The sequence below is a fragment of the Xenopus laevis genome, chromosome 2S, assembly GCF_017654675.1.
Source record: "Xenopus laevis strain J_2021 chromosome 2S, Xenopus_laevis_v10.1, whole genome shotgun sequence".
Lineage (NCBI taxonomy): Eukaryota > Metazoa > Chordata > Amphibia > Anura > Pipidae > Xenopus > Xenopus laevis.
The window spans coordinates 31,973,029-32,117,207 of record NC_054374.1 but is presented as its reverse complement, the minus strand read 5'-3'; the positions used below and the strand labels follow the sequence as shown (position 1 = coordinate 32,117,207).

The following is a 144,179-nucleotide window of genomic DNA, read 5'->3' as shown; positions in this document are numbered from 1 at the left end:
TCTGGAGAATGTCATGGCCATTCAACATGGCAGCTCCAACCTGCCTTTTCTAGCCTGTCTGTGTACATAATTAACTTAAAGCTCTGGGTCACTGGACTACAACTCCCAACATGTATTATCCCTTGATCTTGATCACTTCTGGGAGCTGTAGTCTTGCAGCATCTGGGGATCCATGGTTAGAAAGTCATGGTTCAATTCTGTAAGTTGCACACTTCATTTAACACATACACATATATATTTACACATATACTCTGAATATACATATTCTAAATGAAATGAATCTTGCTTGATTCATGATGGGCACATCTATGCGGTAGCTCAGCTGTCTGACCTAAGGCCTAATGCCTAACAGGGAGATGAATAGCCGCCTAGAAATAGGTTTCATTGTTTCCTGTTAGGCAAGTAACCTATTACACCCCCTGAGGAGCAATGAATTTGGCAAGTTACAAGTAGTTGCTTCTACACTCCCTGTATGACATAATCCTAAAGAAGTCAAAGAAATCTACTTTGAGGTTAAAGGAAAACTATACCCCCCAAACAATGTAGGTCTCTATTAAAAGATACTGAGTAAAACAGCTCATGTGTAAAACCCTGCTTCATGTAAATGAACCATTATCATAATAATATACTTTTTTAGTAGTATGCGCCATTGGGTAATCATAAATAGAAAATTGCCATTTTAAAAAATAAGGGCCGCCCCCTGAGATCGTAAGATTCACTGTGTACACATTCAAACCACATGTAAGGTCACATGAGCCAATTAACAGACAGAGTTCTGCCTTTTGCTTCCTCACTTCTTCCTGTTACAGTTAGTATTGTAGTATTTCTGGTCAGGTGATCTCTGAGGCAGCACAGATAGAGTCACGAAATGGTGGTTCAAGGCAAGAGATGTAAAAGGGCAATATTTATGTAAATATATATTCCAGTTTGGTAAGATTCTTTAATATGTCATTCAATTTGATATAAACTATCTGTTGCTTAAGTATTCATTTTGGGGGTATAGTTTTCCTTTAACAAAAAATGTGACAGTTCTCTTAAAGGGGAACAATATCCTTTTTTTCAACATGAGCAAAATAAATACATTTAAATACATAGTTTAGATAGAGATACTGAGCTCTGTATAAACCATCCCTCCCTTCACCCTTTGTTTGTGGTTTTGGCTCACAGATAAGAAGTCCATTATGAAGGGGGTTTATCTGTGTCTGGTAATCTAATTATCTCTCCTATAGATAACCAGTAAGGGCAGAGACACACGCTCAGATTCGGGGAGATTTAATCGCCCGGCGATAAATCGCCTCTTCTTCAGGTTGACTAATCTCTCCGAACTGCCTCCCGCCGGCTAGAATCGAAATCGCCAGTAGGATGGTATTGGGAGCGCTTTGTTTTTCAAAGTTTCCTCGTGAGGCAACTTCAGGCGACTTCGGAAAATGAATCGCACCGATTGCTATCCCGCCGGCAATTTACATTCTAGCTAAATCTCCTCGAATCTGAGCGCGTGACTCTGCCCCAAAATGGTGCATATTCTCTTGCTATTTGAAGCTTATCTTTTTTTTTTTTTATTTTATTTTATTTTGAAAATATTTTATTTGATTTTCATGATACATTTGAAGCTTATCTTGAATACTCATAATGCCATAATGAGTAAAGGTGGCCATAGACATTACGATTTATTTCTCCCAAATGAACAAATAATTCAAATTATCTTGAGGTTAGTGGGACGGAACAATCTTGCATCTAACAATTTTTCCTCCGTCATCGGTCAGAATGTCGATTGGTCAGGTTAGAAGGTTTTTATTGTTCACAGTAAAATCTATCCATTATCCAATTGTTTGCAGGGCCAAGCAGGCAGCTACTCACACTTTTCCTTGCTTCAACTAGATGATGTCACTTGAAATGGTCTTTTTAGCTGATTGTTTTGATAATCAAAAGATCTATTAAAAATGTTAACTTCTATGGCCCCCTTAAGACCACCCTGCCTTTTTGCTGCTCAAGGTGAAAGACCCCCATGAGAAGTATTCTACCACCTCCGGCACCCAGACTGGGGCTGTATTGTTAGCGGAGAGTTTACAGTTGTGCTAAAGGAGTAAAATTTACTGTAAAAAGTTTACATTTTGCTGTAAACATTTCTCTCTCCAGAGTGCTAAACGCCTTCAAATTAACTTTAATTATCACGTAGAAAGTGATATTCAGAGACAATTTGCAATTGGTTTTCATTTTTTATTATTAATGGCTGTTTAGCTTTTTATTAAGCAGCTCTCCTTGCACCGAATTACCCTAGCAACCATGCATTGCTTTGAATAAGAGACTGGAATATGAATAGGACAGACCTGGACAAAAAGTAATAAAAAAGCCTCTGTAAGGCTAAACAAAAACTGTTTAGCCTTACAGAGAATCTGTTTTTAGATGAGGCCAGTGTCCCCCCCATTTGAAAGCTAGAAAGTGTAAAACAACTATAAAAAAAATGAAGGTCAATTAAAAAGTCCTTACATTAGCTATTCTATAACATACTAAAAGTTAACTTAAAGGTGAACCAACTCTATAAGCAGCTTCCAGCTTGGTGCCCTTCGTACTGCTGTCCTGCTGGTTCTGTGCCACTCATTGTGCCACTTATTGTACAAGTCATTGTACCTCAGTGAGTTAATATTCCCTGCCAAGGCCTGTGCCAGAGGTGGGTGTTTCCCTGCAGACCTGCTTTGTACCTTGAAGCTTTGGCATCTCTCCTCCTCCCTTCCCCTGGCTGCCTCCTCCTCATCCTCCTCCTTACCGTTCCATTAGCTTATTTGCCTTGGCATGTGATGTCACTGATCTCAGCACTTTAGCAAACACTCGCTTTCTCCCCTAATTAAACAAAGCCATCTTTCAAAGCGCCGTCATATTTGCTCTTACATTAAACTCTAACCACAGTTCGTGTGTCTCACATTACAACTCCATTTTATTTACTCCCCAGGTTATCCATTTAGATTGCACTTATACAGAACTGGGTTAAGGACAGCAGAGAAAGGTTTCCTCTTAACTTTGATAACTGGGTACATAATGGACCCTGTGCAGGGGCAAACCTAGTCCCTTTGCCATCTGATGCTTCTTGCTATTGCCACCCCCTCTGCGCTCACCTTTTTATTTGATACTCACTGCGCTAAAAGAAACGAATTTCAGGTTTGAAAACAAGAAATTCAGCTCTTAAAGTTACCAGGAGCGCATTTTGCCGTTCCCTGGTAACCAATGGGGAGCAGCGCCAATGAGAACCCCGTACTGTAAAACTAAGGGATGTTAGAAATCAGTAATGGTAGCGATGAGCGAATCTGTCCCGTTTCGCTTCACCCTAAAATCCACGAAACTCGTGAAACAACGAAGAATTCATGAAACATATTAAAGTCAATTTGCGTCAAAATAATTTGAATAATCTTGACAATTTTGACACAAGCGACAATTTTATACAAGTGACTCTTTTGTCCAAAAAGTCAATAGGCATCAAAATAATTTTGACATATGACTATTTCCATTGTTGCTGCAAATTTTCCACTGTGAATTTTCGCAACAGCGGTTTCGCGAATCCATGCCTGGCAAATAAATTTGCCCATCACTAGTGATTAGCTGCACTGTGCTGCTACACAACTTTCTTTATTATTATTGTCAAGTAAACAAAGCAGACACGCCTAGCTTCCAGTATTGTATATTTATTGGCCTCTGTATTTTACAAGATTAAGGGTCACATTTACAAAAGAGTAAATTGTCACCACGTCTAACTTTACCAAAGTTCTTCTCAATTCCTAAGGTGGCCATACATGTAGAGATCTGCTCATTGGCGATGCCGGCAAACGAGGGGATCTTTCCCCGATATAATGGATGTTTGCCAGCCTGAACCTGGAGACATTGTCTTGTGCTTTCAGTAAACTGGAGAATATTCACTGGATAAATTTCACCTGGAGAAGAGATGTGACGTTATGCCAGTGCCAAGAGAATGTGAATTTAATTCTCCAAAACTTATTGTACTCTCCTTTCAGTGAATTGGCAATTTTGTTGGGAATTTTCATTGATCCAAATTTTTGCTTTCACCCTAAAGTAAATATGTCCCTTTTTTTCTTCTTGGCACTTCAGTTTCTTCCCACACTCCAGAAACATACATGTAATTTAAGTGGCTCCTGATAAAACTGACCCTAGTGTGTGTATTAGTGATGGGCAAATTTGGGGCGTTTCACCGAAAAATTTGCGAATTTCCAGTGAAAAAAAAACCGCGAAAAATTAGCAAAACGGTGCCGGCGTCTCGTTTTTGACGCCGGAGCCCGTTTTTTTGGATGCCAGCGTCCCTTTTTTTTACGCTGGCGAATTTTCGTGGTGTTTTCACTAATTTATGTGCCGACAGCGAATCGCGGTAATTCACCGTGAATTCGCACCTGATGCATAAATTCACCCATCACTAGTGTGTATGGGTGAATATAACAGGAACCTTGTCCTTAACAGGATTGTCAGCCCCACTGGGTCAGGAACTCATGTGAATTATGCATCATTTCTGGAAATCACCGCTGAAATGTGTCCGTTCCATAGAAATAAGCGATACTTATAGCAGTAGACAGCTGGAGAATATGCAAAAGAGTCTGAAATTGTTTATAAAATACCTGGAATAAAAAGTCACAGTTTTCCACCTAGAAAGCGACATCTTTACAGCATCACCATGTTTGATTGATCATGTGTTGTCCCATCTCTGGACAAGAAATCATAAAACTTTAGCTTATTCATCAGAGTTCCCTTATTCCATCAATTTATGTGGGACATTATAATTAGCATTTGGATCTGGACCAATTCTCTGCCCCATGCCACCTGAGGGGACATTCTGATGCTGCCCCCCCTCTCTGATATTATATCTGCCATCACCAGAGTGGATGGGGACAGGTGCAGGCAGTTGAAAAGACGTGGGTTAGGGCAGATGCACTAATATAAGATAAAGAGGGGGACTCCGTAGAGTAAATTATTTACTCACCACATTTCGAAAGTGGCCCAGGTGCCCTCAGCATGGGGAACGGACAACCATAAAAGAATCTGGAGCAGGCACTCAAATAAAGGCAAATAGTAGAAAAGATTTATTGTGTCCTCCGCCTTACGCTTTTGTTTGTAACACGAAACGCGTAAGGTGGAGGACACAATAAATCCTTTCTACTTTTCTACTATTTGATGGAAGATTGCCTTTATTTGAGTGCCTGCTCCAGATTCTTTTACAGATGCACTGATAATCTTATTACTTATGACTCTAGTAACTTTGTGACCTACTATCCCTTGGCAAAGAAAACATTTGGCCTTGGCAAATGCAGCAATTTACACAGATAAGACTGTAGGATAGTCTGTTAAATGTGAGCTCCCCTGCCAGAGCTGGACTGGGAGTAAAAAGCAGCCTGGGCAAAAATCAAAGTAGCTCACATGTAAAAACACAATAGTCTTGTACTTAGCCAGACTTATACAGTATATTGGGTTTAAACTTGTGTATTAGTGTCCACCTAGTGGGTTTGTTCACCCTCCATGCATGCAGACGAAAATAATTGTCAAAATACTTAATATAATAAAAATAGCAATTCTGATATACGGATATATAGCATAGGTGTTATAATTCATCAGTGCAGGTGCCTATACCTATATAAATCAATCAACAACTTGAAAATGAAAGTAAAGATCCAAATGGCTGTTATGGGGAACCACTCTGGTACAATTTAGCATCTGTTAGTAAATCAGCCCCAGTGTATTTACTAAAGGCAAGGTGCTAGAGGTCATTTCTATAATAATAAGGTCTGCCAATAAATCCATGCATCATACAGATAAATTCATTAACAAAAATTGCTGCCGGGGGGAATGTGACCCCCACTTTAAAGATAAAAGAGGCAGAAGAATTTGAGATATTGGTCACCTGTCTACTTTTTTTTTTGGTTTGCTGTTTTAAATATAAATAACATTCTGTGGCCAGAGTATTTTATTTACTGAGTTAGCAGGCAGTAAGATTAAAGGTACAGTAAGTGGTGCCACCAGCCCCATCTGGTTGGAGTTTAACTGCACAAAGTGGCCCATTTCACCTGTAAATACAGTGGCCCACCGGGCATTTGCCCGAACTCACAGATTGCCAGTCCAGGCCTGCCCCATGTTCTAATCTTAAATACATGCCCAGACAGTCAGGCAGAATGGCCAAAAACAACCATACCGGGCATGCCTATTTATATCTACTTTCTGGCGCATTTATTGCTTTCTTTTTCCTGTTTAGTTACATAGTAAATTTCAAAGAGCTCCTGGCACCCATTTCATGTTATTTCTTACACATCAGGGTAAAACTCTGTTCCCGCCAAATCTAAATTACTTTGATTGAGTAGTTGGAATTATTACCTTGATTTCCAGGATTTAGAGGAGACTGGAAGACAAATATAATCTGAAAGAGGAGGAAAAACATATTTCAGTGTTTTTTTTTCCCAAAGAAGACATGGTTCTGAATTGCATAAAGCTGCAGCAAAGAAACCACTATAGGAAGCCCCTGTACATTCCCATGACTGCCAATGTCCTAACTTTTCAATACCTACATGAATGGGAGCTCAGCTAGTTATCTTGAACAGGTAATAATCTCAGATTTGGGGACGAGTATTTCCCATTATCCATGGCAGCTAACGGGCTTTTGGATAGCAGTGAATCTGTTGCACTGTGTCCCATAACTTTTAAATTCTAGTTTGCAATGATTTTGCTGGATATCAAAAGCTAATGGTTTGTGTTGAACGTACAGCTTTTTGCATGTTTAACTTGTGTGAATAGTCTGTTTTATAGAAATGATTGGAACTTGAAGGGAAACTCAGACAATGTAACTCAACTGGGAATGAAAACAAATTCACTTGCGTTACAGTATTGGCATAGCTCTGAAAATTTGCATTTTTTAATGAAAGAAGAAGAGAATTCCTGACATGAGCAAGTAGATTCTGCTTTATCGTATGTTTTTCTTGGCAGGGATATGTCATGCACTATGAATTAGTTATACCTAAGGGCAGATGTTTTAAAGTAACATGCCTCATGGCTGCTGAATAATTCATCATTGTGAGCCAATCTGTAATGATTGTTGTGTATCAGTCTGTTCATTATTCACCTTCAAATGGACAATAACGTCTTTCTGACTTCAGAGCTTGTGTCTAGTGGGGTCTCTCCGATTGTGACAGGCAGTCACTTAATAATAAACTAGACAAAGCCCCATGTGCCGTTAGCTCAATAAAGGCTTAATATGGCCACACACAATAAGGGCGCTGAGCACTGACATGCATACACACATACAGAGGAACCGGGACTCCGGAGCAGCAGGGGGGGCCCGGGGGCCAGTAGCCCCGGTGGGCCCCAAGCCCCCCAGTCCGACCCTGGGTGAGGGGGAGCCAGTGCGGAAATGAAATTGCAATGAGTGAGGCTGCAAGAAGTTAATGGGCGCTCTCAACGGACAATTGGCCCTTGTGAGCTAACTGCCATCCACTTCTGCCTGCTGCCTATAGGGACACCGCATAGCTCGGGGACTCTGACAGGTTAGTGGCTCCTTATTCTTACATTACTCGGGTGCAGCTGCGGGGGGCATACCCTGCCCTGAGACCTGGGCTTCTCATGTCCTGGGCCTGCTTGGCATGTTGGGATGGGACAGTAGCACCTTAACTTAGTGTTGCTGTTATCTCTGGCACTGTTTTTGAATACCAAAAGCAAGGTGATTTAGTCACTGGTTAAAATAAAAACGTCCAACCTAGTTATTTGTTGCGTCATCTGCACAGTTGCCGTAGGCGCTGATCTGCATATACATTTTTGGATACTTTTTTTGTGCAGCTGAGAGACTGTGGGAAGATCGGCAAGAGAAAGTGATTTTTAAGGACTTTTTTCATTTTTCTTAATTATTCTCTGTTAACAGTTTTATATAGCAAGTATATAGTATAGGTATGCAATGGAACAGGTTGATCTGTCATTTTTCACCCTAGGCTTATACTCGAGTCAATACTTTTTCACAGTTTTCGTAGATAAAATTAGGTACCACGGCTTATACTCTGGTCAGCTTATACTCGAGTAAGATCAGTGAAAGGTATTCATGGGCAATAAATTAGGAAGTTACAGATATTAAGTACAAATTTGTACAAATTTGTACAAATAGTACAAATTTGAGGAATTCAATTTCATGCTGTTATTCAATCAAATTTTTTATATTTGGATTTTTTAATGAATAAGCAAACATTTGAAATTTTAAAAAATTATAGTTAAGTAGAAGAAAAAACCTCTAACATTACACAAATTTCAAATTCTGATAAATAGGCCTTCCCGATGAGCAAATTTGAATGTTCAGATATGTCGGCCACTCAGGAGAGGGCTACATCAACACACCAATACGGTCTCCCTCCTGATAGGATATTAAAACCAGCCTTATAGATATCTGGACAATTTTTTGCCAGATATCTATCAAATATGCCAAAGTTGGTTTGAAGGGTCCGAATTGGCATCTTAAATCCACCCATGTATGGCAAGCTTTAGACTGACAGGGAGGTAAGGAATATCATGGGGACAAGACAATACTTTTTAAAAGTAATGGAGTGATTAGGAGGCAAATATTGGCTGAAAAGGGTAGATTCATTTGTTGCATTTTGGCCCAGTGTGTTAGGGCTAGTAAAACATTCAGCTAGCAAATAGGCAAAATCTCTCAGGGTTCTTGTTTGTAATTAAATGGGACCTTGATACCATGTTTAGAATCTACTAGATGGGAAAAGCATACATGCAGAGTCAGACACAGAGTCACTAAAATAGGAACTGGTGCTTTAACTCTCAACAGCTAATGGAATAGATAGTTATTACAGTAAATTAATCTGCTGTACCTTTACTGAAGTGTATATAGATTCAAAAACAGCAAAGGCAAAGTATATGCTTTCCCATTCCCCTGGGGGTACCAATTGTTGTCTCTCAGTTACAGTATTTCCAGAAGACCTCCAACATGCTTCCCCAATGTTCTTCTAGTATCTTGCAGACCATACAGTATGTGCCAAAATAATTCTTGGCAACACTTCTTAAAACTCCAAACCCTTAACAACTTAACAAGCATCCTGGATAAAAGATAACATCTGGTGATGGGCACATAAATTCAGCTGGCGCGGAGAACTGCAAAGAAAATTCGCCAGCAAAAAATCTGTTGCGTCAAAAAAATGTGGGCGCGCAACAGAATAGTCATGCACACAAAAATTGTCGCTCGGCAAAATTATTCAGACACCCGTTGACTTTAATCCATTTGGACAAAATAGTCGCGCTTATAAAAATTGTTTCAGGTGCCAAAATTGATTATAATTATAATATAATAATTTTGACGCCCGTTGACTTAGATGTGTTTAGCTAATTTTTCGGGACAGATTCGCCATCACTAATCACATCATTATGTCATTGCCATTACAAAAAAATAAAATAAAATAACTGAAGACTAGTTTAAAAATATGTGCATTACCTTTAATTAAACTGAAACTAGCATTGAATTTATATTTCATAATTTTATGGTGTATTAATCCAATAATCTCCTTACCTTGTCCTGTTTAATGGCATGAGACACCCCGTACCTGCTTCCAGTTTCCAATCTTTTATAACCATATGGCTCAAACCCCAACTTTTTGCAATAGTTTGATGCCGCCTGTAGTCAGATAACCGCAGATAGATATTTATATATTTGTGCTACTAGAGCAGTGCAGCACTGTATGGGCATGTCCACATTGCTGGAGGTAAAATTGGAAATCAGCATGTAACATCTTTTCATTTCTTATTCATTAATTCCATTACTATTGCTTGGGATTAGTCTAATGCCTTCATTTCTCCTGCTATTTTCTATAATTAAGAACGCAGTCAGTTTCTATGAAGTTTACTGAGTCATCTCATAATGATGCAACTGACTCTGGCAGCGAAAGGGCTTTTTCCCCTTAGAAGATGTTTAACCTTCCCCAATGACAGAATAATTATGGTTTTCAGACATTCTTTAACACAGTTACAGTTCCCATAACCCGGCCCTATAATAACATTAATTATCCTTTCCCAAAAAAAAGTGTTTATTCTTATTAGTGTTAAAATAATAAACTCCATTTTGGAAAGGGTTTTTATGAAATAAAGTACCAAATTCTAAAAGTGACACCTTTTTCTACTGGAAAAATACACTTTTTTTCTGTTTATTGGATGAAATGAAACTATTTGCAGCAAAACCATCCTGTTTTAAAGAAAAGTCTGCCCAAGCAACTAAAACATAAATATATCCAAAAACGCATGTACAGTATGTAGCTTACCAAGTTTGACATTCGTTTTGGACTCACATGCCCCAAAAGCTTAAGAGAAACACCTGCTTATTTTAAGTGAGAGAACACAAAAATCTGTATAATAAAAGTCCTTTTTAAATGAAACATGAAATCCAATTTTTATATTTTTGTTAAAGCGTTCATAGCTGTTGTAAACTAATTTAAAAATCTCAGCTGTCAATCAAATATTGTCTGAGTTGTCAAGAATTATTTGTGGAATTGCTGGGTCACAGTAATATGAATAACTGATAAAGAGAAGCAGGAGCTCCCTGAAACACTGTACATGTCGCACTCTGTTTGCACCCCTGGGGGCAAATTCACTAACCTCCGAAAATTCACCAGCGACGGCTTCGCTCACAGCGAAACACTTTGCCAGGCGTAGATTCGACCGGACAGCGCTAATTCACTAAAATCCGTAGTTGCGTCCAGGGCGCCGAACTCGGGTGAAGTTGCGCTAGCGTTACTGCGACAAGCGAAGCGAAGTTGCACTAGCGTTGCCTAAATGCATACGGCGGGAAGTTAAAGTTCAATGGACGTATATGTTGCAGCAAATACATTACATTACACAAGCCTGGGAAACCTTAATAAAATAAAATAGAGTTGTTATATTGCCCTAAACATGAGCCCACTGTATAGTTTATGTGCCATATGTTAGGAAATGTAGGGGGGGAAGCTGGTTACCCCCAAAAAAAATTACGCTATTTTTCAGCCTATCACCCTGAAAAAGGAAAAGACGCTAGCGTTTTTTGGGACTCTATTGCACTTCGCCTGGTCTGAGGTGGCAAAGGCAAGTCTGGCGCAAGAGGTAACGTTGAGTAAAATCTGCATCTTAGTGAATTTGCGTAGTTACGTCCATTCGCAATAGCGCAAATTCGCCAGACGTTAGGGAGCAAAGTAGCGCTAGAGTCTATCTCCTTCGCTAGCGAAGTTACGCCAGCGACCGTTAGTAAATTGGCAAAGTTCTGAAATGACGTCACGCTGTCGAATTTTCACCCGTGTTAGTCACTTCGCCCTTTAGTAAATTTGCCCCTAGCCTCCTGGTTCTGATGCCTATGCTGAATACTACACAATGGAGTTGCAATGAGATTATGAAGGGCACAATGTGCAAAGGGTTTACATCTCCTCCCTGTGATTGGGTGGGTCTCCTCCAGGTACCCCGGTTTCCTCCCGCATTTCAAACTCATACAGGCAGGTTTTTTGGCTACTAATAAAAGTGACCCTTGTATGTGGATATGAAAGGGAACATTATAAGCTCTAGTTGGAAAGCTACCTGTGTCCCTGACATATTTAGGTGTAACAAGGTGCATAAATGTGAAATATATAGTGAATATAGTGCCCCTATTGTAAAATATAAGGATATTATAAGTCACCAAGGATTTCCATGACCATATAAAAGCACAGGGCTCGAAGGCAGAGTCCTTTTATACAGGTCATGGAGCGACGAGGTTACTCCATATTTTCCAACAAGGGGTACTTTATTTATTATAATACATACGTAATTGTGAGTCATGTGACAAAAATGACATCACTACTCACTGTTTATAACTGATGACATCACTAAGAGCCATTTATAAGGATATCATTTACAGGATATTCATGGCTTTTGTGTATTATACTATATATACAGTATATACAGTATAGTATATATATATATATATATATATATATATATATATATAACAAACAAGGGAAAGTTGTGCTCACCACTAGTTTTTAAAATCATTAGGCGGGGGTGCAATGAGGGTGTGACCACAAAGGGTAAGGCATTTTTCAGTAGCAGTATGCACAAAATGTCGCTGTCTTAAATATATTGATAATGGGTTGAGTGCAGAGGAATCTTGTATTTGTCTATATGTATTTTGTGGTCACAGCCTCATTGCACCCCCGCCTAATGATTTTAAAAACTAGTGGTGAGCACAACTTTCCCTTGTTTGTTATAGTTATACAAGAGCAGTGACCAGCTCCATGTTGTAGCTCCCACCCTTCCCAGCTATAGTCAGGTGATCCCACTGGTGTCTAATAAAAGGGCAGCCAAGTTTGGGAGTTTTACTTTGAAAGCAGCTAGTAAGTTGCAGGTAAAACGTATTCGTCCCTTTTATAAAATGTATAATTAAACCATAGAATTCTTAATGAATCAGATGAAAATTGAGCATAGGACTGGCCAGATATGGGATGACTTTGACGTAGTTGGCCAGCTTAAATATATTGCAATATATGGACAAACAATCCCTGTTTTGTTTAAAGGGTAAGGCATTTTTCAGTAGCAGTATGCACAAAATGTCGCTGTCTTAAATATATTGATAATGGGTTGAGTGCAGAGGAATCTTGTATTTGTCTATATATATATATATATATATATATATATATATATATATATATATATATATATATATATACTTGCAATACAGATTTTATTTAATCCTAATTTAATCCTGACAAAATCAAGTCCCCACCAGATACTATATATAGGATCCCCATTTACCACATGTTCAAAGCCTTCTAGAATTGTACGTCATGTACAGTAGATTATACTCCACAGTCAGGATTATGTCAGCATTTAGGCATTTGTATATAAAGGGATCCTTGGATCAACAAAATTCCACTTTTTAAAGGACTGTGGGTAGTAAATATGTTCTTGTTTACCCTTTCCAGCTGTTTTAGTAGCTCCTTTTTTTACAGTTTAATTTGAAAAAACACTAGTTTCTGGCCTCTGCCAGCTTCTAATAGTGTTTATACTTGTATTTGGCATAGATAAAACTGATGCCAGCTGCCCTACCTAATTTAATTCAGCTCGGTGACAGCAAAAATGGAATAAAACTCGATGTATCCCCCACCACATATGGATTACCTAGGGAGTGATCCCCAAACAGTAGCTTGTGAGTAACATGTTCCTCTCCAACCCCTTGGATGTTGCTCCCAGTGGCCTCAAAGCAGGAGCTTATTTTTGAATTCCAAGTTTTGGTTGTATAAAAACCAGGTGCACTGCCAAACAGAGTCTCAATGTAGGTTGACAATCCACATAGGGGCTACCAAATGACCAATCACAGCACTTATTTGGCACCCAGGAACATTTTTTATGCTCATGTTGCTCCCAAACTCCTTTACTTCTGAATGTTGCTCACGGGTTGAAATGGTTGGGGATCCCTGGGCACTGCCAGAGATGGCTACTTGCCTCCTTGGTACCAGATCATCTAGGATAGATTGGCTATACTTTAAAATGACAACACAATATCGTTACAGCAGCATATTGAGAGAAAATGCATAAAATCTGTAATGATTAGTAAAGATAGGTACAGTAAGCTGCCTCATTTAAATCACAAATCAGGACACTAGGCTACAGATTGAAGAGTTTGGTCTTACAAATGACATTGGAAATACTTGACAAATCAGCCAGCATTAGACTGGGGCACAAGCTGATCTAATTAACATCAGTACAAATATGTGATATATAAAAATGTCTAGTAACCCCCTCCTCCCCACTGACCAGCCCCTCCCCCATGCGTGTGCACCATCATTATTCTTACATTTGCCACAATCAGGAGAGAGAGGGCAGCTGGGTAGCAACAGGGGATGGCAGGCGGGGATTGGGTCTGGGTCAGCGGGGTCTACGAGGGCCAGGGCTACCAGGTTTTTTCCTGGTGTCCCGCCAATCCAGTCTGACCCTGGTGTGGTCATATGGCTGAGAGTAATTTTTTGTTTCATTGGGTGCCTATTCTACTTGTTGGCAGGGACTTCTGCCCAGGGGCTGAGGTTTAGAGTCCTGAGTGAGTCCAGTTGGGCAGAGCCATGCTCAACCCAGACATGCCAGATGAGAGCTGAATCCGGACCCGATGGCCCTCTATCAATTCCCCTCTTCCCGCTGCCGGAACCTGTGGGCCGAAGTGACGTCACTCCGAAGAGCATATTATTAGCGATGGGTGAATCTGTCCCGTTTCAGTTCGCCAAGAAATTCAAAAACTTACGAATTGACGAAAAATTCACAAAACGTATTGGTCAATGGGCGTCAAAATTATTTTGACGCTTGTCAATTTTGACATGGGTGGCAATTTTTATGCACGTGACAGTTTTTACACTTGCCACTCTTTTGTCCAAATGCAGTTTTTTTGTTGCAGCGAATTTTCCCACAGTTAATTTCCGCTGCAGTTTCGTGACAACATTCGCCGTCATTGGAATCCGGAAATTTGTCGCAAATCCATGCCTGGTGAATAAATTTGCCCGTCACTACATATTAAACAGGTCAGAGGGGAAATACTTAAAGGGATACTGTCATGGGAAAAAAAATAAATTCAAAATGAATCAGTTAATAGTGCTGCTCCAGCAGAATTCTGCACTGAAATCCATTTCTCAAAAGAGCAAACAGATTTTTTTTATATTCAATTTTGAAATCTGACATGGGGCTAGACATATTGTCAATTTCCCAGCTGCCCCAAGTCATGTGACTTGTGCTCTGATAAACTTCAATCACTCTTTACTGCTGTACTGCAAGTTGGAGTGATATCACCCCCCTCCCACCCCCCCCCCAGCAGCCAAACAAAAGAACAATGGGAAGGTAACCAGATAACAGCTCCCTAACACAAGATAACAGCTGCCTGGTAGATCTAAGAACAACACTTAATAGTAACCCATGTCTCACTGAGACACATTCAGTTACATTGGAAAGGAAAAAAAGCAGCCTGCCAGAAAGCATTTCTCTCCTAAAGTGCAGGCACAAGTCACATGACCAGGGCAGCTGGGAAATTGACAAAATGTCTAGCCCCATGTCAGAAAAAAACACGTTTTCCGATCTCTTTAACAACAGGAGGGGGAATGTAGCCTGGGTACCCATGGACAGACCACATTCATGTCAGGGGATAATGGTCTTTCTGTCCAAAACCTGACAACCTTGTGGGTATTCCGTAGGTTCCTGACCAGAGGTGACCAATTTCTTAGTAAAAGAGATTGCCAAACAATACTAAAATATGTTTGAAATGAAGGCTATTCAGGATGCATACAGTATTACATCAATATCTCAGCAGTACCGCCACCACCATAGTGATATCCAGAGAGGACATACACATTAACAAAAGCAATTATTCTATTAACCCAAATGATCCCAATAACAGCAGCTCCAGAGTTAAAAGTCCCAGTGCTTCCAGGTTGTGAATGGGTTAATATTTCAGGAAAAAACTGTCTAAGCTGCAGGGCTCCAGCTGGTTATTTATAGCAGTATTTACAATCCAAATACACTGGGACATTTATCAATGTGATAACTGGAAAAGACAAATTCCAAAGGTATTTGCTAATAATTTGTCACCCATAACCGCTCATTTCTATTTCAAAGATTTCGTAACAAAAAAATGCATTTTTTTTATGATTTATGTCTTGATTCACAATCACATGGCAAAGTAAACAGTTGAGATAGTCACAATCATGTTTATTAAAGGGCATGTAAAGTCTAAAATAGAATAAGGCTAGAAATGCTGTATTTTGTATACTAAATATAACATGAACTTACTGCACCACAAGCCTAATCAAACAAATAATTTATGCTTTCAAAGTTGGCCACAGGGAGTCACCATCTTGTAACTTTGTTAAACATCTTTGCAAGACTAAGACTGTGCACATGCTCAGTGTGGTCTGGGCTGCTTAGGGATCGTCATAAACAAAGCTTCTTGAGTTCTGCATGGCTGGGAAGTAAGGCGGGGGCTCCCCCTGCTGTTCATAAGTATGATTGTTTCCCTGCTCAGCAGTTAGGGACCATCTGACAATTCCTATCCAGAGCAGTAAATGAAGGGAGAATTTCACTGCATACAGTCAGGTTTCTTATAAAAACTGTACACATTTTTTAATTAAAAATATTGGAGATAGGTTTCTTTTTCATTAAAGGGATCCTGTCATCTGAAAACATGTTTTTTTCAAAACACATCAGTTAATAGTGCTACTCCAGCAGACTTCTGCACTGAAATCCATTTCTCAAAAGAGCAAACAGATTTTTTTATATTCAATTTTGAAATCTGACATGGGGCTAGACTTTTTGTCAATTTCCCAGCTGCCCCTGGTCATGTGACTTGTGCATGCACTTTAGGAGAGAAATGCTTTCTGGCAGGCTGCTGTTTTTCCTTCTCAATGTAACTGATGGAGTCTCAGTGGGACATGGGTTTTTACTATTGAGTGTTGTTCTTAGATCTACCAGGCAGCTGTTATCTTGTGTTAGGGAGCTGTTATCTGGTTACCTTCCCATTGTTCTTTTGTTTGGCTTCTGTGGAGGAAAGGGAGGGGGGGTGATATCACTCCAAATTGCAGTACAGCAGTAAAGAGTGATAGAAGTTTATCAGAGCACAAGTCACATGACTTGGGGCAACTGGGAAATTGACAATATGTCTAGCCCCATGTCAGATTTCAAAATTGAATATAAAAAATTCTGTTTGCTCTTTTGAGAAATGGATTTCAATGCAAAATTCAGCTGGAGCAGCACTATTAACTGATTCATTTTGAAAAAAAAATTTTCCCCATGACAGTATGCCTTTAAAGAAAGTAAATATGGGATTTTTTTTTTGCCTTTACATGCCCTTTAAGGTTTTTTTTCCTGATCAGGCCTAGAGTTTGCAAAAATAAAAAAGGGCTTATTTTTCATGGAGCGGAGGGTAAGCACAAAAAACAAACATAAAAAGTCCAATGCATCTGCCACCTCCACCCAGTGAGTTGTGGCTACTGGTAACAGGAACAACTACTTGGGCACCCAAAATGCAGTGGAAAGAGTTGAGGTCTGCTCTGTGTTCCATGCAACTAATCATTCAGATTCAATTAAGCAGTAAAAAGAACAAATTAGATGTTCTGGCCATTAATTCAAAGACAGCAATTGTATGAAAGTTATATCCGGCAAATAGCAATGACAGTCACCCACTGATATCGTCAGAGGCAATACATGCAGGGATATTAATGCATACCTCCCAACTTTCCCGTTTTTCACTGGACAGTCCAGATTTTGACAGCTCAACCTGCAGTTCCCGATTGTTACTGAAATGTTCAAAACTTATACTGAAATTTTTGCTGTTTTTCATTTTGCCATTTGCTTAATTACAAACCAGATATCCATAAAGCCCAAAATTATGGTAATTTTCACATAGGGGCAAATTCACTAAGATGCGAAGTTGCGCCAGGCGCAACTTCGCCGCACTTCGCCAGGCGTAGTTTCGCCAGCGCTCCGCAAATTCACTAAAATCCGAAGTTGCGCTCAGGGGTAGCGTAAGGTTGCGAAGTTGCGCTAGCGTTGATTCGCTAGCGAAGGCTAATTTGCATACGGCGCCAAATTCAAATTTCAATGGAGGAATACGTATCTGCACTACAAATGCCAAGAAAACCTTCAAATCATCAAATAAAATTTTTATTTTGCCCTACACATGTGCCCACTGTCTAGGTAAGTTGCCATGAGTCAGGAAATGTAGGGGGGAAGGAGGGGAGCCCCAAAAATTTTTTCGATCTTTTTCAGCCTATCACCCATAATGTAGAAAACACACCAGCGTTTTTTGGGACTTAGAAAAAATTTTGACTTTTTTTGAAACAATCGCTAACTACTCTATTGCGCTTCGCCAGGTCTGAGGTGGCGAAGGAAGTCTAGCGTAAAAGGTAGTGTTCAGTACACTGCGCAAGTTAGTGAATTTGCGTAGTTAAGTCGCTAGCGAAAATTCGCCTGGCGTAAGGGTGCGAAGTAACACTAGCGAAACTACGCCAACGTTCGTTAGTGAATTTGCGCAGTAACGAAAATGCCAAACGCTAGCGAATTAACGCTAGCGAATTAACGCTAGCATTCGGCGCTTAGTGAATTTGCCCCAGAGCCTCTTGCGAACATAAGTTGTGGCGTAATTCAAACGCAGATGTGTGCAGAAATATTAGCAATTTGCAATTTTTGACATATTTAAAAAGCTCTTATAGACTTTCGCAGTGTGAAAAAAATTCACTGTTTGCACCACACTTATTTTGCTTTATAAATGTGTAGGAACCCTGAGATTTGGGTTAAATTACTCAGGCAGTTCCCCTTTAGTATTTGGACATCTATGTGGTCCTTTAGTATGCCCAAGCAGCTATGTCTCCCTTCCTGGGACTACTGGGATTATTCTATACAGAGTTTGTCAACTAGGTGGCACTGTTTGATAATATAAAGGGGTTTATACACAGAAAAAGTACATTCAAGGTTGTGCTACAAATGTAACCATGCGCAGGGCAAATATATTCACTGTGTGAACCAATCTACACTGCACAAAGTTTATAAATGAGCCCCAGTGTCGGACAGGGACACCAGGGGCCCACCCAAAAACCTTAGACCAGGGGCCCACTCCTTATTCTTCCTCTCCTCGCTCAACCGCTATTCTCCAAGTCTCTTTTCTTAACAAATAATCGTCTGTTTGAAGTGCCTGTATAAATTTCTCTGATGCCTTGTCCCCTTTCTTTATAATAATGTCAGAAATCGACCTCGATCCCGTGAGACTTTCGTATTTTCAGTGACCATTTCTTTCTCGCCATCTGTAATTATTTCATTGTCATAAAGACCGTCCAGCAGTCCAGTAATCACAGCCACATTCACACCTTCCACAAACAGTTTCCTTACACCTTTTAGGCGATCTGCTAAATGCAACAGATTATGATTATTATTATGATTTTATATGTCATCCTCATCACCATCATCCCCACCATACTCAAAATAGTCTCTTAAGGGTCAGGGCACACGTTCAGATTCAGGGAGATTAGTCGCCTAGCGACATATCTCCCGCCGGCTAGAATGTAAATCACCAGCGGGATGGCACTCGGATCTCTTCATTTTCCGAAGTTGCCCGAAGTTTCCTCGTGAGGAAGTTCGGGGAGATTAGTCGCCCTGAAGAAGAGAAGATTTGTCGCCGGGCGACTAATCTCCCCAAATCTGAGAATGTGTCTCTGCCCTTAACAGCATTTTCCCCTTCTTCACTTTCTTCTTCCTAAAAGCCCTCGGGGAAATACATGCAAATGTTGCCAGGGTGAACCAGAACCACCAAGAGTGACACTCTATTGTGGGGACGTTAAAACCTAGAAAATGTAGCGGTAGGATTTAGCCACAAGGTGTCAGTAAAATGTTCAATAACAAACTTCAGCCTGGGCAGTGAAGCAGGGCCTCATATGCACCATGTACACAGTCAGCCCATACCTCCCAACTGTCCCGTTTTCAAAAGGACAGCCCCTCTTTTGACAGCTCAACCCGCAGTCCCTCTTTTGTACTGGAAAGTCCCGATTTTCTCTGCACTGAACAGCCAGAAAAAGAGGTATGCAGGCAGTATTATTTATGTATCATCATTGTCATTTATTCATCAAACATTGAGGAAGTCAGTCAGCACTTTACATTCATTTATAACAAACAAGGGCTTAGAAAAGTTGGTGTAAAGGACAAAAAGATTTATCCATGTACCGCTTTTTCACCTAAAAAGAAGCATATTTTCAATATATTTCAATTAGCAAATCAGTACCATTTTCACCTTTCTCTCTTCTACCTCTGGAATCTGCGCGCTGAGAACCTTTGTTGCAGCAATGCTGGGGCTGTTTCTCATCAAGATTAGCTTGTCATTAATGAAGAAATAAATAACAGATCCTGTGACCAACAGGAACGGTGAATGAGCTGCAGAAGATCAATTATTTTACAGAAAGGGCACTGATTTGCTATTTGAACTATTTCTGCCTTTACATCCAATTTAGCTAACAATTGTTACAGAATAAAAATAGGATCAGATGGCCCTGGTCAAAAGAGCTTACAATCTAAAGGGTTCCATGCTAGTTTGAATGCTGAATTGAAGGCAGTTATACATGCTCTTTTTTAGCTTAACACAAGTGCCAGTGCAGCACATACTGATGCGAGGGAAGCCTGGGATTTGTGGCAGACTGAACCTACTGGTAGTAACAGGGTTTCCAGTGAGTTGTGTCTATAGCGCAGCATCACAAGGGTAAAATGTGCAAGTGTTGGTAGATACACCTTACCTTGTGCTCACAATTGCACTGAGATTCATTCTTCTGGGATACCACCGTACCCTTAGGTACAACCCTGTGTACTAAGACAGAGAAGAGAATTCCTTCTGGATTTAGCTGCCCGAAAGGATTAAATATATTTACTTAAACAATGGAGTTTCAGTGATGCCAGAATATATAGTGAATAAAGTACCCCCTCTTGTAAAATATAAGGATATTATTAGTTACCGAGGAGTTTCATGACCATATAAAAACACGAGGCCGAAGGCCGAGTGTTTTTATACATGTCATGGAACTCCGAGGTAACTTCTAATATCCTCATATTTTACAACTGGGGGTACTTTATTTATTATAATACACAAATTTTAGTAAGTCATGTGACAGAAATGACATCACTACTCACCGTTTATAACTGATGACATCACTACTCACCGTTTATAAGGATATAATTTACAGGATATTCATGGCTTTTGTGTATTATAAGTATATATAGAACATTGGTTAATGCTCCAATCGTAGCGGAACCGGCGTAAAGCTTCTTGATGGCACAGTGTTTGTATTTTCTGTTTTTTCTGGTTATGTCCCAAACCTGGCGGGAACAGAAGTGGTACCTTCTTACAAAGAAATTGGTTACGTGCTTTCTTATTCATGGCTGTGTCTATATATATATATATATATATATATATATATATATATATATATATATATATATATATATATATATATATATATATATATATATATATATATATATATATATATATATATATATATATATATATATATCTGGTTAGCAGCACTATTAACACATCAGTTAATAGTGCTGCCCCAGAGACTTTGGCACTGAAATCCTTTCTCAAAAGAGCAAACATATTTATTTATATTTAATTTTGAAATCTGACATCGTCAGTTTCCCAGCTGCCCCCAGTCATGTGACTTGTGCTCTGATAAACTTCAGTGACTCTTTACTGTTGTACTGCAAGTTGGAGTGATATTACCCCCTCCCTTCCCCCTGCCAGCAGCATAACAACAGAACAATGGGAAGGTAACCAGATAACAGCTGCCTGGTAGATCTAAGAACAACACTCAATAGTAAAATCCAGGTCCCACTGAGACACATTCAGTTACATTGAGTAGGAGAAACAACAGCCTGCCAGAAAGCAGTTCCATCTTAAAGTGCAGGCTCTTTCTGAAAAGCACATGACCAGGCAAAATGACCTGAGATGGCGCCTACACACCAATATTACAACTAAAAAAAATACACTTGCTGGTTGTCAAGACCGCCGGGAGCGCGAGGAGTCGCGTCCGCTCCCGGCGGCGAAGAATTCAAGATGGCGGCGCCCAGTCAACCCACGTGGGTTCCGACGCCGGCGCCGTGGCGTCAGCGCGGCGTGACGGTCGCAGGCGCGCTGACGCTGGCGCAAGGGCGCCAAATTCAAACATAAAAGGACGCCTGAGACGCCAAGATGGCGCCCGAAAATAGGATTCTGTTCCCTGAGAGTTTCCTGGGTTCCCTTGCTGTTTTCCCTACTTATATCTGCCTGATTCCTTGTTGTGACCCCTTGCCTGGACCTGGACTTCGCTGATACTCTGCCTGCTATTGACCCCCTGCCTGGACTTTGGACTTTGATTATATTCTGCCTGCCTTGTGACCTGTAGCCTGAACCCGATTACCCTTTCTGCTTAATCCCTGGATACCACGATCCTGATCCCTCCTGAGGGGCTTCCTCCTAGATCCGGACTACTCCCCAGAGGGGGCTCCCGGCTCCCTGACATTATTTTCGGGCCATGGATCCTTCTGAGGAAGCCACACCTCATGTCGGACGAGCGCTCCGCGGACTGGCATCCCGCATGGAGGACTACGAAAACCAGCAGGTTCGCATTGGGCAAGCACTCGATGTCCTGCTAGCTCAAGGGCCTTCTGAGCCTTCCAATGCTCCACCTACTGGAGATCCCCCCATGGCGGCAGCCCCTACGAACGCAAGCTACCCGACAGGTGAGCCTCGCATTCCACCTCCCCCTCGCTTCAGTGGGGACCCACAAGCCTGCAGGGGGTTTGCCACTCAATGCCAAATTCAATTTGAGTTCCAACCCACACAGTTTCCAAGTGAGCGTTCCAAGGTGGGGTATGTGATGTCTCGATTGGAAGGCAAGCCACTGGAGTGGGCAACGTCTCTTTGGAGAAGAATTCCCCGCTGACTTTTGATGTTAAAGACTTTCTCCAAGCTTTTCGTTTAATCTTTGATGCTCCAGGTCGGGTTACGAACGCCCCTGCCCGTCTCTTGCAGCTCCGGCAGGGAAGCCGCAGTGTCAATGACTATGCGGCGGAGACTGCCTGGTGTGATGACGCTTACAAGGCTGTATACTACCAAGGCCTATCCATCCGCATCAAAGATGATCTCGTCTCCAGAGAGACTCCTGACACCCTGGAAGGGCTGATCGCTCTATCCATTAAAGTGGACACTCGTCTCAGAGAGCACCAGGTGGAGAGAGAGCGCAGCAGACGATTTTCTCCCTTGTTGGCCCCTCGCTTTCAAAGGCCGATTCTGCAAACACCCGCTGTTCCTGTGACTCATGTGTCGACGTCCCCCTTGGAGGAACCTATGCAAGTAGGAAAGACTCGCCTCTCCGAGCAGGAAAGACTCCGAAGACGTATGGCAGGTCTCTGTTTATACTGTGGTGGGCATTCCCATTTTGCCAACGCCTGTCCTGCCAAAGCCAAGAGTTTTGTACCCCGAGGTATGTCTCAGGTTTCTCATGTAGGGGGCATCACTCGAGGTCCTCAGGAGAAGTATCAAGAAAGTTCACGCAGACTTCTTCTTCCTTTGCAGATTCACCTGGCAAGTAAGTCTATCTTCGAAAGGGCCTTCCTCGACTCCGGAGCGGATGGCAATTTCATGGATGCCTTTTTTGCCGAACGCATGAAGATTCCCCTGCTTCCCTTATCTTCACCCCTGCGAATTACCGCCATAGATGACAAACCCCTGGAGTTTGAATTCGTCACAAAGTTCACGGCGGAACTATCTGTACAAGTTGGGGCGCTGCATCAAGAAAAACTTTCATTCTTCATCATCCCCTGTCCTTCTACTCCAGTAATATTGGGTCTTCCGTGGTTACGTCTGCATAACCCCACCATAGACTGGTCCACTGGGCAGATCTCTCGTTGGAGTTTATTTTGCCTGCAACATTGCCTTCCATCAAAACCCCTCGAGAAGGTGAATGTCTCCTCTGCGGAATTAAAGACTTTGCCCTCCACTTACAAGGGATTTTCCGATGTGTTTTGTAAAAAGTCGGCAGAGTTCCTTCCCCCACATCGCTCCTACGATTGTCCGGTTGAACTCCTGCCAGGAGCTATGCCCCCCAGAGGGCGCACCTACCCTCTCTCTCCTGCAGAGACTACCGCTATGAAGGAGTACATCCAAGAAAATCTCCAGCGGGGGTTTATCCGCCCTTCTACCTCTCCTGCAGGGGCTGGGTTCTTCTTTGTGGAGAAGAAGGACGGAGGCCTTCGGCCTTGTATAGACTATCGGGGTCTGAATAAGATCACCGTGAAGAACAGGTACCCCCTGCCCCTGATTGCCGAGCTCTTTGACCAGCTGAAAGGGGCAAAGATTTTCTCCAAGTTGGATCTCCGGGGGGCCTACAACCTCATTCGCATCCGGGAGGGTGACGAATGGAAGACGGCATTCAACACTCGGGATGGGCACTATGAATATCTCGTTATGCCCTTCGGCCTATGCAATGCCCCTGCCGTCTTCCAGGAGTTTGTTAATGATGTGTTCCGAGATCTCCTAGGAAGGTTCGTAGTCGTATACTTGGACGACATCCTGATCTTTTCCAAGGACCTTGAAAGTCATCGCTCCCAGGTGAAGGAGGTACTCTCTCGTCTGAGGAAGAACTCTCTCTTCGCCAAGTTGGAGAAGTGTGTCTTCGAGGTATCCAAGATCCCCTTCCTAGGATACATTATCTCTCCAGAGGGATTTGAGATGGACCCCGTGAAGGTGTCGGCCATCCAGGAGTGGCCTCTCCCACTGAGTACCAAGGCAATCCAGAGGTTCATCGGATTTGCTAATTATTATCGACAGTTCATCCGGGGGTTCTCTTCCCGCATTGCACCTATCCTGGCCCTCATCCGGAAAGGGGGTAAACCCAGCCTGTGGCCTCAATCCGCCATAGAAGCCTTTCAGTCCTTGAAAGAGGCCTTCACGTCTGCTCCTGTTCTCCGACATCCCAATCCTGCACTACCCTTCTGCATCGAAGTCGATGCTTCTGAAGTCGGAGCCGGAGCTATCCTGTCTCAGAGACACTCCACTGATGGAAAATTGCACCCCTGTGCGTTTTTCTCCAAGAAGTTCTCATCCGCAGAGCAGAACTATGATGTCGGAAATCGAGAACTCTTAGCAGTCAAGCTTGCCCTTGAAGAATGGCGTCACCTCCTGGAGGGCTCTGAAATTCCTGTCCAGATTTTCACAGATCACAAGAATCTGGAGTTTATACAGTCCCTCAAGAGGCTAAATCCCAGACAAGCCAGGTGGGCCCTTTTCTTTTCCCGTTTTAACTTTGTTTTGACTTATCGCCCAGGTTCCAAGAATCTGAAAGCCGATGCCTTGTCTCGTAGCTTCACTCCGGTGGATCGTGACCCTGAGAGGCAGGAGCCAATCATTCCACCAGTCAAGATCATTGCCTCTCTGTATCCCCAATTTGCCGACCAGATTCTGGCTGGGCAGTCCTCGGCTCCTCAAGATACTCCGATTGGCATGGCCTTCGTCCCTCCAGAACTTCGCCTGGCCATCCTGCAACAAACCCACTGCTCCAGACAAGCTGGACATCCTGGTCCGGCCAAGACCCTTGAACTCTTGAGGCGCCTAGTCTGGTGGCCTGATATCCGCAAGGATGTAAAGGACTTTGTGGCTGCTTGTAATGTCTGTGCCACTTCTAAGCCTAGCCATTCCCGCCCCAGCGGGTTGTTACAGCCTTTGCCGGTTCCCTCTCGTCCGTGGACGCACCTCTCTATGGACTTTATTGTCGAACTTCCTCCCTCCGGTGGGAATACTGTGATCTGGGTTGTCATTGACCGCTTCAGCAAAATGGCCCATTTCATCCCTTTGAAGAAGTTACCCTCTGCGGTGGAATTATCCCAACTCTTTATTAAGTACATCTTCCGCCTGCATGGTTTCCCGGTGGAGATCGTCTCCGACAGAGGCACCCAGTTTACCGCCAAGTTCTGGCGTTCTCTATGTAAAGACTTGGGAATAACACTTAAATTTTCATCTGCCTACCACCCGCAGACGAATGGGGCAGCTGAACGTGTGAACCAAGCCTTAGAACAGTTCCTGAGGAACCACGTGTCTCTTTGCCAGGACGATTGGTCTGACCTCCTCCCGTGGGCAGAGTTTGCTCATAATAATGCATGTCATTCCTCCACAGGAAGGTCTCCATTTATGGTGGTGTATGGACAGCACCCTCAAGCCTTTCCTCAGGACTTCGTGTTGTCGGACGTCCCGGCTGCAGATGATCTGACAGCCCATATGCTTGCTATTTGGGCTGCAACCAAGTCTAATCTGGAGAAGTGTACTCTAGTCCACAAGACTTTCGCGGATCGCCGTAGAAGGCCCTCTCCTCCCTACAAGGTGGGTGATAATGTCTGGCTCTCTTCCAGGAATATTCGCTTGAAGGTGCCATCTCCCAAGTTGGGTCCGAAGTTCCTGGGTCCGTTCCCCATCTTGGAGATAATTAACCCTGTAGCCATCAGACTTCAACTCCCACCAGAGATGAGAATCCCCAACGTGTTCCACGGTGAAGCCCACCGTCTCCAACCGTTTCTCTGGTGTCCAATCTCCTCCTCCTGCTGTCTCTGTGGAGGGTCAACAAGAATTTGAGGTGGAGAGAATCCTTGATTCCAGAATCTCCAGAGGGTCCCTTCAGTACCTCATCCATTGGAAGGGCTTTGGCCCCGAAGAATGCTCTTGGGAGGGACATCGTGATGTGCATGCTCCTCGTTTGGTAAGAGACTTCCACTCCAAGTTTCCCCAGAAACCAAGTCCCGGTGGTCCTGAGGCCCCCCGTGAGGGGGGGGTACTGTCAAGACCGCCGGGAGCGCGAGGAGTCGCGTCCGCTCCCGGCGGCGAAGAATTCAAGATGGCGGCGCCCAGTCAACCCACGTGGGTTCCGACGCCGGCGCCGTGGCGTCAGCGCGGCGCGACGGTCGCAGGCGCGCTGACGCTGGCGCAAGGGCGCCAAATTCAAACATAAAAGGACGCCTGAGACGCCAAGATGGCGCCCGAAAATAGGATTCTGTTCCCTGAGAGTTTCCTGGGTTCCCTTGCTGTTTTCCCTACTTATATCTGCCTGATTCCTTGTTGTGACCCCTTGCCTGGACCTGGACTTCGCTGATACTCTGCCTGCTATTGACCCCCTGCCTGGACTTTGGACTTTGATTATATTCTGCCTGCCTTGTGACCTGTAGCCTGAACCCGATTACCCTTTCTGCTTAATCCCTGGATACCACGATCCTGATCCCTCCTGAGGGGCTTCCTCCTAGATCCGGACTACTCCCCAGAGGGGGCTCCCGGCTCCCTGACACTGGTTCAGGAATTAAATTTTATATTGAAGAGTGAATTATTTGCAGTGTAAACAGTGTCATTTAGAAATATAAACGACATCATAAAAATCATTACAGAATCCCTTTAAGAGACTTTCCGAATAAAACCCAGCAATGGAGTTGGGTTGGAGAAGGAGGGTACAGGGCTCACTGCGCTGAAAACCGCTGTGAAAATGACCACATAATGGAAGTGATGTCATGCAAGACTAGGGTGGCACTGGACCTAAAGACAGAGTTGTTCTTATCCTTTATGTATTGTGTTCATATCACTTTGTATCCAGAGGGCATAGTTGTGGGCATAGGGGTCAGTGGGAAGCAGATCTGGATTAAAGGGACTAATGGGCCTGAATACAAATTTATACCTGCTTCTTCTCCATACGTGCAGGGCCGGATTTACATAGCAGGAGCCCCAAGGCCCGCAGTTCATCGCCCCCTCCCCTTCCTTTGAGCACATGCACACATTTTCAGCATCGGGTCCAGAGTCCTGGGGATTGGATTTTAAAAACTATTGTATCTCCTGTGAATCCCCTGTGCTTCCAAACCAATATGGGTGTAGTTGGGCGGCATGCCTGCCCCCTAATATTCTGCTTCCATAGACCTGGACCTTTGTGCCCTTTCTACAAATAGGGTTGCCACCTTTAGTGAAAAAAATAACCGGTCGGTGGGGGGCGGGTACAAAAAGGAGGTGGTCCATGACGCAAAAAGAGGCGGAGCAACATCGCGGTGATGTGAAGAACACTACAAAAAATGTAAGTTCTGCGCAAATGGGGGCAGGCCGAGGGCTTTTTTTAAAGGCCCTGGCCTTGGCAGGTGTTTTACCGGCTAGGCCGGTAAAATACCGGCCGGGTGGCAACCCTATCTACAAATCCAGGCCTGCAATTTTGGTGCACATCACTAGTGTAACTACCTATACAGCAGACCCCACAGTTGCAAGGGGACCCAGGCAATAGAGGGGCCTAGACTGCAGGGCCTGCTGTATCCAAGTTCCCCTCCCCAACTTTTACTTTTAAAATAGCTTCAAGGTCCTGGTCGTTAAGGTGCGGTGCAACAGGTCAGGACTCAGGAGGGGAGCCAGGGGAGGAGGACTGTTGATGCCGGGCTGACTCTGTGGCAGGGCCGCGCCGATCAGACGCCCAAGGCAAGCCGGCGTAGCCCGAGTGTGCATGGGCAAGGCGGCGCTCGTGTGCACATGCGCAAGAAAGATGTGTTTTTTTCTTCTTGTGCTCCTGATCATGCGTGAATTGCCGCGAACGTGCGCATGCGCGAATTGGTGCGAGCGTGCATTTGCGTGCATGCGCAGGAGCGAAAGAAGATGGAAAAAACACAGAGAGTCAGGCACCGGTCTGGGGGTAGGCGACAGAGGAGGTACGTGCCTGGCGCCCCCCCTAGGCACCCTAGGCACGTGCCTACTCTGCCTACCCCTAGTTCCGGCCCTGCTCCGTAGATTATTTGGTGAAGGAGCCCGACTCTACCAAGTTACACCACTGGTGCACATGCATTCAAGTATTCAAACACCATAGCTGCATACACTGTATGTGCAATGGAACACATTGTAACCAGGCATTAACGTCAATAAAAAACTATTACGTCAATATTTTCTAATGTAATTGCAGCCCGACAAAAAGTTATTTTAGGAGAAAAAGTAGTGAAAGTGATACAGTAAAAAAAAACTTTAATTGTTAACCCCAGTTAATAAAGATTATAGTCTTGCAACGTATTCCCGTATATGATATGCTCATGCAAAGACTCGTTCAAAAGTGATTAGAAATGTAAATATATATTTAATAGGATATGAAAATCAAGGAATTTGCTTTTCTGTTAAATCAGTATTTGTATGAGGCTTTCAATAAAAAAAACAACCTTCAAGATAAAACAACTCTATGACTCTATGACTCTATGACATTTCTATTCTATGTGTACTGTATATTGTGAGTGAGTCCCTAAGCTCAGTAAGTGACAGCAGCACAGAGCATGTGCAGTTAATTAACAGAAAAGAAGATGGGGAGCTACTGGGGCATCTTTGAAAACACAGATCATTGCTGCTAAAGGGCTGTGGTTGCCTGGGGCTGGTGCAGAAGCTCAAAACATAATGTACAACATTTCTAGCTACTTCTTTAGTTTAACTTTCCCTGTCCTTTAATCCGCCCCGGTGCCCTGACCACCACCTTAGAACCGCACAATGACTCCTAACAACATAAATTATTACTACTAGTAATAAAACAGCAACCCCCAATATACAGTGAATTAGCCCTGGGAGTCGCAGCATACTCCGTTATTAAATGTGATTGCAGGCAATGCCAAGCACACAGTATACAATATACGCACTGTGACTTAGCTAGGCAAAATATGCCACTCTGTCTCCCAGCATTCTCTTTCTTCTCTGTGCATTTCTATCACCCCCTTCCCCACATTTACCTTCAACCTCTTCTCCATTTTCCTTTTTCCAAGCATTTTCCTAGTTCTGTAAAGTTTTCAATAGAAAACCCTAAGGGGCAAATTCACTAACCTCCGAAAATTTGCCAGCGACGGCTTCACTCACATCGCAACACTTCGCCAGGAGTAGATTCGCCAGGACAACGCTAATTCACTAAAATGAGACGTTGCGTCCAGGGCGCCGAACAATGGCAAAGTTTCGCTAGCGTTAATTCGGCAAGCAAAGCGAAGTTGCGCTAGCATTGGCTAATTTGCATACGGCGGGAAGTTAAAACTGAATGGACGTATATGTTGCAGCAAATACATTACATTACACAAGCCTGGAGAACCTTAATAAAGTTTATGTGTCATATGGAAAACTGAAAAGTCGCCAGCGTTTTTTGGAACTTAGAAAAATTTTCAACTATTTTTTGAGAACTCCTATCTACTCTATTGCACTTCGCCTGGTCTGAGGTGGCGAAGGCAAGTCTGGCGCAAGAGATAATGTTCAGTAAAATCCGCATCTTAGTGAATTTGCGTAGTTACGTCCATTGGCCAGAGAGAAAATTAGCCTGGCGTTAGAGTGTGAAGAAGCGCTAGAGTCTAACTCAGTTGCTAGCGAATTTATGTCAGAGCCCATTAAAAAGTCCTTAAATGGTGAATTTTTACCTGCGTTAGTCACTTCGCCCTTTAGTAAATTTGCCCCATTGAATGTCCTCCCCAAACAAAAAGTTCACCCTCTGCCTATGCACATCCCCCTTCCTCTATGCCTTTCTCAATTACTTGTCCTTACACCGCCTCTCAGCAGACCAACCCAACCAGTACATTGGAATGTGCTCTGATTCACCTCTATGGAGCGCAGCCTCTCAACCTCTGCTGCTCGCCAGCTACATGTAACTGAAGGCTTTCCCATGTAGAATTTGCAGAACCCTGCCCAAAAGAGCTTGCAATTCAGGGGCGTAACTAGAGAGGAAGCAGACCCTGTTGTCACGTGGGGGGGCCCAGGAGAGTAGGAGGCCCTAAATAACAAGCAATTTTAATATATTTCGGTAGCACAAACCATGAATGTTTTGGGGCTTTGTTGTGGGTCCCAGTAACATCTAATGATGCCACTGTTACAATAGAAGAGATGAATGCAGGGAACAGGGGGGCAGGTTTAGGTAAGTGTTTAATTATTACTTAAGTAATCATGAAAGGGAAGAATATTTTTTTAATTGGTCACCATGTTGCTTGAAACTATATTTACTTTTCAGAATAAATGTATTGCTTTGGATAGAGATCCCCTTTAACAGTTTTAAATAAATTAGTAGGTATGCACGGAATCCAGGATTCGGCCTTTTTAAGCAGGATTCGGATTCAGCCGAATCTGTCTGCCCGGCCGAACCAAATCCGAATCCTAATTTGCATATGTAAATTAGGGTCAGAGAGAAATCACGTGTTTTTTTTTCACAAAACAAGGAAGTAAAAAATGTTTTCCCCTTCCCATCCCTAATTTGCATTCGGATTCGGTTCGGTATTCGGCCGAATCTTTCACAAAGGATTCAGGGGTTCGGCCGAATCCAAAAAAGTGGATTCGGTGCATCCCTATAAATTAGCAAATATTACTTCTTGCGACCTGGGGAAACTTCCCCAGTTTGTGTGAGTTGCAGTTGCACCACACAGTACAAGAGGCACCTATAAGTGAGACGTCTCTCTCCCTGTCCCTCTCTTGTTCTATCAAGTTCCAGCTTCACGTTCAAACTATAAAACAAGTGAGAATGCAGCAAACACCCCACCTTCATCTTCAACCATTTGGCCGGTGCAAATAGAGTGGCTCCTTACCGGTACGATCAGCAGGCCTGGATTTGTAGAAAGGCCAACAAGGCCCGGAACTAGGGCGGCAGTATTTTGGGGGTGGCATGGCGCCCAACCACACCCACATTGGTTCACAAACACTGGGGATGTGTAGGAGATACAATAGGTCACTATCTTCTTTCACTTCGTATTGTTTTTGAGTCTCAACTAGTGATGGGCAAATTTCTCCAATTTCGCTTTGCCGAAAAATTTGCAAATTTCCAGTGAAATTCGCGAAACTGCAAAAAATTTGCAAAAGGTGAATTTTGGCACTGGTGTCAAAATATTTTTGACGCCAGCGACAATTCCCAAACCCATTAAAGTCACTGGGCGCCGAGAATTTTTGCAGCAATTTTGCGAATTTATTCGACGTCGGCGAAACATGGAAATTCACAGCGAATTTGCGTCTGGCGAATAAATTCGTCCACCACTAGTCTCAACGCTGGTTTGCACATGAGCAGTTGAAGCTGATTCCTGACTTGACCCAACTGCGCAATCACTGGGAGGCTTCATTGTCAGCAAAGAGATCTGAAGACAATATGAAGTGATGGAAGATGGTGACCAGGAGCTCTGCTGGGCTTTTCTGCATTTAATAATAAGTAAACTTTTTTTCACTATCTCTCATATTGCTCTAAATAGTCCCCTAGAATAAGCTTAGTCCCAGCATTCAGCCTGCTGAGGTTTCTGCATAATCAGTTCTAACTCAGCCCCTTCCCTTCTGAGACCTCTCCATGGGGCAAATTCACTAAAGGGTGAATTTTTGCCAGCAAAAACTCCCCCACACTTCACACCACTTCTTTGCCACTACGCTAATTCGCTAAAATGCAAAGTTTTGTCTCTGTTGCCGAACACCACTTATTATTACAAAAGTCCAAGGAAGTAAAATAAAGACCCTCTAATGCCCTAGACATGAGCCCACCCTAAAACAAATGTGGCACGCCCCTCAAATGGTTGTAAAAAAATTATAACACAAATCTTTAAGCTACAACTTTTGAAGGCAAACCTGCTTTAAAATATGAAAAAACGCCGGCGTTTTTTTAGAACTTTTATCAACAGGATATGATGTCACTGCCTTAAGGAGGATGTAGCCAGGTATAAGGTGATGAAGGAAACTCTGGCGAAATTCGCACTAAAGTAAATTTTGCTGAGTAACGATTGTTCACCTGAGCGGAAAATTGACTGGCGATAGGGTTGTGAAACTTCATTAGCGATGGTCTCTTTCGTTAGCGAATTGTCCTCTATGCCTGTTAGTAAATTTCCGATGTCCCTGCGGATGCAAATTTTTCACGTGCGACGGCCACTTCCCCTTTAGTAAATCCTTTATCTCTTTTCATGTTTGTTGATTAGTGATACAATTTGCAGTATTTATTGACCAAGTGCTTGCACTTGCATCTTAATTGATTCAACTGTGGTGTTAGACTATAACTCTCTGAACAAAATGTTATGGTATATGCAATAATAGAAATATCAAATTATTCTTTAGAATTGGACAAAAAAAGTTTTAAAGGGGTTGTACACCTTTTTCAATTCAGTTTTTTCAGATTGTTCCCCAGAAATAAAAACTTTTTTCAATTACTTTCCATTATTTATTTATTTTTTTACTGTTTTTCCAAAATGTAATTTTAAAGTCCTTGTCTCTGGTGTTTGAGTCTGGCAGCTCAGTAATTCAGGTGCAGTCTAAACTGTTACAATTTTGCAACATTAAGTTGATCCATTTCTCAGCAGCATCTCTGGAGTATTAGCAACTATTGTATCAATTCTAACAGCTGCCTGTAATGAAACCCAGAGATTCTGCTCAGCAGAGACAAAGATAAGAAATGTATCAACTAAATGTATCCATTTAGAACAGTTTGCAGGGTCGGCGACCCCCCCTCCTAGAGCTGCTCTAGAAGGTGAAAAATAACACTTAACACTTCAATATTAGAAAAACGGTCACACATAGAAAATAGAAAGTAATTGGAAAAAGTTATTTCTGGTGATCTATCTGAAAACAACTAGTTGTTTGAAGGTGAACAACCCCTTTAAATTAAAGTTCAGAGAGTTATAGTTCAACACCACAGTTAGATCAATTAAGATGCAAATGCAAGCAATTGGTCAATAAATACAGCAAATTTTGTTCCTAAACTGGCAAACAATGGCAGAAAGTTTGGGGGGGAGGGCTACACAATTAAATGAATACATCCAAAATGCTTCTTTCTTTAATAGTTCATTTTCCATATCCCCACCTTTGTGTCCAGGCCTGACATGATCAATCAGCCTACATCTGAATGCCAACGCACGATATCTGGCCTCGGCCCAGTGTTTGGCAACTGGTTGCTGTGCAATGTCCTATTTCTTTTTATTCTCTCCAATTTTAGAAGCCTGACGGGATCTAAGGCTGCCCGAATTAAAATGATTTTAAATTTGAAAATGAGTATTATATCCAGCGTAAAGGGACAGCTATGGATAGTGATAATTTTACTTCGGGCAGCCTTAGATATGGAAAATGAACTATTAAAGAAAGAGGAGTTTTGGATTCATGAATTAAATTGTGTAGCGCCCAAGGAACTAAATGGAAAAATCTCATTCAGATGCTTCTTAACCTAATGGGTTATGGAAGTTGATCCGGGGTAAATCGTCTCAGATATACTAAGGTAGAAAGTTACATATTTTGCAGAAAGAGGAAGCGAGTTTCCAGATTAAATTGTAATATTGTATTTTTATATATTGTATTTTACAGAGTGTAATGAAACATGTAATGATTCTTTTAAAGAATAATATGGGGTTGGGGACATCTACTGGTGACACAATATATTGCACCTTATATGCACTTGTGGACTTTTAAAGGGCATGTAAAGTCTAAAATAGAATAAGGCTAGAAATGCTGTATTTTGTATACTAAATATAAACATGAACTTACTGCACCACAAACTGAATCAAACAAATAATTTATCCTTTCAAAGTTGGCTACAGGGGGTCACCATCTTGTAAGTTTGTTAAACATCTTTGCAAGACTAAGACTGTGCACATGCTCAGTGTGGTCTGGGCTGCTTAGGGATCGTCATAAACAAAGCTGCTTGAGTTCTGCATGGCTGAGAAGTAAGGCGGGGCTCCACCTGCTGTTCATAAGTATGATTGTTTCCCTGCTTAGCAGTTAGGGACCGTCTGACAATTCCTATCCACAGCAGTAAATGAAGGGAGAATTTCACTGCATACAGTCAGGTTTCTTATAAAAATGGGAATTTCCAAACACACCCGCACACCCTGGACCTTCAATAGTGATTTCCTGGTGCACAGCAAAGGAAGGAAACGGCCACCTCCCAAGTCACAGTAACACAAAAATTTCACCGGCACACAGGATAATGCAAGCAGGATTAACCTTGCTATGTGATTTATTGCAGCATGCAACGTTTCGGGGTTACCCCCTTTGTCAAGCATTCAAACACTAATTGCACCAAAACATTTATAGGTGAAAACAGTCACGTGATAAAAAAGTGGGTGTATCTAATTACAAAGTGAATTCATTCTTATAAAAATGGTACATATTTTTTAATTCAAGTATATTGGTGAAATGTTTCTTTTTTATTAAAGAAAGTAAATATGGGATTTTATTTTTTTGCCTTTACATGCCCTTTAATGAGTGTGCACCATTTGAATTGAGATGTATTGGATTCCAGTGAGATGTGATTTGATTGGATGAATTGCACTAGCACTATGACATCATTTTGGTGCCTTTTGTAAATTTATATCTATTTAAAGCTTGTTTGCACACCAATCAGCTATCATTAAAAAAGGTCCTAATGAGGACCGAAACGTCAGATTTCTGTTTTATATGTGTAGAAATAAAAAACACCACATCACAGAGGGAGTGCTAGTCTGGGAAACGTTTATTCCAATATAGAACTGTTTGCTGAATATTTGACCTTACTCCCCAAAACGGATTGATTAGGAGCGCAGGCATTTAAGATATATGTTTTATATATGTATTAAACTTATTAAATCAATCTACATTTTTAGCATCTGTATAGTAGTAATAATCTAGGCCTTCAAATTGTTACAGGAGTTTCCGATCTTGGATTTTGTTAGGAGTGTCTGTGACATGCACATGCTCAGTTTGCTTTGAGCATTGGGGTCGTTACAAATCATCAAAAAAATGAGGGTGGCCTGTCATATAAGCTGATGCTACAAGGCTGATTATTAAAGGGGAACTCTGGCTTCTAAACAAACTTTTTATAAAGAAGCCCACATAACACAGAAACCCCTAATATACCCATCACAGTTACCTCATACTTCAAAAAGTATGAATAAATGGCATTTTCTATGCTGAAATCCAGCTGTTTAACAGTTCTTCTCTTTCTGCATCATTTGAAAACCTGGCAGGGAAGGAGGGACTAAACACTGATGTTACAAATTGTAACAACTTCTCCACAGTTTACAGACAGCATGCAGGAACTACATAACCCACAATGCATTGCACTGTGATGTTCGTTTCTTATTGAAATCACATGTGCAGGGAATTGTGGGGTTTGGAGGATGCAGGCTGAGGACAGATGGCTGTTGATACAAAGTAACAGTAGTCAGCCAGCTCAGCAAAGTAGTCAGACAGATCAGCAGGAGCCTAGGCTTAGGGAACTATCAGAAAGCATAAAATCATGAAAAGTCTGCATATTTTTTAATTGATGTATATTGCAAAGTTGCTTACATTTATGTTTACTTTTAAAAAAGCTTAAGTTACATTGCTAATTGAGCTGGTTTCTGAGCTGACATGTACCAGTCATTTTTCACCAATCAGCCTCAGCGTTATATTGTTACACATATTTTATATATATATATATATATATATATATATAAATTTAGCATCTTGTGAGTCGTTCCCTAAGCTCAGTAAGTGACAGCAGCACAGAGCATGTGCAGTGAATCAGCAAAAAAGAAGATGGGGAGCTACTGGGGCATCTTATCCTACTGGATAGCAGTTATTACTGTAAAAAGGACTGTGCAAAAGCCAAGGGCAGCATGAATGGAGGCACTCCTAGCAATGGATTATCTTGGGGGGACACAGTAAAGGAAAATGGCAGTCAAAGTATTCTCCTGAATATTGGTTAATGGTAAATATTGGTTAATGGTAAATATTGGTTAATGGCCAAACTGGTTTTTAAAGAAAACCCAGTTTGTAATGCTCTGTAGCAGAACCTAAACGGAAAAGAAAGCAAAAGTTGCCATATAGGGTTTTTATTTATGACCCCTTCCAATGACCCAGTAAGGTAAATACCCTGGTCTACTTACATACAAAGCATGGTGGGGTCAACTAGAAGTGCTGAGGAAGGTAACCCAGTACAGCCAAGTGTCAGGCAACACAACAGTGAGGTACCCGTTGGCCTGATTATGGGCCTTGTAGGCCACGGGCACTTGGAGCAGATTGTCCATTTTCCTCCTCCTGCATTTTGTACAAAGGTGGAGAAAAGCAGATCCACTTTCATATGCTCCTTTCTCCAGCTGCAAGGTCATTTCTCCTTATTTTCTTCCAATGGCATCCATCCGTCTTCCTATCTTTAGCCAATGTTTATCCTACACCATCTAAGTATGGATTTACTACTTAAAGAAAGGTTACCGTATTTTTTTTTTTAAATGAATATTACCCCCCGTAAAACAATAGTAGAGCCAAGCCATATTCCCAAGATGTGTGTCTTAGTAACCATATTGGCTAAGGACCAGAGGGGTCTGGAATACATCAGGCAGTAATGTACGTGATTTTCTGTGTGTATTTTAAGAGCAATAAATGGACTTTTAATGATATCGTTTTGGAGGTGCGGCTTACTCCTCAGTTAATTGGATGGATTCATTTTGTCAAGCGCTGCCATTCCTGTACAAATCAGACCACAAGTGAGGTGGAGAGTATGTACTGATGGCACGGATACAACTTGGTAACCATAAACATGTCTGCTCTTTGTGACTGATTTACAGAGCAAATATAGTTGGATCCTTTGTGCTTATGATTAAGGGCAGCTATGCCTGAAACGCGTTTCGTAAATAGCACTGTACCTTTTAACCTGAAGGAGACATTCAGTACAGCATGATGAGAGGCAACTCCCAGCAGAGCAGGCAGTACTTGTCACTCTCAAACTCAGATGGATAATTGCTAGAACGGTGGAGAAAGAGTGCTGCCGTTGAACTATAACTCCCAGGTAGAAGTAACAGAATTGGGGCATGAATAGATTATTCAGCGAGCACCCAATATAGTTATACCATGTTAATCTTTATGCAGCTGATCATGCTATACTGGATTTTGAATGCAAAAGTGCAAATGAGAACACATCAAGGTGAAATCCCACCCACGGGCTGAACATTTTTAGATGGTGCAGTACTGGTCATTACTAAACCTCATTCAATGGGTCTTGGGGGTACTCCAGGTTAATCTAGAAGTAAGGTCCACCTTCGGAATTTGGACCCTCGGCACTCCTACTTGCTACTCAGGCGAAGATCCACTATTTGGGATTTGGCCAAAACCCCGGTGAAAGCTTTGACCCACTACGGAAATTAATTTGCATATGCAAATTAGGAGCAGGAAAGGAAAAAAATATTCTTTTGTAACGATTTCCATACTGGCCCCTAATTTACATATGCAAATTAGGATTCGGTTCAGCCAGGAACTAGGATTCGGCCGAATCCTGCTGAAAAAGTCTGAAATCCCAGATTATCAAAAGAGCAAACAGATTTTTTTATATTCAATTTTGAAATGTGACATGGGGTTAGACATTTTGTCAATTTCCCAGCTGCCCCTGGTCATGTGACTTGTGCCTGCACTGTAGGATAGAAATGCTTTCTGGCAGGCTGCTATTTTTCCTTCTCAATGTAACTGAATGTGTCTCAGTGAGACATGGGTTTTTACTATTGAGTGCTGTTCTTAGATCTATCAGGGAGCTGTTATCTTGTGTTAGAGAGCTGTTATCTGGTTACCTTCCCATTGTTCTTTTGTTTGGCTGCTGGGGGGGGGAAAGGGAGGGGGTGAGATAACTCCAACTTGCAGTACAGCAGTAAAGAGTGATTGAAGTTTATCAGAGCACAAGTCACATGACTTGGGGCAGCTGGGAAATTGACAATATGTCTAGCCCCATGTCAGATTTCAAAATTGAATATAAAAAAAAATCTGTTTGCTCTTTTGAGATATGGATTTCAGTGCAGAATTCTGCTGGAGCAGCACTATTAACTGATTCCTTTTGACATTTTTTTCCCATGACAGTATCCCTTTAAACCATTGGGAAAATACATCCCTCCTACAGGACACGGGTCCCCCATCACTTCCTGCCAGAGGGGACAAATGTTAATTATTTTGCTACACAATCAAAGGCACAATGCAGGAACAGACCTTGGTAATGTTCATTTGATTGTGAATAAATACACTTCTAGGGAAGTGAAACTGGTGCTGTTCAATTCTGGAGTTTCCATTGATGACAACTGGAAACTGACCAGTGAGGGATTTGCACTTATAAAATCCTGAAGGGTGCCTCTCTCTTTTATTTAGCAGAGCCTGCACTCTGAATAGGGGAAACAATAGTATTTTTTGAAGAGAATCATCAATGGACATTCTACACCAGACGCATCAGTGATTCAGGGCACACACTCCTTATACTAAGGGCTTTTCTGTAAAAAACAAAACAAAAAACTATTTGAGAGTGGGCTCTTTTAGCCTACACCTGCAGTGGCAATTTTTACTCTATAGGTCCCCTTTAATGGTGCCTGTCCTAGAGCTCAGTCTAATGCACACCTCTTAAAGTACCCTCCTTACTTCTGAAGACTCCTCTGTTAGGTATGTTGCCATGGCTGCTGCCTTGTTCTATATTTCTATGTTCAATCCCCATTAAAAAACCATTGGCATCATTTTTACAGGACAGAAGGATAATGGGCATGGAGCAACCCTACATGATAAGCCAGATCTGTATTAAATGAACAGGGTTGTGTAATAAGCCTCGTTGCAAGCAAGAAAAGATCACACCTGGCACACCAAAGATGAAAGCAGACCTTGCCAATATTAACTTCATTTGCTGCAAAATTTAGTCCAGATATAGGATGTTGGAAAATTATTTGACATCATTTATTGATTTATCTTGCAGTTTTTTTCCATTGTGCCATTGAAGCAGGGCGAGTCGCAGTGATGCACAGGTTTGTATGGAACCCACATGGGCAGGTTCAGGCCAACATTATCAGTAGGAGCCGCGAGGGTTTGGCCCAAACAACTCTCCCCACTGCTGGTTATGTGGTTACTGTTATGTAACTTGTATACACTATGCTCTGCTCCCTCCAGTAATGCAATGCAGTTTTATCACCACCATAGACGTTACAATTACGATCTTTCCTGGAAAAGATCTCTCCAAGAAAGATTGTTTGTTTGAATACACACACATAGAACTGAATAGTCATACAGCTAGAAACAACAGAATTGTACCGGACAGTTCAGCACTAACAATGGCCGATGTTCTGGTGCCTTGAGAGGCGCCAGATCAAAATTATCCGCCCGGGCGATCGACGAGCCGACATATCTCCACATCTTCTGCCAATATTGGTCGGCTTGTCTCCCACCATACATGCACTGAATATCGCACGAAAAGTTGTTTAGTCTGATAATATTTCTGTGCATGTATGGCCACTTCCAATAATCACTGATAACATAACGAATATGAGTAATTAAAAAAAAACAAAAAACAACTGGACTTGCTGGGTAATTATTGAAGATGTTTCATCACTCCACACCACCACCGAGCAGCTTCTTCAGTTCAACTGAGCTGGTGTGGGAAATTCTCGGCATATAAACTCTTCCACTAATCCAATCACAATGGCACATTGTAACTCTTCAGAGAGGTGACATCTGAAATTCACAGAGGTGTTAATTCTGTGTAGTTACTGTGATAGGATTATCCAATGTGTCATGCAACTCCTAGAAAGAGGTGTTAAGGTGGCTATACACGGGCTGATAAAAGCTGCCGACAGACCGTGTCGACAGTTTATTGGCCCGTGTATGGGGCCCCCCGACGGGCTTCACCGATCGAGATCTGGCCGAAAGTCGGCCAGATCTCGATCGGATGGGACAGAAAATCCCGTCGGATCGTGGCCGCATCTATTCGTTGATGCGGTCCCGCGATCCGACCGCCCGTTAAGGCAGCGTTAGGATCCGATCGTTGGGCCCTAGGGCCCACGATCGGATCAGCCTGATATTGCCCACCTCAAGGTGGGCATATCGGAGGGAGATCCGCTCGTTTGGCGACATTGCCAAACGAGCGAATCTCTCAGTGTATGGGCACCTTTACTTGTGAGAGTTGCATGAATGGACATGTGAAGTGTTCTGAAACCGCCGGGGTACAGATGTTAGAACAGCATTGTATGTAGCAGACAGGTGGCCCCCGCCTCTGTTCAGGGATGGTTTCTCCACCTTGACATGAATCGCCTCTTTTACGCCTCGTTCAAACCAGCAAACTTCATTATGGAAGATTTGGACATTGCCATCTTCAAAGGAGCGTCCCTTGCCTTTTAGGTGTAGAAAGACAGCCGAGTCTTGCCCTTTAGAGTTCCCCTCCTATGCTGAGCCACTCGCTGAGTTGTTTTGTCTCCCCAATATATAGATCTGTGCACTCCTCGCTACACTGGACTTCACATGCCACATTGCTTTGTTTTTTCTTTAGGGGTTGGATCCTTTGGGTGTACCAGTTTTTGTCTCAGTGTGTTGCTAGGTTTGAAAAACACAGGGACATGGTGTTTGTTGACAATCCTCCTGAATTTCTCCGACACTCCAGCTACATATGGGATGACTATGAATGAAAATCTTCATAGTCATATCACTGATAACCTTTCTTAGTTCAATGTTATGAAGCAGAAGTTACCTGTGGACCCAGGACAGCGATCTCATTGGTGGGCTCCCACAGTCATGAAAGTTGTGCTAAAACTACTCTAAACCAGACATTATGCAGTAGGTGGGCCCTGGGCAAATGTCCCTGTTACCTATTTGTTTAAACATCATGAAAATCTTCCTAGTCATAATGTTATCTGTCATCCACTATTTAACCTGTGCCATATAGCCTTTTTTCATTTCCTCCATTGCTACACAGCAGCTTGTTTCTATGAACTATAGTAGTGTTTCTGAAGCAAACACATCAGTTTTACCAGTGCAGGGCAACACTGCATTATATTTTCATTACATTAACCCACTTTTGGTGTTACTTTTCCTTTAATGGTGGGACTTTTCTGGCTGTTTCTCCACCCACTCAGTTGGAGATACTGAAGGGGTAAAATTCTAACACCAGCCTGTGTGCCATTGCCCAACTGACAGGGTTTCTGTTTTTTTGGGTCACACTCCCGTATCAACTCACCATTTGGCCAGTCTCTGCCGAGAGTTTGTAGTATGGAAAGAACTAGAAGTTTATACCGGATTGCTGAAGTAAATAAACATTGGGAATTAGAATTGAGACACTATTACAACAACTGGAATGCTGTCCATACATCTGCTTGTTTGGCCAGAATGCTGATCTTTTCCCAGTCTGGCTGCCCATACGGACTGAGATCATTGCACTGCAAGTTACAGTCTCATTCTTCCTGAAGAATAAATACAGGGAGTGGCATTAGAAAATACACAGGGAAGCTGATACGTCTGTACAAACCAAACTCTACAAGCAGCAAAGAAGTGAAGTGACTTGAGAGGACATCTGAATGTGTATTTATTTGAAGTGTTTCACCTTGACAGCACTTATGTTGTACACAATATTTTACAGAAATGTTTTCTCATTTGCCATTGCTATTCTCCAGTTCATTAAACTGTAGCAACCCAAATTAAATCATTCCCTTCCCATATCCTTTGCTGTGGGTTATGAGATGATATACACATAATGTATTAGGCCACAGAAACAGTTATGGAATGTTTCCATAACACCAAAAAAATAGTCTACCTGGGAAGGGAACCTGTCACGTGCTATTGAGGCATTTACACCCAATCATAAGCTTTATTTCCAACACCATATTTACTGCGCTCCAACGATGGAGGTGCCTTCTGTTTAGAGTACAGCACTCCCAGATATATGTGGTTTAACACTAGTAGACAGTGGTTAAGATGAGAGCACAGCCCAATGCAGAACACAGAAAAATAAAGATTTTTCTCCAAATGCCCAAAACGCTGCAAAAATCTCTAGTTTTTTTTCAGCAATATGCCCAGTGAAGGCAGGTAGTGTGGAATCGCTCATGTGTGGTGTATATGCAGGAGCTTTGCAAGTGGGAATGACCGTGAGAATGTTTAGGCACCTTTCCACTATAAAAGAGAGTGTAAATGGCAGATGATGTTGAGTGTTAAGTAGGGATGCACCCCCGAATCCTTTGTGAAAGATTCGGCAGAATTCGGATTCGGCCGAATCCTGCTGAAAAAGGCCGAATCCTGGATTCGGTGCATCCCTAGTGTTAAGGTACACCAACCCTTTCAGTATTATCCAACTGCTTCCCTTTGACATTTCCAAATGACCTCTCCTTTTGCAGCACTTGATAAGTAAGAAGTGTCACTGCTCACATTAGAGCTCTACCATCCAGTTAATGCCAATGTCCCCTTTTGAAGCCGCCACACAATTCATATTAGGAGATACGGCCTATGAACTACTGTATATATTACTATAATCACAACTGTAAAGCAGATCACTTGGGGTTTGGTTCTGCATAAAAAGTGTGTGTGTGTCTCTGCGTGTGTGTGTGTGTGTGTGTGTGTCTCTGTGTGTGTGTGTCTCTGTGTGTGTGTGTGTGTCTCTGTGTGTGTGTGTGTCTCTGCGTGTGTGTGTGTCTCTGCGTGTGTGTGTGTGTCTCTGCGTGTGTGTGTGTGTGTGTCTCTGCGTGTGTGTCTCTGCGTGTGTGTGTGTCTCTGCGTGTGTGTGTCTCTGCGTGTGTGTCTGCGTGTGCGTGCGTGTCTCTGCGTGTGCGTGCGTCTCTGCGTGTGTGTGCGTCTCGGCGTGTGCGTCTCGGCGTGTGCGTCTCGGCGTGTGCGTCTCGGCGTGTGCGTCTCGGCGTGTGTGTGTGTCTCTGCGTGTGTGTGTGTCTCTGTGTGTGTTAAGACCAGCAATATACAGCAGAGTGTATTCCAACTAATAACATAATTTTGTCAGGCCGCATGAGCAAATTCGGGGAGATTAGTCGCCCCAGCGATAAATCGTCTCTTCATTAGGGCGACAATCTCATCGAACTGCTTTCCCCCTGCCCTGCACCGGCTAAAATGAAAATCGCCTGCGGCAATTCACACGCAGCACTTCGTTTTCCTCGTGAGGCAACTTCGGAAAACGAAGCGCCACGTGTGAAGAGATTGCTGCCCCAAAGAAGAGACGATATGTCGTTGGGGTGATTAATCTCCCCGAATCTGCTCGTGTGGACTGACCCTAATAGTGGCAAATAGCAGTGTTCATCCAGAACAAAATAAGCCACTGAACTGTGACAAGGACTGAAACAAATACAGAGCAAAAAAGTGCATTGACATGTGAACAAAAGGAAGATGACCGGAGCATAACTGTACATGGGACAAAGCGAATCTAGTTTACCTGGCAGACTAAACCTTTTGGTATCAATGTTCTGTCCCTTTTTCTGGGTTACATTAAGTGCACAACATTAGAAATAGCAGCATTTAATACAAAGCTCCTCAGAAAAAAAATTAAAAAAAAAAAAAAATCACAAAGCAGACTTTGTGTTTACTTTTTCTCTCTTGCTTGGGAATCCGTATCTAACTATGAGATTTTGATACAGTTAATGGCAGAAGGAACCGACGTAAACATGAATATTTACAAGCTTCTGGGGCATGGGCTGTTTATGCCCATTAAAACAAATATACAGTAATACTCGCAAATGCAGTAACCTCCATACTAAACCCTATTACTGCAGACAGGCCCATTAATTAGACCTTCGGCAAATAACTCTTAGTCTTCACAGTTTCAAAATCTGCACTTTCATTTACACGTAAACCCTTCGCTTCATGTTCCAATAAACGGACCAGCGTTTCATTTTGCCACAGCTTTGCTACATTCCCCCTATTCTTTTTCAAGAATTGAACAATATCAGTCAGATAAAGGAAAGTGATATCTCACTAGGACTTCCAGCCCACATTGGTAGTGCCAGCATGCTACTGAAAAACATGGAGACCCCTCTGGACGTCACTACTCTTCTCTTGTCACTCTGGAAAACATTTTCGTTTCTCGACACTAAGCTCTCACTATAACCGATGTATGAACATTGGCGGAATTATTATGGGATATGGGTTGCAACTGCATTTCCCGGGGGGGGGGGGGGTATGGCGGAAGAGAACCTGCCTCAGTGTAGCAATATAATGCTAGAGTAGGCCAGCCTGCTGCTCGTCACTGAAGATATTCACAGGCATGCGGCCGAGTACCGACACACGTCTTCCTCTTAAATCATCATCTTCGTGGCAGAAAACAAAAAGAGGAGCAAAAACAAAACGGATTGTAAGTTAGCGTTCAGCTTGAGGCTGCAGTGAGGGGTTTCTTCAGCTGCTGAGACATAAGTTCCCTTGCACGGGACACTTGGATGTGATCATAGCACGTGTTGCACACAAGCACAGGGTCATACAGCTGCTGGTCAGGTATGGGGAGCTTCAAATGGCAACAGGCTGCACAGAACACATTACCACAATTTCTGAGGAGGAAAAAGATGGCGGGATTAGTACATATTGTACACTGGTACACACTTGTGATATGCGTTACAAGTAGGGATGCACCGAATCCACTATTTTGGATTCGGCCCGAACCCTTGACGAAAGAATACCGAACCGAATCCTAATTTGCATATGTTTTGAGACAAAAAGTCACACAATTTCCCTCCCCGCCCTTAATTTGCATATGCAAATTAGGATTCGGATTCAGTTCGGCAGGGCAGAAGGATCCGGCCGAATCCTGCTGAAAAAGGATGCATCCTGGCCAAATCCTGAACCGAATCCTGGATTCGATGCATCCATATTTACAAGCACCATCTTAAAGGGATACTGTCATGAGAAAAAAATGTTTTTTTTTTTTCAAAACACATCAGTTAAAAGTGCTGCTCCAGTAGAATTCTGCACTGAAATCCATTTCTCAAAAAATCTAACATGGGGTTAGACATATTGTCAGTTTCCCAGCTGCCCCAAGTCATGTGACTTATGCTCTGATAAACTTCAGTCACTCTTTACTGCTCTACTGCAAGTTGGAGTAATATCACCCCCTCCCTTTCTCCCACCCCCCAGCAGCAGAACAATGGGAAGGTAACCAGACAGCATCTCCCTAATACAAGATAACAACTGCCTGGTAGATCTAAGAGCAGCACTTAATAGTAAAATCCAGGTCCCACTGCGCCACATTCAGTTACATTGAGTAGGAGAAACTGCCAGAAAGCACTTCCATCCTAAAGTTCTTGCTCTTTCTGAAAGCACATGACCAGGCAAAATTACCTGAGATGGCGCCTACACATTAGGGATGCACCAAATCCAGGATTCGGTTCGGGATTCAGCCTTTTTCAGCAGGATTCGGCCGAATCCTTCTGTCCGGCTGAAACGAATCTGAATACTAATTTGCATATGCAAATTAGGGGTGGGGAGGGAAATTTTGTGACTTTTTGTCACAAAACAAGGAAGTAAAAAATGTTTTCCACTTCCCACCCCTAATTAGGATTCGTATTCGGCCGAATCCTTCATGAAGGATTCGGCCGAATCCAAAATAGTGGATTCGGTGCATCCCTACTACACACCAATATTACAACTAAAAAAATACACTTGCTGGTTCAGGAATGAAATTTTATATGGTAGAGTGAATTATTTGCTGTGTAAACAGTGTCATTTAGAAATAAAAACGACATCATAAAAATCATGACAGAATCCCTTTAAGGTTTTAACCCAACAATCATTCATGTGTATTTTTACCATTTATTACAATACATAAGGGTTTTTTTGTATGCATAAAAACACAGCATATTGTGTTAAATCCCACTGTTTAGCAACAATGGTCATTTTTTTTTTCCAAACGAGTGAGAATATTTTTTACATACAGATGCACAAATGTTCTTTACCTGCAGTGATGCCTACGTTTTGCCAGCCAGAATTCACAGTCACAGTTAAAGCAATGTGAAGCCATGTGATCAGGAACCCATCTTGTTACCTAAATATAAAAGAAGGTATAAGTTGGTGACAACCAATGAAGCGCCAGTATAGAATAAAGCAAAAAATGGAAAGGTTCCTAAGTGGTTGGGCACTGGAAATAAAAGTGGTGCCAATCACCATGTGAATTCTATACCCTTTTTTGTGTACTTTCCCCACAGACTGAGAGTTGCTCTTTGGTTTCAATTGTTGTAATTGTCATACATACCTCAGTTTCCTTTTTATCCACTGGCTCCCAACTTGCTTCAGAGAGTCGGTCTTCACTCTTATCTGAATAGAGGTCATCCATATCGCTACCATCAGACTCTTTTACACAAGTCTAACATAGGAAATAACAAAGAGCACAGTGTCATTTTAAGCTTTAAAGGATTGTCTTTTAGTAACCATATATATGAAGCAGGTCATAATAGGTTGATAAAAGCTTTAAGCCAAGTCGGAAGCTTATTGGCCAGGGTAAAGGCCCAATAAACTGCCTGTACCCTGAAAAATCAACCAGATACCTATTGGGCAGTTTAAACTCCCGCCAGGCACAAATCTCCCAACATATCTCCTTAGGCCTCCACTATGATCTGATCATTGATCCAGGAACAGAACAATAGGATCATCCCGATTTGGGCCAGAATGTTGGTAGTTGAATGAGGTTAAGGGGGTTATTTATCATAAGTCTGAATTTATCTCATTCGTTTCTGAAATATACTCCAACCAAATCTGCACAGGTTATTTCCCCTTATTTATCAATACATTTTCCCCAAAATTTCAAGTTCGGAAAAAAACACAAAAACAGATTTTTCTGAATTTTTGCCCGAAAAACACAAAATCTTTGGATTTTTGCACGAAACCCAGCGCAGATCAGTAAATCTTCAGGACTTCTCCCACTGACTTGTATATAACCTCGGCATGTCCGCGAGATGCCAGATGTTCAGCAGACTTTTTCCATCCTCAGGGTATAATAAATCCAGAAAAATTTGAGTTTTTTTTTTTTAACTAAAAATTTTGATTTTATGGTCAAAAAAAAAAAAAAAAAAAAAAAAGCTTGAACTTTTTGGGTTTTTGGCATTCGGACTTTGATAAATAACCCCTTAAGTGTATGACTACAGACAGGGACCAAAAACACATACTACAAACAGTAATAAAAACTGGCTGCACAGAACAGTAGCTCAATGTAACATGTAGGCCTTAAAAAAAAAAAAAGCTGTATAATAATCCTTTTAAGATGAAACATGAATCCTAAACTCTTTTTTTTTTTTACAAACCAATAACTGTTCTAAACTAGTTTAAAAGTCTGAGCTGTCAATCATATATTGCAAGTCCCTCCTCTATGCCTTAGGCGAGGGGCAGGCAGTTTCTTTCACTTTCCATTCTGCACTTCCTAAATTTCACTGCTCTCTGCACATTCCCCCGTTCTCTCCACCATTTAATTCTAGATTTCATTCATTGCACTCCCCACATTCTCCACCATTCCCAATCATCTATTAGCGGTATTAGGCCCCCATTCACGCACAGAAACAAGATTTTGGCATGATGCAAAGCTTGCCTTAATAACAGTGTCTACAAAATGACACCTGCCTGCTTGCTATAATTGTGAATTCCAAGACTAAAAAAAACAAGATTTAATTTTTTTTTTTAGTGTAAGTGAAGTTTATTTTGCTTGTCTATCATCATAAAATAGGATTTGAAGAGGCTTGACAAAGGGCCCGAGTGGTCCGAAACGTTGCCCTTGTCTGTATGTATTTGGGTGAATAAATATAACACTTTTTTCAGCATTCAGTGTGCTACTGGAATTTCTTCTACATAAAATAGGATTTGGGATTTTTTCTTAAGGTGACAGGTCCCCTTTAAGAATAAAGAGGTGAAGAATTAAGAGTATAAAGAATAAGAATAAAAAGTAAAGAAGGAAAAAGAGTGTCTTTGAACCAGCCACCCCTCTCTGACCTGCAAAAGAAAAAAAAAATGGTTAAAACTAAGAGACTCACAAAATCATCTTCATAGTCTGCTTCTGGTTCAGAAGGTGGAGCACAATACTGACGGATCTCCAACTGGAGCTGCAATTCCCACACCTGCCGTCGAAGCAGATCTACTTCTTGTTTGTAACTTGCTTCCATTTGCCGGAGTCTCTGCTGTACCACATCACTGGGAATTGGCAAACCATCATCATCCTGGTAAATGAGTGGAGCTGGGGATGGACATGCCAAAGGCAAGAATCTGCCGCTCTGTACCTGCTTTGCATGACAAGTCATCACACACCTGGAGCTTCTATTAAAGGGCCCAGGGCAGTGAAAAGAGGCAGGCAAGTTTGCGGTTAGTTTGGTAGTATGTCTTCCGTTCCTGTTGTGCTGACTCCTTGTAGAACAGTCATAGGAGAGAGGGCGTCGCAGAGCAACCTCACAGAGAGGAACAGATCTCATCAGACCCGGTAAACTGTCCCAGTTGGATGCAAATAAAGAGAATTCGTCTGGCTGTGCTTGAAACACAGGCTTTTTGTCAGTCCTAGACAATTCAGTAGAGAGTTTCATAGCTTTGCTAACATTTACACAGGACTTGTTTTGAACAGATCCATTTTTAACCAAGGCTGGAACTGGGAGGTGCTCTGAGGTGCCATTACTGTGGCTATTGTCAGCGATTGTCCCTTCATTGCTTGGCACTGCTATAACAGAACTGTTTTCCTGAACAGATTTAAAATTATCGCATTTGCAATCTACAGAATCTGCTTTGGCGATTGATAAAATATTGTTAAGAGCATTTTGTTGATTTTTTGGAATTCGAGCAACTCCTGTCTCCTCATTTTCACAGTCGGCGCTTTTACCCTCATTTCCATCTTCTTTCTTGGGCTCGGTCGATAAAACCTGCTGCTGCATATCACAAATTTCAGTCTCATTACCCTCCTTGTTGGAACTGCATGGCTCTAGGCTGCCCTGATGGTTATTAAGGTTGGGGTCACTAGATGTGCGTGTCAGTAGTCCCCCGCTGTCACACGCAGTCAGAAGATTGTCCATTGATCGGGTTTTTGGTAACCTAAGGAAGACAATTAGCTTTGATATAAGGGACATATGTTCAGTTATGGTTAAGTGCCTCTAAGGCACGAAACACGTAAGGCTCTCTGCTGTGATTTTTTTTGCCTAAATAAACACTTTTATTTTCTATTTAACATATGTTCAGTTAGCAGCTTACAGTCCTAAAGGGATTCTGGTTTCCAGATGACACAGAGAGCTCAGGAGGTGGACCCCTGACCTGGATGAATGAGAATTTTCACAAACAGACCTGTGTCCTTTCTCAAATTACTTTGTAAGCTAGCTCTACTGCGATCACCAAAATGTTAAACTGTAAGACAGTCTGCACCTGGCCAAAACTAGATTTTATGTATCCCCTAACTTTAATGCTATCAATACCTGTCGAGGGATCTGGCATTAAACTCTGGTCCCTGGGAAGCAGGGGTAAGATACATTTCCATCCTATCATCCATAGGAGTACAAGGTGATGTTGTTGGCAGATACACAGCTGTCCAAAGATGAAGAGCTCGAACATGACAAACTGGGTGCAGAACCTAATTAAGGGAAAGACAATTAATCTTTGCTGCTGGAGCAAGGTAAGAACAATATATGACACACTTCTAATAACAGTAAGGCAAATATATAGGCATATTGGAATGTTCTGGGCCTCAATTGTCCTAAAATCAGTTCAGCACCCTGAGAAACAAAGCAGGAAAGGCAATTACTTTTAGCTTCCATTCTGCTGTTCCTAGATGTCACTGCACTCCTCACGTTCCCCCTCCTCCTGTAACTGTGCAGCCATTGCATGGACATGGGAATCAGGCCCCCATTCTAGCACATAAACAAGATTTTGAAGCAAAACTATACCCCAAAAATGAACACTTAAGCAACAGATAGTTTACATCGTATTAAGTGGCATATTAAAGAATCTTACCAAACTGGTCTATATATTTAAGTAAATATTGCCCTTTTACATCTCTTGCCTTGAGCCACCATTTCGAGATGGTCTGTGTGTTGCCTCAGAGATCACCTGACCAGAAATACTACAACCCTAACTGTAAGAGGAAGAAGTGAGGAAGCAAAAGACAGAACTCTGCCTGTTAATTGTCTCATGTGACCTAAACAAGTATGTTTTGTAGGTATGTGTGTGTACAGTGAATCGTACGATCTCAGGGTGCGGCCCTTCTTTTTTAAAATGGCAATTTTCTATTTATCATTACCCAATGGCACATACTACTAGAAAAGTATATTATTATGAAAATGGTTTATTTACATGAAGCAGGGTTTTACTTATGAGTGGTTTTATGCAATATCTTTTTATAGAGACCTACATTGTTTGGGGGTATAGTTCCTTTAATAACAGTGTTCACAAAATGGCACCTCCCGGTTTGCTGTGATTGTGAAATCCCAGACTGAATGTGAAAGTAATGTTTTTTGCTTGACAATACAAAATCATTTTTAATTATTTCTTATGGTGACCGGTTCCTTTTAAAGAAATCCTTTTATTTTTGTAGGCTTTCCTGACTTAGCTTAAAAAATAGTATCCTACACTCACCAGATCACTTCCAGGCATGTACAATAAGTTGTGAAAATTTTTGTTGCCGGTCCTAAGCAGGGACCAAACTGAGCAAGTTCTCTTGTAAATGTTGCGCATCTCTCGCTCACACAAGTTGTTGGCAAGGAAGGTTCCATACAGGCATGAATATGTGTGTTGCACTAGTTTCACCTGTATAACAGAAATAAGGCATAGTTATTGCAGGCTAGTTCTAAAAGGTCAAAGGAATACGGTTTCCTGACTTAAATTTGTAAAGTGAATAAATACTTAATGGCAAAATTTATCGCATGGTGGCACATAACCACATATCTATGTGGGTGCTACTATTCGTGAGCTTATTGCATCAAGGTGCCATAGAAATTGAAACATTACTGCATTACAACGCAAGCAGGATGATTGCATTATACCTTTTGGCCACCCCCAATTTAAAAGGGGAACAATCGCGAAAATGAAAATTGAATGTAAGTTTCAGCACACTGAAATAAGAAACGTTCTAAATATAAACAATTAAAAATTCTGTATGGTTTCTGAAATAGTCCAAGTTTATCTTCACTATTCCTCTCCGTTTCTCTTCATTCTGTCTTCATGCAGCAGTTGGGTGTCAGATATTCATTGACAGTTAGATCCAATATATCTTATAGGGCGTCGCCTTTTGCCTAGAGGATGTATTAGAGCTCACTATTAAAATCACCAGACATCATGTCTCTCTACATGCAGGATTTGTGCAAAAGGCAGTTATTTTGTTAGATTTTGTTAGTACTGGAATCAATTATTTGAGTGAGCTCTAATTTATCTGCTAGGAAAGGGACCCCGCCCCCTTATAAAATATATTTGATCAAACTGTCAATGAATATCTGACACCCAACTCCTGCATGAAGACAGAATGAAGAGAAACAGATGCAGAGAGGAAAAGATAAACTTGGATTATGTCAGAAACCATACAGAATTGATTGTATTTAGAAAGTTTCTTATTTCAGTATGAAGAAGCATATATTAAATTTTCATTTTCACAATAGTTCCTCTAACTTATTTTTTGCCAAAATGAAAAGGCACACTACTGCAAAACTATACAGATACATATAAGAAGAGATATCTAACTAAGGTAGAATAAGTCATACTGCCTAGCCCTATAACAATTGTGTAACTTTACCAGAAAAGCATGGTTAAACTCAAAGTGACATGGGAACTGGAGTAGCAGCTGATGGATACAATCTAGCCACTGCAGGAAGACTGGACATTGTTCATTTTGATCTTCTGTATTTTCCTGATGGCCACATCGGTCGGCAAACTTATGACCGTAATCTAACCAATCCGTTTCAACCAATACCTGGAATCCCTAAAGGTCAAAAGAGAGGAATGCATTTTACAATAAACTGTAAGAAGAGCAGGCGATTAAAAAGGGTGTAGCGTAATACTTACTTCTAAAGTTCGATAATATGGATCCAGCAGAAGTTTTGCCAGAGATACGATCTGCGGTGTTCTGTCCCATCCATCTGAGCAATGAACCAGCACGGGCCGCCCTTCCCTGTCCACTGCATTAGCCACAACTGTTGCTGCTTTCAACATGGCAGACAGGTGCTGTAGCCACTTTGTGCTTTCCAGTGCTGAGAGCCAGCTACAAAACATATAAAGTTTCACCACCTGTCAGGTAAGTGGCATCTTGAGGGAGAAAGATTATGACGATGGGATTAGTTGATGGAAGTTAAAAAAATATATATAAATATATGCTCAGGCCAAGGAAACTAACATTCATCTGTTCAAGGGAAAGCAATGTAATTATGGATGTCATTTGGGGCAGCATACTCCACTTCCTTGGCTCTCGGCATCACTTGTATTGCCACTTTGCTTCTGTAAAATATCTAAAATTTGCAGTGGTAACAGAATCCATGAAAACTATGAAAATGGGAAGCATTCAATGGAGTGATTGTTTGTTTGAGTGAGTGAATTTTTGATGAAAGTTGTTTATATAGCACTTCTTGTATTTGTACCGCTGTACATTTCAACTGTAGCTATAACCAAAAATGAGTGTGCTCTAGTCCATAAAGAACGTAGAAGATACCACCTAACTAAAGTGGAGTGTTAAAGGTAGTTTATTCATGATTATGATAATTATGATTTATGGCATCTGTTCACTTTGTTCAGACTTACTTTCCTGGGTCTGGAACCTGGTTACACACAGCTCTAAGGTATTGAAAGCTGTTCCGAATTGAGTGGATATTAGCCATTCCCATGAATGCCACTTCACAGTTTGGATAATATTCTATAAAAGATAAATAAAAAAAAACTGTTAGAATATGTTTCGTGGTAGGTAAGAAATGGTATCAACAATAAAATCTATACTATACAATCAATTACATTTTTGATGATTTGATTTTTTGATTAGCGGGTCATTGACAAAAAAACCCCAAAAAACAGATATTTAAAGGGAAACTATAGCAAAAATGAAAATTTAATATTCGCTTCAGCATACTGAAATACTCTAACTACAATCAATTAAAAATTCTGAATTAATCAAGTTTATCTTCACTATCCCTCTCTCAGCATCTGTTTCTCTTCATTCAGGAGTTGGGTGTCAGATGAATGATCAAATATATGTTATAGGGGGGCTCCTTTTGCCTAGAAGATGTATTAGAGCTCACTCTATTAAAATCACCAGAAATCCTGTCTCTCTACAAGAAAAATTGTGCAGATTTTTTGTTAGATTTTGTTTGTACTGGAATCAGTTATTTGAGTGAGCTCTAATACATCTGCTAGGAAAGGGAGCCCCCCCTATAAGATAGATTGGATCATTCATCTGACACCCAACTGCCACATGAAGACAGAATGAAGAGAAACAGATGCTGAGAGAGGAATGGTGAATATAAACTTGATTATTTCAGAAACAATGCAGAATTTTTAATTGATTGTATTTAGAAAGTTTCTTTCTTCAGTATGAGGAAGCTTAGATTACATTTTTATTTTCGTGATAGTTCCCCTTTAAATCTCAAGTTAAAGGAATACTATACCCCCCAAAATGAATACTTGAGCAACAGATATTTTATATCAAATTAAGTGGCATATTAAAGGACCTTATCAAACTGGTCTATATATTTAGGTAAATATTGCCCTTTTGCATCTCTTGCCTTGAACCACTATTTCGTGATGGTCTCTGTGCTGCCTTAGGAGATCACCTGACCAGAAATACTGCAGCTCTAACTGTAACAGGAGCAAGTGTGGAAGCACAAGACAGCACTTTATCTGTTAATTGGCTCATGTGACCTAACAAGTATAGTTTGTTAGTGTGCACCGTGAATCATACGATCCCAGGGAATTGCCCTTAATTTTTAAAATGCCAATTATCTATTTATGATTACCCAATGTCACATACTACTAAAAAAGTATATTAATATGAAAATGGTTTATTTACATGAAGCAGGGTTTTATGCAATATCTTTTTATAGAGACCTACATTGTTTGAGGGGTATAGTTTTCCTTTAACATTCTGTACTATTCCAGTGTATGACAAGTTAATATGGAGCTGACCTTTTCCTTTAAGCTACTAGTAATTTCCGTAGCAGTAGAAGTATTAAAGGTAATAAAACATGTTACAAAAGAATTATCCTTTTACCTTCACATTCACATCCGCCTCCTTTTGCTCGGTTGGCCACAGCAGCTGTGTAAGACCTGGCATCTACTATGAGTAGTTTCTGAGGTACACCTCCACCATCAACAGGGCAGGCTGTCAAGGAAGAATCTAGAGAGGAAGGGCGAAGTGCAACAGTTTTACCTACCAGACAATTAAGCCCAAGTTGTGCACAAACAGTAATGGAAAGACTCACAAAAAATATATACAGAACTCACAGGCAAGAGTTCTGTTTTTGCATAGTTTAGGTACACCCTGATACCATGTTCAGTTAACTACTGGTAGCGTGATATTTCTAAAAGGTACAGTTATTACATACAGTCAAATTATATCTGATATTTAATCTTAAAATATACCCTAGGGGGTTGCTAGCACATTATATTGTATATAGGGTCATTCTGTGCGCGCTATAACAGAGGAACATATGATTTCAAGGGAGACATTTCCCACCCATCTCTTTCCCAAGCTGTGCAGGAGAGCAGGACATCACCAGATCCTGGGTTTCCTCCTTTTTAATGCTCTACCAGGCCTTTACTGCAGCGGCTTTCAGTTGCGGTTTGTTTGAGGTCCTTTTTGTCCGAAGTTTAGTGTTCATCAAGTGAAATGCAACTCAATTGGGTTCAGATCAGGTGACTGACTTGGCCATTTAAGAATGTTCCACTTATTTGCTTTAATAAACTCCTGGGTTGCTTTGGCTGTGTGTTTTGGGTCATTTTGAAACTGTCTCCCAAACAATTTGACTGCATTTAGCTGGATCTGAGCAGAACATATCACTCTGAACACCTCAGCATTCATGTTTCAGATATAATTTAATTATATGTAATAACTGTACTCATATGAGTTGTTTCATTTAAAATTCATTGTGGTAATGTACACAACCAAAATTAGAAAAAAGTTGTCTCTGTCCAAATATTTATGGGCCTGACTGCATCCCAGTTTAGTGTGGGGGGAGCCCCCAGCCTCCGTAGAGCAGGAAGGCTACAAAGCATCTTCAGATCAGAAGTCCTTGGCTGGAGGGGTTCTGGAAAAGAAACACTGACCCCCAGTAGTGGCATGATACTGAAATCTGTACCACTGCTCTCAGCCATGAAGTGTCTGCCCTCCTTCTGAGGACACTAAAAGAAACTAAAAGAAAAGTGGCAGGTCTTGAGATGGGAAAGTCCGATCGAACCATGATTCGTACGATCGGATCTTTGCGTCTATTGCCAGCTTTAGGGAAATAAATCACGCTAACCAAAAGGGAGAAGAAGGCAGGCTGTAAATCATTCTTAAAGCAGAGCAAGTAACGTCCGGTTTTAAAAAGAAGCAGGCTAGCCAGACATCAGCACACTCATGTAAGTACAAGATTTTATTGCATTACATATGTATTAAATATTAAAGAAAGTTAACTTTGTCCAGAATGGCAGTATTATTGGAAGGGGAGGAATTAATTTTTTACTAATACATTTTAAGTGTTAATTTTCCTTTAATTGGCTTCTAATACAACTGACCCTATTGTGTGCGAGAATGTGAGAAGGACCTTAGCCTGTATGTACCACTGGGGTAGAGACTGATGTGAATGATGTATAAATTCTGTAAAGTGCTGCAGAATATGCTGCTGCTATATAAATAATGTATAAGAATAATAATTACCAAAGTCGGTGTCTGAATTGTCACTTCCATCACTGATGCCTTTGTTAGAGGGGTTTCCATTAGGCGTACGTACTGCTGGATTCAGAGCACAGGCTTTCGCAATAGAAGTTACAAGATATTCGTCATCTGCATTACGCCAGCCCCACCAGCTAATCTCAGGCTGGCTGCACCGTGCAATCACTGCTCCTGTGCGTGTATGCCTAAAGTGGGAATAAACAGGGGAGATCATATGTTGAAGGCTAAATCTGATTTTTTTTTTACTGCTTCTAATATAAAGCCTGGCAATAATTTAGGTATTATGGTAGGGGGTGCCAAAATGGGTCCCTGTGATATTTAATAAAAAGTATCATGAAAGCAGTAAAAGGTGGGTACTTAGATTTAATTTTCACTGATCTTTTAGGTACATGTAACACAGCCATACAGAGTCAGCACCACCAAAAAGTATATGCACTTTAAAATAAGTTAAGTCCCATTTAACCAATTCTATTTTTTGACTTAAGTGATACAAAAGTAAGGGCAATTGAAATTAAGAGACCTGTTTCCTAAGCCCATTACTGGGTTGCACAGCTGACTTCCAGGCTTCATCTTTTTCCCAACAGAAACACAGCTATAATGGTCTGCCATGTAGATGCAATAAAGAAAAAAACTGCAGGGTTCTCTTCTCTGAATTATATAGTACTAAGCTTAAGCCTCGGAGGGATGTTACAAACATTCCTAGAACATACAAAGATACTCATATTGATGTTCGAGGTCTTCAGTTGGTTTGATATAGAACACAGCGTTAATGGAATGGATGAGCTGCCAATCAAACGTTACAAGGAATAAATGAAACGGATTACCTCCCTCTGTAAAATGGGGATCTCTGTCAAATAACTGCTGCTTAAAGGTACAGTAACACCAAAAAAGTTTAAACAACAAGTAATGAAAATATAATGTACTTGTGCGCTACACTGGTACAACTGGTGTGTTTGCTTTAGAAAGACTACTACAGTTTATATAAATAAGCTTCTGTGCAGCCATTTAAAGCTTAAAAAAGAAGAAAAGGCACAGAATAAATAGATAGATAAGCTCTGTGGTATACAATGGGTTTCTACAGTTGTCTGTTATCTACTGTGTATCCTGTGTATGAATGGCTGCCCCATGTCTACACAACAGCTTGTTTATATAAACTATTCTAGCCTTCCTGAAGCAAACATCAGTTGTACCAGTGCAAGGCAACAGTACATTATATGTCATTCCTTTAAAACACTTTCATTTTTAGATGCTACTGTTGCTTTAAAAATATTTGTTGTACATATATTATATCGGCTAAAAAGCATTACGCGTTTTGTTTTTCTATGGATGGATGATGCATTTCTCCTCTAGCTGAAGCTCTGGGGCATGTGCTCCTGGACCCAACGTTTCAAGTGGTGAGTTTACTATACACGTTTAGAAACCAGTTCATACAGATTTTCTTCTAAACTCATAAGTAGTAGAGGGTACAGCTCACAAACGTGCGTGAAAGAATAAGTGAAAGAAGATTATTGCAATTGTTAAGTAGCCCTCATTACACATGTAAATATCTAATCCACTGACATAAGAGGAAAGGAGGCCTAAAGAAGCTTACAAATATCTAAGAGCAATAAAAGGCTGGACTCAGAAGCTACTAAGCACTACCTATTTGCAAAGAGAAAGTGTGCTCCAAAATTCAACCTTAAATGTGCCACTGAAGGCCAAAACAAGTGATTATTTCTGAAGGTGTATGTGCCGCATCATGACAGCGTAAATAGAAAGCAGCAAATTCCATACGAATCAAGGCTACATCCAAATGTGGCCCCAGAAATCACCTTTCTCACCTGTACACAACAACAGGGATGCGTTTCCATGATCTGAAGGAAGCAACATTCTCTAATTCCTTATCCGTGATCCAAACTGGCACAAGAAGCTTCTGAGGATAGCTTGGGCAGAGTCTGAAAAGGAAAAGAGTTAAATAAATGGACAAGGACCTTTAAGGGTTACAGATATATACTGAAGCAAAGTTGCTGCTCTTCCTCAAGATGAAGCAGACTCAAAGATTAACCTGCATTTCCAATCCCATGCTGTCCTGCCTGCAGTCTGCATAATAAGCAGCAATCAGTGTATTGAGTCTTGAAACCGGGGCAGCAAGTATTATTGTGTTCTAATAAATCAACCAAAATTAAAGGTGCCATAATCAGCATTGTGCTAGTTGCAGCTTCTGCTATAAGAATGAACAGCAGGGCTCAAGTAACAATGAAAACATATCTAGTTACCCCAGACATATGCCATGCAATCTTCCTGTGCTGCAATTAGAAAGAGAGCAAGGGCATTCTTGTCTCTGACAGGCAGGGGACAACTAAATACAGCAAACTCTCCACCTGTCAGAGCAGAGACTCGCCAAAGGCCCTTTAAGGGGATTGGACTATTCAGAACTGTTAAGAGGAAGGTTGTAGGGAAGCTTCATGGGGGAATCCATCAATTCTTCATAAACAATCCAAGGTCCTAATAAGCAGTGTTTTCATTGAGTCAGTGTTTCATAAGAGATGAACTAAATATTCAGTAACTACATGGACACTCTAAAATAATATGCTGTTATTGAGACATACATCTGCTGTTATTGAGACATATATAATTTGTCTTTTGCTCTGATAAGAAATACACTTCACCAGAAAGTTATGGTATACACAGTCTGAAAAAGTGTTCAACTGGAGTGGAGCACACAATACACATCATATAATACATTGTCCAATGAGCATTAATGGGCCCATTCAGACAAGGTGCAGAGTTTATCTAAGCTATGTAAGACAAAATCTCACACACTGCCTGTGTCTAAACGTCATGACAAATCTTACAGTACAGTGCCATGAATGTAACAAAATACAGTAGCTTTATTTGAGTCAATTGCATTACTTGTAGTTGTTGTTGATCTCAGACACTCTCCAAGCATTTTGCAAGTCAAACCCCATGCGTACAAGTTCTATCTGAAATCGGGACTTCACATGGTCTCCTAAAACAGAGCACAGACCAAAAAATGCAATTAGCAAGTACTCATTGACAAACATAGTGTTCATAAATAAGGGCAAAAGAAGATCTGGGTCTCTGAATATATATACTGATAACTCCAAAAAGCTTAAGGGTAGTGGCAGATGGAGAGATTAGTCGCCCAGACACAAATCTTCTCTACTGCGGGTGATTAATCTCCCCGAAATGCCTTTCCAGAGGCAAGAATATGAATTGCCGGTGGGATGGCATACGAATCGATTGGGATTTCCGAAGTCGCCTCACGAGGAAACTTCGGAAATCCGAAGCAATTTGTATGCCATCCTGCCCGGAGATTCGTATTCTTGCCAGTGGGAAGGCATTTGGGGAGATTAGACGCCTGCAGTAGAGAAGATTTGTCGCTGGGCAACTAATATACCCGTCTGCCACCACACTAAATCATGGGTGGTGACATAACTGGACATGCACAGGTATGTATACAGCACAGAACTCACAGGTCTTCAAAAAGGCAACAATATTTATTGAAAAGATCAACATTTCAGTCCGATTCACAGACTTATGATGATAAAGGTCAAGATGATATATACTGTTGGGAAAATAAAGGTGGCCATACACGGGCAGATTAAAGCTGCTGATATCAGTCCTTTAGACCGATTCGGCAGCTTATCTGCTCATGTGTGGGGGCTTCCTACGGGTCTCCCCGATCGATATCAGGCCAAAAATTGTCCAGATATCGATCGGGCAGGTTTGATTTTTCCTTTGAACGAGGACCACATCGGCTAGTAGATGCGGTCCTACGACCTGTCGGCAATAATTCTCTTAGTTGTAATCCAAACATTTGAATTAACCAGATATCGCCCTGCTGTTGGTGGGCATATCGGTGGAAAGATCCGCTCATTTGGCAACCTTGCCAAACAAGCTGATCTAATAGAGTATGGCCATGTTAAATATTGAACATGTCAATGTTTTTCTCAGTAGATATATTTCTGAAACAATAAGGCTGCATAGGTATTGAGAGAGTTCTTTGCTTTTACCCATCATGAGATGCTTCTTGTGTGATACCTTAGTAACAAGAAATCTTTTTCTAGGTCATCAATTAGGACTAAACCAGCTGATACTAATTTGTACAGGATTGCTTTCAGACAGATTTCGGCAGGTTTCTTGGCTTTCCATGCCTGTTTGCACCTCCTTTTCTTCAGATGTTCAGTACTTATTCCTGTGTCCTTCCACTTTATTACACAAATTAATTTATGGATTTATTTGTTTTGAGTTCTTTGCATGTGTGGATTACTTGGGTTGTTATCGACATCTGGTGTAAATTTCATGCCAATAGCCCCATTAGAAATATATTTACGGAGAAAAAGGTTGACGTGTTCAATGCTTATTTTCCCCGCTGTATACACTTTCGGCTTGCAAAACGATAGCTGTAACCTGGCTGTACATATAAAATGCCAGAAATGTTTACCCATATCCACAGCATGAAGCCTATTCCTGATTTATAGTTTCCGGTGTGAATAAAGGTCCCCATATAAAGGCCAATATAAACTGCTAACAGATTAAATGGTCAGTTTATTGGGTAGTGTATTGGGCCCTCTGAAGGGATTTCCCGATCAATATCTGCCTGAAAGTCCAGGTTTCAAAATCCAATTGGATTGAGGTCCATGTTGGTTTGTTGATGTGGTCCTCGATCCGTCCACCCGTATTCTCCTCGTTGTGATCAGATCTCTGGGCCCTAGGGCCACAATCAGTTCAGTCCGATATCGCCCACCTTATAGTGGGTATATTGGGAAGATATTTGCTTGTTTGGCAGCCTCACCAAATGAGTGGATCTCTGTATAAATGGCCAGCTTAAGCCACTGTGATTATTGCCTAACAACTGTAACTTTTAGCAAACTGAAAATCCTAAGTAAAGCAGTGCAAATAATGACTTTGGCATGGAGCCTTCTTTAGACACAAGGGAGAAAGCAAGTTTAGTAACCTTTTACAGAAAGCACAGCTCTCTCCTTTCTGCTATCATACAAAGTGCTCTCCTTTAATTACAGGGTTGTGGTATCTTTGGGTAATAAGTTTGTTCTGAATTCAGGGCACAATATACTTTGTTTAATGGCTAACAAAAAGCTATTAAAAAAATGACAGTAAAGGCATTGGCACACAGGGCTACTTTGGGAACTTTAAACCCCACATTTTAACTAGCTTGAAAATGCGAAGCCAAATTGCCTGAAGCAGTCCCTCTTATATGTCAATTGTCTCTTGGCAGCACTTAGACACAAGTAGGTGCTTTTTTTTTACCAGAGCAGGGCCAAAGTACATTATATTTTATTTACTTGGAAACTTTTAAGCTTGACCTTTAACAACAGACAAAGTGTATGGGGGCTGTTTGAGGATAATAAAAAAGGTCTCTTAAAAAACACCTTTAATAGCCCCATATGCTATTGCCCTCAGAAAGTTACATGAAAACCAGGAAGAAGTCTACAATATTAAATGTAAAGTAAAGTAAATGTCATATTAAACATTTGCATTAGTAAAAATACATCAGATGAGTTGGTACATTCTTTGCTACACACTAATGGATGTGTATGTTTGCCACTAATTTTAGATGTTCCTATTAAATGGTTACCCAAGGTTCAAAACCATGTCTTCTTATTCAGCTTTACGAGTACACAAAAATAATCTCCTGTACAGCACCAACTTATGTTTTAGTATTTCTAGAAATATAATTATAAATATTACCAGGACGACAAAGGTGTATCAGAGGCTCCTCCTCATCTATGCATACCCCCTGGCACCAGGCATGATAAGCAAATGCAAAAAGATCTTCTTGTTTTGCTGGACGAAATGTCGCTCTGCCTAGTCGCTTCAGCCATTCCTGGCATTGCTTAAATGTGGAAAAGTGGCACCTAAGAAGATAATGCGCACACCAGAAATGATGAGTTTTATTGTTTGAATTATATGAGCTAAAAATCCTGCTACATAACGTGCAAATAAAACATATTGTAGCAAATTAGGATGTTTTCACTTGACCAAGACAAGCGTCCAGCTCACATTGACATCACAGCGTGGACAAAACTGTAGCTGCTGCTCTGTGAAATGAAGAACATTATTTTTCACTGCAAATGCATCATGTCGTACTAGTACCTGACTACTTTAGAATCCTTGCATATTATCTGCAGCTGGAACATATCCCGACTCTCCACTGTCTCAATCATCCTTAAAGGCACCTGCAAAGACATTAATTTGAATTCAGCTAGACAGAATAACAGATGAAAACATAATAGTTGTAGGTTAAACCCACTACTGCCCGTATGACTTTACAAATCCTTCATGATATGGAGATTAATACAATGATTACAAAGTGATAAGATAATCTTGTGTGCCAGTCATTTTCACAATCTCTATCCACCCTGGGAAAAAAAAGTTTTAAAATACTTGTAATTGTTTGCCCCACTCATTACTTTGAAAATCGGCAGTGCTAATGCAGGCAGTTTGCACAGAAACGGTGGGGATAATTCTACAGGTTTTGTAGAACTCTCAAAGCTATGCATTACCTCTTAATACAATTCTCACAATGCATACATAACATAACATAGTTCAGAGCAAATCGAATATTTATTCTGACATTATACAGGGCCTTCAGAACTGGAAATGCAATAATCTGTGTCTCATTGAATTTATTAGCAGTGTCAAGATGACAGCCAGCAGTGTCCAGTATAAAGCTCCCCATAGACGCGACAATTCTTCTTGCCGAACGACTGATTTTAGGGACGTCGGACCAATCCTTCGAAATTATTGTGCGGTTAGTGGGATTCGAACGAGCGTACATCTTACGATTTTTCGTCCAACATCTGTCAGCAAATTGATCGGCCAGGTCAAAAAATGTTTGTTAGTCCCAGTGCAATCTATCTTTTTGCAGGGCCAAGCAGGCAGCTCCACTTTGTTTTCCTGGCAAATTGGTATTTTTAGTTGATGGTCAAATCGTGGTCTCACGATGAGGATCTGATCTTTTAAAAATCTCAACATCTATGGCCAGCTTAAGATGAACATTTATGCATTTTGCTTTTCGTGACTTACATTGATAACAGAATCTTTAAACTTGATGTGCAAACGATAATTAGAGATAGCTATGACAGCATCATTTGCGCTTCCTAAATACTCCACTCCTTCCCCCGGCAGCACTGGGAATGGTACCTGCAGAAAAAAACATTTCTTGTTAAATATGAGGTGAATAATCACCATCAGGTACTTAAAGGAGAAGGAAAGGTTAAAACTAAGTAAGCCTTATCAGAAAGGTCCATCTAAATATACCAGTAAACCCCCAAAGTAATGTTGCTCTGAGTCCCCTGTCAAAAGAAATACTGCATTTCTTTCCTTCTATTGTGTACACATGGGCTTGTGTATCAGACTTCCTGCCTTCAGCTTAAACCTCATTGCCCTGGGCAAGAGCATGCTCAGTTTGCTCCTCTCCCCCCACCCCTCCCTTCTCTACTGTAATCTGAGCCCAGAGCAGGGAGAGACTCAGGCAGGAAGTGATGTCACACCACATTAATACTGCAGCTCCTATTCTAAACAAACAGAGAGTTTCTAGAGCTTTTTACTCAGGAATGGTAAAACATTCTACAGAATAAATATAGCATTCTAGCTTGCACTATTGCAGCTAATCTATTGGCAATAAAATGCCTCCGTAGCTTTCCTTCTCCTTTAAAGTTACATAATTCTTATTTTATAAAGCAGTAATGTGCTGCATTCTTTATTGAGAATGTTCATTATTTGAGGCTTACAATCTAAGTTCCCTATCATATTCTGGTAGCCCGTAATATCAGGAGCGGTTTGCAACCGTAAATCAGTCCCTCGGCTTTGTGAAACTGTAAACGTAAAGTTCAAAATATTTTATATGTATGCTGGCAACAAGCAGATAATCTTCAGTAAATCCAAGTTAATCATTGTGGCTATGCAATGGCCAGGATTAAGAAATAAGTGGATCTTAAAGGAAAACTATACCCCCCAAACCATGTAGGTCTCTATAAAAAGATATTGCATAAAACAGCTCATATGTAAAACCCTGCTTCATGTAAATAAACAATTTTCATAATAATATACTTGTCTAGTAGTATGTGCCATTGGGTAATCCTAAATAGAAAACGGCCACTTTAAAAAATAATGGCCACCCCCCGGGATCATACGATTCACTGTGCACACAAACATACCAAACAAACTATACTTGCTAGGTCACATGAGCCAATTAACAGTTCTGTCTTTTGCTTCCTCACTTCTTCCTGTTACAGTTAGAGCTGCAGTATTTCTGGTCAGGTGATCTCTGAGGCAGCTCACAGACCATCATGAAATGGTGGCTCAAGGCAAGAGATGTAAAAGGGCAAGATTTACTGTTGCTTAAGTATTCATTTTGGGGGTATAGTTTTCCTTTAAGTAAATTTATACAATAGGACAAAATTTATAAGATAAGATCAGGTAGGAGTCTGATCCAGTTTTGTTTATAAAGCTGTGAGCAAATACAACGAAGAACAAGAATTCTTATTCAAATTAATACATAACCTGAATAAAAACACCTGGTTTGCAAATTCTAAGAGTTCTACTGTAATGGTGTTACTACAGGTACTTAGGCGGAGGGCACGCGGTGTTGAGGTCAGCCTAACAATATCTGCTTTCATGTTTTCGGGCCTATCTCCACTGAGTGTGCATGTTGCATAAAAATGGAGCTGGAGAAGGAAGCCCACCCGCTTCTCTCATCCTCCAAATGAAATGCAGGCGGAGAGCAGCCAAGCCATTGCTTTGTATGACCTGGTCCTTAAAACTAAAATATAGGGTCATTTAAAATAAGTGATGGTTTTACATTTTTGGTTTTACCCAACAAAAGCGGTACATTGCCGATATTAAGAAAACAGGGAACCCTAGGTGGATAAAAAAAGAAAGAAAAAAAAATGAGATTTCGTACTTGGAAAATCTTTTTCTCATAGGCATGTACTGTCAGTACAGGACGACTGGGGTTAAGTTGATCCTCTCTGGAGGCAGGACAAACTGTAATAACTTTTCTCCAATCTCCTTCTTACTGCTGGCACCACCTCTTCCTCCAGTTTTGTACCAGAGCCTGCTGGTGGAGACAGATCCTAACTGCCAAGCAGCAAAAAACCAGCACCCCAAAAAAGGGAGGGATGCTGCACTGACAGTACGGGCCTATGAGGTGGAGGGAGGTTACAGACATGTATATTTACCAAGCCGACTGACAGGAACACCATACTGCATCACAGTAGTCACCACTCCAGACACCTAGTGAACTCACTGCCCAAGTCGCAAATGTTACGAATGAGAAACTAGGAATATTTTTCAAAAAGCACTTTATACCTATATGATATCATATTACCTCTAGTAACTGTATTACTTTATAGTCTCTTGAGGAATTCTACAATAATTCAGAATGGGATTGGTTTAAAGTTAAATATACTAAACAATTACAGATACCAAATATACTCGAGTATAAGTCGGGTAGTCTTTACAGGAACAGTGTTTTTAAGTAATGAATAAATAATGTAGTGGTGCTCTGCACTGGCAAAACTGGGGTGTTTGTCTCAGAAAGACTACTATAGTGCTGCTGTGTAGCCATGGGGGCAGCCATTCAAGCAGAAGACTTAGTAGATAAGCTATATAGAATAGCATTGTATACAACAGGGCTTATCTGTTTTCAGCCGTGTAACCTGTGCCTTTTCTCCTTTTTCAGCTTTGAATGGCTGCCACCACAGCTGCCCGGCAGCTTGTTTATATAAACTATAGTAGAGATGCTGAAGCAATCAAACCAGTTTTACCAGTGCAGGCAAATACTGCATTATATTTCAATTAATTTAATCCACTTTCATTTGTTGGTGTTACTGTTCCTTTAAAACGGACCACTTTGGTGACCCCCTTATTACACAACTTTGAAGGCATGAACCACTACTGTTATAGGGATGCTGAACCTTTACGCTAGTTCAGTATATAAGATACGACAAATCTAGCAACATTTGTTTTTAGAGCTGAATCCCTTATCAGCTGACATGAATAAGAGGTTACTGGCTACAGTACTTACGTTGATCTCTCAGAACTATCAAAAAGAAGCCCATAAAATTCATGTTGATGCTTTTTTTAAATGTTTATTTACAAAATGGTAACATTTTAGAGCCCTGCTTAATCACAGCACTGATTCAGGAGGGTTATATTGGAATAATGGCATTGAGGAAGCATGATACCTGGCCCACCTCATAGTGAAGGTGACATTGGTTTCAATCCATCTCATAATCTGCTCTCTGAATTTAGTTCCTTGATCAGCATGGTCGGATAATGAACCAACAACTAACACTGAGAATATTTTACTTCTGGGTGAAAGGTGAATGCTGAGTCATAAATGTATTGGAGAGGACCAGCCCTCCACTCTTACTAATCAATGTGATTTATCAAATAGCAAGCTTTATCCAATACAGGATGTAGCACTTATATAATAAATCACAATATGGGAGAGAGAACCCCTCTAAATGAAACCCAGTGCACACTCACTATATCTATATATCTATATAATACACAAAAGCCATGAATATCTTGTAAATTATATCCTTATAAACGGTGAGTAGTGATGTCATCAGTTATAAACGGTGAGTAGTGATGTAATTTCTGTCACATGACTCACTAAAATTTGTGTATTATAATAAATAAAGTACCCCCAGTTGTAAAATATGAGGATATTATAAGTTACCTCGGAGTTCCATGACCTGTATAAAAACACTCGGCCTTCGGCCTCGTGTTTTTATAGGGTCATGAAACTCCTCGGTAACTTATAATATCCTTATATTTTACAAGAGGGGGTACTTTATTCACTATATAATTTAATATGCAAATTATATCAGTGTGGTTCATGTACACCTATTGAAATACTGTTAACAGTAATATTGCAAGAGGAGGTTTGATTCGGGAACACACTGTAATGGATTCTAACTCACCTTCCAAAGATGGCGTCCAAGATGGCGACCCCCTGCCTCACCGCATGGTTCCTGATGGGCGCAGCTCCATGGTGTCATCGTCTTCCTGCTCCCGGATTGGCCGCCGGCAACGGAATGGACGCCGGCGTCAGAATGGGCGCCGGCGTCAGGACGTCAGCGTGGGGACGCTGGCGTCTGCGTCTGACGCAAGCGCGTCAGCGTCTGACGCCAGTGCGTCAACTTTGGCGCCAAACTCAGAGACTACTTAAACCTCTCTCCCCTTCCAGTCCTTGCCCAACTATAGGTTCCTGTTCGTCTGTTCCTGGGTGTGATATATTGCTTTTGATTCTTGTGTACCGACTCTTGCCTGTTATTACGATTCCTGTTGTCTGCTGCCTGGTCTGATCTATTTGCCTGTACCTTGACGATTCTTTTGATAAACCCGTTTGTACCTCGAACTTGGTTTGGTCTCCTCTTTGGTCTACACTATTACTGCGCCTTCGGGCCCGTTACAGTATAGTTGGGCCATGGACCCTTTGGAGGAGACTCATGCTTCGCCTGATGTTGGTGAAACCATTCGAGCTTTGGCCTCCCGAATTGACTCTTATGAAGTACTCCAGTCTCACTTTGGTCAGGCCATTGGCGCAGTCCTGGAGAAAGTGTCTACCTTGACTCCCGTGGCACCAGTCGCTGTACCTGCAACCCCGCTCCAAGTCTCCGAGCCTCGCATCCCCGCACCTCCTCTCTACAGTGGTGATCCTGACGCTTGCAGAGGGTTCATTATCCAATGTGAGATCCAGTTTGCCCTGCTGCCAGGTCAGTTTGTCTCGGAGCGAGCCAAAGTGGGTTATGTTATCTCTCGTCTGCAGGGAAAGGCCCTAGAATGGGCATCACCCTTTTGGGAAAAGAAGGATCCTCTGATCGATAATGCCTGTACCTTTCTCCATGAGTTCCGGACGGTGTTTGATGCTCCTGGACGAGCCATAGCTTCTTCGGCTCGGTTGTTCCAGCTCCAGCAAGGCTCCCGCTCGGTTTCGGAGTATGCCATTGAGTTTCGCACCCTGGTAGCGGAGACGTCGTGGAACAATGATGGTTACCATGCTGCCTTCTACAACGGCCTGGCTATAAGAATAAAGAACGACCTCGTATCCCGGGAAATTCCTCCCCGTTGGGAAGAGTTGGTCGCCTTGGCCGTGAAGGTCGATACTCACCAGAGGGAGTTCCAGGTCGAGCTAGACCGTGTGCATTCTAAGAGGAACCCTCGTTTCCAGCCTATCCTGGCCCCCCGCTTCCAGAGACCCCTGCTCAACAATCCTGCTTACTTCTCGCCCTCTCCACCTCCTGCGGCTTCTGCTTCTTCCTCTCCTACATCTGCTGAGGAATCGATGCAGATTGGACGGGCCCGTCTTTCCGAACAGGAGAAGTACCGGAGAAAGGCGGCGGGATTATGTCTCTACTGCGGGGGCAAAGCTCACTCCATCCTCGAGTGTCCTGTGAAGCCTGAAAAACGCCAATACCTCGGTAAGTTTGGAGAGACTTACCTGGGTGGAGTTTGTCCTTCTCCCCGACCGTCTGGTCATCGTTTCCTACTCCCGGCACAGATCCAGTTTGGCTCCCGGAGGATCCCGGTTCAAGCCTTCGTAGATTCTGGTGCTGCCGGGAATTTCATGGACAAGACTTTTGCCAGCCGACATGCTGTTCCTCTTCTTCCTCTGGCTATTCCTCTGCGAGCTCTGGCAATTGATGATCGTCCGCTGTCTTCTGCCATCATTTCACAGACCACCTCGGAACTTTCACTCAAAGTGGGCACCCTGCATTTGGAGAGACTGTCCTTTCTTCTTATTGATTGCCCTTCTACTCCTATTGTTCTGGGTCTTCCATGGTTATGCACCCATAACCCAGTCATTGATTGGTCTTCTTCACAAGTTGCCCGTTGGAGTCCACATTGCCAACAGAACTGTTTACCTGCTGTGCCCATTGTCAAAGTTTCCTCTGTGTCTTCTAAGCCCTCTCTTCCAGTTGTATATCAATCCTTTTCGGATGTCTTCAATAAGGGCTCCGCTGAGACTCTTCCTCCCCATCGACCCTACGACTGCCCAGTTGAACTCCTGCCTGGTTCCATGCCTCCTCGTGGCCGCACCTATCCTCTGTCTCCTTCTGAAACAGCAGCCATGAAAACCTACATTCAGGAGAATCTTCAGAGAGGGTTCATTCGTCCCTCATCGTCTCCTGCTGGAGCAGGTTTTTTCTTTGTCGAAAAGAAGGATGGCAGTCTGCGGCCCTGCATCGACTATAGAGGGCTGAATAAAATCACTATCAAAAACCGTTACCCTCTCCCCTTAATCTCTGAACTTTTCGATCAGTTGAGAGGCGCTAATCTCTTCACCAAACTTGATCTTCGGGGCGCCTACAACCTCATTCGGATCCGAGAGGGCGATGAATGGAAGACCGCTTTCAATACTCGTGACGGGCATTATGAGTACCTTGTAATGCCATTTGGTCTATGTAATGCCCCTGCGGTTTTCCAGGAGTTTGTAAATGACGTTTTCAGAGATTTGTTGGGGCAATGTGTAGTCGTTTACCTGGATGATATCCTCATTTTCTCCAAAGATCTTCAGGAACACCGTTGTCAGGTGAAGGAAGTTCTTCTTCGTCTTAGAAAGAATAATCTCTTCGCCAAGTTGGAGAAGTGTTCTTTCGAGGTGCCCTCCATCCCTTTCCTTGGGTATATAATCTCACAACAGGGGTTCAAGATGGATCCAGCCAAGGTTACTGCAATTCTTGATTGGCCTCTACCCACCAGCGTCAAGGCTATTCAAAGGTTTATTGGCTTTGCCAATTATTATAGGCAGTTCATTAAAGGCTTTTCCTCCAAGATTTCTTCTATTCTTGCTCTCATCCGCAAAGGGGGCAAACCTCAGCACTGGCCCCCTCTAGCTGTGGAAGCCTTTGAAACATTGAAAGAGGCCTTTTCCTCTGCACCAATTCTGAGACACCCCGAACCTCTTCTGCCCTTTTTCCTTGAAGTGGACGCCTCTGATGTGGGAGCTGGAGCCGTTTTATCTCAAAGGTCTTCTTCGGATGGGAAGTTACATCCGTGTGCATTCTTCTCCAAAAAATTCTCTTCTCCCGAGCAGAATTATGACGTTGGGAATCGTGAACTGCTCGCGGTCAAATTGGCCCTGGAGGAGTGGAGGCATCTACTTGAGGGATCTTCTATTCCTGTGACCATCTTTACAGACCACAAGAACCTTGAATTTATCCAGTCCCTGAAACGTTTAAATCCTCGTCAAGCCAGATGGTCTTTATTTTTCTCCCGTTTTAATTTTATCATCACCTTTCGTCCTGGCTCAAGAAATAGAAAGGCTGATGCGCTGTCCAGAAGTTTTGTTCCCGAGATTTCTTATTCTGAAGATCCCGAACCTATAGTGCCTCCTTCCAAGATTGTTGCTGCCTTGTTTCCCTCCTTGGCTTCTGAACTTCTTTCTGCCCAGGCCTCTGCTCCTGATAACATTCCCTTGGGGGTTGCTTTTGTTCCACCTGAGTGTCGCCAGGCCATCCTATCTCAAACTCACAATTCCAAACAAGCTGGTCACCCGGGGATTGAGAAGACCACTGAACTCCTGTCACGCTTGGTGTGGTGGCCATCGATGAGAAAGGACGTGAAAGATTTTATTTCTTCCTGTGCTACCTGTGCTGTCTCTAAAGCTAGTCATTCTTCTCCCAAGGGTCTTCTCCTGCCGTTGCCCATCCCTTCTCGCCCTTGGACTCATGTGGCAATGGATTTCATTGTCGATCTGCCCTTATCCTCCGGCCACACTGTGATCTGGGTGGTGATCGACAGATTTAGTAAGATGGCCCATTTTACTCCACTTCGGAAATTGCCTTCTGCCTCTGAACTTTCTGAACTTTTTATTAAACACATTTTTCGCCTCCATGGTTTTCCTGCTGAGATTGTTTCTGATCGGGGTTCTCAATTTATATCCAAGTTCTGGAGGTCGCTATGCAAGGCCCTTAATATTTCTCTCCAATTTTCCTCTGCTTACCACCCACAATCCAATGGTGCTGCTGAGCGGGTCAACCAGGCTTTGGAGCAGTTTCTGCGCTGTCATGTGTCTCTGTGCCAGGACGACTGGTCGGATCTTCTTCCTTGGGCTGAGTTCGCTCACAATAATGCGCTGCATTCCTCTTCCCTAAAGTCTCCCTTCTTCTGTGTTTATGGTCGGAATCCGTTGGCCTTTCCTCAAGATCTTCTTCTTACCAACGTTCCTGCGGCCAACGACCAAGCTGCTCACATGTTGGCTATCTGGGAGGCCACTGCCACTAATTTGGAGAAGAGTTCCCTGGCTCAGAAGAGGTTTGCCGATAAGAGAAGAGTTCCTGCCCCTCCATATTCTCCTGGTGACAAAGTTTTTCTTTCTACTCGTAATATTCGTCTGAAAATTCCCACTCCCAAACTTGGTCCTAAATTCATCGGCCCTTATCCTGTCGTCGAAGTCATCAACCCTGTGGCGGTCCGCCTTCAACTTCCTCCGGAGATGCGGATTCCAAATGTCTTTCATGTCTCCTTACTTAAGCCTGCTGTGTCTTGTCCTTCTTCTTCTTCCCCAGCTCCTGTCCTGGTTGATGGTCACCAGGAATTCGAAGTCAAGAGGATTTTGGACTCCCGTTTTTCCAGGGGTACTCTTCAGTATCTCATTGAGTGGAAAGGGTTCGGTCCGGAGGAGTGCTCCTGGGTGAGGAACTCGGACGTCCATGCGCCTGCCTTGGTCCGTAAGTTCCATAGACTTTTCCCTTCTTCTCCTAGTCTCGGTGGTCCTGAGGCCCCCCCTAAGGAGGGGGGTACTGTAATGGATTCTAACTCACCTTCCAAAGATGGCGTCCAAGATGGCGACCCCCTGCCTCACCGCATGGTTCCTGATGGGCGCAGCTCCATGGTGTCATCGTCTTCCTGCTCCCGGATTGGCCGCCGGCAACGGAATGGACGCCGGCGTCAGAACGTCAGCGTGGGGACGCTGGCGTCTGCGTCTGACGCAAGCGCGTCAGCGTCTGACGCCAGTGCGTCAACTTTGGCGCCAAACTCAGAGACTACTTAAACCTCTCTCCCCTTCCAGTCCTTGCCCAACTATAGGTTCCTGTTCGTCTGTTCCTGGGTGTGATATATTGCTTTTGATTCTTGTGTACCGACTCTTGCCTGTTATTACGATTCCTGTTGTCTGCTGCCTGGTCTGATCTATTTGCCTGTACCTTGACGATTCTTTTGATAAACCCGCTTGTACCTCGAACTTGGTTTGGTCTCCTCTTTGGTCTACACTATTACTGCGCCTTCGGGCCCGTTACACACACGACAGGAGTCTAAAACAGAAAGGTTACTCCGTAGAAACTAGGGATGCACCAAACCCAGGATTCCTTCTGCATGGCCGAACCGAATCCTAATTTGAATACGCGAATTAGGGCAGGAGGAAAGTCATGTGACTTTTTGTCACAAGCAAAGGAAGTAAAAAAAAGTTTTCCCCTTTCCACCCCTAATTTGCATATGCAAATTAGGTTTTGGATTCGGTTCGGTATTCGGCCGAATCTTTCGCAAAGGATTCGGGGGTTTGGCCGAATCCAAAATAGTGGATTCGGTGCATCCCTAGTAGAAACCCTCTGTAAACCCCATAAATTGAATGATAAGTGAGAAGTAAACCTTGCTCAGGTGTCTCTCTCAGTACTTTTGCAATTTACATGAATTATTTATTTTCAGTTTCAGGGCTATTTATGTTTTTATCAACAGGGTCGGACTGGGGGGCCCGGGGCCCACCGGGACTAATGTCCAGGGCACCCTCCGACCCCCCTGCCTCCCTAGTATGACTCGCTGAGCACGCTTGCGCGAAGGCGCTGCTCGGGGCGCCTGCGTGTAGGCGCTGCTCCTCACTGAAATGTGCCGCGCCCATGCGCAAATGGCGCTGCGCGGCACATAGAAAAACCTTTTTTTCTTTCAAGTATGATCGGGACAGGGGATTTTTCCCGGTATCCCGCCGGGCCAGTCCGACACTGTTTATCAACCAATAAAATAAATGTTGTTATGTCAACGCTACCTGCTGGTCAGTTCCTGTAACGGTACAGTTAAAGCATCAAAAAGATATACCTACAGAAGGAAAACTGGAGTGTTCTGATGTTTTCTGCTCAAGAAGAAGATGGAAATGAAATCTGAGGCTTCTGAACAACAGAGCAACATCAGAACACTTCTCCGTTTCCCTTGTGACACTATCCTGTAAGTAGGTATTGAATGAATAGATCAATCATTTCAGAGGAATACCTGGCCACTCTACAAGAACAGGCCAGAAGCAGAACAGTTGTACAACGTATGACCTGGCCATGCACTATGCAAATCAGAATGCTCAGTCCCAAATGTAACGACTGCTACTAACCTACTTAAGTAGTCAAAAGTTCTATATGTGACATTTATCAAAACAGTAGTAAGAGGAATGCTCTTTGGAATGTATTAGCAAAGAGTACAGAATAGACAGTGCAGGGGAATGAACTTACATTAGTAAACAACTGTGTCTGAGTAGACATTTCCACTAAGGTTATTAAAAGTTAATGATTTGAAATGTAAAGGACCAATAACAGCAAAAAGTGAAAATATTTTAAAATAATATTATATCCTGTTGAGCTGCACTGGTGAAACGGGTGTGTTTGCTTTAGAAGTTCTACAATAGTTTATATACAAAAGCTGCTGTGTAGCCATAGGGGCAGCTGAAAAATTAGAAAAGACACAGGATAAACATCTGATAAACAAGCTGCGTAGGATACAATGGGATTCTTCAGAACTTAAGCTGGCCATAGACGCAAAGATCCAATCATACGAATCGAGTATTCGTACGATTTTCGGACCGTGTGTGGAGAGTTCCGACAATTTTCGTCTTTTGTTGGACATAACTTTCATGCAATTGATGTCAGGGGCAGAACATTGTCTGATCTGTTCTTTTATTACTTTATTTGATCTGAATGGTTAGTGGCAGGTTGGGAAGTGGGGAAGTTCGATCGTTCGAGGATTTCAACAATCGGATCTTTGCATCTATGGCCAGCTTTATCTGTTATCTACTGTGTATCCTGTGCTTGAATGGCTGCCCCCATGGCTACACAGCAGCTTGTTTATATAAACTATAGTAGTACTTATCTGTTATCTACTGTGTATCCTGTGCTTGAATGGCTGCCCCCATGGCTACACAGCAGCTTGTTTAGATCAACTATAGCCGAGTTTCTGAAGCAAACACACCCGTTTTAGCATGGCAGGACACAAGTACATTATATTGCCATTCCATTAAAACACAATTTTTTTTTTGTTACGGCTCCTTTAAAGGGGCTGTTCACCTTCCAAACAATTTTTTCAATTAAGTTGTTTTCAGATTCAGATCGAGAAATAAAGACTTTTTTCAATTACTTTCCATTATTTCTAAAATCTAAGTTTAAAGTTAAATGTTCGTGTCTCTGGTGTTTGAGTCTGGCAGCTCAGTAATTCAGGCGCAGACTCTAAACTGTTACAATTTTGCAACATTTAGTTGATACATTTCTCAGCAGCATCTCTGGAGTATTAGCAACTATTGTATTAATTATATATATATATAAATTAATAAACAGGTGCCTGTAATAAAACCCAGAGATTCTGCTCAGCAGGGACAAAGATAAGAAATGTATTAATTTAGAACAATTTACAGGGTCAGCGACCCCCCTCCATCTGGCCCCTCTCATTTGGACAAAAAAAAAATTATTTGAATCTTGTTTCCTTCAGTCTGGGAATTCATAATTCTAGCAAGCAGGCAGGGGCCATTTGTGAACACTGTTATTAAGGCAAGACTTGTTATCATCTCAGAATCTTGTTTGTCAGATCAGAATGGGGGACCTGATGTCCATTCCCTTTCCCTAGCTACACAATTAAATGGTGAAGAGAATGGGAGAATTTTGGCAGAGCAATGACATCTAGGAAGTGCTGAATGGAAAGTGGCATAGAGGAGAGGCAGACAATATTTGATTGACAGCTGAGATTTTTAAATGCGCTTACAACAGCTATGAATGCTTTAATAAAAAATAGCAATTGGATTTCATGTTTTATTTAAAAGGTACTTTTATTATACAAATGTTTGTGTCTGGGTGACGGTCCACTTTAATAGGAGAGGTTCCCCATTTATGTGAGAACAACAGGTTTATAGCAGTGGATTTTTGAAATCAGACTGAAGAGGAGAACAAGACTCCAGAAGCCTACTCTTATTTTAAACCAGAAAAAATTCTACATAATAAAGGCAAGAATTCTGGAGATTCACCATAAACTGCATGGAGACCTATATTGGGGTGCAAACCCACAGGTTTAGAAGACACGTTCCAGACCTATGTTTCTCAAGCTGCTATGCTCACTAGGGGCAATTGCATAAAAGGAGATTTGTTGCCCATGCACAAGAAATCTACAGAGAATACCTTTCCCATAACTCATGTAAAACCCTTTCCATGCCACAATAATGCATAATCAAGCGATTATCTGCAGCCTGTCATATGGTGCGTCTTCTGGATATTTTGTAAAACTAATGCTGAATTGAAGGAACAGAATGAGTTCAATGAATATGGCCTGTGCTTAACACACTTTGACTATTGTTTTAATTAGGAAAAGTTTTTGTATGTAAGGTACTATACAACCCCCTCACTTTATAATCTGTTGTGACTGTTTGCTTAGCTGGAGTCCATTATGAAGAGATGCCTCTTTTACACTTGCAATCTAATTTTCTACCTTGCAAAGGCCAAACATGGAGTATTTTCATGTTCAAAATTCAGTAGAAGGCCCCTTTAAAGTGATGTCCCATTGCCATGGACTTGCTGCTTTAGAAAACCAAAGATCTATAGATTGTTCCTAATAGCAGACATTCTTCACCTAGTGATATATTAAGCGCTATTAATGCACACTTTGGTGAATTTCAAAATAAAATGCTATACTGTATGACTATGGTATCATATCAGATTACAATTGGTCTATCCAGTAGAAAACCCATGTCCCCCATGCTGACATTAGAGCACGTTGAAGGTCTTAAGTCAATGTATGAAGAATAGCCATATCCTTCTTCTCAAGGGAACCATTCAGTTGGCTTGCTGGGTAGTGCAATCTGGCCTATTTGTCCCAACTTTTGTTACAGGGCAAAACAAGACAGTAAAGGGGCAAAAGGTGGTATTAAAACCTATTTAGAGGTTTCCTTTTTTTGTACCGTGAAACCTGGTGAAAAATGTCACCCCATTACTAGCAGTAACATACTATAACACGGTTAGGCACAAACAGGCCTTGCTAAAAAATGTAAATGGTTTTTAGTTATTGCATCGGTGAAAATCATGATTTCATATATCCATGCAGAATAATATTTAAAAAAAATATATATAAAATTAGTTTTTTAGCAATTGCCTCTCGTATAAAAACCATGTTACAAGATCTTTAAGATTGCCTATGACTAAGCGCTGGGTAAGCATGAAACGCGTTAGGAAGGGAAATGCCATGTATTTATATAATAAATACAATATAATAAATTACTTTATCTGCATGAATATGCAGATAAAGTAAAAATATTTTGCAACAAGATGAAATACATCCAATTTTTTTTAAAGGTGTCAGAAGCTAAAGCTTTGCGTTTCCCCGGCATATCAGAAAATTCTACATGCTTTCAGAAACCCAGTAATCAATCAGAGGACGCTGGGAGAGAACCAAGGAACACCGTGTACAATTACATTGCTAACCAAAGCACAGTCCCTTCATCTTTCATCCGCAGAGATCAGCTTTGAGCAGAGATCAAATAAATCACAGAAACATACCTCGATTTCTTAAAGGAAGACATTGTAACTCTACCTTCCACATGTGTATTAAAAGACACAGTTTTGTTTTTTAACATTAAAAAAAGACCAAAGCAGAGAAATAGAGTGCAAAAGTGTGGGTATTTTGTGGCTGACTCTTCATAAGCTGCTCAGATGTTTAACCAGCAGCAAAGGGCCCTTACACTCAATCAAACCTGCATTGTAATCAAGATGCTGCCTAGAGACGAAGGAATACAGTATAGAATATAGCAAATTGGAGACAACTAACAAAGGGATACAATAAGTCAAATAAAAAAAATAGATGAATGTGCTTCCGATTGCATCAAATGACTGACATAAAAATCGACATACATGGGCCAATTGCACAAAGGACCATGCATAAATATGGACACTTCTATATTGTATATGTAGGACCACCCAAACTATGGAACAGTTGCTGCTCCACTTCCTTTTGGTTAACCAGTGGAAATCTTTATTTCAGGCCAGATAATGTTTGATGCACAAGAATCAAAGTATTATCTGTCTAAACTCCCCCCCCCCCCCGACTTGCCATAAGTGCATAAATGTTCAGGCAGCATGGTCAAAATTGGTGCATGTATGACCTGCTTTAGAGAACCTGTTAGCCAAGATCCACAAGTTTATACATGGACCTATCCTGAACTAATAACAATCCCAGATTCTAAGTTTAAAGCTGTGTTTTCAGGATAACAGTTAGGGTTGCCACCTTTTAAAATAAACTTTACCGGCAGGTGGAGGGGCGGTCTTAAAGGGGCGGGGGCATGACAATAAAGGGGGCGGGGCAAGCCATTGTCTGACCGGATCGGGACGTCAAAGGGGGCGGAGCCAAACATGCGAATTTGGCAAGAAGCCCAGGGAAAAAAAGGTAAGTTTGGAGCAGGCTGGGGGCAGGCCACGTTTTTTTTTTAAGTGTATTACAAATTTACCGGCAGCTACATTGCCGGTAAATTTGTAATACCGGCCAAGGCCTTGGCTGGTGTTTTACTGGTTAGGCCGGTAAAATACCGGCCGGGTGGTAACACTAATAACAGTTCATGAACCCCGTTGCCAGGCAAAGTTTTGCCAGATGTCCCTTAGGTCACAAAAAGAAACGACTTACTAATATTATCTCAAATAGGTAACTCAAGTCAAGAAACGTCTCCATTATTTAGATGACCATCCAAAACAATATAACAAGATAGGTACAGGTATCCAGAAAGCTGTTTTTTTCCCAGATAACATCTTTCCATTACTTGGATCGTCATACCTTAAGTCTCCTAGAAAATCATGTAAACATTAAACAAACCCAATTGGTTGGTTCTGCTTCCAATAAGGATTAATTATATCTTAGTTTCAATCAGGTACAATGTACAGTTTTATTATTGCTGAGAAAAAGGAAATCATTTTTAAAAATTAGGATTATTTGATAATGATAGAGTCTATGGGAGATAGCCTTTCTATCATTTGGAGCTTTATGGATAACAGGTTTCCAGACAACTGATCCCATACCTGTACAAGGAATAAAGTCATCCAATTCTAGAGGGGATATACAACCAATATATAATTAGAGTCCACCAGACACATGAAAAAAAACAAAAAAAAAAATAGTTTGCTTGAAAACTAATGGCTCCTTTTAAATATATGGCCAATAGTTATATTTTACAGATGCAATCCTTACCTGCAGTTTGTCCTCCTCCTTTACAAGTTCCCTTGGTGGAAAGAGATCCTTGGCCTGAATATATTCTAGACTGGGGGGCTCATCACCCTGAAGGAAAACAAAGCAGACACCAATTAAATCGAAAGGCTCCATATACAATTACATTTCAAAACATCTAAATCAGTATGTGACATTTAAGAGCTTATGGAACGTCAGCAAACATTCTACAAACAAGCTATCATAACCAGCATTTATCCTTACACGAGTATACCCCCTTTTAAAGAAATAGGGCTAGTGCTTAATAGACAAAATAAACTTTTCTTAAAAAAAAAAAAAAAAAGCGGTTGTAAACTCATTCAGAAATCTCAGCTGTCAATCAAATATTGCTTGTCCCTCCTCTATGCAGAGCTAGATATCTTGGTAATGCTTCTATTAAAAGAAACAGCTCAAAGGCGTTGTTCACCTTCAAACAACTAGTTGTTTTCCGAAAGATCACCAGAAATAACGACTTTTTCCAATTTCTATTTTCTGTGTCACTATTTTCTGTATTTTTTCACCTTCTAAAGCAGCTCTGGGAGGGGTCACCGACCTCCTAAACTGTTCTAAATTGAACATTTAGTTGATACATTTCTTATCTTTGTCCCTGCTCAACAGAATCTCTGGGTTTCATTACAGGCAGCTGTTAGAATTGATACAATAGTTGCTAATACTCCAAAGATGCTGCTGAGAAATGTATCAACTAAATGTTGCAAAATTGGAATCTGGAATCTACACCTGAATTACTGAGCTGACAGACTCAAACACCACAGACTAGAGTCCTGCAGCAGGTCGAGTACACGCAAAAACCTGCGGTACCCTGCGGGTTGAAGTTCCGGATGCGGGCATAGATGCGGGTCAGCGGTTCTGGCAGCAGGTCTTCACAATAGCCATTTTTTCGCCTTTTTTCTGATCAAGTCTACTTCCGTTGATGTCACTTCCAGTTTACGACAGCACTTCCTGTTTTACACTTTTTTCTGATCACGCCTACTTCCGATGAGGTCACGTCTGCTGTACGACAGCACTTCCTGATTCTTGATGGTCAGCGGGTTGCGGATCCGGGTTGTGGATAAGATACTTGTGGGTCGGGTAGCGGGTAAGAATGTGGGTTGCGGATTGCAGGTACGGGTCGGGTAGGGGTTCCAAAAAAATAGGCCCACGCAGGACTATACCACAGACAGGAACATTTAACTTTAAACTTAGATTTTGGAAAAACAGTCAAAAATAAATAATGGAAAGTAATTGAAGAAAGTCTTTATTTCTGGGTAACAATCTGGAAACAACTGAACTGAAAAAAAAAAATGTGTTTGGAAGGTGAACAACCCCTTTAATTAAGGAAATGTTTTAATGGCATGGGCCGTTCATTTTCAGGGCTTTGTCCAAGCATGAACTTTTCCTTTAACAGATTCCTCAGCAGAGTGCAGTATTGTTTGCTTAATGACTGATGTCAAAAATATAAATCCATTAGCTCAGGGCTTTCCAATCGGAGTTCCATTGGCTGTTTGCATACTTTCAATGTCATTCTTTGGTCCATATGCTGTAAAATGTTCTTGTAGACTTTGGTGTAGGACTTCTTTTTAATATAATCTAACACTCACACAAACAATTTATAACATAAACACTGCATTAGGGGGGAAATTACTAAAAAGGGTTGCAGCAAGTGACCTAGGTTTGAGAGATGGAGGTGTGTGTGTGTGTGAGATTTGTTAACTCCCTCCAGGCAGAATGCTCAGTGCATGCCACTTATTCATTTGCGCTAGAGCAATATCTGGGAGCATGAACGAGTCTAAGGGTTGATTGAGTTGTTCAGTAGCAGATCAATAATTATGGCTCAGTGCAACTATCTTGCCAATTTTGACTACCATAGTATTATATTACCAACAATGAATAGCGTTAATTGAACATTCCCTTGTTAACATGTTTGCATGAAAACAAACATTGCCTTGTGATGCTTGTCAAGCTTCAGTTTGGCTTAGCCAAAGAGTTCCTTACGGAGCAGCTGCAGCTTCTTTTTTGCTAAATGAAAACACCTTGAGAAAGTCCCGCCTGGTCCTAGCCTCTATGCCATCAACCAATGCTCTTTTTTTGGTGAAAAACCACCATCCCCATCCCACCTATCAATAAAGGTTAAGTAAACCTTTGAAATAAGTGAATGTAAAACTGATGAGAGTGCTATTCTAAGTACTTTTGCAATTTACATTCATTATTTATTTTCTTTATATTCCAAGACATTCAGGGAAACATGTGCTGTTAATATGAATTTTATTACAACAGCACCACCTGCTGGTCAGTTTCCGACCATTCTAACCACCAAGTAGTCAAGGAAGTTGTCAGGAGAAAGAAAGCGGGTGCTTAGGAAAGATTTAAGAAATGTTTTCTAATTTTTTTTACTAAGCAGCCACTTTATTTCTCCTGCCACCTTCCTTGACTACTTGGTGATCAGAATGGATGGAAACTGACCAGCAGGTGGAGCTGATGGAACAAAAATGTATTCATATTAACGGGAACCTGTATCTCTTCGTATTTTGGAATAAAAACAAAATAAATAATGAATGTATATTGCAAAATTTATCAGAATAGCACAATCATTAATTTTACATTCACTTATTTAAAGGTTTACTATCCTTTAACATTACAAAAAAAAAAAAAAAAAAACAGAAATGGCAGGCAAATCCATGAATAATGAGTGAATACCTAGATGTTCACTTGGTTTTCAATGTATACCAAATATAGTCAGGTAATCCCACAAGTGGCTAATAAAAGGGCAACCAATTTTGGGAGTTTTACTTTGAAAGCAGCGAGTAAATTGCAGGTAAAACTTAGTCCATTTGTAAAATGTATAATGAAGCAATAGAATTCTTAATGAATCAGATAAAAGTTGAGTGTAGGACTGGCCAGATATGGGATGACTTTGACATAGTTGGCCATCTTAAATGTATTGCAATATATGGACAAACAATCCCTGTTTTAGTTAAAGGGGAAGGCATTTTTAGTAGCTTAAGGCACAAAATGTTTCAATGTCCTTAATATATTGATAATGGGTTGAGTGCAAAGGACCTCTTGTATTTGTCCATCAAAACCCAAGTGGTTTTTAACTTTAAAAGGGGGTTAAATGAACAATATTGTGCAAAAGGCCTTGACATATAAACATAATTGTGTCTTAAAGGGGTGGTTCACCTTCAAACAACTAGTTGGTTTCAGATATATCACCAGAAATAACGTCTTTTTCCAGCGACTTATTATTTTCTATGTGTGACCGTTTTTTCTAATATTGAAGTGTAAAGTGTCATTTTTCACCTTCTGAAGCAGCCCTGGGAGGGGGGTCACCGACCCTGTTAACTTCTAAATGGATACATTTAGTTGATACATTTCTTATCTGTGTCCCTGCTGAGCAGAATCTCAGAGTTTCATTACAGGAATTCAGTTCAGAATCTGCACCTGAATTACTGAGCTGCCAGACAAACACCAGAAACATTCAACTTTAAGGGCTATTCCACACGGGGAGATAGCGACGCGTTTGCGGCGACAAAGCGCCGCGACAGTCGCCGCGACCGGCGCAGGCGACAGTTTTGTATGGGCGCCTATGTAAAAACGCCTGTGCTAACCACACGAGGCGATGCGCTTTTCAACAGTCGCCTGAAAATGCCTCGCCAGGCTTTTTCAGGCGACTGTTGAAAAGCGCATCGCCTCGTGTGGTTAGCACAGGCGTTTTTACATAGGCGCCCATACAAAACTGTCGCCTGCGCCGGTCGCGGCGCTTTGTCGCCGCGACCGCAAACGCGTCGCTATCTCCCCGTGTGGACTAGCCCTAAACTTAAATTTTGGAAAAACAGTAAAAAAAATACATAATGGGAAGTAATTGAAAAAAGTCTTTCTGGGGAACAATCTAAAAACAACTGAATTGAAAAAATGGTTTGGAAGGTGAACAACCCCTTTAAGTGAGAGGCAGCAGTGCATTTAATCTGGGGAGAGCACATAGGCCGAGAGTGATTAAAGTACTTACATCAGTCACTGCCGCCAGCTCTGGGTTGTAACCAGTGCAACACAAACTCATACCTTATATATATATAAAAAAAGTCAATAGTCCCTGAGAATGTATATTAGAATAACATTCTGTACAACAGAATGATTAACCCTTGCAGGCATCACAGTATAGCCTTGGAACAGAGCTTCTCGTGCAGTTGTTCCAAAATGCTGATTCAACATCTGAATTGAAGTAATGCATGAATGAAATGAGAGCACACAATGTAATTCCATGTTATGAGCCAAAAGGAGAGGCTACCAATTGTCCGGTAATGCAGAAAGGGAGCATACACGAGAGGGCAGGGGTGTAGCAGAGACTCGTAACATAAAAGAATGGGGAAATAGCAGAGCAGCGGGATAAACCATTGCATTGAGAGGAAAAATGAAGTGCAAGGATTGTTTTATTCTAATTCTATGCCACTAAAGCCGAGATGTGTCCCCTTGCTGTGCTTGGTTTGGGCCCAGCAGGTATCCCTGAAATAGACAAGTAAGGCTCTGCAGAGAACACAAGCAGACACAATATCATCTCCAAGCAGGGTTTCAAACCCAGCAAGGGAGAGGTTTACAGGGAATTACGGTTGCACAATGCCCTGCCATTCTTGAAGAATAAACAAATGGTCAGTATAGTGCACAGATATCCATCCACCCCCTGCTGAACTTTTCCTGCCAGCAGCATTCTCCCATGATCAGTAACATCGATTTTTTTAAATTTGTTAGTATAGAACGGAAGAGAAACCACAAAGATTTAAACTTTTAAATCGCTACGTCTTTATTAAGAAATAACTTACCGAAACTTCACTTGCTCTTCTCTCCAGAAAAGGTGACGATCCATCATGCGGCTCTCGATTTCTCCTCCCTGGCTATCTCCTATAAGAAAAGCAGGGAGGAGAAAGAGCGTCGCACGATGGATTGCCTTTTCTGAAAAGGAGCGCAAGCGGAGTTTCAGTAAGTTTATTTCTTAATAAAGACTTAACGATTTAAAAGTTTAATTTGTGGGGTTTTTTTTCGTTCTACTAATGATTTTTTTTTTTTTTTTTTAAATGATGTTACTGGTCCTTTAAGCTTTGGTTCCTTGTGGATACTGGTAGGTGTACTTCATGTCCAAAACCCAGGCAGTAATCTAGCAGTACGTCTTGAGCTGGTAATTAGTGATGGGCGAATCAGACCGGTTTCATTTTGCTGAAAATTCTAGAAATGCATTAAAGTCTATAGGCGACAATTTTTTTTCACCAATTGGAGCATATGGGCATCTTTTTTTTTGCAGTGAAAAGTGTTGTTCACCGCTTCTAAGAATAAGTACATCACCGGAGCTGAGAATTGCCAAAAAATTGGGTCTGGTTCAATTAAAAACAACACTTTTATTTCTTTCCTTGTGATCCTAGGAACTTGCACCTTAGTTGTCTGACCCTTGTGGAATAATGGCAACATGACCCCCCCACACAAGGGAAAGACTGAGCCCCCATTGTAGTTCCCAACAAAATGCTAGGGGACCTGTGGACCCCACTATAAGAAGAGCACAGAGGCATCGCCCTCACAAATGACACACACAGGCCTTTAGGACTAACAGCATGTGGGCACTGAAATAGTTAACAGCAAAAAGGGCAACAGAAAACAAAAGTCATGTCTAGTAATCCAATGAGCAGCGACTTCCGAGCAGTAACATCCACTGCACATCATTCCCTTGGTAGGTTTTGGCTATAGAGGCGACAATGAGGGACTCCCTATGCCCTGAGCTCTATCTACACAGCAACTCCCAGCCAGAGCCGGTCTGTAACTAATGACAAAGGAAGTCGAGAGTTGTAGTCGTCCAAGAGCTGGGGGCAAAATGACCGGCTAGTAGTGTCATTGGTCCCCTCCCCCGCCCTTTGGCTGTTCCAAGCCCACCCATGAATGTACTCACGAAGCAGCTGAGCACCGAGCAGTGAAGGCGCGGCGGGGTCTCACTCATGCTGACAGGCGCGGCAGCTCGCACTCAAGGGCCGGGCCCGTGTCACCATCGCGTCGCCTTCTTCGTCTTGTGCAGCCCGAGCCAGCTCACTGCTGCCGCTCCAGCGCCCAGGCACAAGGGAGGAGGCGGAGGGAGGGGCAGCTGGGCCAGCTGTCCAAGTCAGATCCCACCTCCGCTGGAACACGCCCCACCCAAGATCTCTCCTCTCCTGGAACACGCCCCCTCATATCTATAATCCCTCCTCTCCTGGAACACGCCCCCTCCCATCTAAGATCCCTCCTCCCCTGGAACACGCTCCTCCGAAGATCCCTCCTCTCCTGGAACACGCCCCCTCATATTTTAAGAATCCTCCTCCCCTGGAACACGCCCCTCCCAAGATCCCTCCTCTCCTGGAACACGCCCCCTCATATCTTAAGAATCCTCCTCACCTGGAACACGCCCCTCCCAAGATCCCTCCCCTCCTAGAACACGCCCCCTCATATCTTAAGAATCCTCCTCCCCTGGAACACGCCCCTCCCAAGATCCCTCCTCTCCTGGAACACGCCCCTCCCAAGATCCCTCCTCTCCTGGAACACGCCCCCTCATATCTATGATCCCTCCTCTCCTGGAGCACATCTTCCATCTAAAATCCCCTCTTCTCCTGGAACACGCCCCTCCCATCTAAGAATCCTCCTCCCCTGGAACACGTCCCCTCCCGTCCAAGATCCCTCCTCTCCTGGAACACGCCCCCTCCCTAAGATCCCTCCTCCCCAGGAGCACACCTTCCATCTAAAATCCCCTCCTCTCCTGGAACACGCCCCTCCCATCTAAGAATCCTCTTCCCTGGAACACGCCCCCTCCCGTCTAAGATCCCTCCTCTCCTGGAACACCCCTCCTCCCTTGGAACACGCCCTCTCCCATCTGTCGGCTAAATAACCAAACACCGTGCTGCACACACACAGCGCTCACATGGGAAACCTCTGCACGGGCGGACACGACTCAGAACAGCAAGGTCACCTGGCCTAGTCTACCGCCAAACACAGCGCACCGTCGGCATTTACTGGAAGCCAAATCACGAAGAAGATTGTCCTGAAATGGACACCGTATCTCCTTTGTCTACACACACTGTAGAAATAGATGTTTATAGCAATGGCAATACATCACCTGTCTGTACTGAGCTTATTCTATGTAGCAGAGCCTGCCTGTAGCACATACACAAGTCCCATTGGGAAGTTTAATAGCCAACATGCACTCATTTACTGCTCTCCATTACACACTAGAACATTCTAACAGACAAGAGCCATGAATATCTTGCACATTACATGGGGAATAATGTACCATCTATTGTAAACTATAAAGATATTGCTTAGCAACAAGTTCCATGAGCAGCATATTATAAAAGCAGGACCATTAGAGCAATGGCATGTGCCTGTCACTGCACACATGGGCCAGACTCAACACAAACGATTTGGTTTGCATCAAAAAAGCAAGGGAATAAAAGGAAAACTATATATATTTTTTTTCAAGACAACATAGCATTTCTAAATTCAGGGGCAGATTTATCAAGGGTCAAAGTGAAAATTCGAATTAAAAAAATTCCAAGCTATTTTTTTGTGTACTTCGACTAGGGAATAGTCCAAATTCAATTTGAAAAAAATTAGAATATTGAAATTTATCATGTACGGTCTCTTTAAAAATTCGACTTCGACATACCCGTCGAATTGCTGTTTTAGCCAATGAGGGACCTCCTAGTACTTATTTGGAGTCAATTGGTGGACTTTGAGAAATCAAAGATTTTTTTAAAAAAAATTTGAATCGATATTCGATTAAATACGATGTTCTTTCCGTATGATTCGAACGAAAACGCCTATTCACCAGAAAAAAAACCCCCAATACATTTCGGTTTGTCTTTTTTTATTCAAATTTAAAGTTTTTTTATTCGAAATTCGACCCTTGAATAAATCTGCCCCTAACTGTTCAAAAGAAAAAAAAAAAATCAACTCTTTTTCATAACAGCAAAATATATTGTTAATTTACTTTCGGAACCAAAATCCAACTGTTTTGGAAAGCCCCGTGTCTCTCAAAGGTGCCAATACCAAATATGTATAGTTTTAGGGAGATTCCTGCCTTGTATAGGTCAAAATATCATTTTCACCACTCCAGAAGGAGGCATATTATGGACATCAAGGCCAAAAATGCCAACAGTAAGCAGCTGACCGAATATTTTTTTGCAAAATAGTCTGATAAATCCAAAATGTTCCGTTCTACTCCAAATTAACCCCTGAATTTACAGATGGGCCAAAACCAGGTAAAAAGGTGGGATGAAGAAGTATATGCCCCTTCTGCCTACCCCTATTTCCAGCCCTGCAAAGATTGCATCGTAAAGGATTATCTTAAAAACAAAGAAAATATTCTAAATCTGAACAACAAGTCCTCCCCAACGTGCCTAGGATTAACAAAGTACATGGAGAGACCCCAAAATTAAAATACAGCATACACATAGGGATGCACCGAATCCACTATTTCGGATTCAGCCGAACCATAAATCCTTCGCGAAAGATTCGGCCGAATACCGAACCGAATCCTAATTTGCAAATGCAGATTAGGGGTGAGAAGGGGAAACATTTTTTACTTCCATGTTTTGTAACAAAAAGTCACGTGATTGCCCTCCCTGCCCCCTAATTTGCATATTAGGATTCAGTTCGGACGGTCTGAAGGATTTGGTGCATCCCTAATACACATTTATAAATGACAATTTCTGCAGCAGAAAATCCATTCAAAGCAATAGAAAGAAGTTTCACAAACCGAAGGATATTCAAAGTGATAATTCTACTAGACTCTGCAATTTTACAGAAACTAAAAAAAAAAACCCAACGCAGAAATAAAATAAAGTAATGCAGTGAGATAAGAACACAAGCTAGGTACTAGCAATAAAAATTGGGCCCCTGGAATGAATACTCACAAGCCCAGGGTGTCGCTTTTCAATATGTGGCAGGCAAACAGTTAAAGAATGCAGCTGAAATTTTCCCTTCCTGATATGTATAAAGATGTGGTTGGCTAATGTATCATAACTCACAATGTAAAAAACACTGGACACTGGGATCAATACAGTTATTAGCGAGCCCTTTGCATTTCTTCATGCCAGAACCAGTTTGACTTTGTGCCAATGAAATAAAGCACCAACAGTAGTGCATGCTCAGTGACCATGCAGCTTTGCACTTCCAATGGAAGGACAAAAACAGTGATAATGTTAAATCATTGTAAAGAAAAGCAAAGTCATAAATGACAGTGATGTATACATCTGCTATCCAAATAAATGACAGGCCATTTTCATCGGAAAATATTTCATCAGTCTGTGTCAAGCCTGTGAACAAAACAGGACTACTACACCCCAGCAACTGATTGGCTGTTGATTGTAGGAGCTGCAGAAGCCCCGCAAGCCTGACATTCCTTAATTTACAATGTAATAACAATGAAACTTATTCCTTCCTCTGAAAGGCCCGACACATGGGTCAGAAATAGTTTTTTCTGTTATGGGCAGATTTATCATCAAGGGTCAAATTAAATTCTAATTTGAGTTTTTTTTATGGCCAAAATGGTCAAATTCGACTAGCAAATTGTTCAAATTCGATTTGTTCGTTTAAAAATTCGAATTTGATATTTATCATACACTGGCCCTTTAAGAACTCAAACCTAAAACAGGCCGAATCTCTGTTTTAATGGGAGACGTCCTGGTATCAAATCAGTTTTTTTTTTTTCAGAGAAAACACTCGAGTTTTTAAAACTTGAATCAAATTCGATTCAAATTCAATTCAAGTTTTCGGGTCAATGCTATTCACCCGCGTTTAGGAATTTCGATTTTTTTTAATACATTTCAATTGGTCAAATTTTGAGTTTATGGGAGTTTTTAAAAACTCATAATGAATTCCAAATTCGACCTTTGATAAATGTACCTCTGAGTGTTGCACCTTTTTATTATTTATTTGCCAAATGGCTTTGACTGTGAGGCTGCAAATAATGTGCTCGCATTGTGCTTTCTATACAATGATCACTTACAGGGACAGCATGTAGAGTTATTTGGAGTGATGCCAAAGTTACAGACTTAAAGAATTAAAACTCAAATCAAGTTTGGATAATTCATAATTCGAATTTGAGAGTTTTGACCATAAAACAATTCAAAAATTAAAATTTTCAATTTGACCCTTAATAAACCTGCCCCATAGTGTTCTCCTGGCAAGTGCCAATCCCAGATTTTCCTCTGCGCATTATCATTCCAGAGAATGGTTTCCCCACTGATCCAGAGACCAATGGCAGCAACCTTACACTTCTGCAGCCAACAACTGCTAGTCTTCATAATGAATGATGCTCGGCACGTGTACAGCGTTCATTAATGAAAACTGAAGTCCAATCCAACAGTTCTTGTTTGGGCTTTGGGTGATTTTTCCCAAAGACAGTTTGGGAAAAGCAGGATTGTTTAGACTGAATTAGGATACATTGGCTAATGTTGAATATTTTTGCCTAAAAATACTTTGTTATATAATTTTATCTTAGGGACACTTATCAAAATGTGATACGAGAGTTTACCATAGAATCACTCTCTTTTAGGGATAATTCTGGGGCAACGATTGATGTATGACGTATAATCCATAAGTGGATATTGCTTGACATGTTCAGTGAACTTGGAAAGCTTGGAAACTAGTTAAGTGCAGGTCAACAAAAACTGGACCCGCACCTGACCAGGGCTGTATTTAGATCCGATGCTGCCCTAGGCACGGGACCTAAAATGCCCCCTACACGCGTCATGCGTGACGTCACATGCATGGACATTGCAGAAGGGACATCACGCGACGTGCGCTCGTGACTTCACTTTCGCCAACCAGCCCAACCCCTCACCCCCCAGCTCTTTCACTGGATTTTTTAACCCCCCCCCCCCCCCAAAACCTGCCACCCTCGGTACAGGCCCTCGGATGCCTTAATATAAATGCGCCCAAGCAGCTGACCTCTCCCAAGACCTGCCCATTACTCATGACAAGAAAGGGGGTGGGGCAGGCATGTGCCTAAAAATAGAGGCTGCCGAAAATGGCTGTGTAAGGTCGAGGCCTGGCAATCTTCTGCAGAAGTCAGCCCAAAACTGGCTGATTTCGGACCAGCCCCACACATCACTACAGAAACACCCTGTATACACTAGGGGGTTTATATATTAAAGATCGAGTGTATTTTCGAGGGTAGTTGCACTAATAAAACTAAAATTTTTCGGCGGAACTAATTTTTTGAGATGTATTATGCCCCGAAGCTGCTAAAAGCCCGAATCCAAATATACCCCAGTTAAAACCTGTCAATTCATGTAAAAGTCAATGGAATAGGTACCTTTAACCATTTGAAGATGGTTTTTGCCTTCATGATTTTCAGGTGTTTTACACAAATTCGATCAAGTCTTTTTACATTCGGATTTTTTCATAAATAAGCCAGTTTGTTTGTTTATTTGAGATAGAAAAAAACCTCACAAGCTCGAACTTTGATAAATAACCTCCTAGGTTGTGGGAGTGAATCCGCATCCATCCGCTCCATGTGTTTAGTGCACTGATGGGAACGCATCAGCCTGGGTGCACACATGAAGGGGATATTGACGCAAAAATGCAAAGGTTTCCCTTTTTTATGCTGAAATACAGGGCAACTTCGCCTGGTGTAAGGGTATAAAGTAGCGCTAGAGTATGTCTACTTCACTAGTAAATATACGCCAGCCCCATTAGTAAATCGGCAAAATGGCGTCACGCTGACGAATTTTCGCTAGCGTTAGCCACTTAGCCCTTTAGTAAATTTGCCCCTTAGTGTTCAGTTTGGCTGAAGCATTTACTAAAGCTTGGGTATTCAGATTATTGGACCGATGCATTCCAACATAGTAATGGATAAAACCACATAACCCCACAATAACAAAACAATGCCAGGATTTCCCCTGTATAAAAATCTTTAGGCATAAGGCAGATATGCTTTGTAGCCAGCTGGAAAGCACCTGTATTTGTCCCCAGTCACCTCCCATGTGTGATTCGAATACTGTCACACCTCATTTGATTTTCTATCAAATAATTATTTTAGTACTGTATTTACTGTAAATTAATAAAATACATGAATGTATTCAGTCTGCCATACTGGACTTTACCCAGATTTTGCTATTTCGAAATCTAGGAGATTGGATTATTGATTAAACTAGTAAGTGCATTTGAATTTGTTAATACTGCCTGAATAAACACAGCAATATAAATAAATGACTGCAATGTTTTTCACTTCACGTGAGATAGGCTGAGAGATGAAAGGGGAACAGTGGCTGCAGGTCAATGATTGGCAAACCAAGGCTGTAGAAAAGAATTAATGTTTTACTGTATCTGTATGCTTTGGATGCTGGCCTTGTAGAATGAAAAGGCTCTGACTGGTTTCTATATTATGGTTACAAAGCCTTGAAAAGCTCCTATGATGATGATCCACATGTCTAGCTACAGGATATAGTTTCTTTCTAAAAAATATGCAACTGAAAATAGCTAGTGATGAAAAATGGGTAGTTGACCTTTACATAAAAAAAATAAATAATAAAAAAAGTAGTTAACTGCAGGTCACGTTATTCTTTTTTTTTTTTTAAATCAGAAGGTATGTTCACTTGTAATTCAGCCCCCAGCCCTGTGAACCTTTGCTGACCCGACCCTCTGACACGGCTAAATGATCTAAAAATAGAGTATGAGGGCGCACACCCTAAAAATATGTATGTAAAAAGTATGAGGTTGTAATCCATAGGTGACTGCTCATGAGGGTCCCCAAACATATATACAAAAGAAAAAGAACGGAGTGCACACGCAATTTTCAAAGTTCAAAAAAAGTAAACAATATTTATTAGAGAAAAAAAAAAAAAAGAGGGGTACCAGAAATTACTAAAATAATAAGTAAGCCCAACGCGTTTCAATAAAATAACGACAACATCGTTATTGTATTGAATTGAAGTGAAGTACAGTAAATTAACGTAATTTTCTATTTAATTTATTATACAGATGACTATAGGGGTATGCTGGTGGAACGCATATGCACTTCAAAACTCGCTACCTTTATTATTCAAGATACAGAAGCAGGACGTGACGTCCTTACAGATTGATAACTAACGACCACTTGGTGATAATGGTGGAACGCATATGCATAGTGCTATTGGGGATTCAGGAGGAGGATGCGTTACGGTTTTCCACGGACGCTTCACAGTTTGGTGCATTGCCACTGAAATGGATTGTTTATTGAATTGTGGATTTCCTGCCATATTGTTCAGTCCAAAGACGCATATATGTTATAATTTTCACCAAACATGGATCGCATTGATGTTGGAACGCATATGCGTTCCAAATGATTACCCAGAGGGCATCCTTCCGCCCCTCCATCATTGGAGGAAGCGGAAATGACATCAGACGCCCTAAACTCGTCCTCGTGGACATGTAACATCTATGGGTATAAAACCTACTTGGACGGTAAAGCTGTAAAGATTTTGAAAGATCCGATCGTCATCGTGAGACCACGATTATCTCGGAACGATCGTACAATCATACGAAATGACCATCAACTAAAAAGACCATTTGCCAGGAAAACAAAGGGGAGCTGCCTGCTTGGCCCTGCAAACATAGATAGATTGCACTGGGACCGACAAAGATTTTTTGACCTGGCCGATTAATTTCCTGACAGACGAAAAATCGGAAGATGTACGATCGTTCGAATCCCACTAACTTCACGATAATTTCGACGGATTGGTCGGACTTCGCTAAAATCGGTTGTTTGGCAAGAAAAATCTTTGCGTCTATGGGGAGCTTAAGACTCATTCAGCATTTTTTTTTTTTGATTATTATTCGTGCCCCTGAGGACGACCACTATAGTTGAAACGCGTTGGGCTTACTTATTACTTTTGTAATTTCTGTTACCCCTCTTTTTTTCTGTAATAAATATTATTTACTGCTAAATTATCTTCTGTGCTGTTTCAGTGAAACTGGGCTGGGGGAGGGTGCAATCCTTCCATAAGCTAATTACAAATGAAAACAGGACGGCAGCCTATGGAAGGATCGCTCTGGCCCCAGCCCAGCATCACTGAAGAAATGCAGAAGATCTGTTAGCTGTGTCAGAAGGTTGGATCAAAGAAGTTTTGCGGGGCTGGGGTGGCTTTGAGGGGGCTTTTAGAAGAAAATTTTCTGTGTGCAGCAACTCCTAGATATGGACACGTTCCTATGCTTTTTATAGGAACGTGTCGGTATCTCTAACTACAGCAATCCTTAAAATTTGGCACTTAACTTTAACTTTTGCACTTCCAAGTTTCTGCTGACGTCATTGTACGTGTAGCCTCATTCTGTCTATGCATGCATGCAGGAGCGAGCACCAGATTCAGGAGGACTGTATGTTTTCTGTGCATGCTCAGGTTTTCAGGCAGCGGGCATACACATGTGATACATTCTTGCTATAAGAGTGCTCATTGAGTGAATGTGACGTCGGCAAAGCCTTTGAGAAATGTGTACCTGCCACAGTGCTACTGGAAGAATGGCATATTTTTTTATAGTTTTGGTAAGTGCATTTGGGCTTTTTTAACATATTAAGGTAAAACCTTAAAGAGCAAGGAAACCCTTATGGATGTTTGTCTTCTTTCAACCCACATGTAATTGGGCAGGGGGGGAAACATGTTACAACATCCATATGCCATAGACCTAAGAGTATTTTAACTTGGACGAGCAGTCAGTGTTGGACTGGGACACCACGGGCCCACCAAAAACCCTTAGACCAGGGGCCCACTCTAAGTATTGTTTTCTTCCATTCCTCACTCAACCTTTATTCTCCTGTTCTCTTTTCTTTACATACTATAATCTATTATTCCATCTATTTAGCCTCTTTATTCTCATAGAAATAGTCAATGACCATGGAATAGGCCAAATGTTTAGAAGCAAGAGGCCCACAGACACCTGGGCCCACCGGGAGTTTTCCTGGTATCCTGGTGGGCCAGTCCGACACTGCGAGCAGTACCTCTACAATAGTGATGTACACACCAGCCCAACATCCCACGAGATCTGCAAAACACAGTTCTCTTTAGCAGGTGGTGCTTCTTGTTGTTCCTATACTTCTCAGTATTGTTTCCTGTAAGATGTGATTTCCCAGTACAGGTATAGGATCTTTTTTTAGAAAGCTTGTGACCAGGTGTTTTCCAGATAAGGGTCATTCTATAAGGGTAGGATTACATGGACTTTTTGGCGCGATCCGACGCGATGCGACAAATAAGGTAAGGTAAGAGAAATAAGGTAAGAGCTAGAAATGTCGGATGAAGTCGCATCGTTGATCCGATGTGACACGACTGTGGGATGCAGAAGCTGCACGCTGCGTCTGAATCAATCTGCTAAAAATGATTTAAACAATCTGCTAAAAAATATTTACACATTAAATAAAGCCAGGATTTTCTGCCACGAATAAGGATTTGTGCGTGCAAGTACAAGGTAATATTTTATTGTAACAGAAAAAAGGGAAATCATTTGCCTTGAATGGCTCTAACTCTATGGATGGCCTTCCAGTGATTTGGCGGTATTTGGATATAAGCGATCCCATACCTGTAGATACTGGTTTCTGACACTAATTAGTGGTGATATAAATGTTGTAAATGTTTAGAAATTGCCTGAATGTCTTTTTTTTTTTTTTTTATCGGTCAAGTACATGCATCCTTCCTATGTTTCAAAAACTCCTACATAACAGGTATCATAAAATAAATATTAGTATGGCATAAAATATCTAAGGTACAAAAGCATTCATGTGTTCCAAAGAAGTAGCATGCAGCAAATCATGGATAAAAAGACTGGGATATTCCTTTGACAAGATATAGGGCAGAGACACACGCTGCGATTTGGGGAGATTAGTCGCACGGCGACAAATCTCCTCTTCTTCGGGGCGACCAATCTTCGCGAACTGCCTCCCCGCAGGGTAGAATGTAAATCACCGGCTGGATGGCACTCGGATCGCTTCGTTTTCCGAAGTTGCCCGAAGTTTCCTTGTGAGTGCCATCCCACCTGCGATTTACATTCTAGCCGGCGGGAAGGCAGTTTGTCGCTGGGCTACTAATCTCCCCAATTCGCAGCGTGTGTCTCTGCCCTTAGATAGGTGTGGCTTTATACCAGGGTTCCAAGATTATCCAGACACAGCAGAATAAGATAAAACCATCCTGCTCAAAATACCTCATACATTTGTATTTTTATTTGCTTTGTATCATTCTTACTCTTTTGGAAATAAGATTAGGGAAACATCTACATTAAGGGGCAGATTTATGTAGTGTAAACCAGGCAGAATAATTTGCCACACATAGCCATGTAGGAAAATGGCATAATTATTTATGGGCTTTTTCTTTGAGCAACTTCCACTGGAACTTACTTATAAAAGGTCTGAAGCTGTGTAAAAAAATGGGGGCAAATCTGGTGTTAACAGTGTCAGACTGGCCCACCAGGATACCAGGAAAACTCCCGGTGGGCCCAGGTGTCAGTGGGCCCTCATGCTGCTAAACATTTGGCCTATTTCATGGCCATTCCCAATTTCTATGAGAGGCTAAATAGATGGAATAATAGATTATAGTATATAAAGAAAAGAGACTAGGAGAATAGAGGTGAGTGAGGAGAGGAAGAAAAATAGTACTCAGAGTGGGCTCCTGGTCTAAGTTTTTGTTGGTGGGCCCATGGTGTCCCAGTCCGACACTGGGTGCTCACATGGCGTAAAATGACACACCTTAACTAATGTGGCTTTTCCAACCTTGCCAAACAAGTGGATCATCAAATGTATAGCCATCTTTAGATTTGTGAATGCACAATAGTCTAAATTTTTCTTGATTTCAGTATCCTGCGCAAGCTACTGAGGATTGCTTTGTTTATAAACAGAAATATGAAATGAGCAGTTGCATGAAGATATTTTCTTTTTCATATACTAAGGAAAATACAAAATGTGTCAGGTTTAATGTCATGTAACGCGATACATTTAGATAAACTAAGAAGACTATATAAGCATGTGGTGCACTCACCATAATGTACCTCTTCTTAATCACAGCCGTCCCTAGTTAAGACAAAAGGAGGAAATTATGAAGCCAGAAACATGCATGTAAATGAATATATATATATATATATATATATATATATATATATATATATATATATATATATATATATATATATATATATATATATATATATCTCTCTCACTATTAGAGGGGTGGTGCAAATGGTTTTTAAGTCGATCGGACAGATAAGAAGATTTATCTCTACATGTATTGACAATATAAATGGGTGACTGTCACTACTATTTGTGGGACATAACTTTTGTATGATTGCTGTCATGGCCAAAACATTATCAGATTTGTTCTTTTACAACTTTATTTAATCTGACTGGTTAATGGCAGGTTAGAAGATTGCCACGTACAATCGTTCGTCGGATTCAAGGCTAAAATCTGCACATCTATAGCCAGCTTTAGAATTAAAAAGAAATCATGTTTAAAGGAACAGTTCAGTGTAAAAATAAAAACTCGATAAATTGATAGTATGTGCAAAATAAAAAATGTTTATAATATAGTTAGCCAAAAATTTAATGTATGAAGGCTGGAGTGACTGGATGTCCAATATAATAGCCAGAATGCAACTTCCTGCTTTTCAGCTCTCTAACTCTGAGTTAGTCAGCAAATTGAAGGGGGACCACATGGGACATAACTGTTCAGTGAGTTTGTAATTGATCCTCAGCATTCAGCTCTTAAAGCTTGCGTTGTATTTTTATTGTTAGCCAATAGGTATCACTTCTACAATAAATTTTGTATTTGTTTGTTTTTTTATTTGTTATTTTTGCTACTGGCTAACAAGGTACCACAGTTTTTGTTTTGAGCTCAAATTCAAAAGCAAAAGTTACGACCCATGTCCCCCCCTCAAGTCACCGATTGGTTACTGCTTGGTCACCAGTCAATGGAAACCAATAGAGCAGAAAATAGTGTTCTGGTTATTATATTAGACATCCAGTCACTCCAGTCTTTATACATAGATTTTTTGCCTAACTAACTATATTAGAAACATTTTTTATTTTGAACAGCCTATCCATTTACTCAGTTTTTATTTTCACACTGAACAATTCCTTTAAGGACAGCAGCTTCCCATTCAGCAGAATGTGATAAGAATTTCTAAAAAATAAATAAATAAAACCATGGAAATCAGTGTTTGGCTAGGGCAGGCATTTTAATGTCACATCAGTATAAACAGCACACTTCCCATACTACTAATTAGGGAAAAAGCTCCCAGCACGTAACTGTGGTTCTCTGACAGGTGATCAATACATCCCTGTGTTATTGCCCTTGTACACGAGTCATGCTGCTTACTATATGGATGGAAGACAAAAACAATATTAAATAATTCAGCACTGGAGTATTGTTTATACACTTATTTAATTAACTAAAATACATATATTAGGAACATAAAAACATTCTGCTGAGCTGTGGAGGGGGTCCCTTTCAATGCTATCTTAATCTATTGTTCTTAAAGGAGAACTAAACCCTAAAAATGAATATGGTTAGAAATGCCATATTTTATATATACTGAACTTCTTGCACCAGCCAAAAGTTTCAGCTTGTCAATAGCAGCAATGATCCAGGACTTCAAACTTGGCACAGGGGGTCACCATCTTGAAATTGTCTGTGACACTCACATGCTCAGTGGGCTCTGAGCAGCTGATGAGAAGCTAAGCTTAGGGGACGTAGCAAACTATCAATCAGAAAATGAGGATTGCCTGTAATATAAACTGATGCTACAATTCTAATAATAATCTGATGCTAATTGCACTGGTTTCTGAGCGGACGTGTAGTAATTATCTGTATTTAGTACTAAATAGTACTAATCAGCCTTATACTGTGACATTTCTATTCTATGTGTACTGTATATTGTGAGTGGGTCCCTAAGCTCAGTAAGTGATAGCAGCACAGAGCATGTGCAGTGAATCAGCAGAAAAGAAGATGGGGAGCTACTGGGGCATCTATGGAGACACAGATCTTTACTGCTAAAGGGCTGTGGTTGCCTTGGGCTGGTACAGAAGCCCAAAATATAATGTACAACATTTATAGACTACTTCTTTAGTTAAGCTTTAGTTTCCCTTTAAAATGTAGTGTATAGAGGCACTGCACGTTTTAAGGGCAATGACACACTTGGCACTTTGTTGCCCAGAATATATATTTGTTCCCCCTTTTCAGAGGGCCATAAAGCTCTAAAAAATATCCATCAGTATTGGAATTGTCACATGTAAAACTCTACATGTGGAAAGCCTGTTTAATTGCATAAAAATCACTGCTTCTGCATTCTTACAGAACCTTTCCTGCCAATGGAATAGATTCTAAATAATTTGCAAGAACGGTGAAAGACAGCTGATGTAGAATTTTTGCTGCCAAAATCTGTTGCATAATGATAAAAATATGTAATTTTAATATTTATTAATGAAAATACCAGCAATTATAAAGTTATTCTTAAATGTAATTGCAATTGAACAGTTTTTCTTCACTGGATTTAAAGGTGTGGTTCGCCTTAAGTATGTTATAGAATGGCCAATTCTAAACAACTTTTCAATTGGTCATTATTTATGTTATAGTTTTTGAATTATTTACCTTCTTCTTCTGACTCTTCCCAACTTTCAAATGGAGGTCACTGACCCCATCTGAAAACAAATGCTTTGTAAGGCTACAATGTTGTTACTTTTTATTATTTATTTATACCCTCTAAACACATGCATGAAAAAAGTTTTTGGGGGAACAAATAAGGGCTCTTATTGGCTATTTGGTAGCCCCTATGTGGACACGCAGTCTAAAGGAGAACCTGTATGGCAGCACATCTGGTTTAGTGCAACCAAAACTTGTCTGCAAATCAGGAAATAAAAACAGAGTGCCTGCTTTAAGGTCCACTGGAAGCAACCTCAGCTTCAGCTCCACTGTGTGTTAGTAATGCAAATCAATCAAATCATCCCCGAAAAGTGAGTTTGCATTTTAGTGCCATCACATCTGCCTGCAGCCAAGCCAAGGTAACGTATTAGATGCAGGCTCAAGAGCCGCTGCATCTCTCCTTATCTGTGGACTGGTAATTGGATTTAGCAGCTTCTCTTCTTCAAACAGTGACTGCAGGTAGTGAGAAAGGAAATGCTAAAGTGAAAGTAGTTTCATTAAAGGAGCACTAACACCAAAAATGAATGATTTAAATGTATCCATGGGGGCAGCCATTCAAGCACAGGATACACAGTAGATAACAGATAAGTACTACTATAGTTTATATAAACAAGCTGCTGTGTAGCCATGGGGGCAGCCATTCAAGAACAGGATACACAGTAGATAACAGATAAGTTCTGAAGAATCCCATTATATACCACAGAGCTTATCTTCTGTGCATACTGTGCCTTTTCTACTTTTTTAGCTTGAATGGCTTCCCCCATGGCCACACAGCAGCTTGTTTATATAAACTATTGTAGAGTTTCTGAAGAATATACACCAGTTTTACCGGCGCAGGGCAACAGTACATTCGATTGTCATTCCTTTAAAACACTTTAATTTTTTATGTTACTGTTCCTTTAAATGACCAGTAACATCAATTTTTTTTTTAAAGAAAAAAATTTGTTTGTATAGAACGAAAAAAAAAAACACCAAGACATATGTAACTTTAAAATCGCAAAGTCTTTATCAAAAAACAATTTACCAAAACTCTGCAGCAGGGAGACGATCCATCGTGCGGCGCTTGATTTCTCCTCCTTGCCTTCTATAGGAGATAGTCAGGGAGGAGAAATCGAGCGATGGATAGTCGACCTGTCGGCTTTTCTGAAGAGAAGCGCAAGCGGAGTTTAGGTAAGTTATTTTTTAATAAAGACTTTGCTATTTTAAAAAGTTACATATGTCTTGGTGGGTTTTTTTCATTCTATACAATGAACTTTAAAAAAAAAAAAAAATTGACGTTACTGGTCCTTGAAGAAACATGTGGACAGGCATGTTTCTTAATGAACTGCAAAAAGTATTTTCAGCACAAGCCGGAATCATTGATCTCATGTTAAAAAAGGGGTATACTTCCCCTTTAATTAAAGGATTTAAAGGGAACGGACAGTGTTGTGCCCATATTAGACTTTGCTTTACAGGAATCCAACATGTATTAAGAATTTCATAGCAGTAAGAATATTTTAAATGTTCTAGGTCATCAGAATACCGGCCAGTACCATTCTGCTGGGGGAGGGGGGGCTATGAAAGCTCAGGAGTATTAGCCGTGTTTTATTGAACACACAGCGGCCACATTCTGGTTAGTGAGCGGCGCTGGGAGTGCTCGCTTATTCACAGCTTGACAGAGAAAGGGCAGCCACCCAAACACATGACTGAAGCCATCGAAGCAACCAACACCCATTACTACAATGCATTTCGTTCCTATCACACCCAACTCTCTCATTAGCATTTGTGAATGAAATCGGGTTGATATTAAAAGCGGGCTCGTACCTTAAACAGAAGGAAGCCTGAGAAAAGCGGCGGAACGCGGTTCTCGTTTTTATCCCTGTCACTTTGCCTTCAATACCCCTCGGCATACTTCACTCTCTCATTTCTTCCTGGTACAGGGTCGCGCTTTAGTGAGGTCAGCCTAGTCATGTGACGCCTACCCCTCAGCCACTCGTGGAGCTCCACACGTAGTTGAGCGTGCCACACCCCATTGTGCGTAAGACTTCGCTTAGAACGGCAGCTGATGCTGCGCAAGTTACTGACATGGGTGTGTGCGTTATAGGGGGCTTTTAGTTACTGAAACTCGTTACCAAAGTGGGAATGTGTGTCGCAAATGGGTTCCTAGTGTCGCAGAGGGTTCCTAATATCGCAAATGGGTCTCTAGAGTCGCAGAGGGGTTCCTAGTGTCGTAAATCGTTTCCTAGTGTAGCAAATGGGTCCCTAGTGTTGCAGAGGGCTCCAAGTGTCGCAAACGGGTCCCTAGTGTCCCAAATGGGTCCCTAGAGTCGCAAATGGGTCCCTAGTGTCACAAATGTGCCCCTAGTGTCGCAGAGGGGTACCTCGTGTTGCAAATTGTTTCCTAGTGTCGCAAATGGGTCTTTAGAGTCACAGAGGGTTCCTAGCGTCACAAATGGGTCCTTATTCTCGCAGAGGGTTCCTAGTATCGCAAATGTGCCCCAAGTGTCGCAGAGGGGTTCCTAGTGTCGCAAATGGTTTCCTAGTGTAGCAAATGGGTCCCTAGTGTTGCAGAGGGCTCCAAGTGTCGCAAACGGGTCCCTAGTGTCCCAAATGGGTCCCTAGAGTCTCAGTCGCAAGGGTCCTTATTGTCGCAGAGGGTTCCTGGTATCGCAAATGGGTCCCTAGAGTCGCAAATGGGTCCCTAGTGTTGCAGAGGGGTACCTAGTGTTGCAAATTGTTTCCTAGTGTCGCAAATGGGTCCCTAGTGGGGCTGCTAGTGTCGCAAATGGGTCTTTAGAGTCGCAGAGGGTTCCTAGCGTCACAAATGGGTCCTTATTGTCGCAGAGGGTTCCTAGTATCGCAAATGTGCCCCAAGTGTCGCAGAGGGGTTCCTAGTGTCGCAGAGGGGTTCCTAGTGTCGCAGATGGTTTCCTAGTGTTGCAGAGGGTTCCTAGTGTCGCAAATGGGCCCCTAGTGTCGCAGAGGGGTTCCTAATGTCTCAAACAGGTCCCTAGTATCACAAATGGGTCCCTAGTGTCGCAAGGGGGCCTGGACTGGACACCCTGATGGATCAATGTGAAAAACAGAAGAGGGGATGGCCATGCAGACATAGGGATAATACACAGTATTTGCAGTGCCCTACGTGGAATCAAATCTAGGACCCTAGTAGTGCAAGGAAGCAGTGCTAATATCTGCACCACCAAGTTGTGCCAGGGGAGGCATGTGGGCAGAATACTGCACCCTTTAGCATTTTAGCACTTACGCAGGCAAGACGGGGGCCGGTTGTGTTGCCACAAGGGAATGAAAGTACAAATTAATTCCAGCAGTAAAGTGACATAACGTTTCCTACCTTACACAGTGCTCATTGTTTTTTTGTAGGAACAACTGAATTTGGACCATACAGCTATTCTTAGATATGGTTTGAAAAGTTGTTTACCTTTAAGGGCAGAACTCCACGATCCGATGCAGTGCACTGGGTCGCGCTGCGAGGAAACATTCCTCACTTTGCATCTTCATCCGACAGTCGGATGTAGGTACTTTTTAGCTCCAATGTTTCGTTAACTTACATTATATCCTGCCCCTCCGACTGCATTTCCTCTCATCGCAACCCAGAGCACTGCATCAAATCGTGGAGTTCTGCCCTAGATTAACTTTTTTTTACTAATGTAGACATTCATTTTCTAAGACAATCTGCGATAGGTTTTCATTTTTGATTGATAGGGTCTTGTTTACCTTAGAAACCAGGCAGTAGTTGAAATGAGACACTGGAATATGAACAGTAGAGGGGCTAAATAGAAAGAAAATTAATAAAAAGTAACAATAATACAATAATAATCTCACAAACCTGTTGGGGTCAGTAACCCCTGTTTGAAAGCTGGAAAGATATAAAAGGGGATGGCTGACAATTTGAAAACTTAAAAAATAAATAATGACCAATTGCAAAGTTGCTAGGAATAGGACATTCTATAATATACTAAAAGGTAACAAGGTGAACCAGCAAAACATCAAAATTTTAAAGGAAAAGGAACTCCAATTTCTTGCCACTACCTGGAATAAATGTTTTGCAGTCAATCTGCCGTTCCTTTTCCTTTCAATCTTTGATGTTTTGTTTATTCAACTGAGCTGCTGCACAGAGCAACTTGAAAGAATTGGACCTTTCATATAGGTGAACCACCCTTATAACCCATTCTATTTGTGTTATTATATTTCATATTGATAGATACATTATCTTTATAGATCATATAAACTGAAGCATCAACCTAATATCCTTTTATTCATGCTCATCATTGTGTGCCATTTTCACAACCTGGTATTTTAAAGTCCTTTAGTGTCCCCTGGTGGATAAAAGCTTGTCTGCAGGAGCAGATTGCTTGTGCTAAGTCATGGTCATAAGTTTTGGAATGTTTTCCTTGGTGCTATATAGGCATATATATAGGCATACAGAGCCCTGTGTGCAGTAGAGAAAAGGGCACCCTGCTGTGCAGACACAGAAAGCAGGGAAAGCTACAAATAACCAGGAGTAGACATGATATGGTAAGAAAAGGAGAAATCACTCACATACCTCCCAACGTTTTGGAAATAGAAAGAGGGACAAAAAGATGTGGAGCGTGGCAAATTTTTTTGGTAACATTCATTTTTGTGGCCACACCCTCTAATTACCATGCCCATTTTACAGAATTTGGCAGGTTATGAAAGTTTGAACACATTTCTGTGGTTTCTATGTGTTTTGCTAATGAAGGTGAACTGACCTTTAAGCTGCAGATCACAGTTTCCCCAAGAGACTTGTTTATCTTAAACTGTTACAAAAGAATCTATCTATTCTGGGCTCTCTGCCAAAAGCCAATAAAGTTAGAAATGTTGCATCTTTTTCTGGCTATTCAGTGCAGGAGATCAAAGAGAAAGTCGGGATATTTCAGTAACAAACCCAGGACTGTATGTTGAGCTGTCAAAATCGGGACTGTCCCATTAAAAACGGGACAGTTGGGAGGTATGCACTCATGGCATAAACAGTAGCAGTTAAGCAAGTTAATTTGCACAGAAATTACCATTTTAAAAGACTTTATATTGACGAAGAAAAGGTTGTAATGCAGTGTTCTGAACCCATATTCTGTGCAGAAGGAGAGGAAATAATTCCAATTCTGGATGACTGCTGAGGGCTACATGTATACTACTGGGGCTCTGCAGCTGTTGTGGGATGGAATAAAACTATATAGGTATAGTACAGCAAGGACATATAAGTATGAGAAGGCAAAAAGGGATGTGTGAGTACAGTATGCAACTGTTGCTTTAAATTTTCTAGCTAGGCAAATTTGCAGCGAGCTGCAACACCTGACCCTTTGGGGGAAATGTAATAAAATTCGCAAAGAGAACAAATTTGTGCACAGCACAAATAAAATGGAAACCTGCATTACAAACACTGAGCACTATCGCAAACTAAAAAATTCGCAATCACTATAATACTGTCGTGTGAGGGGCAAAGTGTTCACAAAGGCAAAATTGTTCACTTTTGCATTGCGAATGAATTGAGTATTATTTTTACGTTAGCAAACAATTCCCCCAATTGAGTCAGACTGAACTAATTTATCTGATCTCAATAACTGTTGGTTCTGACTGCACAGGGTTATGCTAGGCTGGTGGGACACCAGGAAAATAACCAGTGGGCCCCCGCCAACCAAGGCCTTCTCCCTGCCCTGATGTTGGGCTCCCCATCTTGGCAGCAAGTTAATTTAAATGCAGCACAACACAATGTCACTTGACGCAACGTGTGCACCACAGGTGTAGACTCACAGACATAGAGACTGGGGGGACAGTGGGCCCTGTACACCCCAGTCCGACATTGTGATGGCACATCAGCTAGTGACTTTGTCTGGTGAAGGCCTGAAACAAAGATATTACAATTTACAAGGTATTAGAAGTGCAGTCAGAAGAGTCTGCCAGGGTACCAAGGTATATAAAGAAGGTCTAGACTTGCTCGGCCCTGCTTTTACCCAAGGGGCCTCTTTATCATATATCATAAAATAAATACACTATTGTGTGGTGTGTTTTGTTGCAGTTATTTTTTACACAGCACGATAAATAGGGCCCCAAATGTAATTCATAGCTGTGAATACTGCTTTCCACAAGTAATACCAAGCCTGCTCAGGGTGCACAGCTCTTGCTCATACTAACTGCTAATGCCATCAGATGTACACCCCACAACTTTCAAAGGCACCCAAAGCAAATAGGGAAGCAGGCTGCAGTGATACAGAGAACCCATGGATACATATCCAAATGATTGATCTTGTAATATTCCTTTGTAAAATTTCAAAATTAAAGGTTTTTTTTTCAGAACATCATTTACATCATTATTGCTCAAAAAATGGGTTGCCAGCTGTAAGAAAGTGATGTCATTGAAAAAAAAGGCCTCTTCCAGTTCTATGTGCCTCCATGCTAGAATGGCAGTATGCCCACCAAAAACCCTTAGACCAGGGGCCCACTATAAGTATTATTTTTTTCCTCTCCTCACTCAACCTTTATTCTCCTATTGTCTTTTCTTTACATACTATAACCTAGTATTCCATCTATTTAGCCTCTTTATTCTCATAGAAATAGCCAATGACCATGAAATAGGCCAAATCTTTAGAAGCAGGAGGGCCCACTGACACCTGGGCCCACCGGGAGTTTTCCTGGTATCCCGATGGGCCGGTCCGACACTGGGCTTAATATGTATTGCAGGCAGGTGTCTCTCCACATTGGGTTTATTGCTGTGGCACTGGCAGCATTGGGCATTTATAGCCATTTCTGTTGTTGGGGAGAAGCAGAGATAGATTGGCCCACTAAGACTAGGGAATTCTTCAGTGGCCAGAGTGCATTAGAAAAACACTCAAGATATATTAAATAAAAAGGGGTTTAAGAAGGATAACACTGTGCACCATATGAGGAGACATTTAGTATACAGTGTCTGGATAGGACTTCTTGTGGGACTAGTCTGAAAAGCACTGCTGGCAGAGGCACTGTATTGTTGGGTGAAAATGATAAAATATTGCAATTGTTAGCACTCTCCACACTGCACGATTACCCTTTAGTTCAACTCCTAGATCTATAGCCATGCTAAAGCAGCAAATTGAAAGGAGCAATAGATATCACAGTTGCTGCAAAATGCCCATTGTGTATTGTAACAGTAAACATCAGTGAACATCATATTGCTCCTTTGTTTCTCAGTATGAATGGAAGATGACCCATGAATGCAGTGGCACTAGCCCACGTATGTACACTATTTATTAAAGACCATGGAACACAGGATGGGATAATTGGTTGCCATTTTACTATTACAAAGGGGCACATTTACCAAGGGTCGAATATCGAGGGTTAATTAACCCTTGATATTCGACCGTCGAAGTAAAATCCTTCGAATATCGAAGTTGAAGGATTTACCGAATTTCTTTCGATCGAACGAAATTCCTTCGATTAAAAAAACCTTGGAAAGCCTATGGGGACCTTCCCCATAGGCTAACATTGATGCTCGGTAGGTTTTAGGTGGCGAAGTAGGGGGTCAAAGTTTTTTTTAAAGAGATAGTACTTCGACTGTCGAATAGTCGAACGATTTTTAGTTCGAATCGTTTGTGTTGAAGTCGTAGTCGAAGTAGCCAATTCGATGGTCGAAGTAGCCAAAAAAGTACTTCGAGATCCGAAGTTTTTTTTATTCTTATCCTTCACTCGAATTTAGTAAATGTGCCCCTAGGTGTCAATCCTGCCAATATCACACACGGAGATAATCACAAGCGTTCTTGCCCGTTTCTTTATATGTTGCCTTTATTTATGACAGGTTTTATATCTATGATATATTTCTTTGTTTATACAGTATGTGTAGGCGGGTGTGTATATGCGCATTGTATACCCAGATGTGCTTGCCCGTCACTGTACGTTATGTACATGTTATGTTATGTACATATTATGGTACTGAACGAGCATCACTGCTGTGTACAGAAAGCAAAAAATTCAATTTTACCATGGCACACAGGCCCAGACTGCCAATTTGTTGGCTCTGGCAAATGCCAGAGGGGCTGCTATAAGGTGCCATAGAAAGTCAGTATCTAGTGGGCTGGTGGGGGCTATTTGGGCCTCTGTGTGGGCTATTTGAAATGCCAGGGCCTATTTTAATTCTCAGTCCAGACCTGACAGCACAGCATGCCAACTCACAGAGTAACCTTTACCCATGTATTCCAGGACAATAAAATAAGGAAATGAGCATTGAATTCTTATTTTCTGATCAATTTTCTGTAGTAATAAAACCAATAGAATGTATTAATAAACGACACAACCTTACAGCAAAAAAGGGAAAAAGAAAACCACATAAAAGAGACTGAAGTGGCCCCTTCCCTTGCATATGTTAATGCTAAATTATAACCTTTATTTTCACTCTATAGATTAAAAAGCTCACAGAGAAAATGATTAAAGCCAGTCTAGGGTATGTCATATGTATGGACCAGCAGAAAAAAAAACAAAAGTAACTGGTACAGCTAAGTATATGTAAATCTGGCCATGTGCCCAGACAGATCTTGCAGTACAAATGTACCGGAAAACATGTGTATGTGGCTTATAAATAGTATGGAATCAGCACATTCATGGAATCAGCTGATGGGAAGGAGGGAGACTATATCCACTTGTACCCCAACATGCTTAAAATCCACTCCCCAGGAATAAAGCAATCTGCTTGCAATCAAACTACTAAAGCTGCCTAATATCACTGAAACTGACGAAAGTTGTGCCATTGTTGTGAAATAAAAAAAAATGTATTTCTAAGCACTAATGCAAAATGTTGACACTTAGGACCATTTTATTTGCATTTAGTCATTTCTGAATTTCAGTAATACGAGGCACCACATTTTGTCCCATTCCTGCTGCCACCTGGCCTACATTTAACATCAGAAATGACTTGGTTAGTGAACAGGTATAAATATATCACAGTTGCCTTCATGCCTTTGTTTACCCTCTCGCTTAAAGGGGTGTTTTTTTAGTCAGGGCCGGATTACTCTGGCGGGTGCCTCTAGGTCACCCGGCTGTGCAGCCCTATCGCCAGGGTGAGCAGTCCTATCGCCCGCACTCCCTCCGGGTCGCGGGCGGGTAAAAATGAGCGTAAGTGCCGGTGAACTGGGGACACACAGTGTCCCCATAATGCGTCTGGGCAGCATGCCGCCCCTAATTTTTTGCCTCCCTAAGCACGGGCCTTTGTGACCTCACCACAAATCCGGGCTTGCTTTTAGTATGTTATAGAATAGCCAGTTCTAAGCAACGTTTCAATTGGTCTTCATTTTTTTCTTTTTTAATTATTTTATTATTATTCAACATTTCAGGCTTTATCTTTTGGGAAAGAATAGTGATATGCTGAATCCTAAGTGGGGAGTGTGTAAGTACCCATTTAAATTAAACTTGAATTGATATTATATGGTTTGGCTGTCCTCATCAGACTTCCTCTTGGGAATAATGTGCTTCTGGACTACACACTCCTTTTGATTCCTCTGGCATATATGCTGTAAAAACGACGCAGAAATACTGCAGAATAAATGTCCTTATTGGTCTCAGCTAAAAGTGCTGCCATTTCCTTTTTTTACTGGTGTTATTAGGAATTGGTGGCAACCTTGTTAGCGGCTGATATCTGCATTTCATGCATACAATCTTGAATTTAACAATTTTTAAATTCAATATAAAAGAAAAGAAATACATGGTATGGAACCTGTTATCCAGAATGCTCGGGACCTGGGATTTTCCAGATAATGGATCTTTCTGTAATTTGGATCTTTATATCTTAAGTCTAATAGAAAATCACGTAAACATTAAATAAATCCAATAGGCTGATTTTGCTTCCAATAAAGATTAATTATATCTTTTGGATATAATTAATCTTTATCCAATTCAAGGTATTGTTTTATTATTACAGAGAAAAAAGATTTTTTTTTAAAATTTGGACTATTTCATTATAATGGAGTCTATGGGAGACATCTATTCCGTAATTTAGAAATGATAACGGATCCCGTACCTGTATTATTTTTACAGGTATGCGACCTGTTATCCAGAATGCTCGGGAGCCGTTTTTTCCAGATAATGGATCTTTCTTGGATTTGGATCTTGATACCATAAGTCTACTAGGAAATCATAAAGCTAATAGGCTGGTTCTGCTTCCAATAAGGATTTATTATATCTTAGTTTGGATCAAATTTAAGATACTGCTTTATTATTACAGAGAAAAAGGAATACTTTTTAAAATTTTGGAATATTTGATTATAATGGAGTCTATGGGAGACAGCCTTTCTGTAATTCAGATCTTTCCGGATAACATACCTGCATTTACTTTTGTAGGAGGTTACTGAATTTGCGATTTCTATATCATTGAATGACAGTCTTAGTAAAAGATTGGATCTATATTTGTGTGTGTGTGTGTGTGTGTGTGTGTGTGTGTGTGTGTGTGTGTATGGGGGAGGGGGTCATTCTGGATTCCGCACAAGACAGCACTCTACCAGGAGAAGAGGACTGAGCTTAGCACTCTTCCTGTATGTATCACTGCATACAAACAAAGAGACGTAGGACACTTTGCACTGCAGTCCATACTGAGACCCAAGGGGGTTATTTATGAAAATCCGATAATTTCTCAATATTTTAGTAAAACCACTTCAACCAAACTCACATCCACATTTTTACCTTATTTATCAATAGAGTAAGTCAAACTAATCTGGTGGGGGAAAAGACTTGAATAAAATCGTGAAAAAATCAGAATCGTACAATTTGTAAAAGGGACATCTGCCATTGACTTCTACATGACTTTGGCAGGCTTCAGATGTAATACTTTTTTATTCTGACTTTTAGCAGCCTCAGGTTTTAGTTATGTTTCTAGTTTAGGGCCACCTGATGGGGTAAATTGCCAAGTGCAAAAATTAATGAACCCTGTAGTGAACTGTGCTGATTTTTTTTGTTCTTTGTGCACCTATTGTAAATTAGGGATTCAAGTATGTAGGGACGGCCAGTTTAGGAGTAGTCCACCAAGCGTTATTTGTGTATGATCAGGCTCTGACTGGCATTCTTTAGACTCTGGATGTGAGGAGTATACAACATATACAACAATCCTATCCAGCAATACTAAACCTATTTCTGACCTATGACTATATAGTATAATAACAATAGTAATTCCACGTAGAATCTAATATCTCAACCAAATTGTGAAATTGTCTAAACATACAAAATAGATCAAAACACAAATAATATAGCTATCTGGTTGTATCACAGTATAAATAGAATCTGACACAAGTAGGGTTGCCACCTGGTCTGGCCAGTATAAATGATGGTTGATCCCAATGTTATTAATAGGGAAAACAGATAAATATATAGGAAGGCTGGTATTTTTTTCCAGAAAAGGAGGCAACCCTAGACACAAGCAACCATAAATAAACATCTCTATCTATACATAGGGTGTAAACACATATGTTGAATCATAGGATACAAAAACAAAAGTGTATTTATGTAATTAAAAGGTATCTAGTGCAAGCACTCATCTCCAATATTTTGGCGGATTTCCCCTTTAATAGATGGGGCTAACATTCCCTCGTTATTTACCTTTGGCCAATCAGCACAAGACAGACAGGTACATTTTTTTAAATGTTTGTTTCCGTCCTGCTGTGTGTAACTAGTGCTGGGGCTGAACGCAAGTAATTTATCCTGTGTATAATATAGCTGTCTTGCTACTCTAGATATGACAGGTAAGTACTTGCGCAATGACTTACTAAAGCAAGAAATATGTTTCCTTCGCACTCCAGAAATAAAGTAGTTCTTTTCTGCCTCTCGCACCAGTGCTTCCTGCTTCTGTCTAGTTACCAGTAATTACTTTCAGTTTCTTTTTTTACTGCTGAGCATGTATGTTCTTGTTTATTAATGTATTACGTTTCTAAGTTATATTTAGCCTTATCTTTACAACACAATTAGCCTGGTTTGAAATTCTATATGCAGTAATAGAACAGTTAGGGGGTTATTTATCAAAATCTGAATTTTTCACGGTTTAAATAATTTACCCTATTTAACATTAAAAATCCATGAAAAACTAGGATCGGGAAAAAACTCAACTCTTTGTGGTCGCACGAAAACTACGACTTTTTCGGACTGTCTTGCAAAAAATTCAAGTTTTTTGGATATGACAGCCGAAAAATCTTTTTTGTGAAATCGACTGGAAAAGCCTGAAATGTTGGCATTATCATATGAAACCAGACAATAATATCTTCAGATTGTAAATAGGACCTCTGCCATTGACTTCTACAGGACCTTTGCAGGTTGAAGATGGAGTATTTTCGGATCCAGATTTTTTGCATCCTCGGCTTACAATAAATTTTAAATATATTCTATTTTTTTTTCAACTAAAAATTCAGATTTTTATAGTAAAAAAACCTGTTTTTTTTCAAGTTTTTAGCATTCAGACTTTAATAAATAACCCCCCTAATGTATACATTTTAAGCCACAATTATTATATGTATTGCAGGTTGCAAAGTGCAAGTTTAGTGTCCATGAGGGCAGGCAGGGGGCGTAACTTCAAGGCACTTCCGGGCTCACTCTCCAGCATGACATTGCAGGTGATCCATGATGATCATGGTTGGCCCGCTATATCATGAACATTGTATATTGCCTGCAATGACCTCCCTTACCTCTTCTTGATGAGTGTGTTCCCCATGGCTCCCTGTTTATGGGGTCTACACTATTTATAGTTATAGCCACTGGGCCAGGCATGCCCATACTGGCAATCTGTGTGTTCTGGCAAATGCCAGAGGGGCTGCTATAAGGTGCCATAGAAAGTCAGTATTTAGTGGGCTGCTGGGGGCTGATTGGGCCTCTGTGTACCTGAAATGTCATGGCCTATTTTAATTCTCAGTCTAGACCTGGGGCCACTTCTAAATGGAAGAGCCAGGTCTCAGATGTACTGTCCCCTGATTGGTGAAAAGAGTTTAAGTGGCAGATTTTCTTAAGTCCAAATTTTCGCTTCAGAAATCTTCACCATACTTCTAAAACTACATCAGACATTATTTTGTAGCGAATATGCGTTTGTATGCGTATTTAGCAAAATGCAAGACTTTGTCTCTGCAAATGAACACTGGGATACTTTCGTCAACGTGAAAGTTTCTTAGCGAATTTTCTCTAGCATTACTCTCTTCCTAGTGAAACTTACTTAACTTAAGTTAACATACCTGCGCTTATGTCAATTTAAATATGGCGGCTATATAAAGATCATAGGTCATATGTATGTATTTACTATTGATCTTAGTGAAATTGCTGGAAGTGGCCACTTATTAAAAATGTCCAAGGAAGCAAAATAAAGACAAAAGAGATCATCTATTGTCCTAAAAATGAGCCCACCCTAAAACAAATATATTTAACAGTTACAACTTGTAAACATAATTCCACAATACTATATGAAAAAATGCCAATGTTTTATTTATTACTTTATGAATATTGCTGCATTAACACACACACCATGATTTTCCCCGTATAATTAGAAATGTTTACTTGTGTCTTGCAGCTCAGCTAAATAAAGTGCGTAAAGCCATTATAAATGGATGCAACCCTGCAATGATTAGTGATTTACTAGATGATTTGCAAGACAAACATGTACTTAAGGACTATGAAGTGGAACACATTAATAAGAAAAATAACACAAGCAGAGACAGATGCCGGGACATGATTGACAGTGTAAAGAAAAAAGGAGAGTACTCAAGCAACATTCTTCTTGAGAGCCTGGTGAAGAATCACAAAACACTGGCTGAAAGCCTGGGACTCCACGGTATGGACGTTTCCTACATGTTTTCTTAATTTTTAGTTAAAAAATGTAAAGTGGAGTGTCAAGATGTTGACTGGAGGTACGTGAGTAGTTTAACACAGTGCAGCTTTGGTTCAGTTATAATCATATGTTCATTAGCACACCGTAGTGGATACCGTAGTGGTAAATAGCATTATAAAATGCATTCCATCATGTTCACAAATGATATTTAATCCATATATCCTGTGGTTGTCAGTTCACTGTAAAGCGATCCCACAGTTATGGTTGCCACTTATCTGGTTTTTAACAGGACAGTATATGCTGTTTGGTTCAAAACTGAATCAAAATTCAGCCAGTCATTGGCTGTTGTGGACTATGGACTCTGTAGCAGAATTATTTTAGGCCCCACTCCTTGTATACCTCCTGCATGCCCAACTATCACATGGTCTGCTTCCTCTATAGTTATGCCCCTGTAGGTGACCTCATTTATCATAAAGAAATTAATGCCACCCTAGGGATGTTCCACATTGAAATTGTGGAAACGGTTACAGTATAATTCATGGTAATACTGTGGTTAAACAGATATCAATCCTAGGGTTGTCTATAATTCTAGCAACAAATGCCTTGCAAGAGCTTATTGGACTATTGCTAGAACATGTGATCTGTAATCTTATGGAGATTCCCTTGGGACAAGGTGATCAGTGAATGAAAAAAACTGATACCCCCTTCCCCATTTGGGCGGGAAGCATGGCATGGAGATTCAGTTGCAGCCAGGCTGCTACCACTGACAGTAGTTTAAATCTTCTCCATAGCAGAGTGCAAAATGTTTCAGCAGAGGGAAACCACTGTTTCGTAAGTGATGCACTGGTTGACGAAAGGCTAAAAACCCGAAGTTGGATTCAGGTCCACATGCTACCATGGGCTGCTAAAGCTGGTGCAATAGAACTGTTGCAATAGAGCACTCCTTTTGAGTATCACTATTATTGATAAAATTTCCAAAATTTGCCATAGTTGCCCCTGCCAAGGAGCAGATGGGTTGAACAACTCCACAGCTTTACGTGTGATTTGGTCATATGATTGCCCACAGCAGCTTCTATTAATGTTTAAACTTGCTGCTACTGACTGATTATGAAAGTTTCAAGGAGGATGGAAGTCGCAAACCACTCCTTACCATCATCAGGGAACTTGATTATGTAAATTGTTTCATAGCATTTCGAGTTGAGTTTGTTGAATTTGCTACAAACTTTGGGGGAGAGTAATATGAGCATTGGCCAAAGTGTGTTGATGTGGTCTGATCATGACACCAGATGTAGACTATTCTTCTTGCTTTTTGGGTGTCAGGTGCAACTGACCTTTGACTGTTGTGGCCCAAAGCAAAGAATTATCCTGGTTCAACGAGGAAGAGAACTTGTCCTGAGGAAGGTAGATTAAAGAACTCATTTACTATGTACAGGGCAGGGCACAGAATGTCAAAAAGGTGTGCAATCCACCATGATTTTTGCACCATGTTTTTTGTCCTGCCCAAGGGAAAACTCCCTCCAACTGTTGTTCAGCTGTTGTTTCAGCTGTTGTTTAGAATATAGACTCCCCTTTTATTGTGACCCATTTGGTGCTCTGCTTATTGATCACAGATGAGCCTTTTAGTGTCAGCCAAATTAAACGTGAACACTAAAAATCATGTTATTTTAAGGGCAATGACACATGGGGAGATTTGTCTCCTGTGTTTAAAACTGCTACCACAGTCAACAAATCTCCTTTAAGGCCACAAAAGGAGATTAGTCACCCTTCAATTAATCTACTCTATCACGGGCTACTAATTTCCTCAGAGTACTATCCCACCGGCAATAATGAAAATTGCCAGTGGGAAAACATATGAGTCACTTTGCTTTCCAAAGTCACCCGAAGTTTCCTTGCGAGGCACTGTTTTCCCACAGCCAATTTACATTATTGCTGGTGGGAAAGCATTCGTGTCATGAACGGCACTCTAAATCCAGAACCCAAGCTAAGATCCCTGGTCTCGGCTCTCACTTCTGCCTATAACCGCTGCCTTTCACCTCGGGAGGAGCCCTCGGCTAATTGGATGCCGCCAGGTCTTATTTGAGAGAGGAGCAAAGCTAACAGTTCTGGAAGAGCAAAGGGGCATGATCGTCTCACCAGGATACTGGAAGGAAGAACACCACTTGGAACAGGCAGGCCGGACCAGCACAAGCAGAGAATAGTCAGACAGGCCGAAATCAGGATTGGAGAGTGTAGTATAGTCAGCTGACAGTCAAATGGTCAGGATAGAAGAGAACAGAGTAGTCAGGCAAGGTAAGGGTCAAATAACCAGAGGATCAATAAGAATCATTTAGGAAAGGCACTAGGAACAGACTAATTGAACCTAACAACGAGCAATGTGCTGTAACCTGCAATCCCCCTTGATACCATTTGAATTTCGCGCCATGCGGAAGTGAGCCAGCGTGTGCGCCATAGGGGGACCACCAGGGTAAGTCTTTACAATTCGGAGAAGATTGATTGCAAGGTGACTAATCTCCTGTGTCAGGGCCGCAAGCCGAATTGCTGTGACTAAAGAAAATGCCTGCTCTCGCTAGGGTTACCACCAGTCCAGTTTTGACCCAGACAGCCAAATCAGGAAAACTGGGCAGGATTCTCCTACATGGAGACGATCGACCAGTCGCCATGTCATAGCCCTGCCCCATGACCAATGTTCCCTCTAAGGTGTGCACACAAATATTAAGGCCAGGACACACAACAAATTGTGGTGGCACGAAGAACTTTGTCTGAAAACACACAATTTTATATAAATTCTGACCTAAGCACACAGTTTTTAAAAACTGTGCACACAATTTTATATTGTGCACACAATAAGTTTTTTGGAGCACTTAGCTAAGAAGGAATTAGAGGCAACATTGCAACATCACTGGATCCGCCCCATGATGTCACCAGGCCTCTCTCCTGTCCAGACCATGGGCCAGCAAAAGGTGGCAACCCTAGCTCCCACATTTTCCTTCAATTAAGTCGAATTGCTAATATGTTAGTTCCTGTACCATGGTATATACTAAAGAAAGGGTACTTTAATTGCAGATACTCATATTCTAAAAAATATATATTTAATGTGTACAGTTTTATAAAGATAATTTGCAATAAAACAATTCTATATATTTTTTACATTTCAGAACATGCACCGTCGCCCATTCAAGAACATAATGAGGATACAATTAAGGACAAAGGTAATATACAGAAATACTGCTATTTAAAAAACTTGGTAATTTTATTACTCATTTACTAATTTATTACTCATTATCATTGCCTCTTTCCTAGCAAATTGTTGTTTCTTTGTGCAACACCCAGAAAAATATCTTTCTCAGATGGGCCCTAACTGTAATATTAAATGAAGGGTTTCCGCAGTGGAAGTTTCACACAGTTCACTGATCTTTAATAACCTGGGTGTCAGTGGTTCTTAAAAACATTTATTGCTAAAACGTCACTCCCGGGTTGTCTCAAAAGATCACTTCAAGATGGTATAGATACTATATTGGCTTCCTTGACGACATGGGCACAGGCACAGTAGTAATTACAACTATAGTAGTCACTCAGCAGATGTCTTCATTGAGCCGTTTGTAGGTTTTTGCTACAGGGAAAATGTTTTTTCTCATTGAGACCAACAAATAAGTCTCATGGATTATGTTTTCATAAGTAGATTGTCCACCTAGCATGCTATTCTAACATTGCTTAAAAATGGCCTTCGTGAATTTAGTGTGGTGTATTTTACATGTATCAAAAGGTAAATAGAGAGATAGGGCTCCTGAATGGCACTCTGTCTAGATAATATACATTATTTATTCACTTTTCCCTTTTTTAAGAAATCAACAGTGTAATTCCTTGTTCTGCTGAAGAATTCAAGAACATTTATGACTCTCACGGAGATAAGGTTAGAGAATCCATTTTATACACGTACAGGAATGGGATATGCTATCTGGAAACCTGTTATCCAGAAAGCTCCAAATTACAAAAAGCCCATCTCCCATGGACTCCATTTGATCCAAATAATCCACATTTTTTAGAAATGACTTCCTTTTTCTCTGCAATAAAAAACAGTACCTTGTACTTGATCCCAACTACTGGAAGCAAAACCAGCCTATTGGGTTTATTTAATATTTAAATGATTTTCTAGTAGACGAAAGGAATTAAGATTTAAATTATTGAAAGATCCGTTATATAGAAACCCCCAGGTCCATTCTAGATAACAGGTCCCATACCTGTATATGCTGCTAATCGTTATTAGCAAAATAATTAGTAATTAAAATTAGTGAAGCTGAATGCAGGTATTTCTCTTGCACAAAGTTCTCTCTCAGAGACTCATTGGACCCTATGGTGTCCCTAGTTGTGTATTTTGGGACTGTTTTGATGACTTTTGGCAAGCTAATTATTGCCTTTCATGAAAGACAATTGCCCCTCTAACTCCCCCCCCATGTGTGCAGTTAAGAGACTTCTTTGTCATTCACACTTAGATATGTCTGCCTACAGCAGCCACAGAGACCTGTAAATCCCTTTATTCTCATAATTTATGATAACAACTCTCACAAAACATTAACTGGCACAGAAAGGGTTAAATGATATATATTTTTTTTTTAAATATCACTCAAAATACTTTCATTTTATAATATGGATAACTATGATTTGGTTAAAAATTATGCGTAAATGAGGATTTTATAACCACCAAAATTGAGTTGCAGCTGTAAGAAAATGAGCTACTCAGCAGCAGTTGGACAGTGGTGTAACTATAGAGGAAGCGGGGTCTGCTGTAGCTCCCCTAAAATTTGAATATCCGCTGCAAACTAGCCTGCTAGCGGATGATGAGGGGGCCAGGTAAGGGTTGATGGGCATGCTGGGTCCCTTTGAAGATTTTTTTTGGGGGGTGGGGATGGCCGGCACCATGTAGTTATTCCACAGCCAGAAGCCTGTTTGTATGTCACCAACATTTACAAGGATGGGATCCATTATTCCAGAAACCTGTTATCCAGAACGCTCTGAATTATGGGATGGCTGTCTCCCATAAACTTCATTTTAATCAAATAATTAAATTTTTTAAAATGATTTCCATTTTTTCTGTAATAATAAAACAGCACCTTGTACTTGATCCTAAATTAGATATAATTAATCCTTATTAGAGGATTAATCTAATGTGTAAATGATTTTTTAGTAGACTTAAATCCAAATTACTGAAAGATTCCATATCCTGAAAACTTCAGGTCCTGAGCATTCTGGATAACAGCTCTCATACCTGTATAGATCTCTAAAATGCCCAAGTCAAACAAACAAACTTTGCTTTGGAGAGCAACCCAGGCCCGGATTTCGGTCTTGGACACCTCTAGTCTGCAGGGCCCTATCGCCTGACTCCCTTGCAAGTGCGCCCCACCATGCAAGCGTGTGCATGCGCTGGAGCACTGGCGATTATATGTACAGTAGTATGTGTCCCCAGTGCTCTTTAGATTGTGGCTGAACAGCATGCCGCACCTAAAATCTTAACGCCCTAGGCCCGGTGCTTTGTGGCCTTGCCACAAATCCGGCCTGAAATAACCTATATTTCCTCTGGTTTCTGGCTCCAGTTCCCTCTTACACTCCAAAAACATACATGAACTGTCTCCTGATAAAATTGACCACTTTGAATAAAAAAATGCCAATTGCAAATTGTCATAGATAACCACTATATCATATAAAGCTAAATAACTTTCTGCCCTACGCAGAGTAATCATTTTAGACAGCTTGGTCTGTTTGTCCAAAATGCCATCTCTCCGTGTGGGTGCCTGTTTAGAGGCAATTTTAGCAGACTGTTTAGAAAAAGGAAAGAAAATGCAATCTGCTGATATCTTCTAAAGTCAAATTAGTCCTACATGAGATTTGAAAATAGCCAGTGATGCATCTCTTGGAGGTAATGTAAAGGATGATTTGTTTATAAAGACATTTTGTGATTTCTGAAAATATTCTAATTAACACTGATGTCAAATATTTGGTGCTAGATTTATGAAGTGCGGGAACGTGAAGGACGGAAGCGCTTGGCTCTTATAATCTGCAATGAAACGTTTCAGTCTATGAGTGAGCGTCGAGGGGCCAAGCTTGATCTGGAAGGGATGAACAAATTACTAAATGAATTAGGATACCAAGTCCAGCAACATACAAACTTGACAAAAGCGGTAAGGCAACATGCTGGAGTATTTCACTTTATCTTTGGGGTTATGTGACGTAACTTATATAAGATTGGGTAGAACAGAAGTTCAGATATTGAGGAAAAGTGTGCACAAAAGACCATGCGTTTAATGCACATATCCACAGATGGAGCTGGGGGTGTAGAATAAATTTTTTTTAAAAATTGCAAGATGTAAAGATGCCTGTTGCAGCCTGAATGAAGCCTATTGTCTGCAATATATAGGTATTGTCAAGCAATTGGTCACCCACACGAGACGTAATATGTGAAAGAATTCCCCATGTGCAATTTCACTTACAATATTCACATTTACTTGCACCATAGGCTGGATTCAGAATCCATTATCCAGAAAACTCGAATTATAAAGGCCATCTCCCCTAGACTCCATTTTATCCAAAAAATCCAAATTATTTCGTTTTTCTTAATACTAAAACAGTACCTTGTACTTGTTCGAAACTAAGATATAATTCATTTTTATTGGAAGCAGAACCAGGTTATTGGGTTTCTTTAATATTTACATAATTTTTGGTAGACTAAGGGGCAGATTTATCAAGGGTCGACGTGAATTCGAGGGAATTTTCGAAGTAAAAAAATTCGAAGTAATTTTTCGGATACTTCGACCATCGAATAAGATACTACGACTTCAAATTTACTTCGAATTCGATTAGAAGTAAAATAGTTAGAATATTCGATAATCAAAATACTGTCTCTTTAAAAAAACTTAGTTCGCCAAATTAAACCTGCCGAAGTGGGGACCTTCTAGACCATTTTTCTAAGTCTTTACACATCGAAGTAAAATCGTTAGATCGTACGCTAAAATCGTTAGAATCGTTCGATTCAAACGATTTAATCGTTCGATCTAACGATTTTACTTTGATCGTTCGATGGCCAAATTAGGTGAAAAATCCATCAACTTCGATATTGAGTCAAAGTATTTTAATTCGATGGTCGAATTTCGAAGTATTCTTTACTTTGAAATTCGACCCTTGATAAATCTGCCCCTTAAAGTATGAAGACCCAAATTGCGGAAAACGCCGTTATCCGGAAAACCTAAAGCCCCAAGCACTCTGGATAACAGTTCCAATAACCGTAGAAAGCTTTATGCATAGCTCTTTATTATTTGTATTCCTTATTTAGGAAATGGTGAAGGCAATGAAGGAGTTTGCAGCCCGGGAGGAGCATGCAGATTCAGACAGCACCTTCATAGTTTTGATGTCTCATGGAGATAAGCCGGGAGTCTGTGGGACGGACAGCAAGAAGACAGAAAATGGACAGTATGGGGTGACTAACCTGCTACAGGTGGATGAAATCTTTTCTACATTCAACAATGTTAAGTGCTCTAGATTGCGGGACAAACCAAAAGTCATCATTATTCAGGCCTGCCGTGGGGGTAAGTGTACATAAGGCAAATATATATTAACATGGAAGGAAAATCAGTAGACTTGTTGTTTGTCACCCTGTCAAATCCATGTTGCTTTGTTATAGTACCTGCCATGTACTTGCTTTCTGCTCACCTTATGCTTCAGATGTTCAGATTTGGCTCACAGGCCTCTAACATTCCTGCTGTTAAGGTATATTGTTCCCATGCATTCCAATTGTCTCCATAGACTGCTGTGTATGACATGTATGTGTATGATATCGTCTGGCCTATGAATATGCAATATTTCAGCTAAGTGATTCTTCCATTTGATGGGCAGTGCTCGATTAGAGAGCGTCAAGTGCAAAACGTAACATTTCACTTTTAATAGACAAAGAAGAGATTGCATTTTTTTCCCCTGACGTAGGTTCCAATAAGGAACGAAACGTAGGATTACAATAAACCTCCATGGTTTTACTTTATTGTATTGTTGCAATTTTTCCTGCGAGTGCTGTCACTTTGGGATTTACTTTATTGTTTATATACAGACAGGCACCCAGGCAACCATTGAACTCATGGTGTGCTCTCCATGAATGGACTATATATATATATATATATATATATATATATATATATATATATATATATATATATAAGATAATCAAAGGACTCGCACTCCAATTTGAAATTGGAGTGCGAGTCCTTTGATTATCTTGTCTGAACAATATTGACCCACGCACCCTAAATTGTTTGGAATATCTGGTAAGAGTGCATACACTGGATGGACTAGCCATCAGAAATTGATATTTTGTATGAATGTAAAACAATTGTCTTGTATTTATGTGTGAATTTATTGGATATCACCTTCAAGTTAACTTTTAGTATGTGATAGAAAGGCCAATTCTAAGCACCTTTTCAATAGGTTTTCATTATTTATTTTGCATAGTTTTTTAATCATTTGCCTTTTTCTTCTGAATCTCTCTAGCTTTCAAATGGGGGTCACTGACCCCATCTAAAATCAAATGCTCTGTAAGGTTACGGGGCAGATTTATCAAGGGTCGAATTTCGAAGTAGAAAATACTTCGAAATTCGACCATCGAATTGAAATACTTTAACTTCGAATATCGAAGTCGAAGTTTTTTTCATCGAATTTGGGTATCCTGCAGTCGAAGTAAAATCGCTCGACCGAACGATTAAATCCTTCAGATTGAACGATTCGAAGGATTTCAGTGATTGATTGAACGATTTTACTTCGACTTCCAAAAACTTAGAAAAATGCTCTAGAAGGTCCCCATAGGCTAACATAGCACTTTGGCAGGTTTAATTTGGCGAAGTATTGAATTCGAAGTTTTTTTAAAGAGACAGTACTTCGATTATCGAATGGTTGAATATTCGAACAATTTTACTTCTAATCGAATTCAAAGTCGTAGTATCCTATTCGATGGTCAAAGTATCCAAAAAATTACTTAGAATTTAGAATTTTTTTACTTTAAAAAATTAAACCAGTTGCAAACTGTCTTATAATATCACTCTCTACATCATATTAAAAATGAAGGCGAACAATCCCTTTAATGTATATACATTGAGATACATAGTTTATACATTTGATATACAGGTATAGGACCCCTTATCCGGAAACCCGATATCCAGAAAGCTCCAAATTACGGAATGGCTGTCTCCCATAGACTCAATTTTATCCAAATAATTAAAATTTTTAAAAATGATTTCCTTTTTCTCTGTAATAATAAAACAGTAGCTTGTGCTTGATCCAAACTAAGATATAATTAATCCTTATTGGAAGCAAAACCAGCCTATTGGGTTTATTTAATGTTTACATGAATTTCTAGTAGACTTATGGCATGAAGACCCAAATTACGGAAAGATCCATTATCCGGAAACCCCCAGGTCCCGAGCATTCTGGATAACAGGTCACATACCTGTACTTATAAATATGGATTCTGTGATGATTAAACACATTTTATATTCTGATTCTATATTTGGATCTCTCATTTCTTCTCAGCTATGAGCGCAAAAAATTACTTTGTGGGGAACATTTTAAACTTTTAAAATTCTTTGTGCACACCACAATTAGTTATGTGCACGCACCAGTGCACACCTTAATGGGAATATTGGTCACGGGCGTTTATAGACCTCCTGCTGCCTTGAGGCGACTTTCCATTGCCACCCTCTTCTCACCTTCCGACATACTTTCTGAAACTTTGGTGTGGATCACTACTGCAGAGAGTGCAATTGTGCTGTATGCACTAAATGAGCCAACATTCTGTTTTAAAAAAAGGAATTTTGTCTCTTAAAGTTGCCAGGTGTGTCTTCTTGCTATATTTTGTATACTAAATATAAACATGAACTTACTGCACCACAAGCCTAATCAAACAAAGGATTTTTGCTTTCAAAGTTGGCTACAGGGGGTCACCATCTTGTAACTTTGTTAAACATCTTTGCAAGACTAAGACTGTGCACATGCTCAGTGTGGTCTGGGCTGCTTAGGGATCGTCATAAACAAAGCTGCTTGAGTTCTGCATGGCTGGGAAGTAAGGCAGGGGCTCCCCCTGCTGTTCATAAGTATGATTGTTTCCCTGCTCAGCAATTCCTATCCACAGCAGTAAATGAAGGGACAATCTCACTGCATACAGTCAGGTTTCTTATAAAAAAAAACAGTATTGGAGATAGGTTTCTTTTTCATTAAATAAAGTAAAAATGGGATTTTATTTTTTTGCCTTTACATGCCTTTTAAGCTACTAACAATGCCTTCCCCTTTAAACAAACAGGGATCACCTGACTATAGCTGGAAGGGTGGGAGCAAATAAGGGCAAATGAGGGTAAAAGGAAAAAAGGTTTATTCCTCCAACGTTTCGGTCCCACACAGGAACCTTTTTTGTATTTTTTTTTTATTTATTTATTTTTTATAATATACAAAAACACCCCTTGTGCCATTTCCCTTATGCTTATATAGGTTAAATTGTATTAAAATGTGGCTGTCTTTTAACACTTGCATGTAATGGTTACAGTGTGCTTGGTTCCCATTCATAATTGGGATTGTGTAATAGTACATTAGTACATATAAACAGACTTAAGGGGTTGAAATGTTTCAAAGACTTTATGGTTCTTGTCCATGCAGAAAATCAAGGCGGAGAATTAGTCCGTGATGATGTGGCTCCGGCCCCTCTGAAAGATGATGCAGTCCATCATGTTCAAACAGAGACAGACTCCATATGCTTTTATTCTTCTACACCAGGTACACAGATCCGATTCTAAATCTTCTGCAATGGATTTTCCTTGTTTCCTCTTTGGGGCTGGGATTATAGAATGTAGGCATTCTCCTGCGCCAAATATGTTATAGGTCTGATGGAAAGAGCAAATATCACTTAAGAGGTTTCTGAACAGCTTATTTATATTCTAGCAATCAGGCATGGATCATATGTATTTTAAGAAAGTATCTACCCTAGTCATCCAGGGCACAAACTGGGGATGGTGCTTTTGCATAAACACAAAAACACCCCACCATGACACTGTTGTTACACAACTTTTAAATGTAAGGAAAAGCTCACATCATACTTTACAGTCGGTTGAAGGCAAGTTCCAGCAGCAAAGCATTAGGAATGGTCTCTAAACTATTCAGATTTGAGAGGTTTATGCTAGAAAAATAATGTATGAAAGGAAAGGATGATTTTTGGAATATCTCACCAACTGAGCTGGAGGCTGACTGGCCTTATTGTCAGTTAGCAGAATTTGCCCACATTTGACATGTGGGCTTTTTACAGTAATTGCTTAAAGGGCAAGTCAACCCCAAAATAAAAATTGGCCTAATAAAAGGAAACATAATTCTAAGCAATTTTCCTATATACATTAATTAAAAATTTACAGTGCTTTTCAAATTATTTGTAAAAATGATTGCTGCTGGTTGTTACTTTTTAAACAATGTTGCAAAAGACAAGTCTGTTAATCAGCTGCCTTTCTTACATTGTATCAACAGTGTTGGCCATCAGGGCACAGAAAAGAAAGGGACAGACAAACACTGCTTTCAATACCAATTATGTTTTCTTTTATTAGCCTTTTTTTTGGGGGGGGTTTACTTGCCCTTTAAATACATTTATTTGCATCTGTTTCACCCTAGCATAAGGCCTTTGTGACAAAGCCTGTGTTCACATTCCTCTTCAGCTAGGTCTCGGATATGTGTAGATAGGTGGCACTACACATACATCCCGTATCCACCCTCTTTGACACAAACATTTCCATAGGTTACATGTTATTCACATTTAATTAGTAAGGCAGTTTTGGCATTCTCTATTTTCTATAAATACTCAGAGATTTATGTCCACATTCAACAGATACTGCTTCTTGGAGAAATCCTACAAAGGGTTCTGTGTTCATCATACGTCTGATTGAGAAAATGAATGAATTAGCTCATTGTCAACCACTAGGCGACATATTTCTTGAAGTAAGTAATTTAATACAACGTGAGTGTGTGCGCAGGGGTGCTTCGCCAATGAGGCAAGTTGAGGCTGTCGCCTCAAGCGGCAGTGCCCCACTTGGTACCAGGGGCAGCAAAAATGCTGCTCCTGGTACTTTAAGAGCGAATTTCTGGGGGAGGGGGGCAGCAGCAACTGCTGCTGCCTCAGGCAGCGGAGGGGCCAGGATCGCCCCTGTGTGTGCGACTTACATCAGTTGCTGGTGTGCATGTTTTTTTTATTTTACTATATTCTTAATATGTTTTTAAGCTTCTTTTCTTCTATCACCATATAGGTACAGTCCTCGTTTAAGGATAAATCCCCAAACCAATACTCACAGATGCCCACACTAGAGAGATCTACAATGACAAAGAAATTTTACCTTTTCCCAGGCTACTGACGTAAGGAATTAATGAACGGAATCAATAACATCAAGAGCTTTGAATTTAGATTTATTTTTCCTCTGCGGCAAAATGGGTTAAGTGTTTTGGGGCGTCTCTAAAATCCTATCCAAATGACGGTAGCTTCTTAAATCTTTTAAAACAATGAGTGATATTAAACAAAAATAAATGAAAAAAATGTAACTGTTTAAATAAATACAGTAACTAGAAGATTACATTTGCCATGTTATTTTATAGGATGACCAGGGCCTCCATCAAGGGGGCACTGGGGGGACAGTTGTCTTGGGCCAGATGGCTTCTATATGTTAAGGGGGCCCTGGCAGTGCTCCATTTTCTGGATTAGCCGGGTCCCCCTTAAAGCCGAGTTGCGCTGAAGTAGGAGCCGAGCCAATGGCAAACACCAATTTTTTTTTTATAAAACCTTTGGGCACTATTTTTTTTACTTGGGGGGCCCTGACCACTGTTTTTTTAAAAAATATGGGGTGCCCTGGTCTCTGATGGTTTTTTTTTAACTTGGGGGGCTGGCCGCTGATTTTTTTTTGTTTAGCTTGTGGGTGCCCTGGCCACAGATGTTTTTTTTTAACTTGAAGGGCTGGCCACCAAGGTTTTTTTTACTTGTACCGGTCCCTGGCCAAAATGTTGTTGTATGAGGCCCCGCAAATTCTGATGGTGGCCCTGAGTATGACTGTTACATTGATAATGGACTTTTGAGTACAGTGGGTGACCATTGAGCAATTTGAAGATATATTCATAAAATGAATACATAATGTATGTAATGACCAAATGACCAGTGATCACCTACAGCAGGGGTCCCCAACCTTTTTTACCCATGAACCACATTCAAATGTAAAAAGATTTGGGGAGCAACACAAGCATGAAAAAGTCCCCTGGGGTGCCAAATAAGGGCTGTGATTGGCTATTTGGTAGCCCCTATGTGGACTAGCAGCCTACAGGTGGCTCTACTTGGCACTAGACTTTGTTAAAAAGCACTCATAGCTCATAAACTCATTTAAAAATCTCAACTGTCAATCAAATATTGTCTGCCCCTCCTCTATGCCTTAGGCATAGGGGCAGGGCAAGCATTTACTTTCACTTTCCATTCAGCACTTTTCTAGATGTCACTGCTCTCCCCACATTCCCCCATTCTCGTCACCGTTTAATTGTGTAGCCAGGCCATGGGGATGGACATCAGGTCCCCCATTCTAGTGCACAAACAAGATTCTGAGATGATACAAGGCTTGTCTTAATAACAGTGTCCACAAAATGGCTGCTGTCTGCTTGCTATAATTATGAATTCCCAGATTGAAGGAAACAAGACTCAAATAATTTATACAGTGTAATTAAATTAAATTTAGCTTGACTAACATAATAAAATAGGATTTGGAATTATTTTTTGGGTGACAGGTCCCGTTTAAATCATTACTGAATTTATTTAACCAAGTCTTGCACTGCTCTGTCTCTACTGCAGGTCATAGATGACCCTTATAAATACATGGCTATCTGTATTTACAAACAGCAAATTATAGTATGTACGACTCCCCCCCTTCAATCCCCTACCCTTCCCCTACCTTACATGTCATTCACTGGCTCAAGTTGCAATGGAGCCATAAGGATAGGGCTGATGCTGTTTTGCACCTTTGGCAGGACTTATCTGGTGCAGAGTGATTGGCTTCTGATTCACCATAATATATGAGTGTGAACTGGGCCACTCCTGTCATGAGGCAATACCTTGCCTAAGGCAGCAGTGAACATGAAAGTGACCGTAGACTCAGGGCCAGGTTTGTATTGCGGTCACCCCTAGGCCGCACGGTCCTAGCGCCCGCCCGCGGCGCGACAGTGCAGTCTTAGTGCCCGCTCCCCGCACTGCTGCTCCTCAGCAAGCGCACGGAGGCCCGTTGTGGCCTCGCCACAAACCCGGGCCTGCTTAGACTGTAAGCTCCCTGGTGCAGGGACTGATGGCATGTGGATGATGATCAATATTAGTACAGCACTGGGGAATATGTTGGCACTAAATATATAAATAACAATAATAACATATGCCATACTGCATGTTTCTATATAACACAAAAGTTTGTGGCACACACAGGGATAAAGGTGCTATTAGGTGCTATTAGGCAGTAGGAAGTGACTCATAATAATCCATGGTGATTTATTTGCTCTTACTCAACAAGGCTGACCAAAATTACTGATATGCCATAGCAAAATAACAAGATGTCACTATTGCATTTTAAAAGGAAGAAGCAATATAAGATACAGTATCATGTGCCTATGGAAGTAAGATAAAATCAGCTTATGGAAGCAAGCCGCTAGGTGTAAATTGCTAAAAAGAGCTGTTTTGTTGCCCCAAATGAAAATGAGCCAGATGCCCCTAATACTGTTTGTTGTACAATTACAAAAATTCAAATGCATGTAGGCAAATGCCTGCCCAGGTGAAGGTGATAATGATGCAAATACAACTTGCACCTGTACATTAGCATGGCTTGTGCTTTGTGGCATAAACAAAATTTTATGGTAACTTGCTGACATTCTGGGGAAAAAGACCCTTGGGAAAATACAGCTCTATGCCATAAGCCCCTCTTATTTAATGAGGCCCACTATTTTTCACCACTCTTCTTTTTAGAGAATATATATATACGTTATATTAATAGACAACCACAAGAAGGCACTCTTGTGTCACCTACATGTTTGAATTTAAGCCTTCAGCAGATAGAGTGCTTTTCATTACTTTTAAATTTCAATGTTGTAGCCCAGATAATTCCTACCAGCTTTGTGAACTAACCTGTGAGCCTGCTGGGTTCTTTTGAAAATAAATCTGGAGAACAAGGTTGCCCAATAGGGAAAAGGGAAGGTCATGGATAACGTTGGCTAGACACTACACTGTTTACCAGGTATGGAATCTGTTATGTGAAAACACGTAATCCAGAAAGCTCCTGATTACAGGAAGTCTCCCATAGAGCCAATTTTAATCAAATAATTTATATTTTTAAAAATAATTTATTTTTTCTTTGTAGTATTAAAAAGTACATTGTACTTGATCCCATCTAAGATATAATGAATCATTATTTGAGGCAGAACAAGCCTATTGGGTATATTTAATGTTATATGACTATAAATAGATTTAAGGAATGGAAATCCAAATTACGGAAAGACCCCTTATCCAGAAAACCCCAGGTCCGAAGCATTACAGGTCCCATGAATGTATACCAAAGGAAACATGATATCATAAGCAGGCTATAGGCAATCTGGCCAGCCACCTCGTGCAAGCGCGAGCAGCAAAACTGCTTCTACACCCTCCCATGCACGCTTGCACTTATCTCTTTCCAGCGCATCGCATCCGGCTTCAGGGCCAGAGGGAGAGGAAGTGCAGGGAGCAGGTCTGGGCCGCGGCCCATCAGGTTTTTTCCCGGTGTCCTGCAAGCCCAGTCTGACCCTGAGTGTGAGTGGCAGAGGGGAGGAAGGGGAGAGCAGCATAGGGGAGCGGACATGGGGTTGGCAGAAGACCCTTTAACAGGTACCTGCCCAGCGCCCCCCTATTGTTACACCCTAGGCAGGTGCCCCTTCTGCCTACCCCTAGTTCCTGCTCTGATCATAAGCTACAATTGGTGTGTTCTAAATATCTTTTATATATTGATAATACTTCCCCTATTGTAAATTAAAAGGATATTAGAAGTGAATGAGAAGTTCCAGAGAGAAGTTACTGGACCTTTTCAAGACAAGTGCTTTTATACTGGACAAGAATATTCATGGGTGTTGTATTATAGCGAAATCATTTGGGGGGCACGTTTTTACTTTTTTTGCATTAATTTACTACATATGATACTGACAAAATGAGAATGCCAGGCTTGTTACTATAGATTTACACATTGCTTTGTAATTTAGGGAATTAAAGGGCTTAAAATGGAACTAAAGCCTTGTGCAATGAAAAGTGAATTCCTGTTACACAATCATTCTGTTTTGCTGTTTCCCTTGATCAGCAGGCCTTTGCCATATAATCTATATACCAACTCTAAGGCACTCTGTTCTCCCAAGCTTTGGCATCCAGACACGCGCCAGCGCAATGTTGTCATTGCTGCGTCTGGACATGCGCATGCACAAAAGAATGTAATGACGTGCCAGGGCGCATGTGCAATGTGCTGTGACGTCGGCGGACAAGGTGACGTCATCCTTGGCGCCACATTTTAAAATAAAAGGCGCATTTCAGTTGTACTCATTGCTCAAGCTTGTCTTTAGCCCTGAACTTGCTTAAGTGTTTATTATTGATTATCCTTACTGGTTTTGACTCTTGCCTGTTGTTTTGACTCTGATGCTTGCCACACGCCTTTGAAACTTTGCCTGCCTAGACTACGAATCTTGCCGTCAGCCTTTGACCCTTTGCCTGCCTAATACTACAAACCTTGCCTTCATCCATTGACCACTGGCAGTTTTGACTATGCCTACTGATTAACCCTTCTGACACCACGTTCCAGTACACTAAACTTCCCTATTTCAGCAGCAGAAAGTCTGGTGCCCCAAAAGGGCGTCGGTGAAAACCGGGGTATTGTTCACATAGAAGTATTCCGGGCAGTACACAGGTTTCACCACATACAGGTCATAACACTGACTCTGTTTACCAATTTACCACTGACACATTTTAAGCCAGACAACCACTTCCCTTCACCCTTTGTTGTGACTGTTTTGTTAACAGGAGTCCATTATGCAGGGGGGATAATCTGTACATTGATGCCCTATTTAGCTCAAGAGATTTAAAAAAAAACAGATTTGTCATGAATAAAACAATAGGCAGAAAGTATGTTCATCACAAGCCCTATTTACTGCACTCATGTTGAACAAGGAAGCATACTTTAAAAGGTTGACTCTAAACTTCTTCCAGACTCTGTACAAAACTCAATCAATGGAAACTGCCCCTAGGGCATTGTATTCAATAACACAAGATGGCATCAGTAACACTTTAGACCAATTTTTTCCCAGCCTTTACTTGTTTATAGCATGTGAACAAGCATATGAAACCCATTTGTTCGGATGTTCATTATTGTGACTATTACTACAAATAGATGGCAGAGTAGATCTATTCAATGCACATTACAGCTCTAATTCATCTAGTAAAGACAGGTGACTGAAAGTAGATCAACATAGGGTGCGTCACATCCTAAATGCTCTCCTGCAATGAGTAGTTTCTCTGAAACAGAAAGGTATCTGTGAAACCACAGCTGACTAATATTATCTTGAAGGAAGTTCTTACTAGTAAACATAGTTGACGCTATTAAAATAATTTGTGCATATTTTTCCTAAGAAAATTACATGTATACTTATATAAGTGTTTAACAGAAGTATGAGAAGATAAATAAACAATTATTTTCTTTATTCCCCCCCCCCCAGATTTTCTGAAAGTGTTAATTGCACTTGGCTTAATCTGTCCATCCAGTAGGTAAATGGGTAAATGAACAAGTCAATAATCAGCTTCACTAAAATAAAATATTTTATAAATGTGGGATTATTATTCACTATGTATACACGTACTGTCGCTGATATCAACATATAGGGGCAGATTTATCAAGGGTCGAAGTGAATTCGAGGGAATTGTCGAACTAAAAAAATTTGAAATTCGAAGTAATTTTTTGGATACTTCAACCATCAAATAGGATACTACAATTTCGACTTCAACTTCGAATTCGATTCGAAGTAAAATAGTTTGATTATTCGTCCATTCGATAATCAAAGTACTGTCTCTTTAAAAAAACTTCGACTTCAATACTTCGCCAAATTAAACCTGCCGAAGTGCTATGTTAGCCTATGGGGACCTTCTACAGCATTTTTCTAAGTTTTTTGAAGTCATAGTAAAATCGTCCGATCGTACGATAAAATCGTTCGAATCGTTCGATTCGAAAGATTTAATTGTTCGATCGAACAATTTTACTTCGACCGCAGAATACCCAAATTCGATGAAAAAAGTTAGAATTCCATGGTCGAAATTCGACCCTAGATAAATCTACCCCATAATGTTTTTAGGTGTTGAAGTTTTTATATAATCACAGGGAAATGAAATTAAACTCTTTAGGAGGCTGGTTGGTGAGGGTTAATAGGTTTGAGTGATCTACTAATCCAGTCATAATAATTAACCCAATATCTTGTTTCCAGACTACATCCATTATATTATTATGCTGCATGTATTCCTCAATGTATAATACTTTAACGTATAGATTTAAAGGAATTGTTCAATATAAAAATAAAAACTGGGCAAATAGACTGGGCTGTGCAAAATAAAACAATTTTCAATATTGTTAGTTAGCCAAAACTTTAATGTATAAAGGCTGGAGTAACTGGATGTGTAACCTAAACCACTGATTGGTTACCAGGCAGTAACTTGAGGGGGGGGGGGCACATGGATCATAACTGTTGCTTTTGAATATGAGCTGAATGCTGAGGATCAATTGCAAACTCACTGAACAGTAATGTCCCATGTGGCCTCCCTTAAAGTCGCTGACTAACTCAGAGTTAGAGAGCTGAAAAGCAGGAAGTAGTGTTCTGTTCTGTTATGTTAGACATCCAGTCACTCCAGCCTTTATACATTACATTTTTGGCTAAATAACTATATCAGAAACATTTTTAATTTTGCACAGCCTATCTATTTACCCAGTTTTTATTTAACACTGAACTGCTCCTTTAAAACAGAAGCATAATTTAAGTGAAACCATTTATGGCTAGCAATATCATTCCATTTTTACATAGAGCAGCAAAAGTTTAGGAGTTCAGATTCTGTTTTAAAATGCTGGTGTACTTTGTTAAACTGTAGAATGTTTTTGAAAGGAATTGAGCAGACACTTCACGGTTAAAGTATCTCGTACAGAACATTGTTATGTCCAATGGGCATTGTCTTGATGCTCAGTGAATAGAGAGAATTGGATAGGTTGCCTCTGTATTGATTTACACGGTGCCAGTGCCTGCCATGTTGGCTCCCCCTACTTGGCAACATCTTGTGCCAGCAGCAAAAAGAAATTAGTCTTGGTACGGACAGGTTTACTACATGCTGGACAGCAGTCCTTATGCTGATAAAGCAGAGTAAATGAAAAGCAACATTGCTTTATATGTTTACTTTTCAATTGGTTCTGTTTTACCCAGTGCTAAAAAACTACATACTCTTATTAAAATGTTGTAATCTAATTATAATGCTCTAACATTCAGGACCAAAGTGTTAAATGCCCCAGATATGAAACACATTGTAACAATGACTAATTTGTTGTTTATGGCATGTGAGCAAGAGACATACGAGAGTTCTCTGTGTTGTTTGTAAGAAGAGGAAGAGGTTAATCCCACAGTGTTTACTGACCTCCCCTTCTGCACCTGTCACAGTATCGGTCATGTGACCTGATGGTTTCACCTGGCTACGGAGAACACATATAATCCATGGGGAGGCTGCGCAGGAGTAAGCGGGAGGTGGGGTTAGGTAAACAACAAAAGTGCATTGCAATTAAATGAGTAGGGAAAGAACCAACAAGTGTCTTGCTAACAGGATGTCAGTAGCTAAATTCCTGGGGTTAGGCTATGCTTGCATCTCTCTATTCATGAGTCATTGTTTGCTCATTTCCAAGTACTTTATCCCTATCTCTTATCAATTTCCTGCAAAAAAAAAAAAGCAAAACCTAAAACAGCTAAATGAGGAGCTGTTCATAAATGAAACACCCAACAGGTGACGGCTCAGTAAATTGGAGAGCCTCAGGCACTTGCAAAAATATTTGCCAGGGTCAGCAAATACATTAGTAGTCGGATGTACATTTCTCAATTACATTGCCGAGTGTAGAAAGAATCACTGGGAGTGTAACCAGTGTCGGACTGGCCCGGCGGGATACCGGGAAAAAACCCGGTGGGCCCCGACCCTCGTGGGCCCCCGCCGGGCCAGAACCCTTATAGATATTTCCAATCGGCAAAATTTTTTTTTTTTTCGGGCGATGCGCGCCGAGTGTCCGCGCCGAACGCCGTTCTTGCGCATGCGCGCCGAGCGGCGCTGTTGCTGGACCGACGTTTTAGTAGGGGGGCGGGGGTCGGAGGGTCGGAGGGGGGCCCCTGGACAGCAGTCCCGGTGGGCCCCGGGCCCCCCAGTCCGACCCTGAGTGTAACATACCAACACTTCATTACATACACTAAATTAGCCTGAACCTATGGGGTCACAATGATCTCTACCTAAAGCTCACCATACACGTTAAGATGTTTCTCTCCTTAATGACCTATTTTAGTGTGATCCGACAAATGTGTCAAATTATTGTAAGCTTAGTGGGCACCGAACGATTGTGCATCTTACGATTTTTCTTCCGACATCAGTCAGGCAGGCTAGAGAAATTTTATTGGTCACAGTGAAATGTATCCATTGTCCAATTGTTTGCAGGGCCAAGCAGTCAGCTACTCCTGACTTTAACTAGATGCTATGGCTTGAAATGGTCTTTTTAGTTTTAGTCGTTTTAATGACAAATCGTACGATCGTTTTAAGATAAGGTTGGTCTTACAATAATGAAAATATCTTTTAAAATCTGTTTAAAATCTTCTAAAAATCTGTGGCCACCTTAAGTCACAAATGCTAAATTCAAATAAAATTTGCCTATTCCCAAGCTTAATCCAAAATTCTGTTGCAACATTTAGGGGGTTATTTATCAAAATCCAATTTTTTTTCTGATTTTTTAGGTAAAAAAGTCTGACCAAACTAGAATCCATGATTTGATATTTATCATTGAAAAAACTCGATAAAATTGGTTCAGGAAAAAAACTCGAAAAATTAGGGGTTTTATGACAAAAATCTACATTTTTTTGGGGTTTCTGGCCAAAACGCTTGCATTTTTCATGAAATCGATCAAAACTCCTGTTTTTTTGGATCTTTGCCTGAAACTTAGCGCAGACCATGATATCTTCAAATTTGAAATGGGACCTTTGCCATTGACTTCTACAGGACCCTAACAGCTTGGAGACGGGGTATTTTCGGAGTCTGACTTTTACCAGCCTCGGGGTATAAAAAATGACAAAAAAATTTGAGTTTTCTTTTTTCCGCAAAAAATTCAGATAGTAATTTTTCGAGTTTTTGTCATTCGGACTTTAATAAATAACCCCCCTTATTGTGTTTAAGTTACTTCAGTAGGGCTTGTTCATATGGTTTATATAGCTGTTCCATCCACCAGTTTCGCAGAAGTTACCCTGTCTTAAATTGGCCATACACTATAAAATCTGCTTGTTTGGCAAGGTTGCCAAACGAGTGGATCTTGGTTCCAATATCCCCACCTAAGGTGGGCATTATTGGGCTTAAGCCAAACAAGTGGATCTTAGTTCCAATATCCCCACCTAAGGTGGGCATTATTGGTCTTAAGCCAATCGTTCGCCCTAGAGCCAGATAGTTGCATTACAACAGCAGAAATACAAGCTATCAGAGAGAGGACCGTATCAACTAGCCGATGAGGTCCTTGATCTGATCAAAAAAAATCAAAACCAGATCGACATCTGCACAATTTTCAGCCAGATATTAGTTGGGTGGTGTATGGGGCTCAAATTGGCAAGTTTAATCTGCTGGTGGTAAATACAGCTCATTTTGCACTTTGTCAATATATAACAGTAATACAGGGGATTTTTTCTGTTCATCTAGTTAAATATGCTTTCATAGATGAGCACACAATCCTTTCATTCCCTGAAACCAAGTGCAGTTACTTCTCAGCAAACAGTGAGTTTACAGCCCAGTCATTTAAGGATAAAGGGAAAGTATTTTTTTTTAATGTAAAACATCATAGACAGGCACTGACTCTCCCTGCACTGCTTTCTCATTTCATACACGCCTCCCTACACATTATGCTGGAGATATTCTGACCTTGAAATGATTTAAAAAAAACATTGTCATGAATAGGCCATCTTCCCCCATCCAGGGTTATAGCTTAAGCAAGCATGCAGCTTTTTGTTCTACATTCTAATACCCAAGTGTTTGAAGCTGCGCTCCCCTGCGTTCCGGTTTTATGCGTTCAGCCGAAGGGGAGCGCAGGAGTAGATGCGATGAATTTTTTTCAATGCAGCTGCACTCACACAGACACATGTAAGCACGAAATGCAGGTTGGGACACAGCATGTTGCATTTTTCCTGCGTTCGGCACTTACATGGGTCTGTGTGAGTACAGTCTACTCCTGCGCTCCCCTGCGGCGGAACGAAGGGGAGCGCAGCTTCAAACACCCGTGAGTAAGGGCCCTTAGGGAAGAACTCCATGGGGGATACCTTCCGTTCCAACGCGATAAGACTAATTGCAGGCACCACGTTGGATGCATTAAATCTAATGTCTAATGTCGTTGGATGCATAAAATCTAAAGTAATACAAATGTCGTACATATAAGCTGATTGCATGCGACACAAGTCTTGATGAAGATGCACCATGCAGCGTTCGCATCCGGCAGTCATGTAGTGTCAGATGCAATCAGCTTCTACGTGCGATATTTGTATTACTTACATTAGATTTGACGCATCCGACGTGACGACTAAGATTAGTCTCATCACATTGGAATGGAAGGTATCGCAGGTAAAATCGCCCATGATTTTGATCATATTGTATCTGATCATGCCATGCACACCACGCAACAGCACAAGCTTTTGTAGGATGCTACAAAATCTGATGCCCCTAGGCTGGAATGTAGAATGTAAAGACAGATAAGTCAGATGGAGTCTTTTGTTCAAGTCTTTCCGACACCATCCGTTTTTATCTTGGCGGATGAAGGCGCAGCATGCGTCGTTCACATTCGACAGTCGTGTTGTGTCTGATGGAAAATTTTACATGTAGTTTATGCATCCGATTTTTCTACCAGTCCCATTATATTTTAACCAACAAGACAACACCATACTACAAGATCGCTCATGGAGTTCAGCCCTTACTCAAGTGTTTCTAAAGCTTCATATGTAAGTTGTAAAACTTTTCATTAGGAAGTGGACAGAGCCTGGAATGTATTTGCCCATAATCAGTGATTAAAATATCATTATGACATTATTTGAAACAAATACATTTAACCAGCCTTGTTTTCGCCAGTTACTGATCAGAAGTCTTTGATGTCATTTCTAAACGAGTTTTACTGTGCACTAAAACAACATATTTGTCTTTCTCTTTTCCTCAGCTGCGACAATGTTACAGATCCATCTTGGCTTTTCTTGGTCTTAGTTTCTACTTCTTTATACAGTATCTTTCAGCTTTGGTATTAATAAACATTTACCCTCTCCATAATTGCCCTGTTAACTGCCGTAGTAACAGCACCAGTTACTAGCAACACACAGCAATTATGTTATCCATGTTTTTTTAAAAACGAAAAATTTGCAACAGAATGCAGTTGGGAAAGAAAGGACTGTATATGCACTATTTCAAAATAAAATGAATTACATGGATTTACCAGGCTGGTTCTGAGTTGGAACAAGAATCCCATGAGTGGTAATTAACTTTATACCTGGATCATTCAAGTGAGTTATACTGTATGGGTCAATGCTTCCTTAATTATCTGCTCATGCAGAATTTACTTTCCCATTAGTTATGCATAGCTCTTCATACAACTCCTTTTATGAGACCAGCTCTAGCCTGCACCACTTAAACACCAGTAAAATGCAGGGCTTTCTTTAGCGGTCTTTTGGGGCTCTGGAGTTTATATAAAGGAGAACTGCCCTCTACTGTATCTATTTAGCTGTTGTTGAACTATTACTTAGGTTAGTTTTTGGAAGGGAATTGAAATTCAACCCAAATTAAAAGATTTCAGGTTGGCTCCCATTCTGAAGCACTCAGTGCTGCCCCATGACTTCCCCCCAACCCTGATCACAGCCACAAGAAGATAAATAAGGGGGGCAGCTGTGGTGGAGGGGGTTGTGACTAGGACTGGGGGCCCAGATAGTGTGGGGGCCCCTGAGGGAGCAGCCCCCAGTGTCAGACTGGACCACAGGGATACCAAGAAAACTCTCGGTGGGCCCAGGTGTCAGTGAGCCCTCCTGCTTCAAAACATTTGGCTTATTTCATGGTCATTACTTATTTCCAGGGCCGGAAATAGGGGTAGGCAGAGTAGGCACGTGCCTAGGGCGCAAAGCTGGAGGGGTGCCAGGCACGCACCTTCTCTGCCTCTGCTATCCCCTAGTCCGGTCCCTGCTCTGGCTGACGTGCGCATTTGCGAAAAATACTAGTGCGCATGCGCGAAAAACGAAAGTGCGCATGCGCACTCATATTTTTTTGTGCATGCGCACTTGTCTTTTCGCGCATGCACACTCGCGTATTGGGCGCTTTGCTGGGCCAGGCTGCCTAGGGCGCCTGCCCGCGTTGGCCCGGCACTGCCTATTTCTATGAGAACAAAGAGACTACAAGCTTTTCGAAGGGTTAATAAAGGATAAGATACTGGACTTCATAGCAAATCATAATACTATGAGTTTGTGCCAGCATGGTTTTATGCGTAATAGATCTTGCCAGACTAACTTAATTTCTTTTTACGAGAATGTAAGTAGAGACCTCGATTCTGGGATGGCAACGGATGTGATTTACTTAGACTTTGCTAAAGCATTTGATACAGTGCCACACAAAAGGTTACTGGTTAAATTAAGGAATGTTGGCCTGGAACATAGTATTTGTACCTGGATAGAGAACTGGCTAAAAGATAGACTACAAAGAGTGGTGGTAAATGGAACATTTTCTAATTGGACCAGTGTTGTTAGTGGAGTACCGCAGGGCTCTGTACTAGGTCCCTTGCTTTTCAACTTGTTTATTAATGACCTGGAGGTAGGCATTGAAAGTACTGTTTCTATTTTTGCAGATGATACTAAATTGTGCAGAACTATAGGTTCCATGCAGGATGCTGCCACTTTGCAAAGTGATCTGTCTAAACTGGAAAACTGGGCAGCAAACTGGAAAATGAGGTTCAATGTTGATAAATGCAAGGTTATGCACTTTGGCAAAAATAATATAAATGCAAGTTATACACTAAATGGCAATGTGTTGGGAGTTTCCTTAAATGAAAAGGATCTAGGGTTTTTTGTAGATAACAAGTTGTCGAATTCTGGGCAGTGTCATTCTGTGGCTACTAAAGCAAATAAAGTTCTGTCTTGCATAAAAAAGGGCATTAACTCAAGGGATGAAAACATAATTATGCCTCTTTATAGGTCCCTGGTAAGGCCTCATCTGGAGTATGCAGTTCAGTTTTGGACTCCAGTCCTTAAGAGGGATATAAATGAGCTGGAGAGAGTGCAGAGACGTGCAACTAAATTGGTTAGAGGGACGGAAGACTTAAATTATGAGGGTAGACTGTCAAGGTTGGGGTTGTTTTCTCTGGAAAAAAGGCGCTTGCGAGGGGACATGATTACACTTTACAAGTACATTAGACAAATGGCAGGGGACCTTTTTACCCATAAAGTGGATCACCGTACCAGAGGCCACCCCTTTAGACTAGAAGAAAAGAACTTTCATTTGAAGCAACGTAGGGGGTTCTTCACAGTCAGGACAGTGAGGTTGTGGAATGCACTGCCGGGTGATGTTGTGATGGCTGATTCAGTTAATGCCTTTAAGAATGGCTTGGATGATTTTTTGGACAGACATAATATTAAAGGCTATTGTGATACTAAACTCTATAGTTAATATAGGTATGGGTATATAGAATTTTAATTAAAAGTAGGGAGGGGTGTGTGTATGGATGCTGGGTTTTCATTTGGAGGGGTTGTACTTGATGGACTTTGTCTTTTTTCAACCCAATTTAACTATATAACTATGTAACTATGTAACTACATAGGTTGAATAAAAGATTATAGCATGTAAAGAAAAGAGACTAGCAGAATAGAGGTTGAGTGAGGAGGGGAATTATAATAGTTCTAAAAGTGGGCCCCTGATCTATGGTCTTTTGGTTGGCCCCTGGGTCTAAGATCTTTGGGTGGGCCCCTGGTGTCCCAGTCTGACACTGGCAGGCCTGGTAGCTCCAAACTCACCAGTTAGACACTGTGCTCTACATTCATAGTTCTCGTAAGAAAATCCTTCTAATATTCTGATTAAGCCCTAATTTTTAATTGTTAAGTCCACATTTATAATTATATCATTTCCAGTTCTTTAATGACATAACATCCACCAGCTCATAACATTTTAGGATTCAATAATAAGGAGTTTCATGATGATATTTTTCGGTATTTGGAACTAGGGATGCACCGAATCCAGGATTCGGTTTGGGATTCGGCCTTTTCATCAAGATTCGGATTCAGCCGAATCCATGTGCCTGGCCGAACCGAATCTGAATCCTAATTTGCATATGCAAAGTGTGTGGAGGGTGGGATTTCACGTGACTTTTTGTTACAAAACAAGGAAGCAAACCAATTTTTTTTCAATTCTTACTTTCCCGCCCCTAATTTGCATATGCAAATTAGGATTCAGATTCGGTTCGGTATTCAGCCGAAACATCCAGGATGGACTTTATATGGCCGCGGAGGGTGTCAGTGAATTGTAATACTCTTATATCTTACAAATCGGTGAGGGAGGCTTTGTTTATGTATATCATTCACTATATATATAATACAGAGAACTGTTATTACATGCCCCTTTTAAATACCGTTTGATCTTTTTTTACTAGTATTAAAGACTGCAAATATCCACAACAGGAAATGTATTAAGATGAAATATAATGAAATCTATTATAGTCACGATATAAGACTAACATTTTATTTAGTCTTAGAGGGGTTATTCACCTTCAAACACTTTTTTCAGTTCAGTTGGTTTCAGATAGTTCACCGGAAATAATAACTTTTTCCAATTACTTTTTATTTTCTATTTGTGACTTCTCTAATATTATTTGGGCATATTTATCAAGGGTAGAATTTCAAATTTGAAAAATGTCGAAATTCGAATTCAAAAAGACCAAACAAAAACAAGTTTAAGGTTTTTTTGGCCAAATAGGTCCGTTTTCGATCGAATAGGTCCATATTCGGCCAAATTTGAATCGTACGAATCGAATAGTGCATTCGATCGAATTCGATTCAAAATTTTTCCCAAAAAAACAAACAGGTTCTAGGAGGTCTCCCATAGGCTAAAACAGCAATTCTCCAGGTTTTAGATGGCAAATGGTCGAAGTTGAATTTTGAAAGAGACAATACATGATAAATTTTGATAATCGAATTTTCGAATTTGGACTATACCCTAGTCGAAGTACACAAAAAAATAGAAATTCTATTTTTTTTTATTCAAAAATTCACTTTGACCTTTGATAAATCTGCCCCTAAGGGGCACATTTACTTAGGGTCGAATATCGAGGGTTAATTACTTAACTTCGAATAGATTTAAGGTGGCGAAGTAGGGGGTCGAAGTTTTTTTTAAAGAGACAGTACTTCGCCTATCGAATGGTCGAATAGTTAAACGATTTTTAGTTTGAATCGTTCGATTCGAAGTCGTAGTCGAAGTAGCCAATTCGATGGTCGAAGTAGCCAAAAAAAACCATTTGAAATTCGAAGTATTTTTTATTCTATTCCTTCACTCAAGCTAATTAAATGTGCCCCTCAGTGGAACTTTACATTTTTTACCTTCTAAATCAGCTCTGGGGGGGGGGGTTCGCCAACTTTGTTATAAATTAGTACATTTAGTTGATACATTTGTTATCTTTGTCCCTGCTGAGCAGAATCCTTGAGTTTTATTTAAGGCAGCTGTTAGAATTGATACAATAGTTGCTGATATTTCACAGATACTGCTGATATAAATGTAGTAAGTCATTGTATCAACTAAATGTAGCAAATTGGAACAGTTCAGATGCTCCTGAGACTGGAATTTTAAACTTAAATTGTGGGAAAACAGTAAAAAATAAAAGATGGAAAGAAATTCAAAGTCATTGTTTATGGTGAACAAACTGAAAACAACTGAACTGACAAAAATGTTTGGAAGGTGAACAACCCCTTTGAAGCATTGATTCTAAACTAAAAACACAAATCTATTCAGACTCTTATAATACTGTATAATGTACAATACACAAACATTATTTACAGTGAGGGAAAGCTTTACTTATGTATTACAATACTTATCACTTGCCTCCTCATTGTCTTGTTTCTTGCTCAACTACTGACATAGAGCTATTTATACTAATGTATATAGGAGCAGGTCTAATGTAAATACTGTGTGTAAATTTGTACAGCAGGCATTGGCAAACAGCACATCTGAGCTTGATAAAGTAGCCATTTATTGCTGTTATAGCTCTTTGCTTAGGACTGGAACAAGTAAAAAAGATGTGTAAAATGTGTGATGAATTGAGAGTTGAGCCTTTTTAAGCCTTAAGAGAAACATTGTGTACATTTTGGCACACACGCACATCAGCCGTGGAAAGCAAAATGGCATTTCAGCTAGGTTCGTGATGGATGGCAGACTTTCTTAATACCCACCTGATGTTAAAGGGATTATGTCATGATTTTTATGGTGTAGTTTTTATTTCTTAATTACACTGTTTACCCTAAAATAAATTACTCTACCAAATACAATTTCATTCCTGAACCAACAAGTGTATTTTTTTTAGTTGTAATATTGGTTTTGCCTGGTCATGTGCTTTCAGAAAGAGAAAGCACTTCATGATAGAACTGCTTTCAGACAGGCTATTGTTTCTCCGTATCAATGTAAATAAAGTAGTTGCAGTGGGACATGGATTAGAGTCGGGCCACACAGGGCGTTTTGGGGAGATTTGGTCGCCTGGTGACTAATTGCCTCGTTTTTGCGGCAACCCATCTCCCCAAACGCCTTCCCTGAATATGCACCAGGTAAAATGAAAAAATGCCGGCGCCAATCACATGCGGCAATTCGTTTTTTCCGAAGTCGTCCAAAGTTTCCGCGTGAGGCAATTTCGGGCGACTTCAGAAAACGAACCGCCGCGTGTGATTAGCGCCTGCGTTTTTTCATTTTAGCCAGCGAAGGAACAGGAAAGGCGTTTGGGGAGATTTGTCACCGCAAAAACAAGGCAATTAGTCGCCAGGCGACCAAATCTCCCCAAAATGCCCTGTGTGGACTTACCCTTAATACCATTGAGTGCTGTTCTTATATCTTCCAGGGAGCTATTATCGGTTACCTTTTCATTGTTCTAATAGGGTGCTGCATGGGGGGGGTGGAGGGAGGGGGTGACATCACTCCAACTTACAGTAAAAGAGTAAAGTGTGACTCAAGGTAATCAGAGCACAAGTCACATGACTGAGGGCACATGGGAAATTAACAATATGTCTAGCCCTATAACTGATAAGTTTATCAGTATCCCTTTAATGTCATCTAAGATACATACAAAAGGTATGGAGCCTGTTATCCAGAGTGCTCTGGACCTGTTGTCTTTTGGATAATGGATCTTTTTGCAATTTGGATCTTTGTACCTTAAGTCTACTAGAAAATAATTTAAACATTACATAAACCCCCTAGGGTGGGTTTGCTTCCAATAAGGAGTACATATAGCTTAGTTTGGATCAAGTACAAGGTATCATTTTATTATTAATGAGAAAAGGGAAGTAATTTTAAAAAAAATTGGATTATTTGGATAAAATAGGGTCTATGGGAGACGGTCTTTCCGTAATTTGGCGCTGTCTGGATAGCGGGTTTCCGGATAATGGATCCCATACTTGTAGTGAATCCAACACTAGGAAACACAATATTGTAGGGACTCCCCCTGTAAGACCCACATGAATTCCAGATTCCCACTTTCTGGTAAGGCATGTCCCAATTTGAACCAATGGCAGGTATAGACTAGGGTCTCAAAGTTCTTGCAATAATTTAGCTGTCTCCTGTCACTATGCAAATGCTGGGCTCAGAAAATAACCAAACACACAACACTGACATCCATTTAGATAGAGTCAGATTGTAGCTTGTGCTACAGATGTTTTGGGATGATGATTGAATGGGGTGGATCTGCCCTAAGCGATAGGAAATTGGTTAGTAAAAAGTACTCCCTATTGTATAATGAGTAATTATTTGGTGATTAGTATTAAAGGGGTGGTTCACCTTCAAGTTAACTTTTAGTATGTTATAGAATGGACAATTCAAGCAACTTTTCAACTGGCCTTCATTATTGTTTTATAGTTTTTTTTAATTATTTGCCTTCTTCTGACTCTTTCCAGCTTTCACTGACTCCATCTAAAATCAAATACTCTACACATTTAGGGGCAGATATATAAGGGTCGAAGTGAATTCGAGGGAATTTTCGAAGAATTTTTTTTTTCGAAATTCAAAGTAATTTTTTGAATACTTTGACCATTGAATAGGATACTACGACTTCGAATTTACTTCGACTTCGATTCAAAGTAAAAATCGTTCGACTATTCGACCATTCGATAATCGAAGTACTGTCTCTTTAAAAAAACTTCGACTTTAATACTTCGCCAACTTAAACCTGCCGAAGTGCTATGTTAGCCTATGGGGACCTTCCAGAGCAATTTTCTAAGTTTTTTTTATTCGAAGAAAAATCGTACGATCGTATGATAAAATAGTACGATCGGAGTATGATCGTATGATCGTACTACGATCGGAATACGATCGTACGATGAATAAAATCCTCAGACTTCAAATGTTGGAGGATTCTATTCGATGGTTGAATTTCAAAGTATTTTCCACTTCGAAATTCGACCCTTGATAAATCTGCACCTTACTGTTATTGCTACTTTTGATATCTCATCTTTCTATTCAGACCCTCTCCTATTTATTGTCCAGATCCTCATTCAAATCAGTGCATGGTTGCTAGGGTAATATGTATCATAGCAACCAGAGTGAGGAAATTGGAAACTGGAGATCTGCTGAATAAAAACCGAAATAACTCAAAAACTACAAATAATAAAAAATTAAAACCAATTGCAAATTACCATCAGAATATCACTCTCTACATCATACTAAAAGTGAACACAAAGGTGAGCAACCCCTTTAATACTCTGTATTATTGTTTACCTTTAATAAAGATCTTCTGATAAATATCTTCAATGGGTTCACTCATGGGGAGAATGATGATCTTCTGATAAATATCTTGAATGGGTCTGTTTCTGGGGGGAGGGATCAGATGGGACCTAAATAGTTATTTTGTTTTGATCAAAAGGTTATTGGGGTAAGAATCATATACACAGGCCCTAGAGATCATGGCACTGTACCATGGCTACAATTGTAGATAAATACAAAAAAAGCTTATCAACTCTATGATCATAACTTTGTAACTAAAACCCCCTGTTTTTGGGATGACTCCATGGCCTACTGTATATCTACAAGTGGCCATTATACTGAATATTATAGCTCATAATCAAGGCAAAAGCCAGGCTAAACACCCTGACCTGACAGTTTAAGGCAAATTGAAATATTACTTTGTGAACGTTGTGGTATAGTAAGATTTAAATTTATTTCAACTGACTGAACATGAACAGCTAAACAATATGCAAGAGGCATTAAGTGCTAAATCAAGTACTGCATGTGGGGATTTCATTTTGTGGGACCAGATGTCCCTTACCTGTGTACATACAGGAACATAATGTGCGCCAACCAATAGCTGCTATCATGGATATCCATTGAGAATATACATTCAATTACTTTTGGCATTTTCATTTCAGTTACACAGTTTTTATGAACTCATTATATTTCCTCCAAGATCACAGTAAACAACACTACATTTCATTCCACCACACAGGCACACTGCCTAGGAGTTATCTTATACTCACATCTGTCTTTTTCACCTCACATCCAAACACTTGCAAAATCTTGTCATATTCAACTGCGCAACATTGCCCAAATATGACCATATCTAAGTTCAGAATCAACCAAAACACTTATTCAGTCTTTTATCATCTCCCGCCTTGTTTACTGCAACCTACTGCTCACAGGTATTCCAACAAGTCACCTTTCACAACTCCAATCTGCTAGACTCATTCATCTCGCCGCTCAACATCAGCTGCTCC

At 40.9% G+C, this 144,179-nt stretch overlaps 2 protein-coding genes across 3 annotated transcripts; one reads left to right on the top strand and one right to left on the bottom strand.

Annotated features, from left to right (window-relative positions):
• Positions 1-43,201: 43,201 nt before the first annotated feature.
• On the bottom strand, positions 43,202-100,092 carry mtmr4.S (myotubularin related protein 4 S homeolog). 2 transcript variants are annotated; one of them, XM_018249059.2, is made up of 19 exons: positions 99,935-100,092; positions 95,477-95,508; positions 78,465-78,551; positions 63,075-63,191; positions 62,142-62,224; positions 61,737-61,903; positions 58,917-59,013; positions 57,845-57,958; positions 56,010-56,209; positions 54,363-54,488; positions 52,904-53,015; positions 52,175-52,370; positions 51,906-52,091; positions 50,756-50,926; positions 49,600-49,754; positions 48,187-49,225; positions 46,422-46,532; positions 46,126-46,214; positions 43,202-44,724 (listed from the first exon to the last, which is right to left on the bottom strand). In XM_018249059.2, exons 2-19 carry the CDS (start codon positions 95,477-95,479, stop codon positions 44,547-44,549), a joined length of 3,231 nt encoding a protein of 1,076 aa, XP_018104548.1. In that variant the 5' UTR covers positions 95,480-95,508; positions 99,935-100,092; the 3' UTR covers positions 43,202-44,546. The 2 variants fall into 2 exon arrangements, with proteins under 2 accessions (XP_018104548.1, XP_018104547.1); XM_018249058.2 differs by lacking the exons at positions 95,477-95,508; positions 99,935-100,092 and adding an exon at positions 84,403-84,627.
• Positions 100,093-109,775: 9,683 nt separating this feature from the next.
• casp1.S (caspase 1 S homeolog) lies at positions 109,776-124,514 on the top strand. Its single transcript, NM_001085872.1, is given in 9 exon segments — positions 109,776-109,836; positions 111,639-111,899; positions 115,052-115,105; positions 115,739-115,806; positions 117,896-118,069; positions 119,218-119,470; positions 122,574-122,690; positions 123,784-123,893; positions 124,199-124,514. Coding segments are annotated over 9 exon segments (1,149 nt in total). The 5' UTR covers positions 109,776-109,829; the 3' UTR covers positions 124,304-124,514.
• Positions 124,515-144,179: the final 19,665 nt, after the last annotated feature.

Excerpts from the sequence above, each read along its gene's own strand:
- mtmr4.S (XM_018249058.2), bottom strand. The coding sequence starts at position 84,450 with ATGAGTGAGACCCCGCCGCGCCTTCACTGCTCGGTGCTCAGCTGCTTC. Across the intron at positions 57,959-58,916 it reads GAGATCAACAACAACTACAA|ACTCTGCCCAAGCTATCCTC; the intron begins GTAATGCAATTG and ends TTTCCTTTTCAG. Across the intron at positions 46,533-48,186 it reads CAGACTATGAAGATGATTTT|ACTTGTGTAAAAGAGTCTGA; the intron begins GTGAGTCTCTTA and ends TTCCTATGTTAG.